We start from the raw sequence: 141,483 nt of genomic DNA on the forward strand, positions 1-141,483 counted from the left end.
TCGATATAGAATGAATTATAGAGTGTTGGAAGCTTGCAAGAATTCGCTTGGAATAAACCATCTGCAACATCCGAAACCTGTTGAATTCCTTCAAAGCTAATTTTCAGTTCTGTTACTGTTTTACATAAGTGCAAACGTCCTGCCTCATTTGTGCCTTTGTGTCATATTGTTCAAATCAACTGGGAGTCGGCAAAGTTACTTCTAAATAAAAGATAACTATGTAGTTTCGTTGTGTTTATTGTAGTTTAGCCATTAGTAAATTGGGGAAAGCCAGTGGCAACTAAACATAGATCCGGATAGGAGGTTTTTACTTTGAGAGAAGCAGCGTTGCACTCAAGAAAATCAAGAAAAATCAAAACTAAGCATAACATAGTGTCAGAAAGTCCATCATGATTGTTGGGAGGTTTGTTGTGATGTCTGCTGCGACTGAGGTGACGGTGATGGCTCCCGAATAGTTCGACCTGCTGGCTGCGTGATCGGAAACAGAGGCAGCATGAATGGTGATAGATTTTTGCAAGCCTAAAATAACATATAATTCGTCTGTCTGTGTTGGCAAAGAGGCGAACCTGGACTCTGGGATACTTCGCATTCGGACGGCGACCGCGCGGGACTCGGCTCGCAGCGAGTAAGCTGTCGATGGAAAATGCACCGCAGTCTTTCGTCTACATTTCCAAAGATGTTTTATTTTCTGCAGATTCTGCTACAATAATTATCTCCTTCCTACTCACCTTGGTTGTTTCTTGTCCGTCTTCTTTTGCAGAAATTTGTTCAGTAGTTCCTCCGTTTTTTATGCTTTCTTTTTTTCTCCACTTTGCCCTCCTATTTTGAAACCATACCTGCAAAGGTGTCCACGTTCGTGTTTCGTATCTGCGATGTTCACTACGAAATGTCCAGAAAGTGAGTTTTCAATCAGATTTAGCAAGAGAAGCGCAGCATCAAAATATTAGAACGTTAGAAGGAGGACATAGGAAATATCATTCCTCCTCCCTTTTAAGAAAGTATACCCCTGAATTGTAAGAAGTAAGGGAGATGCCCAGAAGAATACTACCGCCCACAGTCAGAAGTAGTCAACTACATTTTTATCTACATATATTATTTGTAAAATCGAATAATTGGCTTCAGAACCTCGAGAGTAGACACGAATACAATACTGGCAGACTAGGCAGACGTAAGAAGAGTGGACTTGGAGAGTGAAATTTACTAGTTACCCACTCAGGAAAGTATTCACTAAGGATGTCAATTTCACTGAGGTATTTTGCCGTATTGTATATCGAAAAAGAGGGTCGAATAGTGTCTTCGTATTTTCTAATCAGCAGTAAGTCGGCTACTAAACTACTAAAATGCGTGGACGTAATACGAACTTCAGTTGGTGAATAGTGCAAATTCGAAGATGGCACAAGGCAGACCGATGTAAGCACTATTTTTGATTGAGTTCTTTTACTTCTGTAACAGATTTCCTAATAATTCCTGTAACAGATTTTGACACTCTCAGTCCCTGCCGAACGTCATATCTCACCTGTTAGTATCTAACGTTAAAGGTAAAGTTTTTAGGAAGAACAGTTTTGTTACGGAAAATGCACACAGAGAAAGTCTTATGTATATATGTATTGAGTGTCCATAAAAAAGAACATTTGAGCAGAGAGAGAGAACCGATGAACAGTCTGTTATTTTATAACTATTTAAAGATTTTGTAATTTTCTTGCTAAAGACATCAGTGATATATTTGCAGAATATTCATATTTGATTTAACGCTTATAATTCTTCGAAACAGCTACAATCTGGAAACATTACCCGAAACATTGGTTTTTCTTCCAAAAACTAACATAGAATGAAGAACTTATGCGAAATGACGTGGACTAACGACTGCAATGGGGACAAATTTCCTGTGTCAGATCACGTAAACTATTAGCAACTATTAAAATGGACAGGAAAGTGCACATGCGGAGGTCTACATTTAAACGATACGGATTCAGCTATCACGGCTATGAAACTATCCAGAGGTTCCCATCTACTGCTTGAACAAATCGCGTGAAATTATTTAGCAGTGTTCGTGCGCGGTTAACCGCGGTGATTCCATTTTCATACGCTATCTCACCTGTCCCAGAGACAGAGACTGACTCAGTGCTCTTTGGCGCCTCGCACCAATTAAACACCTTCAATTAATTAGGTCCCGTGTTCCTGCTCTCTGGGATTTTGTTAAACACACACGTGACAGAATAAATCCTTTATTATATAGCACCAGTCTGAAAGTTCACTCCTTGTTCGAAGCCGGATTTCAGAGTTTTTGTGCGGCTCGCTTCGCTTTTATTCAGTTATCAGTGAAATTCAAAGGGGGACATTTTCTTCAAAGTTCTGCTACAGAACTAAAATCGGAATTTTTGACCCCACCTTTACTCGTCCTTTTGTCAGGATATATATATATATATATATATATATATATATATATATATATATATATAGCTGCTTCGTCAAAAAGTAACTGAGCTCCAAGCTGCTTCTTCAAAAAGTAACATGAGTAATGTTTGACTTCTTTAACTAACAACTGCATTCGTAGCGTTCTACGTTCGCCTCCGTACGTCTACTCCTCTGTTCGTCACACTCATAATGCTTGCTAGACTATTCTTCTAAAATTAGATGCATGCATGCAGACAACTGCTTAAATGAAAATTTAAAAATAAAAAAATTAAATAAAGGCTACCAGTTTTCCTGCAAAGTCAAGTTTAAATATTGTTTAAATGTAGTAGTGACCCTTTTAACTGGTAGCCCCTATTTAATTTTGTTATTTTTTAAATTTTCATTTAAGCAGTTGTCTGCATGCACGCATCTAATTTTAGAAGAATAGTCTAGCAAGCATTATGAGTGTGACGAACAGAGGAGTAGACATACGGAGGCGAACGTAGAACGCTACGAATGCAGTTGTTAGTTAAAGAAGTCAAACATTACTCATGTTACTTTTTGAAGAAGCAGCTTGGAGTTATTGGGCACGCACATAATCCCATAATTGATTTGGTTCTGGTGCCGTAACACCTGTCACATTTCATTGCACCCCTTAGATGTACTTTTCCACAGTTTTCACGCCGTGCAACACGTCTAACCTTTTGCCTGCTCTGAGCACCAATTCTGCTTTCAATTCCTTCCATTTATGCAATAGTTTGAGTTTCTCTTTTCTTGGTTGAGGCTAAACTTCGTTTTAACCTCTTTTTGACACAAAATGAAAAGGAATGGAATATGCAGAGCGAAATGTCCATTTCTTCTTGTAAGAAACATCCCTGGGTTCCATTCGGAACCACATATTTGACAGAAAGAAATTTAGTGAATTAAGTTTAATTCGATAGCCAGATGGCCTCTCCAAAGCACGATGATTCATCGGCACGATACTCAGTCCCATAACACAAACACCATGATAAACGATTTAGTTGAACATCGACGACAACTTGATTCTGACAACTTGGATTCAAACTACTGACTTAGCTTGTACTGCTACTTTGCTAAATTTGCAGCACAGTCACGAGCGTCTAGATACAGATGTTTTTTTATTCAGCAGGGAAGACTATGACTGTTTTACCTATTTTTTTTCCTGAGCGGAAAAGCCATTCTCAAATTAGTGCGTTCTGCTGATCTTCAGTAGACGAGCAAAAAAAATGGAGTTGATGTTTCATAGCTGCAGATTTCGTCTACCGCCTATCACTAGAGGCAAGAACAAAAATTTGCATTAAACTACCAACTCTCCCTTACCAACTAACTCAACTTCAACTTCAACTACTTAACTCGTCGACCTTTCCATGCACATAAATAATTTCGACGTACTAAGACACAATACAGGTAGGAGTTTCTGATGTTGCTTTTATTGTGACACGAAAGCTAACGACGGAGAAAGAAATAATAAGAAAGAATAAGAAAGAAACAAAGAATGTGATCTATTATAAACTACAATAATTTAAGTGTTGGTATTTACATATTTAGTGAGTTAAGTCAATTAAAGCAAAATGAAGCCAGAATAAAACACAAGAAACTGCAACGTATGCTGGCAAGATCAAAACATGTTCTTTGGCCATTTAAGAGCACTGATTCAATAGTAAATCGAATCTGTCGAAACGCATTGACGAGAACTCGTTTTTCTACAATCATGGAAGAACTTGCTGTACTACTACACTATTATTTTGAACAAAGCACATGTTTTTAGAGTGGTCTCACAGTGGGTACCACTTATTTATCTTTTTGTACCAGAAAGTTTACCGGTTAAGAGGCCAACGACATCCATATCTTCCGCAGTGCCGTCAGTCTTATTCCAATGTTGGGTCATTTGCAGCTTTCGATTGAGCCAGTCAGCGTTAGAGCATGCGCTTACTTAGCACTTTACAAAAGTAGAATCCTTTCTAGTAATGGGCTCAAATCAAAAAAAAAAAAAAAAAAAAACTACAACCCTTAGTTTGATATACGAGACAGAAGTGGTGTTTCTCCTGTTTTCTTTCAGATCCATTTCGGATTAACTTTATGAAGCAGCCAAACTTTCTTTCCTAGCAGCTTTGAATCTGTTTCCAAAGTATTAGGCACAACACAATTCTTTTCAGCTCTCAGAACATTTTTCCTTACAATTCTGCACTTATTCAGCGAAAAAACCTAAACAGGAGTAAACTGTTCGTTCTTCTGAGTAGCGGAAGAGCCGATAGAGGGACTGAATTATTTTTCCGGATATCTTGGGATCTGCGGCAATGAATTTGGACGGGCTTATCGCGCAGTTTGTCACTTTGAACGACTTCGCTGCACCAGTAGTTTGCGGAACCGATTAGTTTCTCTTGCTAAAACAACAAGCTCACACGGAAGACCCATTTCTTTGGTCGTTTCGTTTAAAACCCATGAGAAGGAAAAACGTTGAGGGTTCAAAGTCTTTTTTCCCTTGTGCACTCCTTTTTATACTCATCTACCCAAACTTTTCAGCAGCAATAAACACTTTACGGCATTAATGCGGGTACAATAGCTAAATCTCTCTACAGCTACCTTATGATGGATTAGCACTTATGTGGCAAGACATGGGTTCATTGGTCCAAAAATGATAGACAAACGCCGAAGCTTCACGAGCGAAGTCCCAACGGAAGTTTGCGTCGGCTCGGATACGGTAGGATATTCTCGTGAAGTTTTGCCAGCTCCAGAATCTATCACTGTTTTGACGTCTCCGCCTAATTCGTGCGGTCCGGAGAGATTTCCAGCAATAAGCGCAGATAAACGCTCCCCTGAGGCCTGCTGCCTATTATATTTGCAAGACGAAGAAGTAAACTTATGGTGTATGGTAGCGCAGCGATGAAAAGGAGACTCCTATGCGCCTAGAGCAGTACTATACTAAAAAAATACCATTCACTTCTAAAGACAAATATTATTTGGAATTACCTGCACTCTGCTCTCTAGTAGATCCAACCTGAGTGCCAGCGCCTCTCGCATGAATACATCAGGATAGTGACTCGCCTGGAAATCGTCTCTTAAATGTAGTTCTATGTCTCACACTGGGTTTGAAAAGTCATGAATAGTTACGAATTTTCAAGCGTGAATTTCTTCGTGGCAGGGTCCGTGAGAAACACCACATAACTGTGGTTACGGCCTGAGGTATAGAAGTAATGCGATTTTTTTTTTGCAGGAAGAACTGAGTACACTTTGGAAATGCTCAATTCGGAACTTATCATCAAACGGTTACGGTTAACTTATTATCAACAAATGCAATTATTTAGTTACTGCAAAGATGAAGTTAAAAAATTCCTAAAATTATACTAATTTTTTCTACGAGGCAGAAAACGAAGATCGACATTTCTTCTACAAAAAAAACATAAATTGTAAAACCGAACATGACTCGAGTCACTGTGAGTGTGCTGAATGTACATATGCACCACATAATATTGTTTGTCTATAATTAGTACGCGCACTACCTGAAAAGAAAAACTACTGAGATTTGTTCGACAAAAACATGTTATTAGAGGACTTTTTCCGTTCGTTCAAAAAATGAACTGCTCAAGATTGCAACAAACAGATGCTATTCCGTTTTATCTACAGAGTAGATGTGAATCCTCAAACGATACTTCAGATTTCTTTCAAAAGTTGAACCTGCAGCAGCGTTTCGAGTCTCAACAAACGCAAGTAATGGTAGCAAAGCATCTGACCTCAAAAGCACTTTCGAGTTCCTCAAGCTGCCACCCAGAAAAGTTGGTGCGAGTGCGTCGTCTTTTCGCAGTTGCTGCCTCGCAAGGAGAGGGTTCTACAACAAAGTCGCCTATTGCTTTGGCTTATTCTAACAAAAGCTTTGAAAAAGTTCGTTTCTATATGGGAATTTCAATGATCTCACCTTGGGTAGTGAAAGCTACTGCTTCGGGAGTTGTAGTTGAACTCCTGGAAGAACCGCTTCCCCCTTCTGCAGGTTCTGGACGAATTACAAGCGCTTAAAATAGCAGAAAGGCTGGACTGTAATACTCCAAACACACATGGTATGAACAGTTAGTAGAAATTACATTGAAAAATCGCATGAACTGAGATGGGTGAGAAAGAAGAAAAAACTTTTTAGTTGTTAATCTCAAAGATTTCCACTTATTTATTACTACTATTTACATATTTGCAACGTACTGTTGAACGGTGAGCCGGTTGTGTTGAACTGCTTGTGCCAGTAGTCATTCCAGACATCTTGCACGGTTATGTTAGAGAACATGAGACGCCTTTGTTATTTTCTAAGGACTCAGAGCTCGGAATTAACAGAATAAAGTATTTCTCTAAGAGAATCCGGCAAAAGCAGGCAAGTAGATTACCGTAATACCTGCCAACTGATGAGAACCAGTGTAAGTAGGAAGAATTATTTTTAAGCTTGTGAGCCGGATGAAGCAGACCAATAAGAGTCGGCGAAATGGGCGTGGTCACGTAGAATAAACAAGCAATTAACATGCTAATAGGGACGGATTTGTCCTCGGGAGACGCATCTATCACTCGACGATGCTTGCGCAACACCACGGACTCAATCATAAGCGAAGCTACAGATGCACAGTTGTATGTTGTATGATTTCCGGAAAAAGGAACACTGAGAGGGAGAGGCGGATAATGCCAGAATAACAGTTTACTTATCGAGAGCGACCTCTGCAATGAAAAAAAAAAGAAACAATACATTTCGCAGGACTAAGATTGGGTGAACGTCGCCCTTCATGAGATCAGCGAAAAAACCAGTCTTTGAAAAACCAAGTAAGACTTCAAATAAAGGCACGTTTACAACATCATCCAAAGCTAATTAGCTAATTTCACCTTGTATTTTTGCTTCCGCCGAATTCTCTTTTGAACTCAATAATGTTCAATCAAATAAAGTAGAAAAGTGGAAACAATTGTTGGAACTAAGAAGATTAAGTAAAATCAAATCTAAACTATTACACACACATTTGCACAAACCAAAGCAGTTCTCCGTGAGTCATATTGTGGAATTACGCTGGATGATTTTGCTTTCTTGTGATGTCTCCCAATCGTAATGAATAATCGAATTACTTTTGAAACAAAGATGGAGGCTTTGTTTAATTTGAAGCTGGGTCGAGCATTCTTGCACAATTATGCTCAAGACATATTTCAATTTCCTGGATGCTTCCCAATTTTCCGTACCCGCGAAATTATTTAAATGAGGCTGAAATTGAATACATACCCCGCGCAAACGAAATGTGAAAACGCCGGTACATATATTTCACATCCCCAAGAAAATGAGGCTTTCGATTTATTTCTGCCCCATAATTTCATGTCGACTCACACTTGAGCGAATCCGAAAAGCAGCGAGATAGAGTAACTCCGCACATTCGTGATGCGATCTTTTCTCTCATCGCCTCATGGAGGGACCATTCTATCGACTCTTCGGTCTAATCCCTTTGGGTCCGCTGTTCATGGTTTCGCGCACTCGACGATGACTCGACTTGTCAGTACGTGCATTCTAATGCGCATCGATTACGATCTGTTAACAAGACTTGTCAGTATCGGATGGAATTGTCGTCATCACAATGAGATGACCAGTCTTGCACAAGATTCCTTACAAGGACTATTCATGTATTTAAGAGAGACTTTGCATAGACACAAAGAATCGTTCTAATAGATCGAGAGAAATAAAAACGTATCGAGAGCCTGAAGCCAGAAAGCTAATCAAAGCTTAGATGGAACTCGTGCCCAAAAATAGTCGTGTTGTTGGAACATCTCTGCATTTCACGAAAACTAAAGTCAAAAATTGGAAAGATGAGATGCAGAGTTACATAAGGAACAAGTCGATCAGGGATTCCCCTCTTCTCCCCTCATGAATGATGACTGTATTTCGAGAAACAGTAAGATACGGCTTCGCTTGGTGAACACTACCTATGGCAATTCATAATCTCGCAGGAAATACGGAGAATACAACGTTCCAAGTCAATTCAAAAACTATGTCATAATGAAACAGAACTGGCCAAATGAAAGTTAATTCATGTGGACAATTGCGTGTTAAACTATCCAGTACTTGTATCCTCATAGTAGGACATAATCAGATCAATATTAACCTTTTTAGCGGTGCTCTTTCGCGAATCTTGAAAGTTTAGTCCTGCGCTGATGTCGAGTAACAAGAAGGTGCTTTATCAACAACATCCCAACTACCTTTTTTAAACAAAAAACATGTTTGCGATCTTGTCCTAATGTAATTCTTATTCCTGATCGAAGAAGTACTTGCCATCATTTTTGGAATACGACATCCCTCAAATGTACCGCAAAGAAACGCTTGCAAGGACTGTAACTAACTTTCCAAAATCACTGAACGCCCGCCGAATCCGTTTCTTCATTCTGGATAGTTACTTAAGGTCAATGTAGAGCTTAGTTGCATGTTTACTGGTTATTTATTGTCGATGCTGAATAGCTGACTTGGGCAGCAAGTGATTCGAACAAATACGCGCAACTTGCCACCCAGCGCAATCGCTTTCCATCGATAGAAGCTCGACGTCCCTGCGACTTCCAGGAACTGCCTAGCCCAATCTCCACATTTTTATGTTGTTAACAATTTTCGAATATTTTCTTCCAATTTATGTCGAGTATAAATGTGGATAAAGTAATACAAGGAACTTACCAGCATATTTATTTTGAGGTCAGTTTCTTCAAAATCAAGTGATTTCTTAATCTTTTAATCTCTAGGGATAGCCATTTTATTTTCAAGTTTCTGAGCAAGCCACATCAGAAGCAGAAATACAATGCCCGAACATTCTTTAGACCAATCAGCTGCTGTAATACGTTAAATTTAAACATTTTTGATGAATCGAAAGCTAATTATTTACAACCAATAACCAGGCTGGCCAAAATATGAGCCTTAGAGGAAAGCTGTTCACATTTTCACGTGAAAACTTATCCACTGCTTCCATGTATTACTCCAGAAGTAAAGTTACGGATTTACTGAGAAGACTGCAGAGGATTTTATGTTCGGAGGATTTTAAGAGCGCTGATCCCGAATGTGATGTTTGATTCGCAAAGTACTTTGTATAGTTATACCATACTCGCTAATCTGCACACTGCATACTGTGCCCTTCAGAATTCGTTTAAACCCTACTTTCAGAACCATTTCATCGTTAAGAATTTTCCTGTCTTAACTGGCGGGCTGGTAGCACGTGGTTGCCTGTGTCGTTGCCGAAGCGTGTCGTCCTCGAACACAGTTTTGCGCAACCTTCTTGATCTACACACAGCAAGAGCTCACACAATCCATCCATCTGCCACTGTCTAACCTGCGAGACTTTTAGTCTCGCGTGAACTGCCCCACGCCAAGTGACAGTGTACATCAGATTCACATTTTCCAAGTAATCCTGCACAGATGGTCTGAAAACTCACAACGGAAATTGTCACCAAACAATACATACTGCAATCTTACTGTAATATTGCTTCGTCGATGGTGTCGGTGGACAGTCATACTCGCGACCACTGTCAGATTCAAAGAGTGTCTCACAATAAACTTGAAGCATGGGCAAGTTTCCCCTGCTCCCGTTTGGCATTAAATAATAAACGTGAATGTTGTCAATATATAAAACGTTACAACACAAAGAGAGGAGCGATTTCTGAACGACACTGAGATACAATAACCAAACTGGCTTCTCAGAAGTACTCACTATTTCAACTTGCTCGTTTCAAGCTAAAAAGCAAATGTGTACACAGCCTGCGCCTACGTGTTCATCCTGGTCCTGTAGCGGATTCACGCTGCCAAGCGATACAAGGTCAGCGTCATCGTTCGATTCACGAACGAGTGTCTGCATATGCAATGACTTGTAGAGCTAGCTGGATCATCAAGTCCAGTGTTTTCATCCCCAAACAAATATGGTGTCAGTTTACGGACTTTGGAGGGATGAAAAGCTTTACTGGCACTAGAACGGTCTCGATCCGTCGATCGGTCGTGCAGACACAGCAAACCCCTTACCGACTGCACATCAACTGCTGTCGTAATGACTCTGAATCATGGATAACCTGAACTTCGTTTTGAAATTCCGAAGGTCGAAAGTCGGAACAAAAGAAGCCAAAAAAGTAACAATTATTATTATTGAGGCTAAGTGTAAGCGGTGTAGAAAGTGTAAGGCTAGAACTCTTTCAATGCGAAAAAATGTATTAACAGTTGTGTGCTAAACGTATATCTGGTCTTTGTCAAATGAACCTACTCAGCCATGCAAAAAAAAAGAACTTTAAAAAGTAGCACAAATATGTAGATGGGAACAGATAAACCTCCATATGACCACTGAAACCACCACTGCTGAAGCATCCGTAATTCACTTCATCAAATCCGTCAGTCGTCGTCGTCGAAATGCGGTTACAGGACTCGTCTCGATCGAAATGTTTCACGATAATAGCTAACGAGACGCCTGAGTATAGAATGTGTACCAAGAAATATAACGTCACTGAAGTTATTTTGTTTTTCTTTTTCTCTGATACCATTCTTCATTTCCCTTGATGATATCGAAGAGTTTCGGCTCCTCTTCCTGAAGAGGGTTCCATTGGGACGACAGTGACTAGGTTGCCTAGGTCGAAGTTATATGATGAAGAGTGGATTCCCTAACCAGGAGTTGATCCAACAGATACACAGCAGCACACTTCTAACAGTGTTTGAGATAATTACACGAAGTTCCTATTGGTTCAGCTTGAGCACATTACTTATTTAGTTCACGAATGTGTTCCCATATTCTGCCCAGAGTCTCCCATCAATTTTAGAATTGCTTTTGCAAATTATTCTAGGTCATCTCTGCAGAGCAGCGAGGAGGTACATATATGATATCTGGTTGTTTAAAATGAAATTACAATGGTACTTACAGGGGTCTGAAAAACATGTAAGTATCAGCTGTAAAGCATAGCAACTGCCCTACAATATTCTGGAGGACCATCACTGGACAAGTTCATCTGGTTCCGGTTAGTCTTTGTACTAGACCTTTTTGATTTCCGTCATTATGCTCTTAGCAAAGCGTAAGTAATAGTTGATGTGCATCACAGCCCTTGCTGGCAGCCTGAACAACCCGTCTTTCCAGGCTACCATATGCTCCTTTGGGGTCAGATGATCACCATTCATTGTTATTATGTTGAACGAAAAAAACCCATGAACACTTTGCCGCGCCATTGTTCCGCGGCCAAGCGAGCTCACGATTACCTTGTCGATTTCTTCCAGAGCATGATGATGCTGACTTCTACGAAGGGAGTTCGAACCACCACATTTCTACTTCTTAGTAATCAGATTACAGATTTCCAGTCCGATCGACGAGCGGAAAACAACCCTTGTACACCCACACACGCATACATGAACATGCCTGCACCCACACGCAGCTCGCCCTCGGAGAAACAGTATTTTTGATTTGCGTTTAGCCGTTTGTCCGTCATTTGAACCTGTCACGTAGCATCATGACTAATTGGTTGTTCTATTCGCTGAAGTAATGTCTTACATTTATCTTTGGAAGTATCATTTCTCACAGAAATACTTCACTTATGTAATACTCCACTTATCAACATGATTAGAACATCCTCGTATATTCCTGCTTTTCCTTGCGGAGGACAACATTTCTGAAATGCAATTTTATCATCGAGTTTGTAATGAAAATAGCTTCAAGATGTCACAGCACCTCATTCGAAATTTCTGGTCACCATAAACTCCTAGTTGCCACGGTACACACAAATTCCGAGTGTTAGCAGTGCGAGGTTCGTTTGCAAAAACCACTGATTAAGACTGTTGTTTGTATGGTTAAGAGCCAACGCTTCGATTTCCTCGAAAAACACATTCCGTCTTCAGTTCCACGCATTTACTCAAAAACTCGTAAATGGCCTCATTCCCTAAGTCGGTCATCTTCAACAACCTTCAGACTCCGGTAGAATCTCCTGGATTTCCTTTCTAAAGACCACGAATCGTAGGAGAGAAGAAAAAGGAGGGGTTAGCTGCATCACACATAACGCCTTGTTCAATTACTCAAATTCTTCAAATCATGCCTAAGAGGATGAACAATGCCACGAATTAACCACATTGCAAAAAAAAGTCCAATTTTCCAACTGCACGCCGCAATAGAAAAATGATTTATAGCCACCAAAAAGCTGCATCACAGCGGAACAAATTAACATCTTAAATCGGTCAAAGAGACGCACATGTGAAGGGATGATCCTTGAAGACGTGGAAAGAAGCATACTAAGAGACTCAAGACCACAATGATGAAAAATGAATGAGATCCACGCTCAAACACTGGCCCATTTTTGGAACCTGGCAGTTCCAACATGCTTCACTTTTGAAAGCCATGATTAGGTCGAGCGAGCAGCAAATATTGGGTTGTTGGGAAAGTAATTGGGATTTTAGAAAATAAATTTTTTAAACGCTTGCTTCGAAAGATTTTTGCCATTATTATTTGTTTTTATTTGATATATATTACAAGTATGTTTTTGTACTTCTTTAAAAAAAACTGCGCAACTTTCATTTCCATTTGTATCTTCAGGATCAATTTTTGGAGTGTCAGGAGGAGCATTTTCCTTTTTTCCATTTTCCTTTTTCACTTCCGTAGTGGTAAAAAAGCACCTGATGTTTTCCATGATATATGTTAAACATATGGTGTCAATGCCCTATCATAAATCATATGTAAAAATTGGTTCACAAAATTCCGTTCTGGCAATTTTTCACTTCAAGATGGGCAATGTCTTGATCATCGATCATGATCGCTTGATGGCATTGATCGAGGCTGACCGTCATGTAACCGTACGGGAACTTGCTGAGAAAACCAGCGCATCCATTGAAACAATACACGTGCACATCAAAAAACTTGGACTAGTAGAGAAGCTAGATGTTTGGGTGTTACATGATTGAAGGGGATTCACTCAACGCAGCAAGTTATTATTTGCTATTTGCACCTCAAACGCAATGAAGACGACCCAATTTTCAAAGCGAATAGCAGCTTGTGATGAAAAATGGATTGTTTGCAATAATGTTACTCGTAAACGATCATGGCCAAAACCGGATGAACCTGCTCAAAGGATGGAAGTTGATCTCCATCAAAATAAGGTCATGCTATCAATTTGTTGGGACTATAAAGGTGTGATATATTTTGAGGTGGTTCCAAAGAACCAGAATGTGAATTCGGAGGATTTAAAAAAAAAAACGACGAGAACTAGCGAGCCGCAAAGGAGCAGTGTTTCACCAAGACTATGCTAGGCCATACACATCTTTGGCGACACGGCGAAAATTATTAGAGCTTGGTTGGGAATTAATGTTACATCCACCATATAGCCCTGATCTTGCGCCATCCGACCACCACTTACTTCGATCGGTGCAGAACAACTTGAACGCGAAATAGCTCAGTTTTTTTTTTTGCCGAAAAGGACCAGAAGTTCTAAGAGAGAGGAATTATGAAATTGTCAGAAAGATGACAAAAGATAATGGAACAAAATGGAAAATATATTATTGATTAATGTTCTTTCATTATGAGAAACTAACTTTTTTGAAACGCTTAAAAATCCCAATTACTTTCCGAACAAGCCAATAGTTCTCTACTCGATGCATGTTCAAGAACACTTCTTAAAACTTACCTGCTTACAGTATTTTTTAACTGCTTCGTTTAATTTTTTGTTCATTCCAAATATGGAAGATATTCCAGCCGCACATCCCTGCACCATTTTTCTTTTGGTCCAAGAACAAGTGCATTACACGGCACCTGTTCTTGGACCAAAAGAAAAATCACATTCACGTGACTGTGCCTTATTACGTACGAAAGTATCACAATAACTAGACGCCTGTATAAGTTCATAGGTTCAATCGAATAAATCGTCTAAGAAATCGTCAATCTCATTGTCCATCGTTCTAATTGTCTCCTGAACTGGGGCTGTCCATGGATCACAACCAGATGTCACCTTCGCTTTCGTTTCCTCTAAAAAAATACAAGTTAGCCTGTCAGATAATTACTAGTGCTATTTACAGAACAGTGATTTGTGGGTTGCGAGAATATGTTTAAAAAAGGCAACAACATCACACCAACATGGGTCGTGTATTGCTTGTCGTGTTTTTAATTATTTATAACATTCTTTATTGGCAAACGAATACGAGACCCAACAAAAAGAAAACCGGCTTGTGAACAAAACTAAGAAACGATGAATAGAGGAGCAGACATAAAGAGACCGCCCGCCACTGCTTGCAAATTCCATCTCATTTACTCTGTTTATTAACAGTTAAGACATTTGCAGAAATACGCGACGTAGAATTAGTCTCTGAACATCGTTGAACATATCTGAAGTGAGTCTACACTAAGAATAGAAACAAACAAGACAAATTCTGCTCCTTCTTCTGCCATCCGCATATTTCTGACTGTAAAGCTACAGTCACAGTTTCACTTCTTATGCGAGACTGCTGCTCAAATACAAAAGAAGTGAAACTGTGAGTTATTCTCATCTTTTTCGTACTGACTTTCAACATATATTGAGCAGCCTAAGCTTAAACACTCAAAATCAGTACACAAATCAAAAGCGTTCAAAAAACATATGGAGATAATGAACGGCTAAAAAGCGTTTGCATTGAAAAACTATGTCGTGAAGCCATTCTGGTGGCGGAAAGAGAACCAAACAAAAGCTGAAGCTTCATCAATTGATACCCAACTTCTTTCCGGCCAATTTTTGAACAAAGAAATGAGAACATAACCATGCTAAAAGTTATATGTACATACAATAGCTGCTGAACACTGGCGCTTCTACAGAAATCAGGCTTATGTTGGGGTATATGGAACATAAGAGGCATGACGACACAGATACTTCCACAAAGTGCGTTGTTGTACGCAAACCTCTGGCAGAATTGAGAAATCAGATTGTTGTTTGATAAGCCAATGGTAAACTGATTGTCGCCTCTTGCTGTAGAATCGCTGCTTTGCATTTCTTTTTCAAAGTATTTTTAATGTTACTCGTGCACTGCTAATCATTTTAATACGTATGTAATTCATGGTTCCGCTCCGCAAGGTGGAGGAAGACGGAGGAAAAGAGGTTCTCACCAGGGAAATAAGTTAGCGTTTTTGATTGTAGCTTAGTTATAGCTAGTTACGTGTAGTAAAACTAGGAATTGTCCAATTTCCAAAGGTAATTCATATAACACGAAAGAATGCAATGGAAGAAAGAATGGAAAGCAGTGACATCAGCACAGGACTGAACACACAACCATTCGTACTGCAGCTTATCACACTATCAACAGCGCTATGAACGTTAGTGAAAGATTCGAAACTGTTCGCTTGATTAGCTCAGCTACATCATACTACTAGTAATAGAATCTATCCAGGCTTAGTTTGGGCACGAGACGCACATGTCTAGCTTCTACTCTGGACTCGAAGTTGAAAGGATTACTGTTTCATCTCGCGATCCGGCTACTGACAAGAAGGAGATTTCTTAAGATAATCAGCGCAACTTCATCCCGCAGCGCCATTTACATTCAATGAGAACGAAAACAGCACTTGTAATCAAAGTCTGCTGCCGTGACGTTCAATGGTAAGGTGCTGCGAAGTATGAAAGCAGAAGTCAAGAAATTGAAACTTTTCTTGTTTTCACTTTTTAAATCGAGCATCGCGGTAAGTTATTACGAAAAAATATTTGCGAGATGTCTCAAACATATCACACACATATCCGTCAATACGGTTGTACTAGTTCTCATAGTGTTGTTCTATTGGATGATTGAGACAAGAGAAAATGCACTACATCATGTTTCGCACATGGGTGTAGGGAAAAATCGACCTGTTCTCAATCTATTTTCGGCTCTAGCTTCATTTCCCAGGTCCCAAGAAATCTTTCTTTCCGAATTGATATGTTCTCCTCCATAGCATTAAAATCAGTGCTCTCCTCCCAAAAACCATATAAATAATTTCAATAGCACATGAAGTGCATGTATAAAATCAGTTGAATCGAATAGCTACACCAGCAGGAACCCAGGATAGAGGTGCGAGGACCATTTTTGAGATGTGCTTACATTTCCTCTTTTCCTTTTCAGATATATGAGTCCATTAACAATAAAAATACTTGCTAGTTACATGAAAACTAGATAGCACATAATTTGGCAATTTTCACAAAACATCGTTATCGATGACATGTTTTAAAAAAAATGACTTTAAAATCCGAGTGAGTCTAAACTTGACTTACCTTCACGTCCGTTGGTTTCGCTTTGTGATTCTTCTTTATTTTTCCGTTCACTCCCAGCTTCTGAATGAATATCTTTTTCTCTCCGAGACTTCTTTCTTTTCTCCGCTCTCCTTCGTTGCGACCCATAATTAAGCATCTCCGAGCATTGCCGACATAATCGCACTTTTACAAGGGTGTTTTTCCTTTCGCCGCTTTCAGAGTAACAGAAGTTCACCTGAACAGAATGCTTTTTCAACTAAAACTTAGCTAGAACTCCTCAAATGCAGCGTATTACGATAGTTCAGAACCGTTCACTAATAAATAGCGATAGGGAATTAGTTCACGACTCACGAAAATAACCATCAACACAGAACATAAAAACAGTAATTACATAAAAAGAGAAAGGGAGACAATGGGAATCAGTTATGAACACAAGAACGGAACTGCACTTTGCATGCACTATCAATTGAAAAATGAAAACACAGGGATGAAAAAACTTATAAATGGTTCAGATATAATATAACCTATCAAAATGTACTTCCATAAATTTTGCAACACAAAATTGTTACTGCGTAGTCTTAAATGGTGGCCACAGATTTGATATTGTAGTGGCGTAACAAGTGTTTATCGCATTTGAGCTCAGAGTCCTAATATTTTTTCGTGTTTGAGATCCAATACATGAACATATGTAGTACTCATCTGTAATGTATCATATCATATCACATATCATCATCTTTAATGTACCGAGTGCTAGAAAACTAGAAACTCCAGAACTTAGGCCTATTAAGTTTTCGACCTTCCTTTTCTATATCACATCGTTCGTGAAAATGACGGCTGAACTGCGACTCAGCCTTCTATTGATTATCAACTGTGAAGAAGTAGAAGAATCATGCTTATATCTCTATGATGACGCAAATGTCGATGTAGAACTCAGTCTGCGAGATAACACGAAGACTTGCAGAATTGCGTCGTAGCCTTCCTTAAAGGAATCATCCCACGAATCTGTGGAGGTACGAGTTTCAGGCTGGTAAGCCTATACCGGGTCGTAGACTGCGGAGAAGAAGGTGATTCCGTTCATCTCTCTGTATCAGTGTGAACGGACGACCCCGGAACGCTGTTTCTTACGAGGTCCTCTATTGCAGCGTGCTACCCTGGTGCCCTCCCGCCTGCGATTTGTCGAAAGCCCATTCGGACAAATCACAGGCGGGAGGGCGCCAGGGTAGCACGCTGCAATAGAGGACCTCGTAAGAAACAGCGTTCCGGGGTCGTCCGTTCACACTGATACAGAGAGATGAACGGAATCACCTTCTTCTCCGCAGTCTACGACCCGTATAGGCATACCAGCATGAAACCCGTACCTCCACAGATTCTTGGAGTCCTTACGCTGGCACTACATAAAAATCAAGTACAGGCAAGGAGCACTTGCTAACAATTAGATGTCCTCAGGTTTTCACTCATCGAGACCAAGAATAGCTTCTATTCGTTTCCTTCTACATTTAGGACGTTTATTAGTTCGCAGGTGACAATGTCACTTAAACTCAGACAAGTGAAAATCTTTTCGTATCCAGTAGCGTTCTCGCTTAGCTCGCAGGTGCTCCAACCGTATAGCTTGCACTGTCGATCGACTGTGAAATTGTTGCTACGACCATGAAATTCACAATTCTCAAACTCTAGATCGTAAGCGATAATGCTCGTACTGACACCACCGCCATACGACAGGAACAAAGCGCTGTCGTATGGCGCGACTATCCCAAACACTGTTAAGAATGCGGTGGAACTGCGGAACTTTACACCCCATATCTTATCAGATCAAATTCACGTTGCCAGTCGCTGTCCATTCAACTGCAACAAGCTCCTCAGTCCGCGCTACTGTGATATCTAAATATGCGGTTTGCAACACTGGTTAAAACAATGGTGGATTATATTGGTTCAACTTATAACGTCGACAAGATCACACCTTCTACTACCATGAAATTCAGAATTCTCAAACTCTAGATCATAAGCGATAATGCTCGTACGGATATCGCCGAAGCCCGCAACAAAGGAGCCATCCACGATGGACTCGCTGAAATCCAGGATACTTAGTTAGCAGGTCGTGATTGCTGATTGTCGGAGTTGATACAAACAGAATGATAAGTTTGAAAAATAATAAAATAATCTGACGTGTTTAGGAGATATCAGTGCACGACAAAACACACGTTGAATCGTTGTCAAGACCTCTGTAAACAGACGAACCTTATCACTGCTTCCACATTTAAGAGGAATCATCGATGCCATCAGCATACGCGGGAAAGGGCAACCCCATCAATGCATGAAGAGTAGTGGAAGCGGGAGATGGCAGCCCTTAAAAGCATCACCCCACGAATCTGAGGTGATACGGGATTTCAGATGGAGTATTCGTGTACAGCATAGCAGATTATGGAGAGGAGGGTAATTCCCTCCATTTCTTCCTAATTGCTGTAAAAACACGGCCCGGAAGATGCGGCGCGTGCACAAGGCTGGTGCGCTCCAATCGAACTCGTTTTAGAAAATAGCGCGCCGGAACGCCCGAAGCCGTATCTTCCGGGCCGTTTTTTACTCCAATTAGGAAAAAATAGACGGAATCACTTTTCTCTCCATAATCTACGATCCCGTATACGAATGCTCCACCTGGAATTCGTACCACCTCAGATTCGTGGAGTGATGCCTTTAAGCTTCACCTTGTCACCCTTAGGTAAAGAAACGTCCGATAGCTCTATGTCCGACCGCCGAAAATCTGGAGTTGTCTGGGACGTCGTATTCGATTCCATTCATTCCTCAGTCCTTCTCTGCTTGACGGAACGGTTCTAGATAAGACGTTGACAAGATCTTTCGAGGATTAACACAGCTAGTCAGAAAGATAAGGAAATCAAGAAAAAAATCCCGCAACGAGTATCAATTAATATTGGAGTGCAAGAGTGAGAACGCAAATAGGTTTGATGACGCCGACTACTTGACTAACTCTAATCAGGACGCTGCGAAGAAAACGTCTCCGGTCTTAATACCAAGGAGGAAGATCGCATTTGCATCTGCAGAGACGAGATTTCTGTGTGTCGTCCCTACTACTGGCGATCTCGGTCAGGATAAGCGTCTGAGAAAAAATTTGGCCCGTCACCTGAAAAATGTTTGAATGGACATCAATAGCCGAACAGTTTGAAAATGACGACAAGAACACCACTGAAACATCAACTGTGGCGACTCTCAAACTATTTGTCTGACTGCAGACACAAAGCAGTCAGTCCACCGAGTGTTAAGAGGTTTCGCTTCGTATCCAAGTGAAGGAAGGAAGGTCCTGCCGAGAACATGGAATGAGCGTGGGAATCCTTATTCTTCAATTTGGGAATCCTGAGTTCACGGCGATCATTAGTTCAGTGTGAATTGACGAAATGAGACCTCTCTCATAGAGCATTTATCATTGTCTTTCCGCTTTACAAGCCAACCGTACGTAGGTAATTTGAAATTATTGCAATTATTGCTTTATTTAATTCAGTAATTTCAATAGTACTCACTATGTATTTTTCCTTTCACAATTCCTTGTAACTATATAGTTCTGTCTCATAGCTAGGAGAGCGATCTAGGATGGTTGTCTGTGTCTTTATTAATGCCTGCATCGTGACTTCTTCAGGGCATGCTGGTGTCTACTCAGCTGTATCCTCCGGATAGGTAATGTCTAGGAGGCAATTACAGAAACACCAACAGGATCCTCTTTACCCTTCCTCTGTAGGAGTGAGGGGATTTCTTTCCAACTGTGCCATTGATAACACTATACGAGAAACAGTTGAGCAATTTACCGTTGACGTCGTTGTTACATCATCAAGACATCTTTCCCCGTTTTTATCGCCTTTTTATCGGAAATAGCTGCGGCCGACGTTCTGATGAATAAAAACAGATGTAGGTTTCCTTGAGAGATTCAACAGTAATCACGGGGGATGGACAACCGCTTGAAGAGGGCTGTAAGACGAAAAATGACGTCAGATATGAGAGGAATGTACATTCAACAAAGATGTGCTAAAGCCAATTTAGCCATTTCACCTCTCGATCTCGATCACATCAAGCACATTTTAGGATATTTTATCCGTCCACACTACATGAGGATGACCAAGATGTGATGCAGCTTAAATGGAATCCAGTGCTGCACGAGCACTTCACATAAACTGCATCTCCTAATTATCTTTAGTGTGTTTTGGCACATTTTACCGATTATTTATTTAGCTTCATGTCGTTTTGACACGTACAGGCGGGTCGAAATGACTTGAAGCTCGGTGCAGTTGCGTAAGAAGCTGCGCCCGAAAGGGTGCGATGGAGCGTAACGGTTAGAGTCAAGGAGGAGGAGCGGGAAACTGGGGCGTAGGAACTTTGCCAGCAACTCTCATCGGTGCACTTTGCGATAGCTCCACCTTGATCTCATCACCTCCATCGCGCCGCTTCGAGCGCACGCAACTGCATTGAGCTTCATGTCGTTTTGACACGATTATACATGAAGATGACCACGATTTTATGTAATACCAATACGGCGAAGATCCGGCAAACCTCAAACTTTACCTTTCGTGTGATTCACGCTCTGTTTGCCTTAATTGATCAGTAAAAATTAATAGTGGTAGTTTCTGTAGATGTTTGCTATAGAAATGATTTTTTCTTTCCCTAACACCTTTTTTTTTTTTTTTTTTTGAAGAAATTTAAGCATTGGGAAATATGCATGCTAGTAAGTACACAGGGATGAAACACAGCACACGTAGTTATCACGGGCACGAGACAGCTCACAACATCTCATACAGTTTTTGACAAGCTCGTCTGGAATTGCCGCCCCGTCACGCCAACTGTGCAGTTCCAGCGCTTTCTGGCATCGGTGCATCAATTCTACGCTGTTGGACTCGCCTCTACTCTCTCTGGAATTTCGTTCCGCATACACACATACACACATGTGACAGACCAAGCCCCTTGATATACTGCACAATATTTCTGCACACAACACTTTGCACTTGTCTCAACTCCTCTTAATTTGCGAGAAGAGACGCAAGCAGCCCAACCACTGACAATACACACAACATCTTCAAGGGAAAAATGATTCGGTTCTATGTGAACAAGCCACGCTCATAATGACATCTGCTGCCAGAATTTATCAATGAAACGAATAAAATTAAGAAGGATCAATTATTCCCCTAAGTAAAATCTTGACTAGCCGAATGAGCAATTTATTAAGACTGATCAACTTGATCGAACAACAAAATAAAATACTAGTCTCGAGAAACCGACCTCCCAGCTTGACAGATCGTCCTGAACGGAGCATTTTTTGGCACCACAAATGAAATGTCCTTTACCACTACGAACTTCAGCCTCTGTTCTCCATCTCATCGCTATCTTGTTCTTTTTGAAGTATGTCAGATCGATAATGCAGTACTCTGAACGAAGTAGTGGATTCATCATAGCAAACATTTCATCAATCGGTATGCAGGAAGAGAAAAACGAACCCAACTTCCTCGTGAGGCGTCTAGCGCATAGTGAAAAAATATATTATTTTTAAAGAATTGGTTCCATTCATTTAAAGGCATCACTCCACGAATCTGAGGTGGTACGGATTTCAGGTGGAGTATTCGTATACGGGATGGGAGACTATGGAAAGGGGGGGGGGGGGGGGTGATTCCGTCCATTTCTTCTTAATTGCCGTAAAAAACGGCCCGGAAGATACGGCTTCAGGCGTACTGGCGCGCTATTTTCTAAAACGGGTTCGATTGGAGCACACCAGCCTTGTGCACGCGCCGCATCTTCCGGGCCGTTTTTTTTACAGCAATTAGGAAGAAATGGACGGAATTACCCTCCTCTCCATAGTCTCCCATCCCGTATACGAATACTCCACCTGAAATCTGCACCACCTCAGATTCGTGGAATGATGCCTTTAAGAAAATCTTCCATTCAAGAGAAGGCGTATAGTTGGGTCAAAACAACATGAAGCACGGACGGTTGCGTAAGAGGCGCTAGAGCGTGGCGGGTAGGATCGTGTAAAGATCCTCGCTACCGCCAGCCATCTTTGCAGTTTGCCATGGTCCCACCTCGATTTCAACCGCTGTCTCCACCGCACCGCTTCGAGCGCAGCCGCTTATGCATCTGTCTGTGCTTCATGTCGTTTTGATCCGACTTTATCAAATCACACTTTTTAAAGGGAGAAATTAACCCTTTCAGTATGTAATTCAGCAAAATTAGCCTTCGAGCTTCTCTCTAAAACCGCCTTATAAAAGAAGAAACGGAATAAAGTTCAATTATGTTATGGGAAAGGTGAGGCAAAGGGATCTTACCCGCGCCCCTAAAGTGAAGCGGGTTGTCAAAGTAAAAAAGGTACACATTTATGCAGTTTCGAACGAAGCGTGGATCTCGGTATTTTCTGTCACCACGCATACGCATTACGCAAACAACGAAAATAAAAATTCCTAATAAATAATAAATAGAATACAAGTAATAATTAATGTAAATTTCTCCTATTTTTATTTTTTGTCTCTTTTTCTTTCCACCGCATTTCTTTTGTGCGTTCCTGTACACAGCTTTCCTATAGAATTTTCTTCTCTACGAGTGGTTTCCTCTCTTTGAGATGTTGTGCATTCTTTCCTCATTGATGAGTTCCAGGGAAGGCAATTAATGTCATTTATGATTCCGTTAATGGCAGTAACGAAACGGAAATTGTTTCATCCGTTTTTTTTACGGTCTTTTTTCAGGAGCCGCATCCTTACTCCTATGCTATTAAAATTTCAAGGTTGAGCATGCGATGGGACAAAAAACTTAAGAATCCTTCTCTGAAACGATACTATTCTGAAATTTATCCGAATGTAAATAAAATAAATCGGTATGACTGAACGAAATGGATCTTTCATCCACATGATGGGCATGTTTCATAGGATTCAGCTTTATCCGAATCATTTAACATTATAGAGAAATGCCACATTTGGATTTCGATATCTCTCGAAGACAAAAATTATTTGTCCGTATGGATAAAGGTGGACAACTCAGAAAGGTTGTTTTATAGTACTCGTCAATAAAAGAATGCCTAAAAACCATTTAACTACTTTAATCACTTGAATAGTTGTCCTAAAACAACGTTATGCAGAGAAGGGCTCATAAGCCAGCAGATAGGCCAGAAGCTAGCATTAAAGGGTGATGAGTCGTGTTAATCTAGAGTCACCAGAACAAAAAATCCATTTTTGGCGGTGGCGAAATCACTTATTAGATGAAGGGTAGCACCAGCAACAAAGAGATCATTCTACTGATAAAGATAACGTTCCACGTAAGATCATGAAAACTGGTCGCTACTACTTAAGCAGCCGTTTGCATGCATGTTACCACTTTCTGAGAAAATCATGACACCAACTTGAGGCGAACGAAGAACAGAGACACGTGAAGGAGTCATAAAGGTGAAAAGCAACGCTCACAGTGACTACGGCTACGAAACAGCTCCAACGTCCCACCTACCTTTAGCTACATGCACACGAAGTTGTTGCGTACCATATCGACGCCGCGAGACCCGGCGCCACCCATTTCTAAGCTATATGACGCCGACGACAAATTCGACGCCGGTAGACCCGTTATACTCCCTTTTCGAATTTCGCGACTGACGCACATGTGACAGAGTAAGCCCGAAATTATAAATAACCAGTCTGAATGTCCGTCTAAAGTCGGGAAGAAGGAAATAGGCACGCAGAGGAGTCATAAAGGTGAAGAGCAAAGCGCCCAGTGGTCACGGCTATGAAACGGCTGCAACCATTTATCTTTTGCGTCATGCACACTAAGTTATTGCGCACCAATCACCGGGTCCAAAGACGCCGTTGGACCAGTCCCCTTCCATAGGTATCTCGCGTCCACACCCGTCGCACCTTCTAAAGGTACCTGGCGCCGGTGGAGCCGTCGCACCCCCTTCTAAAGGTATCTGGCGCCAGTGGACCCGTCGCACCCCCTCCTATAGGTATCTGGCGCCGGTGGACCCATCGCACCTCCTCCTATAGGTATCTGGCACCGGTGGTCCCGTCGCACCCCATTCTATAGCTTTCTAGCGTCGAGGCACCAACTCGACGCCGGTGGACCCGTCGCACCCCCCTTTTTCAATTTCGTGACACACACACACACACACACACACACACACACACACACACACACACACACACACACACACACACACACACACACACACGTGAAAGAATAAGCCCGTTATTATATACATGATCATGATCATAATCATGACAAGAGAATTACTACAATCACCAGTCCAACAGATCAAAAATAGTCAAAAAAAAATTGGTCACTATGAGAATGGCGAACGATTCCGCAGACAACTGCTGTGCAACATTTGATCAAATCAGAATGCTAACCAAATGATTTCTGCAAGATATGATGTAGGGAAGACCTGCGACCCAATGTGGTGCAAAACAATCTTATCCAAATTCCCTTAAGACATCATAAAATCTGTCAATCACAATACCGGCAAACAGTCGATGAATCTCTTAAAAACAGATCGGTACAGAAGGCTACGTCGAAAGCAGACTTGGCCACAAACATATCAACAAAATCACCCCATCAAAGAGCAATCATGACAATTCCCGGCCAATGTACCAAATGTGTAGGGTGTGCGGAGACTCTTGGGATCTTTGCCCGTATCGTTCCGAATAAATAGGTGGTTCAGTGAATGGTTACTGCCACAACCAGACGACCACTCGTGAACAACCAAGGTGAAGTATATCTAACAAATATCAATATTCATATATATATATATATATATATATATATATATATATATATATATATATATATATATATATATATATATATATATATATATATACATACATATATATAATAGAAAATATTATATAACATATATATAATATAATATTCATATTAAGAGCTACTATAAGCGGACCACGTCCATAACTACTTGAGTAGTAGTTAGGTCACCATAAGTGATCGGTATGATGATATGTTGCATCTAGCACTGTGTCGCGATTTTGTTCCAGTGTGCAAAAGGCACATAGAGATCGTAGCTCCGAACGGCTGAGAAGTTCTAAGCAGGCGGATCCAACTGACGGAGAATATTGTCTTGACTAGTCTCTAGGCGGTGAGCAAGCGCAAGAATTGCAGCAGAAATAGAGGCGAAGGGACGTGTTATGTCCACTTCGACGAGAAAGTCTTCCATATTGGCCATAGATAATGATCCCAAACTATCCTTTTTTTATACTGCTGGGTAAGCACCCTGTTCCTATCTCGGAACATAATAACTTGCTATGTTTATGTGACCATACTGTCCCTCCCTTGTCGGACCATATGGCAAGGAGGCGGCCCGCTCGTACGTTATGATGCTTTTGTATAACCCGGAGCAGGCCAGCAGTTTCTTGGGAATCCACTGTGACTTTCCGCTAATCAACTGCGTGACCTCGTTAGTGTCATTATGCCGCAAGAAAGCGCAACTTGGTATCGCAAAATTGCTTGCATCACAAAATACCCACAAATCTGTTTTTGAGGTGTGAATGTTGCGCACTTCTGCATCTGAGGTGTGAAGATTTCGCACATTTGTGAGCTTTGTTCTCGGAATGCTGATACTCGCACCACTGATCTGCTTACGAATGGAGTTCCATCGATAACAGTCATATCTGGACTAACATAGTCATTCCACTTATTTTGTCATAGATTCCACACTGTGATAGATTTCTCGCATTAGCAATTTCAACTTGATAAGAGATGGCGCAGTTGGACCTATAAGGTCGTAAACAGAATTTATTATACTAATCACATCTCGCTTAGTAAATGATATTTTTAACGGAAGATTTACTTTTTTTTTCTAAACTCATCAGTTTATGTTATATTTAACACCTAAAAATTTGATATTACCAGAAAGCGACCTGTCTTTCTCATTAATTCCTTCATTTACTATCTCAGAATTTGATGCGTATTCTCGTAGGTTCATGCCAATTTCTCGGGAAAGATTTTTGGATTCTACATCTTTCCAAAGCTTGCTGCTCACTTGCAGCTGCCAATAAAATATTCCCAACATAAATGTTTCATGCTATTTCATGTAAATGTGATGTATTCTTTGCATTTGAGTAAGCAAAAATTGCCATATTCAATATAATGGGAGATGCAGTAAAGCCGAATGGTAAACGGTTAAGTCTGTAAACAACTATGCATGCCTTTGTCGGCATACGACTGATGTCTTTAACCCAAAGGTCTTTGTACTCGTTTACGATTCTGATCTGAGTGAATGCAGCTTCAATATCGCATGTTAATATAAACTTGCTGATTCGACTGCGAATAAGGATGTAGTGAAATTCATCAACGAAAGATTCACCGCTGTGAGTTACATCATCCAATGAGAGTTTACATCTTTGTTTTGAGGATGCATCAAATACGATTCTGAGAGTTTTCGTTTTTGAAGGTTTCCACACGCCAGAGTGTGGGATATAATAGATGCTAGCCGCGTTTTTGAATGGTTCATGTACTTCTTCGATTATGGAAACTTTGAGCTAATCATTCAATATTTTGCTGTACTACGACCTTTGCGCTTTGTTGGTGCCAGCTTTCTCTGTAAGGACATGAATCTGCGGTGTACCATCGCGTACTTATCGGATATATCGATTACGTTGTCCTTAAGAGAAAAGGGTGCAGTCACAAAATCGTCCTTAAATGATTTAGTTTTAGAGTATTTTTCAGAACATTCAAATATCTTTTTGTCATTTTTCAGTATGGCCACCAATCCCAGACATGATGCATACTTCTGCTTTTGTCTTGGAAGCCCGTTTTGCTCTACGTTCCTTTATTATAGTTCTCTGTGCACCAGTATCAAAAAATATTAGAACTCGTCCATATTGGCCTGTTTTACTACTTCACATATTTGCTTCGGCAGTCATGAGCACTACTTGGTCTTTCTTAGTATTTTCGTTAGAATCGACTTTCACGAGAGAATGGCTTTGAATCGGATCTTCATTATGTACATTCAAAGTTTGATCTCGTTGACGAACGTCACTTGAGGTGTGATCGGACTTCGGAAGGGAGGACCTCTGGAATGGCATGTCCATCTTCCCTCAGATAATGAGGAGGCAAGTGGACGTGGCTGTCGAAGAAATCTGGGTATACAGTATCGGACTGTATCTATGCCTATTTAGTAGAATGACGTTCTCCATCCTCCCTTTCGATGTTGTAGTTAGTTGTATCTGAGTTAGAAAGTAGTCATTTTTGTTTTACGATTGGCGAAGTTCCGACACCAGTTGTGTTTATAGCATGTTGCTAATTACTAAACTACAATGACACACGGGAAAGGAAATTCAGGAGTTTATTCGAAGGTTTTTACATGTAACTATTCATACTACCTAAAAACCTGGTGTAGTGATTACTTTTAGTGAAGGCACACCCTTCCACAAGTGACTATAACTTAAGAATTATTCTTTCACCTTCATGGTGAGCTTGCTTATGTCCATTTGGAAGGCTATGAGCAGCAGACTAACACAATCCTTTCTGTCATAACAAAAAATTCTAGAAACTGTTTCATTTAATTTCTTACTAATTTCCAGACCTCAGCATAATAAGTGGCGCAAAATGGTTCTGTATTATGGACAAACAACGTGAATTACTGATTAACAATAATTTATATTCCACTGGAGCCTGCAAGTCAACGAGTGTGAATGCTGCCTGCCCGCAGTGGCCCAGCTTGTGCTTTGGAAATTTGGGTACACGCCCTGGGCAAATACGAACTACAGTTGCATAGTTATATAGCGAGGTTAAAAAAAGGTGGTGTCGTCTAGCACGCCGCCAAAGTCAAACCCAAATATGTCAAAAGCGTAGGTGTGTGGAACGTTGTCGTTTCCTTGTGGTGGCGGACATTGTCGAGTTGAGGTACTCTGGTTATTCGGTGTCAACAGTCAGCGCATGCGATACGCCAAATCCCGCAGGATGTGGAGCAGTGGCGAACGGATGGATTCTGTCCGAGCTCTCGTGGTAGATCGAGAAGGCTTGGACAGAATTGCGTTCAGCTACGACACACCTCTGTGAAGATGCGCGCAACCGCATCAGACGATAATACCATCCCGCCTATTGGACCAGGTCACCTTGCAGACAGCTGGAGGATTCTCAGTGCGACGCCGGTGGACCCGTCGCACCCCTTCTATAGGCATCTGGCGCCGGCGCACCAATCCGACGCCGGGTGGACCCGTCGCACCCCTTTTTTCGAATTCCGTGACACACAGACAAACACACAGACACATACCCCGTCGCACCATTTTTTATGGATATCTGGCGCCGGCGCACCAATCTGACGCCGGTGGGCCCGTCGCATCCCCTTCCATAGGCATCTGACGCCAGTGGACCCGCCGCAACCCTTCTATGGGTATCTGGCGCCGGTGGACCCGTCGCACCCCATATTATGGCTATCTGGCGCCGGTGGACTCGTCGCACCCCATATTATGGCTATCTGGCGCCGGCGAAGCAATCTGACGCCGTAGGACCCGTCGCACCCCCTTCTATAGGTATCTGGCGCCGGTGGACCCGTCGCACCCCATATTATGGCTATCTGGCGCCGGTGGACTCGTCGCACCCCATATTATGGCTATCTGGCGCCGGCGAAGCAATCTGACGCCGTAGGACCCGTCGCACCCCCTTCTATAGGTATCTGGCGCCGGTGGACCCGTCGCACCCTCTTCTATAGGTATCTGGCGCCGGTGGACCCGTCACACCCCCTTCTATAGGTATCTGGCGCCGGTGGACCCGTTTCACCCCCTTCTATAAGTGTCTGACGCCAGTGGACCCGCCGCAACCCTTCTATGGGTATCTGGCGCCGGTGGACCCGTCGCACCCCATATTATGGCTATCTGGCGCCGGCGAAGCAATCTGACGCCGTAGGACCCGTCGCACCCCCTTCTATAGGTATCTGGCGCCGGTGGACCCGTCGCACCCCATATTATGGTATCTGGGCCGGTGGACTCGTCGCCCCCATATTATGGCTATCTGGCGCCGGCGAAGCAATCTGACGCCGTAGGACCCGTCGCACCCCTTCTATAGGTATCTGGCGCCGGTGGACCCGTCGCACCCTCTTCTATAGGTATCTGGCGCCGGTGGACCCGTCGCACCCCATATTATGGCTATCTGGCGCCGGTGGACTCGTCGCACCCCATATTATGGCTATCTGGCGCCGGCGAAGCAATCTGACGCCGTAGGACCCGTCGCACCCTCTTCTATAGGTATCTGGCGCCGGTGGACCCGTCACACCCCCTTCTATAGGTATCTGGCGCCGGTGGACCCGTTTCACCCCCTTCTATAGTGTCGAGCAGGGCCCGCACCCTTCTTGGGTATCTGGCGCCGGTGGACCGTGCACCCATTATGGCTATCTGGCGCCGGCGAGCATCTGACGCCGTAGGACCCGTCGCACCCTCTTTTAGGTATCTGGCGCCGGTGGACCCGTCCCCCTTCTTAGGTATCTGGCGCCGGTGGACCCGTTTCCCCCCTTCTATAAGTGTCGACGCCAGTGGACCCGCCGCAACCCTTTATGGGTATTGGCGCCGGTGGACCCGTGCCCCCTATTATGGCTATTGGGCCGGCGAAGCAATCCGCCGGGCCGTCGCCTTTATGGTATCTGGCGCCGGTGGACCCGTTTACCCTTCTTAAGTGTCTGACGCCGTGCCCGCCGCAACCCTTGGGTTTGGGCCGTGGACCCGTCCCCTTATAGGTTTGGGCCGGTGCCGTACTTCTATAGGTATCTGACGCCAGTGGACCCGTCTCACCCCCTTCTATAAGTGTCTGACGCCGGTGGACCCGTCGCACCCCCCTTTTTGAATTTCGTGACTGACACACACACACAGACACACGTGACAGAATAAGCCAGTTATTATATACATGATCATGATAATGATCATGATGATATGATATGATATATATATATATATGATGATATACGATATCATATTATATATATATATATATATATATATATATATATATATAATGACATTATCATCATGATCATGCTATATAATAACGGGCTTAGTCTGTCACGTGAGCACTCACAGATCCGAACCTCTGATCGATCATGCAGGAAGCGGAATCTCTAACCGCTACACCACAGCCGCCCTCTCGACTGCAGAAAGCTATAAAATGGAGTGCGGCGAGTCCACCGGCGTCGGATTCCTGTGTCGTGGTGTAGAAATATCGCGCAGTACCTTCGTGCACGTGTCGCAAAAGGTAAATGGGACGTTGCAAACATTTCATGGTCGTATCCACTTGCCGCGTTGCTTTTCAGCTCTCCGACTGCTCCGTTCTTGAAAGTGGAAACATGAATGCTAACTGCTGCTTATATAGCAGTCAACCGTTCATATGATCTAATGTGGAACGCTATCTTTATCAGTACGATGATGTCGTTTACTTCTTTACTTTTATGTGAAGCATCATTCTGTGATAACTGTTGTGAGAAACAAGAGGGAAACCTATACTTTGAGTAATGATCCCAAGTCATGTCTATATTACATTGGTATCGGAGTGCTTAAAGGTGAAGTTTGAATGTTCTCCAAATGTAGAACTAATACGCATACAAAGAAAACTATGAAATCTTTTGCCCAAACTTCCTTTAAGAAAAAAAAAGAAAACGCTGTTAGAAAAACACAACTCTAATTTTACAGAAAATGTCACTAGTATTATTTCATTCGTCAGTGAAGGAGAGCGAAGCAAACACCACAGAAAGTCTGATGCCCGGCTGATGAAACACCGCAGAAAGTCTGATGTCTGACGTTCAGGCTAGTGATATATAATGACGAGCTTAGTCCGTGTGTGTGTGTGTGTGTGTGTGTGTGTGTGTGTGTGTGTGTGTGTGTGTGTGTGTGTGTGTGTGTGTGTGTGTGTGTGTGTGTGTGTGTGTGTGTGTGTGTGTTTGTCTGTGTGTCGCGAAATTCGAAAAAGGGGGTGCGACGGGTCCACCGGCGTCGGATTGGTGCGTCGACGCCAGATAGCTATGAAATTGGATGTGATGGGTCCCACGGCGTCGGATTTGTGCGCAATAACGTCGTGTGCATGCCGCGAAAAGTGGATGGTGTTACAACCGTCTCGTAGCGGTGACCACTGCTCGCGTTACACCTCACCTCTACGACTCCACATGTCAATCTCCTTGCACGTTTGGCTCAGTTTGGTAACGTTCCTTCTTCAAAAAGTGGAAACACGCATGCAAACGGCTGCTTAAATAGTAGCCAATAGTTTACAGGATCTGAGGCGGATTATATTCATCAGTACGATAATGTTGTTCACGTCATTTTACGTTAAAACATCATTCTGTGATAACTGTTAGGGGAAATCAGGAGGAAAACTGATACTTCAAGAAATGCTCTCAGGTCATGTCTATATTATATTGGTATCGAAGGGGGAACGGTCAAGAGGTACCCGTATGATGTGCCGCCGCGTATCCGGGAGGCTAATGAGCGTCATTAATTGCATCGCGCGTCTCTTGATACCGTCATAATCGCTACAGTAGCCTGATTGCTCCTCTCGTGCTACGTCTTCAAGACGCCCCGCCCACGCCACCCTCCCCACCCATTTCGCCGCGTCTGCCGCTCTTACGACGATTTTTTTTCACCGCGCTTACAGCTCTTATGATGCGCTTTTGAAGTTGAACGGAAAGGAAAGTACCTGGTATTAGATGTTATTTGAAGGTCTACATAAAGTGTGCTTGTAACTTAATATAAAAGAAAGAAAGAATGAAATAGGTTTGTATAAGTGATATGCCATTTAAAAATGCGAGTGAAAATGAAATTATCCTGTCTCGACTTGTTAGGTGGAAAACACTTTCATCTCTGGGAGTGCAAGAGATGTTCCAAAAAATGTCCCACTGATCGGTGTTATGCTATCTTCTTTACTGTTTTTCCTCCTTCTAAAGATTTCTTTTTGTTTATCTAACTGGGTAAAACTGGCATCCAATGGTTAACGAGGCGCGAATAATGCCTTGCAGACATACACTGTACCTAAAGGTATATCTCGAAGATACAAAGGTCTCTGTTCGCCACTAATAAACCTAACCTGTCATATTGATTTTATGCAGGAATGGATAGAAATGAAGCGATAAAACGCTGTTGAAAGAAGTTTGAAGAATCATACAAAGTTCTATTATATAAAACTACAAGCAAGTATTGAAATATTTGACATGCGCTCTATATAAACATTATATCTAAGTAAAATTTTGAAAAGGTAAAATGTAGAAAGGAGTTTAAAGAATATACACAAAATAATAAGCGCATAAATTTACTGTTATTATAGCTGCTACAGTTGAAGTTGAACACGAATTCGCTGAATGGCATCGTGACAAACACATACTTATGCACTGCTAGTTTATATAGAAGACTTAGGGCATGAAATGTGTTAAATTATGAGATGTATGAAAATATATGCATGTTATTCTTTTCCCTGGAGCATCTTTTTGAGGTAATTTTTACTTATGTAAAGTTACATTGGATAGAAGGATCTACTTCTCTTTCATTCCCAATAATATGCTTAGTTTACTATATCCGTACATCAGAATTCGCTGCGGCAGTTCGTTTTTCACTCCCCCTCCCTTCAAAATTCGCACTATCCATCGCTTCGTCGCGGCGTTGATCAGAGAGCCATAGGGAGGCGGGGTGTAGGAGATCTCAGGCGGTCGTGGAGGATGCATAGCTGGTGGAGCGGCAGCCGTAATTACGCGGAGGAGCGCGGTGCTGAAGGGAGGACAGGAGCGGTCAGCTGGTTTTCACGTCCCGCACCCGTATCTAAGGAGTGTTTGGACATAAAGTTTGAATATTTTGCAAATGTGGAACTGGCGCGTTTACAAAGAAAACTACGAAATCTTTCGACTTTATTTCTTATTAAAAAAGGCTAAGAAAGCGTTGTTTGAATAACAGAAACCTAATTTCACAGAAAATACCACTACTATTAATTTTCGTTGATCACTGAAGGGGAGCGACGCGAACACCACAGAAAGTCTGAAGTCCAGCTTTAGCCGGACGTTCGGACTGGAACATGAGTAAGGTTATATAGTCTTAAAAATGTTCTTCCCTATTACTTTCACTGTTTTCATCCTATGACTCCTCTAACATCTTAATTTGTAAGGATTCAATTGCGGTGCCTTTTTTCTGCTATTTCATGGTACTGGTTTTTTTTTCTGACTGGTATTATATATAGTTCCAAGCGGAATTCCCAAAGTAGTGCGGAGATCATGAGCAGCACTTGCACATACATTACTATTTCAGATATTACAAAGTCCAGACCAAACTACATGGATTAATTACAATACTACGTAAAACAGGATGTATTTTGCTACAAGTATTTGCCAAAAAAAAATCGGACTAAAAGGGTCTTTAAGATGCAGAAGTTCACTGTTTCTATCACCACCTTCGAAAGCAAGTTTCTTCTTAAATAACTCAGCTAAAAAAAATTGCTGTTTTTTTGCACCTGAAAAACAGGTTTTTTTTTTCTAAATAACTTGTTTCGCTGGAAACGTATCAATGGAGTTAAGGGTACACATTCGCTCTACAATTTTTCAATCTATACAAAGGTAACTCGGTTGACCTGAAAATATGCGTAGTTTTCTCGGGAAGGGTGGGGGAGCATAATATCATTGGCGTCCTTCCCCCTCCAATGCTTAATCATCAGGCTCGAGGCTGTACAAGAGAATCTAGAACTGCGTGCTCCTACACTGCGAAAATGTGAATAGAAACTTACTAGCCTTTGAAAAGTTTATCGTAATACTTCCTCGCCATGCGCGCTTCCCAGCTACTCGCTAAAGAAGCGTCATCTTTTTCGCTCCATAAAAACCTATGATTATCCTAAATAAGACAGCAGCTTGAAGGTAAGCTCTATTCAAAGCAGGCGAATTTTTGAATTAAAAACAAAATCTCTCAAATGAGACGTGTAAAACGGTCCAAATGCTTGAAACAGTACCTTAAGGACGTCATAATCGGTGCGATCCTTACTCGTATCGCGCTTCATCATATTCGTGGCGCCAGGATATGAAAGGTGATATAAATTGATGAGCTCTTTATGCCGAGAGTAGGCATTCATCGCCATCATGCGTGAAATTTGTCTGAAAAATACCCATATTCTTTTCCATGATAGAACTTTTCTGGCTGAAATCAATCACAACGTGCACCGAAAACTATGGTCTAGAAAGTAACTGTGACTCATCAGTAGTGATGAGCCAAGGCTTCGCTAAATCACTGCGTTTCTTCACGTTCTTTTAAACAAAGAGCAAGGCTATAGCGGGACTACCCGTCCCACAAACGCAGCATGCTTATGATGAGATCACCATTGGGAACAGCTTGCTTTGATGCATCCTCTAGTGGCAAATCATGCCACAATTTCAAGGATTTCTCCGCGAGTCAAATTCTCAACTACAGTTCCGCTGCAATAAACTATTTAAAACTAGTGTATCATTAACTAAATTAAAGGCATCACATCACGAATCTGGTGTGGTGTGGATTTTAGTTGGAGCATACCTACATCGTCGTAAATTATGAATTATGAGGGGTTCGCTCATCTCTCCCTGCATCACTATAAACAGACGGCTTCGGAATACGGTACCTTACGACGTGCTCCAATCTAACACGCCACACCTGCGCACCGTCTGCGATTCGTCGAAAATCCATTGGGACGACTCCATCGGGAAATCATTTCATCCGACGAATGCCAGGCGGGGGCGGGCGCGTTGCAATGGAGTCGTAAGGAACCGCATTCCGAAGCCGTCTATTTACAGTGATGCAGGGAGAGATAAGCGGAACCACACCTGTATTCATAATTTACGACGATGTAAGTATACTCCAACGAAAATCCATACCACACCATATTCGTTATGTGGTGCCTTTAACAACAGGGTATCAAGAAATTGTCGCGAATCGTGAAAGAAATCACGAAATACCAAAACTCCAGGGAAAACGTAGAGCGCAGGCCATAGATTACGGAACGACTGTGGCCCCGAGTACACGGCAAGGAGACGGTTTTACTTACTACAATGTATGTTACAACGAACACCCTTGTACACGATCTGGTCCCATATAAAAGTATATTCATTGGTTGTACTTGAATAGGGTGGTGAAGCAACCTCATTAATCTTGGAGCCGCTGACACTGCGTGCGCACCAGGATATGGGGTCGGAACTGATTTCGTACAAATCTACGCCGTTTTTTTTCGACGTTTAGAGAGAGCGGTTTCCGTAATCTACATTTGGGACTCTGGGCTTTCTTGTTTCCGGTTTTCGCCCGACGGCAGAATCGTGATACGCTGGCTTCAATCATTCAAGCTTACAGTCTTTTTCTTTCACATGAGAATAAACAAAAGGTTTACGAAAATACACCAACTCCGACTTTAGAATAATGTCCCGTCTTCGCGGTCTGGCCGAACATATGTTCCTTCAGTTTTGATCCGACTATATCTCGCCTATACCTTTGCGCAGGAAACCATAAAAGATGACCATAGGAAAACGTGCTTTGGTTCCGACCACCGGTAATTCCAAGGGTTTCTTTTTTTAGCAAAGAGTTGCACGGTAGTGTGTGAAATATGTGGACTGGCAAGGCTGCTGAAGACATCTTTCACTTTTGTGTCATCATCTTTCTTCTTCCATTACGTTAAAGGATAAAGGACCAAGTTTAGGGCATAGTGGCACCCTTATTTCTGGAAGTAAATAACTGAATAAATCAGGGCCCTAAGACCTAAGAGTTAGCCTTAAAGGATCTATGATATGTAAACTAAAGTCGCTAAGATAAAAAGAGAAGAATGGAGCGTCCAGAACTAATGGCGCCACTGAGTGCCCTCTCCCAATTCAGAATCGCATGAAGTTTACGAACGTGTAACTAGCCTGACTTGTGGGGGCTAGCCGACAAGTTTCGTACCAATTTATCGATCGAATCTCCGATCGATCGTGCAGACACAGCGGAACCTCTTACCGACTCCGCTACATCCTTCCACTACGTCAATTGTTTGGAAAGAAACTTTCTCAGAGTGACAGGGTAATTGAAGAAAGATAAAAAGCCCTCGTTCATAATACTAGGATTTTTCTTCCTTTAACGCTAGTCAAAACCGCGAAATAAAGGATGGTTTCTGATGCGTTGTGCTTTTCTCTGTGTTCGATGAGTAGTCCTTACCGAGAGAGGGCTGCATATGGCTACTAGGTAGTAGTGACGTTCAAGATCTTTTGAGTGATTAATTCCACTGAAAGGATTTTGAAGGTGCATGAACTTCATCCTGTACTTTACCACTATTATTTCCTCACGTTTGGATTCCTTTCTTGACAAAGAAACCGCTTCAAAGTGCTCAAGAGATTATGTGAAAAGAAGAAATAAAAAAGGAGAACGATGCCCACTTAGTAACTGGTATGAATTCTCTTAGCATTTACAACGGACTTCCGGCATTAATGGTAACTTTTAAAAATAATGCCTTTTCTGCGAAATCGCGACGTATTATTTCACCTGTTTGTGAACGGAAAATCCAATAAAAGGTTATTTACGTTGTGCACGTTCTCCCTGAGTACTAATTTTCATAATCTGATTGTTAAAGCCACGGATCTCCCTCACTAGAAGGACAGCCGGTTAGTCGCGAGGCTCGTTCCAGGGTGACGGACAGAGGGCTAATCGCAGACCAAAAGCGACCGGGTGCGGGACAAAAGATACCCGTGAAAACCGGCTGACCGCTCCTTACCTCCCTTCAGCGCCGCGCGCTTCCGCGTAATCACGTCTGCCACTCCGCCAGCTAGACATTCTTCACGACCGCCTGAGATCATTTAGACCCCGCCCCTTATTGCTCTCTAATCAAAGTTACACGCGACGTTGGCGCCGCGACGAAGAAGTGGATACTGCGAATTTAAAAGGGAGATGAGTGTAAAACGAACTAACGCAGCAAGTTCTAATCCACAAAAATAGTAAATTGAGCGCATTTGATCGGGAATTAAGGAGAAAACTAGATCCTTTCATCCAATTAAAAGATATATTATCAGAGACATATCATAGAGTATCAAGGGGTTAACGATATCATGATTGATAAGTGATATGTGTGGCCTAAATTGACCTCATTTGGCAACTTCACACAAATAAAGATTATCTTTAAAAAAAATGCTGCAGGGAAAAGAATGAGAAAAATAAAGGAAAAGAAATGAATATATTTTCACACATTTCACGCCCAAACTGTTCTATAAAAATGCGCAGTGCATAAGTATATGTTTGTCACGATGTCATTCAACGAAATCATGTTCAACTTTCGACTGCAGCAACTATACGCCCAGCAACTTTATGTCCTTATTACTTTGTATACACTTTTTGAACTCCTTTTTAAATTTTACCTTTTCAAAATTTTATATAGATATAATGTTTATATAGAGCGCAGCGCATTTTAGTACTTCCTTGTACGTTTTATGGAATAAAACTTTATATGGTTCTTCAAACTTTTTTCAACAGCGTTTTATCGTTTCATTTGTATCTGTTCTCTACATAAAATCAGTATGACAGGTCAGGTGTATTAGTGGCGAACAGAGACCTTTGCACCTTCGAGATCTACCTTCAGGTACAATGTATGTCCGCGAGGCATTATTCGCGCCTCGTTAGGCGTTCGATGGCAGTTTTACTCGGCTAAATAAGCAAAAAGAAATTCCTAGAAAGCGAAATAAAGTAAAAGAATATAGCACTACACCGATCAGGGGGCAATTCTTTGAAGCATCTTTTGCATTCCCAGAGATGGATGAGTGTTTTCCACCTAACAAGTCGAGACAGGATAATTTCATTTTCACTCGCATTTCTAAATGGCATATATACAAACCTCTTTCATTTGTATTAACTTCCAAGTATACTTTATACAGAGTTTCAAACAAAATCTAATACCAGGGATTTTCCTTTTCCTTCGATTCTAAAAGCGCATCGTAAGAGCTGCAGGTGCGGCGAAGAAAACTCCTCGTAAGAGCAGTGGACGCGGCGAAATGGGCAGGGAGGGTAGTGTGGGCGGGGCGACAGCGAGACGTAGCGCAAGAGGAGCAACTATGCTACTGTAGCGATCGTGACGCTGTCAGAAGACGCGCGATGCAATTAACGACGCTCATTAGCCTTCTGGATACGCGGCGGCACATCATACGGGTACCTCTTGACCGTTCCCCAAAGCGACTTTGCGCTTGTCCAGAGACGCGGGTAGATTCAGGAGATGGACCCCCTGTTTCTGTAGCATGCTGAGGACTGACACATGACATCCTTGTATCCCGCACGTCGGTCCGGTAAAAGCCTGCAATCAAGTGACTGAGAGGCGCAAGGAGGCGGTTTGGAGTCACCTCTAACAAATAGGTTCCACCTGTTCACACCGAGAAAACGCAACGTTCTCCCAAAAACTCATGGAACTAGAGACTTGCAACCTGCCCATGGGTTTTTAAATTTTACGCCTGTCACAGTAATAGAAAATAGTCCGCTGATTCCGGAAGAAAATCTGGTACGGTAGCGCCAGGAAAAACGGGGTTGCAGGTGTTATATAGGCTACCGAAACGGAAAAGAACTAGGATGACGATCTGTACTTATAACAGGGTGCGTGTAAAGAGGGTTCCGGCGGAATTTCGAGCATGCCCGGGTCATGCCTCGTTAGAACAATTAGAGATGGTGCGTTTCCTAAAGAGATTCACTTTCGTTAGCACCTAAATAGCTGACTCTGCTCACCTACCGCTAATCATACGCTGCATCACCGGCTAGGATATAATTCACTATCCACCAAGTTGTTTTGGAGAATCAGATACATTTACTGCAATTTTGTGACGTGAGGTGATCTCAATTTTGTAATCGTACCAAAAGATGAGAAATCCTCACGTGAAATATGAGATAAGGATGTATCTAATAGCTTCAAATTACGTGCATTAAAATTCTCGTTAAAACGGAACATTCCAGCTCTCAAGAGCAACTCAAAAGTAATGAGAATTATCCTTATCCTGTAACTCCCAAGCTTTTTTGTAGTCTAATTTATTTCTGGACAGAGGAACCTTCTGTATCTCTGACTTTTTGGATCTTACACGAAGAAAAAAAGTTCAAATTTGGTAAGATTTCTAGATTTTCTGAAGGTGATATAAAGACAAACTCACTTCCTTTCTTTATTAGAACACCATACAAATCCCATGTACTTCTATCTAACACTATTATTCTTTGACTTATTCGGTAATTTCGACAGCTCACACCACTCTTCTTTGCATATTTCTTTTTAACTGCGCAGTTTTCTGCGTTTCTGTGGCTAGAAGAACATCTACGACGGTTGTCTGCGTCTTCATGAACGACTGGAGCGTGACCGTGACGGTATGTTCGCGTATCTGCCGGCATATCCGCCTCGGAGGCATTCGCAGAGAATTCGCCGGGACCCTCTTTACCGTTCCTCGTTCTTAGGAAGAGGCGGGAAAAAGCATACGCTATGCCCGTCGAGACTTTGCCAGACGCAAGACGAGGATGACTGCTCATCGGAACCCGAAGGGAACAACTATTGCATCGAGAAGGGAAATGGAGAGAATTATCACAGAATTAATCAGAGATTTATCATATCATTCATTGTTTCAAAACTCATCGTAGTACCACGAGAGTACAAGATGCCGCTCTGTCTCATCTTCATCGGCTTGAAGAAGGCTTCCGACTCGCTTGAGACGGAAGCGGTCATGAAAGCATTGGACAACAAAGGCGTCCCTACTCAGTACATAAAGATACTTCTAGTGTTGTACAGCAAGTTCACGACCGGAATTTCGCCTCATCATCGATGTAAACAAAGGGGTTCGTCAGGGTGACATTATTTCACCCAAAATATTCAGCGCCACTCTCGTGAACGCGATGCGAGGATTGGAATGGAATAACATTGGAGTGAAAGTTGACGTTCGGCATTCACACCATCCTTGTTTCGCTGATGATATCGTTGCTATAACATCAAGCATTAATCAGGCGGAACGGATGCTGGCCGAATTTGATGAAACGTGTAAAAAGATAGGTTTTTAGCTGAACCTAGACAAGATGATGTTTATGAGGAACGGGTTTCTGATGCCCCATTCACGCTTAACGGAATGAATATATCCGAATGCTTCAGCTATGTGCATGAAAAATATTTACGTTCGCTACCTAAATAGATAAACAAATAATAATTCCGTTTACTTATCGTTATTCATACGTTGAGTAACCAGGTAGGATATAATTTATGAAGTACTTAATAGTTTTGGAGGATCAAACACATCCACTGGAAACTTTTGATATGAGATGATCTCAAATTTGTAATCGTAGCAGAAGCAAGAGAAATAACCACGTGAAATATAAGAGAAGGATGCTTCTAATAGCTTCAAATATGAAAAAACTTGTTCCCTTTCTTTTCTTTTTTGCATTAAGATCTAGACAAAACTCGCTCCCGTTCTCTTCTCTTTTTTTTAGTTATTTCTTATAATTGTGTAGTTCTTTGCGTCTCTATGGCTAAAAGAGCATCTAAGACGGTTGTTTGCGCCACCATGAACGACTGGAGCGTAACCTCGTCGAGATATGTTCGTGTATCCTACGGGCATATCCACTGAGCACGTAATGTCACGAAGGCATTCGCGGAGAATCCGCCGGGACCCTCTTAACCGTTCCCCCTGGAGACCATTTAAGAGCATAGAGAACGTAGTGAAGAGGACTAAGAACAGCCGGCTCCGTACTCACCTCATTCACCACCGTTCTTCCTGCTTTGTCCCATGATTAAGAAAGGCAGGCGTTTCGCAAGGAGGAGGAAATGCTATCAGTGTCATAGAGAACCGAATTGAAAGGGTGATGCTAGAAGTAACCCGCTTTACGCAAGTGGAAGAAGGAATTTAAAGTTCACTCCTACTCGATCGAAAATCAGAGTCGCTGCCGCATATGCAAAAGAAAGCAAAATTAGGAGGGCCGGACACCTGATGCATTTCAACGACAAACGTTGGACCCATAGGTGCGATAGGGAGGAGCCGGCTCCTTCTCAGGTGAAAGGGTCTAACTCATGGGCTGCAGCTCAAGTGATGAGGGTCCCTTTGCTAACCGTCCCAAAGTGAAAGGGTTCCTTCGCCGACCGTCCAAAAGTAAAGGGTGTCGGAGCACCGGCTCCGACTATTGCAACTATGGTTGGAACAGAGCTGTAAGTGACTGGGTTCCGTCCTTCGAAGAGAATTATGATAGTCCTCGTGTCCCACGTGAAAGGAGGATGACTGTGGCGCCCGATCGGGACAAATGGAAGAATTACTGGCGCCCGCTCGGCCATTTCGAAGATCAGCGGGAGTCAAGGTAATCGAGGATAGGTGAAGAACTAAATCCCAAAAACGATACCACACCCCTACTCTACAACTATCGCTTTTACTCAATAATTGTTATGCCATGATTGAACTTAAGAGCTCAACATGTCCAATGTACAGTCAGCGTAAAGTATGTTGTAATTGTGTTGTATAATAACGCGATACGTCCCCGGTAAATGATTTTATTACAGCTCTATGCACAGTAGGCGGAATATCATCTCTCTTCTCTCTATGGTGCTTCTTTTTTTGTAAGATTACATGTTTCAAGTGATGTCCTTTTCAATTAGTTTTATCGTATGTTCAACTTGTAGGGCACTTCCAGGATTTTGATTTTAGGCATTTAATTTCTGTCCTTTTTTTGTGCATTACGCAAGATTTTCATCTTTCATAGTCCTAACACGCAGAAAATTCTTTTTCACTAGTTACCAAGTGCTTCTGATTCCGGGACACCTCCATAAAGACTTCTGTGTGCATGAATTAGGCTTCTGCTCTCTTTTCTGTAATTGTACATAGCTAAGACGGATTTTAGCATTTCACTACGAAGACGATTATAGAAAATGCTAATCCCGCATAATCACACAAAAAAAAATGGAAATGGAAATTGAATCCCTCCAAACGACAAAACTAACTGAAAACGAACTCCTTAGGACTGGGTGAGCCCATATATGCATTGTTGTGCGAAAATAGTAAAAACAACGAAAACCAAAGAAAGAGGAGCACCAGGGAGTTTCGCGCAAACTGTAGAGGAAATTCTGTGCACTGGGTGCGTCGCGTGGTCATATTAGCATGCACACTCTTATTTCATTCACTCTTACCCCCATACTGCTCAAGGATGAAATAATATGCAATTTCCGACAGCGCTGGCTCTGCAATCGCTGCTTGAACAGAACTAATTGAAGTTGTCTCGATAAACGAAGGCGGAGGAACCAGTAAACACATAATTGCATTCCACTCACCTGTGCATGCGGCTATGTTCTTCTTGAAAAAAAGATTGCGCCTCTTTCCGGTCTGGATTCTTACCCTGGAAACATCGCCGGATTCACAAGGAAGCAAAAAGAAAACGGAAATGCCATACCAGTGAACTAAAGTCTTTCTTAAGAAGATCATGTTTCTTCTTTTTTCGGCGTTCAACTTCACTTTGGTAGTCGAACTCAGAGTGAAGGTCATCCACACTAGTATCCGGATTTCTCTTGACAGCATCCATTTCAAAAATAGCCTTTAAAAACTTGTAGCAAAAAGAAGGTAAAAACAGTAAGCCAGACGATAAACAACCATGGAAATTTTCTGAGGAAGACTGAGGAACACGTACAATAAAGCAATAGATGTGCAATTGGAGCAGGACCTTGATATGATATTTGAAGCGCGCAATGGTGACCCTATAGTATAGTCAGGTCAAAAAGACATTAGGTTCAGTGTAGTTGTGTAAGCCGTTGCGTTCGAAGCGATGTGGTGTAGTTAGCGGTTGGGAATGAGGTGGACTTAAACGTGTTAATGGCTGCACTTCGTAAATCCATTTTAAAAAGTGGAATTTTGCACACAGCACAATTAGAAGTCTTCCTATTGTCCGAGGACTTCCGTACGCATTCTTTTCTACTCTTTGGCAAAGTCCTTAGCTTTCGGTGAGGAAGTTATAGACCCTCTCCACCTTCAGTGAAAGCACGCCCCATGGAGTCTTCTAGTTAAGTTGTTTTCTTCGCATTTTGGAGCTGTATTGAACTAACCATTCTTTTCTTCTCTTCTTCACGATTGATACGATATGTTCCGTTTGAAAGTATGGCAAAGGGAAGAATGGATCCACCTCCAGTTTTACGCTTCTAAAATATCCGTCAATGGGATAACTACGTATTGTGCTTAATGTTTGGACATTTCATTTCCACTGCAAACGAGACTTCATACGGACCTGGTAACTAAGGAGTTACAAGTAATGTTGTATTGCCTCCAATTCTGGAGTTTGTTCTTTAAAAGTTAGGTTTGAAACATAAGTCGTGAAAAAGAGAAGAAAAGATAGCTGGATTTCCTCTCATCAATTCTTAGTAACTTTAGCTTACATGTCATAGATCCTCTAAGACTAATGCTTAGGTTTTAGGGGCCCATGTAATTTAGTTATTTGCTTCCAGAAATTAGGGTGCCTCTCAGTCCCCCCACACTATATTTTACCCAACACCTCAACTAGAAGATTCCAGGTGACAACTTCTGAGGAGCCAAACTGACTGTTTTGCAACTGACAATATCTCAAGTTTATAACTATTTGAACTGAAGCATAAGACTTATCAGCGTGAATCTTTCCTTTGGTAATGCTATGGAACTATACTAAATTCTCTGGAAATTCTGTCGTCGAAATTTAAATGTGATGTTTGCGAGTATTTAGTAGGAATTTCTTCTTGTCGTATTACCGACATCGATAGAGTCACTATAACGATTCAACAAAGGAGGAAAACTCCAATCGAATAGAACTCAAAATGCTTCAGATCTGGCGAATTCATAAATGTTTGTTGGAGAATGAATTATTAAATGTGAAGCTTTCGGGTACTAAACAGCAACGCGACTTTAGCAGCAGATTCATCTCTCGATTCTAACTCATGTCCAAGCGTTTCGCACGTTTTTCTCTAAAAATGAAAGGCGCTTCAAGCAATGGCGAAAGTCAATTGCAATCGGAAGTCCAACCGTATTTATGCACTCACATCATCACCATCACCTGTCTTCGCTTACCTTTCTTGTACTACCCGACCCGTAATTCCTGTACTTTAAATAAGTCCATGCAGAGCAGGGAATTCGAGTGGAAGCCGAAAAACAACACCAAATCAGCCAACAGATAGGTTACCACAACTTGCGCAGACTGAGGCGTCATATGTAATGTTTGGTGTGCAAGATCAGCATGGCATGCAAGCTCCTATGAAACTTGAATGGATAAATGCACCACTTTTTTTATTATCAATATACCATATACATCCTAGCATGCTGTACAAAGTAGTGCGTAACATCTTGAAGAAATTCAACAAAACACCTTCCTCAGGAGGTAGGGCAATCCGATTTTGGTTGACATCTTATTGTGGTTCCTTTTTCCACAACGGTTTACCGCCTCATAGTGGCGTGGAGGTGACTCTGGGTGTCAAACTGCCATGCACAGCATCGTCCTCCGGCAGGGTCTCCCAAGCTGAGAAGTCCGACACATCCGACATTCCGACTTCTCGGAATCGGAAGCGTAGCTAAGAGTAAACCACCGCTAGGATTCACAACCGTCTTGGCAAAATGTCGCAAGGTGGCTCCCTGATCCATATAGGTTGGGCGACGACCTGTGGTGAAAGCTAAGCTCGCTGTGGCAGGGCTGCCTAGTTTGGGGAAAAGTTTTTTTGCCACTCCAGCATATTCACTGCCTCAGTATCCTGCACACTAGACCTGCCATCTCGGACTTTCGAACGCATGGCGACCAGTGAGAGGCGATCAAATCTCAGGTTGCTCAGGACGTCATTGATTCTGGAACAAGGCGGCACACGTACGACTCGCCATGGAGACTGTCTCAGATGGTGTACTTACAACGCGAGAACAGTGTCCACAGACGCTGACCTGCATGCCCTTCTCGGAGCTGCAGAGCGTATCAAATTTCACGTGATTGCTCTGTAGGAGACCAAGTGCAGAAGGAGCGACGTAAGACAGATGAATGATGGTACACTCGTCATTCGTGGAGAGAAGGTTCCGTCGCGAAATGTAGGCGGTGTTGGTTTTGCTGTGCACCCATCTGTCGTCCATCTTGTCGATTCTCACAAGATCCTGTCACCTCGTCTGGCCATTCTTCGCCTCCGCCCTATGCGCTAAAAACCCATCAGTATCATCAACTGCTACTCATCAACATCAGCAGCTGATAAACCCGAATTGGACGCGTTTTACGAGGAGCTGGAGGAAGTAATCCACAACGAGAAGTCTTTCTACAAATTCGTTGTCGGAGACTTCAACGCAAAACTAGGAAAGGCCACAGAAGAGGAATACAGGATTGGAGGACTTGGACTAGGGGACTGGAATGAAAATGGCAATCGTCCCGCCGGGCCGTTGTCCGCCGCTCGCCGCTTTCATGGGAACTCTCTTTTCATGAAAAAAGATCATCGTCGGTGGACATGGGAATCGCCCAATGGCGCGACTCGTGCGGAGATCGACCACATACTCATCAACCGAAGGTGGTGTCTACTTGACGTCTCAGTAGTACCACCCTTTCGTAGTGGTTCTGATCACTCTTTCGTGCGAAAATAAGACTTAGCCACACGATGGAAAAGAACATCTGCTATCGGCAGCGAAGGAGAAAAGAAGTTGTCTACGACGATTGCGTACTCGAGGATTCCTTGTCCAACGGTGACTGGCACATCGAGGACCCAAACGTGAACTACGAGATGCTTCTCAGAGGATTAGGAGCCTGTGCTGAGCGTGCCTCGAAGCCGCGCACGACAAACGTGGATCGAATTTCGAAGACCACCAAGGAATTGTTGGAAAGAAGAAGGGCTTTGAGGCTTGATCCGAATGCATCGCACGTTGAGTGGTTAGTAGCAAACACTAGCTGCAGAAAAGCGTTGCAGGAGGATCTTTTGAAATACAGGCAGAAGAAGATTCTGGAAGCAGCACAAAGAAGAACGAGTCTAAAGAAGTGCCGCAGGGATCTCCGCGAGTATAATATTCCGTTAGCAGCCCTGCTGAGCGAAGGCGGGACTCGCACGTCTTCTCGTCGTAAGATGGAAATCATTACGGAGAGGTTCTACTCGAACCCTTTCCGTTCATCAGCTCCTGTGTCAGGCCCGATCATCCCCATTGGTGAAGCTCCACCACGGATTCTCCCTTCGGAAGTACGAGTCGCTATCAAAAGCATGAAACCTGGCAGAGCCCCGGGCACGACTTTATATCAGCAGACTTTCTTCGTGCTGGTGGCCGCTTCATGTAATTTTAGCAGCGCACATGACATCCTACCTTCAGGAAGAAAGGATCCCAGGCCAGTGGAAGACCTCGTGAACCGTTCTTATCCATAAGAAAGGTGACCGAGAGGACCTTCGGAACTACCGTTCGATATGCTTGCTGAGCGTGTTATACAAAGTATTCACCAAGATCATCCTCACGCGCATATCTAGGATGCTGGAAGCCCAGCCTCAAGAACAAGCTGGATTCCGCCAAGGGTTCAGCTGCTTGGACCACATCCAGATCGTGTCGAGGGTCATAGAGGTTTGCCGGGAATACCGCCTGCTCCTTATTCTAACCTTCATCGACATGAGAAAGCCTTCGACAGCGTAGAAACGAATGCAATACTGTCAGCGCTGGTCGATCAAGGTGTGGTCGCGTCGTATGTGAGGACATTAGCCAATTGCTACGATCGTTGCACGACTAGGATACAGCTTTTCCACCGCCCTCTCACCATACCCATTGGAAAGGGGGTACGACAAAGCGATACTATATCGCCGAAACTGTTCGTGGCTGCATTGCAATGGATAATGAAATTACTTCCTTGGGAAGAAAGGGGCATACGTGTTGATGGAAGATCTCTCTCGAACCTTCGTTTTGCGGACGACATCGTTCTCTTTTCGAGCAGTACCAATGAAGCAGAAACGATGCTCAACGAATTGAACGAAGCAGGGAAGAAAATAGGATTGCGAATAAACAGAAAGAAGACACAGTTCATGAAGAACGCCTACTGCGAGGACGGAGGAGTACAACTTGAAGGCTCCCAAATCGTGGGAACTTCGTCATACGTATACCTCGCGCGTTCTATGAACATGGAAAACGACTCGAAGGAAGAACTGAATAGAAGAATGAGAGCAGCATGGGCAGCGTTCGCACTCGTCAGGGAAGCTACGGACCAACTGGCGGACCAGGATCTTCGTGCCCATCTGTTCGACTCGACAGCTCTTCCAGCGCTCTGTGACGCAGCGGAGACGTGGGCAGACACTGCTGCCACGTCTAAGAAGTTACTTACCACCCACAGAGCCCATGAGAGATGTCTTCTGAAGTTCAACCGGCGCACACAACACCTATCCGGACCTCGCAGCTCCGACTTAAGAGGAGTGTCCTTAGGGAAAACGATAGATGGACTAAAAGAGCGCTAGAGTGGATCCCAAGAGAGGCTAAATGCCCTCGAGGGAGACCGCCAAAGAGATGGGGTGACGTGTTCGCTACACGGATAAACGGCACACGGACCAGCTGAGAGCTCAGCTGAATACGGCTCAAGGACCTCGTCAGCGTCACTCACGAAACTTGAGAACATTTTGGATGACAATGGCGAAGGAGCGAAACGAGTGGAATAGATGCTGGGGCCCGCCCGTCCAGTGAAGACGGGCCATCTAAGTATCTAAGTTATTATCTTATTATGGAGAGGCGGACAAGAAATCAACTTCCCAACGAAAGTCACGACAATTAGGAATCATGTCCTGGCCCTTCAATGGCGGCTAAAAGACGTAATTCTAGTTGTGACTACAGGACCTACTGTCGTCTGTGGGTGTGTGGGGAAACTTCTTGAGGACCTTTACATCTAAATTGCATTTGCAATTTTGCACAACGTACTAATACTTCCTACTGTTGTATAGAAATTTATTCTCAAAGAGCAACGAGTGATGACCTTTATCAACGAATGCCTCTAAAGTAACATTCTCACATGGTCAGGAAAGTACAACTCTCGAATAGGAGTACTTGCTATGGGACAAAGGCTTGCTAAAGATCTATCATCTCGCTATTTGCTTCACGAGCAAAAAAAAAAAGTAATAGAGCATCTTCCATGCGTGTACTGCCATTATATCGACGATTGTTTCATTGTAGCAGCAATGTAATCCGAAATGGACGAAAGTTTTGGAATCTCGAATGAACGATTACAGTGCATTAACTGTACACGAGAACAACCGGAGGATAGTTGGTTGCTTCAGTTAAATGCCAAATCAAACTCTCAAATGGGATTACAAGAGAACGCTATCCAGACGGCCGCACTTACGGATGCACAGTGTGTTGATATCATTCGAAAAAGGGACAATCCATGTACGCTATGGCCCACTAACTCGTTCGTCTATTTTCCAGTTTGGAGTTCTTGCGCAATGCTGTTGGAACGATATCGAAGTTACTCAAGAAAGGAGTTTGATGGAACATGCGTAATATCAGAAATCTCGAGCTATTTCCAGGCCATTGACAAACACGAGATTTTGAAACGTCAGGTCACAAATAAAGTTTCACCAAAATCTTGCTGACCAAACAAGGAAATAGCCTCGAAATATTCCACTGTGCAAAGCGTGATACGATTCTGAGAAGTTCAGCACCCCATCGGATGTACTGCACCATAGTGAGAATGAAGTTCTTGTAGAAATAGGACACCGTATTTGTCATCATTACTTTCTCAGCGATCCCAGTTGACCAGGTTTGTGCGGAAAAACCTTGGCATTTTCGTTTAAAAATTATAGCGTAGGGTTTCCTTAAATTTTCAAACAATTAATTTAACTTAAAACTTATTCAAATCAAATCTTTCTTCGTGAATAACCGTTTGACGTTGAGTTGACCTTGTTATGATCACACAGAATCCGTCTGTCACATGGCTATAAAACCGCATCAAGTTTCGGACTAAAACAAATGAAAAATAAATATATGATCACAATAAATAATTGTTTGAAAGTCACAGTACTAGATTGAACATCCCGTTAAAAATCAGTCTACATGAAAAGGCACTTGAAAAAGAACAGAATACAACAAAAAAGAAAGTCCTTTCTAAAAAAAAAACAGTAAAATCAGTTATTTAAGACAATGGAAAGGGAAACAATCAAGCTAGAAATTTTAGCGTGTATTGCCTGTTTGAGACAAATTAGTGTAGGAAGGAGTTCTGTGCATGGGTCAAACTCGCACTGTTATCAGATGGTTCGGTTACCAGCGACGTGCACTTCCCCAAGCACCACCTACGACATGCGACGGTGCTGCAGCGCCCATATCTGGGAAATGTTCCGAACTTCCAATGTCCAGCTGCCACGGAGCGTTGCTGATCTGTACTGGCTTGTTAACTTTTGGTGGCTCTTGCACGCGAGTGGAAATATACTGATTCTGAAATGAATAGGCACTTCGACCAATCGACATTCCACTAGCAGATGATAGAGAATAATTAGTTTTATCATCGTTCAAACTTCTATAAGCATTCATTGTTACCTTGAAAGCATCGTTAACCAGAAGGAAGCTAGGTTTAAAAACTAACTCTATCAACATGGTCGACCAAATACTCCTCCTCTTCAGCTCGTAGATGATCAATGCAATCGTACACAGCATCTTCACTTTTTCCAGCAATAATCACGAGATTAGGGTCAGCTGCATCACGAGGGAATCGAATCTCCACACCATAATCTTCCATGAGCTACAGGCAAGGCAAACATTATGTGGGCTCTGATAAAGGGCAGCGCCAAATGACTCACTTTCTTGAGGTTTTTACCACGCGTACCAATCATGCGAGGGTGGAACCCTGCATCAATAGATACTTCCTGAGTGAACATAGAACGAATCTCCTCAATCATATCATCGATTTCTGCAGCACAAGCACGCGCTGCTGCCTCATATCCTTAAAATTACAGGGACATGTTCAGGTGTATTATTGCAACTCTTGCAGAATGTACATCAGAGTATGTCAGACGATCAAATATTATTAAGTCCTGTTACAAATCAATGTGGTAAAACCTGTTACTTCCCTTGAACTTGTTTCTACATCCAACATACCTTCACTTATATTGCTACTCCAGAAGATTTCCAAATCCCAACATCCTTCACACGTTTATGTAAGCCTTTTTTGTTACTCTATCTTAAGCATGGTTCCAAATATGGAAGCGTTAAAAAAAGAAATAGATATTGAAACTTGAAAGTTTCAAAAAACTTCCTCTGAAACTGGTTAGATGAAATCTTTGCCCTGTGATGTGTAATACTCAACGCAGCAATTTTTCCGAAACCAATCTTAGAACTTGACTTGATAAGTACTTGGTCGCCAAGCATTCTTTATGACAGACAGCTAAGCAAGAGCGCGTTATTTTGACACCATAATGAAAGCTAAAGGTGAAATCTTGCGAACATCAAAATCCATCAAGGATGAGGAAGACTTAATCAACTTTAATCGTCTTTATTGGCAGTTACAGGTTACGAGAATCCACAAAACCTGCAGATGAGGACTGCTCATTTTAGCACATAAAAGTAAAAAGATCTGAATAATTTGAATGGAAAGTTACTATGTCTCTGTTGTCTCCGTGGTTGCTTTTCAAGCGAACGCATAATTCTTGTATGCTTCAACACTACGAAAGAAGAAAAAAAAGCGGACACGAATGCACCAATTTTGAGTAAAATAATTGCATAAAATTACATTATTCCTTGCCTCGTCACAATTTAGCACTTTCGTATCTTAAAACAATTCTTTAGACTCTTTCAGTGTCTTTTAGTAGAAGGCTCTAAACAGCTACGTGACAGCATATCTGCTGCAATATTTGGTACATTGCACCGCATCTTGAGATTCGAAAAGACATTAAGTTGGGGTCGAATGTACCCAAAAGGGTGAGAACCTTCGAGTGGAAAGGATAGAGAGGAGGTGGTGTGATAAAGGTTGGAAAGAATGCGTGCTGCGGCAGACCACCGGTTGAACAATATCGTGAGCTCAGTTACATAGCGCAGACGGTCGATCTTCTTTCATTTGTAGTACCGAACACTTGCTCCTGCACTGTTTTTTTTTTTTTTTGACTGGAATTGATAATAATGGGAACAGATGGAATGTGACATGTGACACAGGATATGGCAAGTACTGGCCGTTTCTTCAAGCAAACTTTCTCTATCAGTTTGCTTGGCTGCCATATTTGAATTGAAAGTTTCTTTGTTTCTGTAAATGACATCCATAGTTTTTGTTTTAATTTCATGTAGGGTTAAGACAGGAAAAAGGAAATAATACTTCTTTCGCCCTCAATCAAGAGGAACGACTACAAGAGCAGCTTGAGAATTTTGTGTGCAAAAACGATAGAACGAATGGGTGAAAAGCTGCATGTATCAACTTTTTGCCGTTAAGACTCGAATTCTATCACAGAAGAATTAATGAGTTGGCTGAGTGAGGAGATGTTGTAAAAAGTACTGCAGAATACATAACCAATTATTGACTCAACAATGTTGGTTTTTTTTTTTTTTTTTTTTGTTGAAAAACCTCATTGTTCACAAGGCCAATAAGGCTTTTTCGAGCTTCTTGTAGATCACAGCTTCTAACTTTTTCCCTGGTTAATTAGCCTTGCGCCGGTATACCATAGTAAGAGGTTCAGCTGTGACTGCAAAATCGATGGTTCGAAACTGTGCTACAGTCATTCAAGTCCTTTATCCCTCCGGGATCGATAAATTGGCACCATATTTGTCTGCCTTTATACAAAGTTTAAATTGACCCCTCGGCTGCCCCCTAAGTCATAGTATTTCTGCACATGCATTCATAAATATCGCACATATATGAATGGAAATCGAACGCAGAGGCGCATCCCAAGCAGAGTGGTTAACGCCAAATACTTCATCCTTCAAATCCTTCATAAAGTTGTTTCTTTTTTTCTTTTTTCGAGTCTGGGATTTTGTCACCAAGTAGTTGCCAAGATGTAGTTCACATGTATCACGGTGAAAAATCGCAACTCCTACCTCCTCAATCGCAAGTCGACGGATGTAAGACATCAGGACCATCGTTTTCCACGACGAATGCGAATACGTTCGAGAAAAAGACTTACGCGCCTTCACAAAACAAGAGAACATGTCGTTCTAGACTAATAGAATCTTTTGCTAACTTGCCTGTAGCTTTCCTAAAAGCAACGTTCATGGAAGTTTTTATCTTGACAATTGGGATCAACATTTCCTTTCATACCTACTTGTGAAAAGACCCCAATCTCGAAAATCTTCCCAAACCTCTAATAATAAAAACAAGCAATAATATGAAATAATCTGTGCGAATGCTCTTGCTCGAACCAAACTATTAAAGTTTACACCAGGGTAAGCTGCACTCCTGCTTTCGAGTTTAAATGAAGGTCATCGCAATGTAAAATCGACGGCCGAAGTAAGACAAATAAATTCAATTTAGGAATTGTGATACAACTCTGCTTAAAGGCAGCATGCCACGAATCTGACGTGGTGAGGGAATCCGCCCGAAAAACTAGCGATGGAGTTGTAGATTGCGGGGTCCGGGCTGGTTCAGCCCTTCCAATCGTTGTAGAAAACGGCGTCGGAGACGACGTCTTTTACGACCATTTAATTTCCAACGCTCTTGTGCGTGCGTCACGTCTTCTCACCGGCCTATTCAAGTAGAACTAATGAATAGCTTTTTTTTGAGGAGACCGGAATGCGTGCATAGAGGAGTGTTCTAAGGTAACTCGCAGGAATTAAAGCGGTTTCCACGCGTTTTCTTTTGAACGACGAATAGGAAGAAGTGAGCGAAACCGCCTCTGATCCCACAGTCCACAACCCTACCTCTAGCTTCTCCGCGGATTCTTTATCCACGTCAAATTCGTTTTCTGCTGCCTTTAACTAAACAAAAATAGCGAAAGAAAGTAACTGATCATGCAGAAAAGCTGACTTCTTTTCTTCATTCCTTAGCAGGCTTCATTTCTTTAGCATTCATAGTAGAAATGGTCAAGGAAATGATTTTCTCCAATTTAAAATAACTAATACGTAACTAACTAACACGTCAGTTCGACTTCAAAGATGGCACTGTGAAACTCCACGATTTATACTTCAAACGTATTGTTTAAAAAAAGATACGGAGAGTCTTCTAGAATAATACACCTACTAAGAACTGAGGACGAAGAAGTTACCCTGAATGGTGATCTGATCGGATCTTTCCTCCCCACGAGGCAGGCTGATCTGAACATCATGTTTTGCTCTAAGTGCATTGACCGTAGCACCTTTAGGACCAATGACACGTGTGTGATATTCGGCTGGAACATCGATGACCAGTTGGAAGGAACGAAGTTTCTGGAAAAAGAGTAATCGCAATCGCACCAGAAAAAGAACCGAAAAATGTGAACAATAAGCATACCCTATCTTCAGCTAATGCCTCGAACTCTGCGATCTTTTCGCGGATCTTTTTTAATGCATCTTCAACGTTTTCTGACTGCCCAGTGACAGTGATTTCATCACTTTCGTTATTTTTTGGGATCGAGATATTCACATCACAATCTTGCATTAGCTTACGAACCTAAACATATTTGATTAGTTTGGCTTTTTTTCAGCATCTCTACGTAAAAACAAACCGTTTCGCCACCGCGACCAATGAGGCTACGATGCATATCGATTGGAACATTAATGATTTTCGACACTGGAACCATCAAAAGAAGCTCCTGTTTAGCAGCATCACATTTGGTATCTCGACCAGAGATGGTCACCATATCAGCAGCGTGAGAATCGGCATCTTCTGCGCTTTCTGAAACTTAACCTGTTATCTCCGCTGTATATAATGTGTTCAATGCGTTTATTTTGATACCAAATCTACGCTCAGGGAAACGGATGAGTACTCCATGCTTCGACTGAAGGTCTTGAATCTTTTGACCTCTGTTGACAAGAAGGGCACGATGGAACTGCGATGGAATCTCTACTTGAATCGTCACTTGTTTCTCCTGAACATCTTACTATTATTTAATGCAGTTTTTTTTCAGTCCGTTCGAGACAAATTTCCACTGGTTGTTAGCGAGTCACGCAGCATTTGTACATCTCCAATTGAACCTTGTCCCAGTCACATCTCACAAAAATGATATGACGGAAACAATCGCAATGAGTGGGTACGAGTGAGAATTTGCATAATTAGATTTTTTTGAAATTCTTCAACAATTTTTTCCAGACACAAAGAAAGCAATGAAAGGGAATTGACCTTGCACAAAAAAGTTTTCGTGTCAGCTGAATACAGCCATTACTATGCGTGCACATTCCATGGATATCGACTTTATCAATTACTTTTTTCTTCGCTCTCAATTTCATTCAAATGGAATGCATTACTTTCCAAATGAATGAAATTGAGCAGTCTTACCATCCCCTATTATGTGCAAAACCTTAGATAGAAGTGGCGAAAACTCTGACCAAGCGCGAGCAATGGAAATCTAGAAAAAGAGCATAAAGCATAAACATACCACAGATCTTCTCAGCAATTGGAACAGATTCTTTATAAGAAAAAAAGAACTATACTGAAGAAGAAAGACCTCACTCAGTAGAAGAAGAATGGATAGGTGTAAAATGGAAGATATGTGGAATAGAAGAGAGCTTATACATTAGCCCATTTCAAAACCTACAAAGAGAAGTCATCCTAAAATTCCACGCTGACCACTTTGGTACTTCAATAAGAGAGAACCCGTATTCCCTTTCATTTTCTTTTGCTCTGATTAAAATCGATAATTAAAGGCATTACCCCACGAATTTGATGTGATATGGATGGTCGAAGACTATACGTAATGGTAGATTACAGAAACGGGTGGGATCCCGCTCATTTCTTCGTAATCGCCGTAAAAACGGCATGGAAGATGCGGCTTCGAGCGTTCCGGAGCGCTATTTTCTACAAAGAGTTCTATTGGGGCGCGTAAGCTTTCTGTGCACGCGCCACATCTTCGGACGTTTTTACGGCAACAAGGAAGAAATGGACGAAATCAACCTCTTCCCCACTATCTACGACCCCGTATAGGCATAACCCACCTGAAATACGTACCACCCCAGATTCGTGGTTTGATGCCTTTAATAGTGGATAAAATCAGTTGGAATTCAATTCATCAAGGTTCTTCCAATTAAAGAAAATCGTATGTATGGTAAGTACTGTAAAAGACAAAAATTGACAAAAAACCGCAAGAAAAAGCACACAAAATTTCAGACAAGACATTTATTACGTCCTCAGCCACTAATGCGACATTATTTCCTGCACCATATTCCTTCTGAAAAGTTACGGTTAATTCATTAAAAACACTTCCAGGTTGATTTTGGGATCAAGAACAAAACAGCGGATGTCATTACCAAGCAAATTCCAAAGAAATATAGAAGATCTTGACCCAAAGGTGCAACTGCATCTTTGGGTTGTGAATGATGCTATGTTCATTATCAGGCTTTCAAATAACTACTACTGCCAAAGCTTAGTCAGATTCTGAGCGATACGGCTCCTGCGGGTACTAAAACATCACTACAGCGCAAAGTAGATGTAGAAATCGTGATCAAAACTACTAAAAATTTATACTAAGTCTAGTTAATTTTTTTTTTTTTTTTTTGGAAAAAGAAAGCTCTACTTTTCCTAATAAAGGAGAAAACTGTGCAAAGAACTGTTAGAGGCCTAATGTCATCATAATGGTTCTTTTTTTTCAACTTTACGTCTTTCTTCTATTTGCTTCTTTCCTAGCAGGGATCAGTCTAATGCCTTCTATTGCGTAGTTCCTTTGATTGAACCTTCTCTGCACTGTTGTTATTCCCCTTTACTTCTTTATCTGTCTATAATATTATTGTTTCCTTTTCTATTCACCGGATGAGCGGGGTGAGCTAATATACCCGCTTGCCGAACTGCCGGTGTTGTACTTATTAATTCTGTTATGAGGGCATCTTGCTGGCTGATGTGATTGGAAGCCACTAATTTTTATAGCCTCCCTATATTTTCTTATTTTCCAAGAATCTTAATTCCTCTGTCGAGTTTATGTGCTTTTTGAAATTACTAAATCGTCCCTTGCTTACTGTTCGCGTGACTTATCCCTGCTTATTCTCATTCTACTCCTTCCTCCTTGCTGGATTTTCTATTGTTTATTTGTATTCATTCCCCGCCTCTTACTCTGGGCACGCCTTTGAACGGAATAAATAAATAAATAAATAAATAAATAAATAAATAAATAATGAACATACAATGCATCCCCTAACTGAAACTCTCAACCTGCTACGCCTATTTTGATATTTTGCGCTATTTCGAAATAAAATTCGCAAAGATTCAATAAAAAAGGTAATACAGTTGCACTGCGCATTAAGTGGTAGTTGGAAAGGATGCAGTGATTGACAACACGTGGAAGTCACTCCTTCGAACATGGATCAAATATGCGGAAATCATAACGTAACTCTTTCCGCTACAATAAGCAGCCGCCCTTTTTACCAAGCTGTCTCTTAGCGTCATATCATTTCTGTGATAAACCCAACCGCGATTCGCCATCATCTACCCGCTCACCAGTACTGGGAGGGTATCAGCGTGTGTCGGGCATTAATCAATCCATTTGGGATGCGCCACCACATTCACTTCAATTCAGCATCGTTTGAGGTTTACGAACGTGAAAAATTTCTCGGGGTTGATAAATTGGTGCCAGACTTGTATGAATAAAAAACACTGACTTTACACATCGGCTAACCTTCTTCCACCCCCTCTAAAGTTTATAGGCTAGTTACACGTTACCCAATCTCGACCGCAATCGCTGGCACCACCGCGCCGCCTCAAGTGCGGCCACTACGCAACTGCACCGTGTTTTAAGTCGTTTTGACCCTACTATATTCAGTGTTCTATCACCTTGTGTTTTAGCGCAAATGTAATATAAGAGAAAGGGAAAAATGTGGAGAACGTTCAAGAACTTTCTTAGTAGTTGAAAAACTTACAATGTCTTCAACAATCTCCTCTATGCGAGCCTTAGCAGATTCGACACATTGCTTGGAACCTTTGATGTGGACCGTAGTGGAATCAGAACCCATCTATACAAACACGATTTACATATCAGAAAAAAGTAGAAAATGAAAAAACCTAACAAACCTTGGGAAAAGATATTACTACACCGCCATTTTGCTCCTGAATTTCACGAAGAACAGCAGCACTTCGCATCACAAAGTGTCGGTGGTGCTTAGTGTCAACATCGATCTGTGAAGATTGAAACATCGCCTAACACATCAGCAAACATGTTAATTTGTAGACAACGTACAGTGCTTTCCACAGTTTCATTGAGTTGCCTGATATTTTCTTGCAGCTCCTTTTTCACCTTAACAACATCTTCTTTCTTACCAAGAAGGTGAATTGTTTCCTTGTCAGTATCGGTTTCCCTCGGAAACATTACTCTCACATCATAACTCTCTCGCATCTGTGGGAAAAAAACAACGGTCAAATATACGAAAATAATAAATAGGTAGTGAGACGATAAGATTTAAAACTACACGAAGATTATCTATCCCAGAACAAAAATTAGCAAACACACTTTGTTGATTTTTGAACCTCCCTTTCCGATAAGGAACCGGTGGAATTCAGGCTTAGCGATTACAACGTCTTCGTGCAGATTGACTTCTTTATCTTTAGCGAGGTCTGTGAGTAACTTTTGAGCTTTCTCTACATCACCTTTTGGTCCACGGATCGTAACCTTAAAAATAGTCAGGAATATTTTTTGAGAGGAAAGCAACCTACAAATATGATTGTTTGCCTTAGTGCTGTCACTTTTTTCTGCAGGGAACCTGATATGTACTCCTCCACACTCTTCTTCAATATCAGAAATAAGCCGGCGTCCATTTCCAAGCAGACGAGCCTGCACCTTCACTGGGATGTCAACTTCGACAGTAATAATACTTGCCTACGAAAAATATACAGGGAATTAGGAAACCCAATGTCATCAATTTTTCTTAACCTTACAAGTTCGTTCTGGATTTTGTTCAGCTGATCTATGGCCTTCTCAACATTGACTTTTCTTCCAGTAACAGTGATACGCTCCTCACCGGAATCGCCCTTGAAATAAGAAAATTCAAAGAAATATACACAGAAAAGGAGCGCATTACTTCAAAGTTCACCAATAAACCCACACAATTATCAAGAAAAGACAAGGGAAAATTGGATATGGAAACAGTATCTAATGATATCTTTGTTCTACTAATAATAAAAATTCTATTCTCTATATCTTATCCCGATATTCTATCCTCCACTCTTCAGGGAAAAGAGTGATTTTTATAAAGCCAGAGGGATAAAAGCAACACTAGCATAACCAATTCCAAATTCTCTGTGCGTATATGGAGATAGACTCAGTCAACTAGACAAATATAACACTTTTCTCACTTCTGGTAAGTCGATACGTGTCTGTGTCTCTTCCCGAATTTTTTTGATGGTTGCGCCTCCTTTTCCTATTATGTGCTTGTGGAACTCTTTGAATATGGGAACGATCTGTTGATAATTGCTCTCAGCCTAAATACCAGTTGCCACTTTATTGGTCCTCCAGCTCCTCGTAAAAAACAAAATTTACATACTAGTTCTTTTGCTAAAGATTGAAGCTGCTTGTACACCTTATCAACTTCGCTTTTGTCACCACGAATATTGATGACGTCTGACTTCTTGTTGACATCAGGGAACGATAAAACCTTTAAAAAGTGAACACAAATCTTCTGAGTAAATCAAAAGTTTGCAAAAATAACAACAGAGAATATTATAAAGACTTACAACATTGGGATGGGCATCGCGAATCTTTCCGATATTTTCACCTTTTGCGCCAATGATCAACTTATGCAAACGCTGTTCAATGATGATGTCTCGGGACTTTTCGTTCTCCTAAAGAAAAATCTCCGACTTCACTAGATTTTTTTCTAGCAATGCACAACGTACAATCTTTGAAACAATTGCACAGATCTCCTCAACCGCTTTCTTCACACCTTCTTTCTTCCCTTCGACGATTATTTCGTCCGAATTCGTTTGTTCATTTGGGATCGAAATCTGCACACCAGTTTCATCCTTGATCTTAGAGACTACAAAACGTGGTCTACAGGGACGAACAAAGAACAAACGGAAAACTTACTTAGCGTCCCTCCTCTTCCGATCACATGTCTGTGAAGGCTTGGATGCACTTTCACTTTCTCGATAGACATTTCCGTTTGAAGACGGGCAACTTCTGCTGACAGAACAGAGAGAGCTGCCTGGAACAAATCGCAAATCGATCCAACTGGACTACTTGACAGAAAACGACAAAAAACCTCTACTTACCTTTACTTCTTCTGGTGCACCTTCCAAAAATATAGTACCAGCATCTTCGAAATCAATCTGCACCTTGCCACGGTTTGGAATGAGACTCTATATTTGAAAACTATAAATCATAACACATATGGAAATCACAAAAAAGCAGAGGAGAGACGCTTGTAATGAATCTACTCAGTATAAGTAGTAGTATATTAATGTGAAAAACCAATACGTACTTACGAATAACAAGCCCGATGTGCTTTTAATTTTTTTTTACATTCACATTAACGCCGGGGCGTGTGTGGCGTAGTCGGTTAGAGGTCTGTTCTAGCCACATCGTCGATGTGGCTAGAACAGACCTCTAACCTCCGAAACCGCCCTAGTGCAAACCAAACCTTTCATCTCTCCGGAGTCGATAAATTGGTGCCAGACTTGTCTGGACGATAAAAACATTGACTTGATTATCGGCTGGCCCCGCAAGGTTTTGAAACGCGTGTTGGCCTATACAATGAGGGGCAGGCTGGCCCCTCATTGTACAGGCCAACATGCGTTTCAAAACCTCAATGATTACGAATTGCTGTAAAAAGCATTGGCGCATCTCAAGTGGACTGATACGCCTGTGACTGTACCCTTTGTCCTATTAAGTAATCACATCACAAAAGTCCATTAGTTTTTAAAGTAAAGCTTTTTTTTGGAAAGCTTGAAAGTTTCTTCTCCTCCTGACATAAAACTTTATGACATACCACGTTCTTAATCCTACCATCTGGATCAAAATACCTAAATCCCCAATGATTGCGCACACGCCACAGGTAATGCTAAGGCTGTTCATGAAAAAAAAAATTTGGATTGCTCAGTGTCGAACTAGCTGAATGAATTTAAGAGCGAAAGTCACATGGGTATATTTCATTCGAAACGACCTGAAGCTCAGTGCAGTTGCGTAATACCTCGACTCCAATAGAGCTTCAGGTCGTTTTGACCCGACTGCACACATATGACCTAGTGAATGCCATATTCAGCCGAAACCCCTACGGTCAAGGATCCAGCTTTTTCATGAGTCTAAAGAGAAAATGGAATGGAAAACACTAGAAAATCGATACGACCGACACTTGCTGTAGTGGACTTCCGTCGCCATATTTACACCTTTGGTTAGGAGAAGAGAGGCCGCACAGACGGAAACGAAAAAAAAAAACAGCGTATGAACCACTTTGGTTATTACGAGGTACGCTAGAACGCTCCTCTATACATACGTTCGGGTCTCTTTAGCAGGCCTCCTCATTGGTTTTACTTGAATAGGCTTGTGAGAAGACATCACTGATGCTCGACCGCTCGCACATGGATGCGGCGCGTGCAGAAGGGCGCGTCGCAACTGAAATCGTCTTTAAAAACGTAGTCTTTCACGCTCTTTCTTACGTCGATCAGGAAGAGATGAACGGAACCACCCCTGGTACTGCAATCTACAACCCCATCTCTAGATTTTCCCTCGGATTCCTACACCGCGTCAGATTCGTGGTATGCTGCATTTAAAGGGAGTTTATTATCGATTTCGGGATTTTGGCAGGAAGGCAGAAAGGATCAATTAGAAGGAACACATCTGTTCTCACAAAATATAAGAAAAAACACAAAGATTGCTTTCTGGACGTTTAAAATCTAGTTCTCTAATGTTCTACTGCGAGTTTGCAAAAGATCAATTACGTTATCTTAACCTCTCACAACTGCAAAACTGCTGCTAAAGTGGTAGGTTCCAGAAATAAGCTAAATTTCTGCCTCTGTCCGGCCGTCAAACTAGCAACCTTGTACCTTACAGAATTACATAATGGTTTTGACACAGAGGCCCACGGCTATGAAACATCCCATTTACCTTTTGCAAAATGCACACGAAGTTATTGCGCCTTCATTTCGATGCCGCAGGACCAGTCTCACCCCATATTATAGCTATCTAGCGCTGGCGTGCAAATCCGAGGCCGGTGGACCCGTCGCACCCTCTTCTATAGGTATCTGGAGCCGGCGCACCAATCCGACGCCGTTGGACTCGTCGCACCCCATTTTATGGATGTTTGGCACCGGCGCAATAACTCGACGCCGGTGGACCCGTCGCACTCCCTTTTCGAATTTCGTGAGACACACACACACGTGACAGAATAAGCCCGTTATTATGTATAATAATCATGATTTTTAAGAAATAGAGCTAGCCAGAGGAAACTTGGTATTGGGTGCTAAGATGCAGTAGGAGACAGACTTCATTTCTTATTGCTTATTATTGCTCCCAAACTCCTTCATTACAACCAATAAAATGTATTACGTACTCTACGGAAAAGCAAGAGCCACTAACGGTATTTGAAGGCGCAATGTGAAGTGTAGCTTTTTTTTATGCACCGGTCATAGATCAATATCCGACAAAAGTGGGAATTTTGCATTTAGTGTACGAGAGTTAAAAGAGTACATTTCTCATCCAACAGTGACGAATTTCTTACTCTCAGTCGAAAAAGCAATTTTAATGCTGTTACTGAGCGAAAAAAAAGACATCTATAGGCGCAATTAGGCTTAAAATTAGCGCAAAGTAGGCTCCACGAATTTCTGAATATCGACGCTCAAAGTGAATTTCATACAATAAAGCTGCGATCTGTAAATAGAGATTTCTTTTATATTTTTACAAAGTTTGGTCCCTCTGGCTTTCCTAGTCTTTTTGAAACCTAGTTGAGAAAAATCGAAAATTTTGCCTCAAATTTTCGAGTTTTTCTCAACTAGCGTTTGAGAGAACCAGAACGTCTACATAGAGCGAAATTCGCAGTTGAGGGTTTCCCTTGATGTTCTATCAAAATATGGCATCGAATTTTTCAAGGGCGCTACCGTAATCTCCGAAAAAAGCGAAATCTCAGATTTTCGGCAACGCGTCAAAATCTGTATGACTTCAAACAAAGTCCAATAACTCAGCTCGTAGTTTATGAAGACATTTCTGTTTCAAGTATGTTATAGAGGAAGACTTTGCTATCACATTTCGTTTTTACTTTTCTGCAGTTAGTTTCCGTTCTCTCAAAAGCTAGTTGAGAAAAAGTTGAGAAAATGCCAAATTTCTCGACTTTTTTCTAAACTAACTTTCAAAAAAATCACAGAGCCGCTATAAAAGATATTCTAACCATTTTATAGCGCAAACTTTCCTTTACAGAAAGCAGCCACCTTTGTCTTCCTCCCCCTCTTCTGTAGTCCGTTATTCATATTTATTTCAAGCTACTAAAATCCGAACAGTCCAGCAGTAATTTCCAATCAGGGGCTAGTTCCCTAAAATCCCTAAAATTACCTCCAAGTAACAACTATTTGCGGTGAAGGATGCTTTAAACACAATTTCAAGAAAATTGCTGGTGAAATATTCTTCTCAGCAATTTCTTCTTGGAAGTAGAAAATAGTGAAAAAATGTTTTAAGAATGCTGTTTCGGTATTAGTTGTTTTTCAGTTTTGAAAAAATGGAAAAATACCGGCGGATCGAACTCTCAACTGTTCTTTCTCATTGTCGATGAGTAAAATCGTGATAGTGGTTTTACAATGTTTTATCTGTTCTACTCACTAGCACTATTTTACATTAATATCCATTCTATTAGTATTTAGTAATATTTAATATATTATATTATTTTTGACTTATTATCAAACGTCCAATCTGCTTCTTTAATTCTGTTTATTTTAACTACTTTTTCATTGCTATGAGCGGCTATACTAGAAAGAACGAGATGAGGGGGTCGTTTTCAGGAGGGTTTCTTTTTCCCAACTACACGCTTGACCCTGTCTGTGATTGTTGAAATAACTATTTAATATTATTTACTAGGAGTTTTTATGTGAAAGTTTCGCGTTTTTACAGCACACATCAACTTCATCTAATCACAAAAAATAAAAATAAAAATAAGTAATAAACAAATGACAAATAGACAATAGTGACTAACAAATAAAATAAAAATTAGGCAAATAACTGAATTTCATGTATCTGGAATCCCACAGTTGAGCAACGAGATTAAGAAAGTAATAAATTTAATAACTCCAGAAATACTCTCGTATGAGTAGGACTCACCTGCAGTGTTGATCCTTTTGGACCAATAATGTGTTTGTGAAGCCACGTAGGAGCCGGAATCTGCTGAGTGATGACAGAACTTGCTCGCTGATAGACAAGAGCAAGAGCTTCACCAAGTTTGCTTGGGTCGCCCCGCAGAGTGATTGTGTCGGAATTCTCATCCTCGTTGGGAACCTTAGAAGGGATATAAAGAAAGAAGGATATTAAGCAACAAGTGAAACCTGAAAAGTTCTACCTCCACAGAAACTCCAGTTTCTCTGAGAATGGTATGGAGACCGCTACGCTGCTGACCGATTATGTATCGGTGTTGAGCTCTTGCAACAGTGCACGTCACAGATTTCGTTGTCGCTTGCTAGAATTTGCATAGTTACCACTTTAGTCTTGCCTATCAGAGCACACGAGCACAACAAGTAACACTTATTTCAGATGATAAGAAGGCAGAAAGCACACCTTGTCGGAGATAATTCCACGAATTACAGCTGTTGCTTTATGTACACCTTCTTTTTCTCCTGTTATAACGATTACCTAAATTTTTGCAATGCCACACAGGGAAACTAAAACTTTGCGTGGAATGTAAGAACCATTACCTCATTGTTAGCTTGGCTTGGCGGTATATTAATTTTGGCACCAGTTTCGAGAGTGAGCTTGTCGTAAGTTTCATTGAAAGGTCCACGGATGAAGGGATAGAAGATACGAGGGCATACGATATGCTCGGTAGCCAGCTTCGACTGAAAAATGCACTTCGACTTAGAAACAACGAGTAAATGAAAAAAGAGTAAAAAGGTTTGAGTGAGCAACGCAGAATCTTACTAGAGCGGTTTGTTGGAAAAATAGTTCATTAAGTGCATTGCAAACTATTTCACGATGTGTTTCCAACGAATCGTAGAATACATATAAGGCCGGAAATCGGACGGACCAATCTTTGAACACAAACAGTTTTAGACAGGCGTAGGTTATAGGTGCATACATTAATCCGTGCATTGTTCACGCCGATTTTATTGACTTAAACGGACTTTTGAAAAAGAAGCAATAAAATCTCGTCAACTGGGTTTTTGGTACAGGCTGATCATGAATATGATGTCTTATCCACCCGGAAACAATGATTTGTTGATTTTTATGTATTCCCCATCCAGCTATTATGAATCACCTTCGCAGCTTTCGTGAACGACGCTATAAATGTTTTTAATGGATATACAAATCTGATCGTTACCTGCACGTGATGGCCCTTCTTTCATTAAACGCAATCTGAGTATACACATTGGGAGCGTAAGAGCAGTAGAACTTGTATTGCTACATGGTAAAAGTTTCTCAAATTTTGCAAAAGTCAAAAGTCAGCTCTGATAAGTCAAATGTCAGAGAGGAGCATATGTTCGGCGGCAAACATCATTCTCGAAACGTTGAATTGCCGTTCGATGTCAAGTAAACAACAAGTAGCTTTGTTTAGACTACTGCAATATCAATATGTACCGTTTGCTGCATTGCTTGATGGGTCCATCATCAGTTTTGTTAACTACATCATCTACTTCGGTGATGTTGATAAAAGAAAGTAGGAGGCTACGCAACAGTTGTGAATGATGACTACAATACTAGAGGCGAAGGACAACAGTCCGATGTGCTTGGAAAACGGTATTATCTCGCAAAGCAAACATCGACAACGGAAATTGTCTGGGAAAGCTTTCCCAGCAGACAAACCTTGTCATTGCTTTCACGTTCGAGGGGAATCATCGACGCCGTCGGCTTACGTGGTAGGTGACAACTCCTTTAACACCAGAAGAGCAGCGCAATCGAAAGATGCCGACTCCTAAACTTTAGCACGATTGCGCTGTGACAAGGAACATCCCTCTGCCGGATATCCGGGAATCTAGTGCTGTTTGGGCATTGCATTCGATTTTAACCACCAGCTCAGTTCTCACCTTAACGGTGGAGTTTCAGAAAAGGAGTTGTAGAAGTCCACATCACCAAAGGCTCGATCTGACACGTCTAACAGATGAGGAGTGCTGAAAACAGTTCCACGGACGATCAATATTGGATTACGGGCCGAAAGAGGGGACGATGCCGACACTTTCACTAAATGCATTTAGGACGGTGCAAAGAAGACACTGCAGGTTTTACCACCGAGCCTAATACCTTCGCTTTCGCATCTGCGTGGACAAGATCTAGGTAGAATTCTATATGTGCCACCCCAGCTACTGGATTCAGACAGGGGAAACGTCTGAGAAAAAAGTTGTCTTCAGCTGAAACGTGATAATGGATGAACGTCAACAGCGAAGGAGTTTCAAGGCATGGGAAGACAAGAACCCGAGAAAATCCTACACTCTACTAGGGGAGTAAAGCGCCAAGACGAAAAGGCGTTCACTTGTCCTAAACACTGCCAGCGGAGTCGCTGTCGAAAGGCAACAATGCCCACCTTGAGGGAACACTTCAACGCCTTGCTGAACAGGCAAGCACCGTCAGTTTCTGAACTCGTGCACGTCCAAAGACTGACAAACAAAGCGGTCAGATTCAGACGTTCTGGTCTGTACCCAAAAATGAAGAATAGAAAATCCGGCACAGACTACGGAAATAGCGCACAAATGCTGTAATTTCTTCCTGGGATTCGTGAGATGAAGAAGATCATCTATCAATAATGATTAACAAAAGGATATCTCGTGCAGATGAAAATCAGAAACGTTTGTACGCTTAATTAACTGTACGAATGGACGAACGAACTGGGGCGGGTGTAGCGCAGTCGGCAAGAGGTTCCGTTGTCTGCACGATCGATCGGAGGTTCGAATCCGCCCCATTGCTCACCAAGCCTTTCACCCTTCCGGCTTCTATAATTGGTACCAGACTTATCTGGAAGGATACTCCCAAACAAACAAAAAAACACTCGACGGCTCGACACATCGGCTAGCCCCCACAAGTCATTTTACAGGCCACGCACACGTCTGAATCGAAGTGAATGTGGTGGCGCATCCCAAGCGGATTGATTAACGCCAGACACGTTATCCTTTATCGTTTAATTGACTAAACTGCTGCGGTTCGAACGCCAGCTGAATGTACTTCATCGATCGAAGGAGAAACTGGAGTGAAACAAGGTGTTGTCGTGTGACCCTTCTCGTTCAACTTTTTCGTCTATGATATCATGAGAGCGCTTAAGCAGTCTCTCGTTGTTGTCGCTCTAGCACTATCAGCACGTGCCTTGGTCGAAGCATGCCGACGAAGTAGTAATATTGGCCTTAAGCAGCGCAAAGCTGCAGCATATTGTGAATTTATCGAAATTAGCGGTAGCCTAAGGGCTGTGACTCCGAATAGACAAACGCAAGCAGATGCGCATCTCCTTGAGAACCCCAACAGGAATCAGAATGAACGGAAAATAAGAGCTCTGTTATTTGGGCAGTATGTCGAAAAACTATGGCAATTACGAGAGAGATATTCAGCAAAAATGCGCTGAAGTCAAAACAGGAAGAGCACTATGTGCCCGGGTCAAAGAGAACCTAGACTGGTTTTGCTACATAAGAGCCGAAAGTCCAATCATGAATCGTAAAGAAGATTGCAGAAGTGGACATGGTGCTTCGCTAGATGACATGTGGAAAACACAAACATCTTGTCCGAGCTTCTGAGGTAGCCACAGAAAACCGTTGTCGTTTCTTGGTCATGTTGTAAGATCACTTACTAGTCTTACTTACTTGTTCCTAGTCGTGAAAGAAAGTTCTGGATGGAGGTGGCCAGATAAGATCTGAGGACGCTAGACATTGAAAGGCGGTTCAATCATGACGTAATATTTCGCAGATTAAATTATGTATGGATTATGGATGTATTCTATGTGAGCTCTAGTTGAAAATAGAACAGGATGGGTACCACACATCGCGGTGAAGTTGGGTGCATAAATCAACTCGTAACATTTGTCCACCGTTCGAGTCAACTAAGTCATTCGCTTAAAGGCACCATACCCCGAATTGACAATGCTGGGGCCATTTCAAGCAAAATCATTGGTTTATTTATTTTCCTCTTCCATCTTCCTAGGCCCAATGAACACAAGAAGTACCCCTACTTAATATCCTAACATTTACACAAAATAACTCATTTGTGGACTTGAACTCTTTTTTTTTGCAATCTGCAATCGGCTGTTTCTAGTCGGATCAAAACGACGTGAACCTTTGTGCAGCTGCGTAACCGGCCACTACGCACGGAATGTTGCAGTTGGGATCGAAGGACCCTTGTTAACACCACTTAAACTTTAAGATAACGAAGATCCTATCTCGATTCTAGCCACAAGTTCGACCGCGCCGCTTCGAATGGAGCCACTAAGGCAACTTCACCGAAACCCAAGTCGTTTTGATCCGAAAGTACCTGTATGCAGCTAATAATAAAACTCAACAGGTAATACTGTTATTTACTCGCGCTAATTTATTTGGAATTAGCTGGGAGTATCAATTGTAAATGTTTCTGTAACAATATAGTTTAGTGAGTGAGAAAATGATGTTATGGTGTAACTGTTCGCAAGGACAATGTCACGCTAAAGAATCGTTACTGATAAGATAGCAGAAGAAAGGCGACACTAAAGGAAACCGCCACTGTGGTAGTTTCCCAAGTATAAAATTACGAATAACGTGAAATCTGACCTCTCTTTCAGATACAGACTTTATGTACGCCACAGCCTTTTCAATACCTTCGCGAGGTCCAACGATTTTTATCGTCTCCGAGGGTGTGTCTCTGCTGGGTATTGTGATACGGCAGTTTGTATCAGCTTCTAGCTGGCGTAAAGCAGCACCCTCCTTGCCTTGAAACGATTTAAATTTTGTTACTGTATTGGAGAAACACATAGAAGTCCAAGAATGTGATGCCACGGAACCTATTAACTTCCTATGATGATCTTTTGGGATGTCCAAATCACGACTGGCTTGAGTCTGCAGATCGCGAACAAGGCGTGCGCGAGCGTCCTCAACTTTTGAGCGAAGACCTTTGATGACCACAGTCAAGGCACCATCTTTTGATTCGCTCAGCTCAATTCGCGTACCTGAAAGAGAACCCGAAATATTTAATGAATCTAACAATGGAGTTAACCAGATTGAGATAGCAAAAAATGATTAGAAAGAACCCGTTGCAGCAGCGACCGCCTGACACTTCTTGTGTTCCTCGCTGGTATTTCCCGGGAAACTCTTCACTTTGTTGGCACGTTCGTCAGCAGCCAAGATGAAAGACTGAATTTGATAGATTTGTATTAGCTCTAATAAAATACTAGAAGCACAACAGATTAGAGGCATCACCCTACGAATCTGATGTGGGTGTGATTCCGTCCATTTCTTCCTAATTGCCGTAAAAAGCGCTATTTTCTACAAGTTCGATTGGAGTGCGCCAGTAGTGTGCACACGCCGCATCTTCCGGGTCAATTAGCAAGAAATGGACGGAATCGCCCACCTCTCCATAATCTACGATCCCGTATACGAATACTCCACCTGAAATCCGCACCACCTCAGATTCGTGGGGTGATGCCTTTAAAGTCGAGAACTAAATTTCTTGGTGATATAGTAAATCAAGAATGACCACATCAGAAGAGACTCAACTGCATTTTTGTTTAGAATTTAAAAAAGGCCTAGGTACGAGAACACCACACTTTCCCCTTCAAGAAAGAACCTAATAGGTAGTAAACCGATGTATTATAAGTAAGTTCATAATATATAATATGTGCAAAAACCGAAAAATAGTTGAACACCTCTAAAGTAGATTTCTTACGCATAGCAGCGCATCAACTGACAGCATATATGATCTGGACAGCATAGTCCAACTTTTACGCCTATACTATGTGTTCATGGTAAAGATTGTTTTATTCATTCTCCAGAAACTGCAACTGATGCAGCTCCAATCTGAATTGCAGTTTACAGCAGAATTAGGATTAAAATGTGGAGGGAATTTGATTACAAACTACACGTCATGGCCTGAAACTATCTCATTGCCATGAGCTTGTGTTTATTTTAAAACACAAGCGATCAACATAGAAGTGATTGCAAGAATATATTGAGCTATAACTTCCATATTATTTCCTTTTTTTTCTGCACAACAGCAGGTTTCGCTGAGAATTACCTATGTCTCAACAAAGTAATTATGCTTGGAAAGAAGAATATCTTACGTGGACGATTTGTTTCGTTCCTACAGCCGGGCGAGACCAAGCTCCTAATGGTTTTGCTGCAGCTGGAGCAACTTCAGGTAACTTGGGGAAATCCGTTGAATAATCCATCTGAACAACATCGGCCACTGCCGAAGAAGCTGAAGTTTCACCATCTGAAATGTGATGTGTGAATCGATTTGTCTGTCGTCACCTTGTAGTAAGATAAGATCCTGGCACCACATTTCACCTTGAGACGCTCACAACATTTATCGATCTGAGCAATCGGATACTCAGGAAAGATCGTGGGTGTCCTCATAATCTATTAGTGCCCGTAGTAGTATCGAGAACAATCGAATGCAAGCATATAAAAGATAAAGATTTTTATACTTGGGAGTCAAAAAGGGAATCAGGTAATCTCATGGGACAATAGAAAAAATTCCACTCACAATAACACCCTCAACTTTGAGAGACTAGTACGTGTGTGTCAACGCAGCACAGTAAGTAAGAGGTTCGAATGCTATGACACGGTCGGTTCAAAACCCCCGTAGACCCAACCAAGCCTTTCCTTCCTCGCGGATCGATAAATAGGTACCAGACTTGTCTGGGAGCGTGGAAAAACTGTCTTGATACATCGGCTAGCTACCAGCAAGTGATAAACTATTCTGAATTGAAGTGAGCATGCTGAAACATCCCAAGCGGATTGATTAACGCCAATCACTTTATCCTTTAGCTGCACCTTTAAGGTAACTGCAAATTTTTGAGAAACTAGAGAGGTGTGGAGAGGTCACTTATTCATGTCCGAACTTGCGAGAACTAGCATATATACATATTATATATATATATATATATATATATAATAAAGCTTACAAATCACAGCTAAAGTGGTGGCCTTGACCACTCGTAAAAAAATGTTTTCCTAAGGTATTCTTGCTTTTGGTATCGGATTTAAGAACAGAAATTCAAGACAACACCTCACCATAATTGAAACATCGAGCAAGGTGTAAAGCGCTACAGCAAATTACCCATTCCTCACATTATGACTCTTAGTTACCTTTCAGGTGTTCACAGCCATCAAATAATACGGTACAAGGCAGACTTGTCAATGAAACTTTTGATCTACGAGTGAAAATGCTTACGATGAGCAGTTCCATTGGTTGGATGTCCGTTTTGTTCAAACTCGTGTCCGTTGTGCATCGCTCGTTTTCTGTTAGATGGGCTGTTCCGGGCCGGTTCCGTACGACAAAAAGCAGCAAGGGGTCAGATTGAGCCGGAGGGGACCTATGAACATCAATGTTTACAATTAAAAGCAGCACTTTCGGCATGGAAAACCAAAGAGAGCAAATGAGAGACAAAACCCAAGTATTGATTGATGAAAGAAGAGAGAAATGATGTCACAGCACCGCGGATGTCGCACCAAAGTTCCCCAGAAAAGTGGCGGGAAACGTTATACAATTGACATTTTTACAAAATCACGCTATGCGGAAGAAAAAAGAGAAAGAGCAATGAACAAAGGTATCCGGATGCGTAATGGCTCATTAAAAAAAGAAAGCGATGAGCAAGTTGCTCGTGTGGATGACGACCGGTCAGGGATACGTGTTTGTCTAGGGCGGATGGTACAGTGTAAGACCCTGCGAGGAGCAGACACACAATGCAAATAGATGACCCTGACCGATTAAAAGAGGTCGATCTTCGGCGAAACTCTTCAAGAAATAGGAAAAACTCGGCTACTAAGCGAACAACCAGACGACATTGTAAAAATGTGCACGTACAAGTTTAGATTAAACCAGATGAAAGCAAAGTCAAAATCAAAGCGCTGGTGTACATCGCTGGTACAGGGCACGACCAGTCGGCGGCGGAAGAGACTGTGCGACTGGTGCAAGGGAAAAACGAGAGAGTGCAGTCCGAGCGGAGCCGCCGCCTCATACCGTGATAGCGACGCGTGGCATACTGCAAATCAAACACCCTGATGGAGACATCTGAAGCAACCCAAATATCAGTAGCGTTTCATGCTCGCAGCTGTGGCCCAAGGTTCCCTGTCTGGCCTCTTCCAACCATCGCTGTCCCTTCAAGCTGATCTAAAGGAAATGTCTGGAAAAGTAGTTAGTTGTATTGGAAGTCATACATGCGGCTAGTTGGGAAAGTGAATCCAGTGTGACTGCAGACATGATCTCGAAAGGCTGTACGGAAATGCGTAGGTGAGGGTATGTGTAAGAGTCCGAGAGGTGAAGGCCACGTTCCGATCTCTTCTTTAAACATTGTACATTGACATTCAAAGTAGGCGTTAATGCTGTAACATTCGCAAGAATGGACGTCTCAAAACGCATCGTTAGTCTTACTAGAGATTTCCCAATCTGACGTGTGGAATGTTCACCAGACATGTCATTGTAATTTGCAATGACAGTTGTCAATCTTGCACACTTACTGATGCTTCAGTAACGGTTTGGTGATTGATTAATGAATCAGCCACAACGTATAAAAAAGGACAGAAATCTGTTGATGTCATTCCATTTTCGCTAGTTACCGTTGTTAACGTACATAATGGTGGGATTAGAAACCACCTTTCAGGCCTAAGCAATTGCGAACAACTGCAATCGGCGGCAATTATACTCCAAGTTACCAAGACGTGACATCTTCAACTCAAACACATTCTCTTTTTGACACACACTCCTTTCTTTTGCCCCAGGCCGCTAGCAGAGTTCATGGCTGCGCGGACGGCGCGGCATGACGCTTTGCGATTAATGGTTCACAATTGAATGTTCGACAACTATCAAACCACAGGAGCAGCCGCTGCTGGCAGACTTACCTAAGGCCAATGTGCTGCACAACTTCCAGGGCAAAAAAAAACTGCATTCTATTTCGGTTCTTCGCGTATATCCACCTTCTTTCATCAAGGTCCGACATCACAGGCGATGATGAGCGTTTTCGATGGTAGTTTCATTTTTACTAGACACTGCATCAAGCGGGACGACCGCTGCGACACCTTTATTGCTTTGTACAAATGAATGCGCACCGAAGATGAAGTAGCTGATCTAATACTCCTGCTTATCGCTGGTCACAGAGTAGCATAGACTCATTCTAACCACGTTGGATCGATTTTCCTAGAGACAACGCATTTTCCAGTTCTCCGCCGTCATGTTTCTAATAACATCTCAAACAAGTGGATGGCGTAATACTACTGCAAGTGGGATGATGTGATTGCTACCTGCGCGCGGTGGCCCTGCTTATACCAAATACAACCAGGCATTGGCTATTCGTTCTGGGCAGTTATATATCTTGCACGCTTCTACGGCGGAACCTAATCAGATGTTGCAAAAACGTGATGTCGAGCAGGTTTATAGAAGCCCAACCCAAATAGGTCAATCTAGAGAATCTGGAATCTTTAGTAACAACTCTCCGTTTCGTAACACCGAACGCCGGATGACCTGCGGTACTCGGGTCATTTGGTGTCGATGTAGTCGGGTCAAAACGAGATCAATCACGAGCGTAGTTGCGGTGCATTTGCGTACGCGCTCGAAACATGAAGGCAACAGTTGGGACCGAGGTGAGACCATAGCAAACTGCAGCGATGCAAGCAAAGGTTTCACCACGCTTCTGTACTCCATCGAAACTCCTCGAGGGAAACCGCGCTTGCAATTGCGTACGTGCGTCGTGTCGTTTTCACCCTATTATAAACAGTTCACTCGAGACGTCAAGTCCTGTGTAGGGAACGCTGATGAATAGTTGGATTATGCGAGCTCGTGCTGTAGATCGGGAAAGATGGACAAAGATCTTTTCAAGGACGCTACGCCTCGGCGAATATGCGGACAACCGCCTAAGTCAAAATAAGTCAAATCTGAAATATGTAAGATGAAAACAGAAGGCGGGCTGAAGCTTCCCCATTCTTCTATCGAAAAAAAAATCTGCAAAAAAAAAATCTGCAAAATGGAAGCTGCTGGAGTGGAGAAAATTTCCAAGGTGATAGCTGCGTTTTGGTCAAATCGTTACTAGTGATTAGTGATGTGCAACTCTTAATACTTAGCAGGAGCCTTCCCCTTTTTGAAGGCAACTCTGACTACTCAAGGTTTCTGAAAATATCATGATATATAATAACGAGCTTAGTCCGTGTGTGTGTGTGTGTGTGTGTGTGTGTGTGTGTGTGTGTGTGTGTGTGTGTGTGTGTGTGTGTGTGTGTGTGTGTGTGTGTGTGTGTGTGTGTGTGTGTGTGTGTGTGTGTATGTGTGTATGTGTGTATGTGTGTATGTGTGTATGTGTGTATGTGTGTATGTGTGTATGTGTGTATGTGTGTATGTGTGTGTGTGTGTGTGTGTATGTGTGTATGTGTGTATGTGTGTATGTGTGTATGTGTGTATGTGTGTGTGTGTGTGTGTGTGTGTGTGTGTGTGTGTGTATGTGTGTGTGTGTGTGTGTGTGTGTGTGTGTGTGTGTGTGTGTGTGTGTGTGTGTATGTGTGTATGTGTGTATGTGTGTGTGTGTGTGTGTGTGTGTGTGTGTGTGTGTGTGTGTGTGTGTGTGTGTATGTGTGTGTGTGTGTGTGTGTGTGTGTGTGTGTGTGTGTGTGTATGTGTGTGTGTGTGTGTGTATGTGTGTATGTGTGTGTGTGTGTATGTGTGTGTGTGTGTGTGTGTGTGTGTGTGTATGTGTGTGTATGTATGTGTGTATGTGTATGTGTGTGTGGGTGTATGTGTATCATGTTGTGTGTATGTTGTGTGTGTGTATGATGTGTGTCATGTGTTTTTTTTTTTTTTCGTGTGTGTCACGAAATTCGAAGAAGGGGATGCGACGGGTCCACCCGTCGCCAGATAACTATAGAAAGGGGTGCGATGGGCCCACCGGCGGCAGATTGGTGCGCCGGCGCCAGATACCTATGGTAGCGGGTATGATGGGTCCAAATGCGTCAGATTGGTGTGCCGGCGCCAGATTGCTATAATATCGGGTGCGACGGATCCACCGGCGTCGGTGGACCCGGTCATTGGTGCGCAATAACTTAGTGTGCATGACGAAAAAGATAAATTGTTGGAGCCTTTTCATAGCCGTCACCACTAGGCGCTTTGCTCTTCACCTTTATGACTCCTCCGCGTGGCTATTTCCTTCTTTGTTCGCCTCAAGTTTGTAGCATGCCGTTCTCAGAAAGTGGAAACACGCATGCAAACGGTTGCTTAAATAGTAGCAAGATGTTTATGTGATCTGATGTGGGACGTTATCATTATCAGTAGGATGATGTCTTTCATGTCATTTTATGTTAAAACATCATTCTGTGATAACTATTGGGGGAAATCAAGGGGAATACCCATACTTTGAGTAATGCTTTCAAATAGTATCTACATTAATCTCGCATCGAAGGAGTGTTTGCAGCTGATGGTCGAATATTCACCAAATGTAAAATTGACGCGTTTAGAAGGAAAACTCCTTAATCTTTTGCTTTAATTTATAATATAAAGAAGAGAAGGAAAGCGTTGTTAAAAAAACACAGATCTAATTTCACAGAAAACACCACTACTATTAACTTTCATTGATCAGTGAAGGGAAGCGAAGCTAAAATCACCGAAAGTCTGAAGTCCGGCTTTAGCCGGACATTCAGACTAGTAAAATATAAATAAGTAGCCTTTAAATTTACCTATGCGTTTTAATTCGCATTTATAAGGGTAGAAACCGGTGTATTTGCATTTAACTAGACATTTTTTTTTCACTGATATGAAGTGAGCTTTCTGCAGAAGCTACAGAATAAAAAAAAACAACAAAACACCGAGCTTTGCTTAGGTCAAGAAGTTAGGAAGAATGAATGTAGCATACTCATTTTCTTCAGTTGTTGAAATGGACCTTCCTTGGTTCAATATAATACATTCTTTATAGGTTATACTAGATTCAAATTTATCTGTTTTAAACTAGGATACATCGTTGTGGAACATACTTGGTTGCACCCAAGTTTCATTTCCAAGTTTTCAACAACTTTTTAAATTGTCACATGTCACCTGTGCTCCCGTTGTTCGACGATTTACTCGATCGTGCACTACTTGTCCCGATCGCATGCAGGGAATGCCCTGTAGTTTCTCTTCTCGCGAGAGAAGCGTAGGTCAAGGGAGGAACGGTGTTACTGAGTAAGTGAGCATGGAGTCGGTGGTTCTTTGCCTTCTTCACTGCATCCTCGATGCTACTGTATGCTTCCCAAGCTGTTCATTTCCTCCTACTCAGCTCGGAAGTCGCCAATCATGTTAATTTCCCGACCTAGACAGGTCTGGAAATACACATGATATTTTGTACGGCTTCAGCAAGGGACCGATCGTTTCACTCGTTTCATCAAATTCTACTAGCTTTCGTTCCTGCTGACTGGTGTTTAATGTTATCAGACAGATCAGTTATCATAATCTCACTGCCATTCGAACTGCATATAGCAATGACCCCCTCCCCCCACTTTTGTAACTTTTAGCGTCAGCATATAACTTCTTCTTCACCGTTCACGTATGGCTGCATTTCTGTTTGTTGATAAACCTACCACTAAACGGCCTGTATTCATTGCACTAATTTGGACTGCGATACCAAGAGTCTCAGCACAACATGTCATCAGCGAAACGATGATGGTGTAACTACGGGCCGTCAACATTCGCTCCCATCTTATCCCATTCCAGTCTTCGCACTGTGTCCTCGAGGATCGCACTCAATGTTTTGTGTGAGACCAGGGAACGGTGGAGAGGTCGTTTGTGATGGCACAGACAACCACCTTAACTGCTTTTTTGGTCATAGCGAGTTGTTCTTGTAACTGTGCTGGGAAGCTGCACAGTTACAAGAAAAAATGAAAAGAAGAATGGTGAGAGCTGTCACATTACTAAATCAACTAAGGAACAATAAAGGTAAAAATACATGACACTTTGAGCTGTGGTTCTAACAGAGAGAAGTGACGAATTTTGCTTAGATATCACCGTTAGGAAGTCTAGAAACCTCATCAAACGAAATTTTTGTTTCAAGAGATCGGAGATACAAGAGATACTGAAGGTCCCTATCTTAAGCACATATTTTCCATTCATACGAGCAGCTTTTCTCCCACTCCTATTTATTCTCTTTTTCACGAGTACTAGTATCGATAATTCTCATCCTTGTTACTTTTCAGAGCTGAAAAGTTCCTTGTTTTAACAAGTAAAAATCTATATTCGTAATTTGAAGCTATTAGATGCATTATGTCTGCGTAGTCCACGTGGACTACGAAGTGGTGCTCACTGGACTGTGCTGAACGTGCCTCTAATCCGCTATGACAAACTTGGATCGAATTTCAAAGACCACCAAGCATTGTTGGGAAGAGGAAGAACTTTGAGGCTTGATCCGAATGCGCCATTGACCGGTTAGTAGAAAAGAAAAGCTTTGAAGAAGGATCTCTCGAAATACAGGCAGAAGAAGTATTTGGAAGCAGCACATTGAAAAACGAGTTTAAACAAATGCAACAAAGACCTCTGCGGTTATAATAATCCGCTAACAGCCTTGCTGAGCAAAAGTGGGCCTACACCTATTCCCATCGATGGAGGTCATCACGGATAGGTTCTACTCGAACCTTTTCCGTTCGTCAATTCCTGTGTCCATCCCGATAATTTTCTCTGATTACATTCCACCACGGATTCTCCCTTCGGAGCTACGAGTCACTACAAGAGTATGAAAACTGGCACACCCTGGAGCTGATTTTATAACAGCAGCCTTTGTTCGGGCTGGTGGTCATCTGCTTCATGTAATTCTAGCGGATCACATGACGTTCTACCTTCAGAAGGAAAGGGTCCCAGACCAGCGGAAAACTTCGCAAACCGTTCTTATCCATAAGAAAATCTTTGCCTCAAGAACAAACTGAATTTCATCAGGGGTTCTGCTGCATCGGCCACGTCGAGAACGTGTGGAGGGTCATAGAGGTTTGCCAGGAATACCGCCTGCCCCTTGTTCTAACCTTCGTCGACTATGAGAGAGCGTTTGACAGCGTAGAAACGAATGCAATGCTGTCAGCGCTGGTCAATCAAGGTCAATCAAGGGTCAATCACGCCTCGTAAGTGAGGACATTAGCCAATTGCTACGATCGGTGCACCACTAAGATACAGCTTTTCCATCGCCCCCTCACCATACCCCTTGGAAAGGGGGTACGACAAAGCGATACTATATCGCCGAAACTGTTCGTGGCTGCATTGCAATGGATAATGAAATTACTTCCTTGGGAAGAAAGGGGCATACGTGTTGATGGAAGATTTCTCTCGAACCTTCGTTTTGCGGACGACATCGTTCTCTTTTCGAGCAGTACCAATGAAGCAGAAACGATGCTCAACGAATTGAACGAAGCAGGGAAGAAAATAGGATTGCGAATAAACAGAAAGAAGACACAGTTCATGAAGAACGCTTACTGCGAGGACGGAGTACAACTTGAAGGATCCCAAATCGTGGAAACTTCGTCATACGTATACTGTGACCCTCTGACGTTCTATGAACATGGAAAACGACTTGAAGGAAGAACTGAATAGAAGAATGAGAGCAGCATGGGTAGCATTCGCAGCCGTCAGGGAAGCTACGGACCAACTGGCGGTCCAGGATCTTCGTGCCCATCTGTTCGACTCGACAGCTCTTCCAGCGCTCTGTGACGCAGCGGAGACGTGGGCAGACACTGCTGCCACGTCTAGGAAGTTACTTACCACCCACAGAGCCCATGAGAGATTTCTTCTGACGTTCAACCGACGCACACAACACCTATCCGGACTTCGCAGCTGAGAGCTCAAGTATGCGTCTGAAAGACCTCGACGCCGTCGGTCAGCAAACTTGAAAACAACTTGGATGACAATGGCGAGGGAACAAAACGAGTGCAAAAGATGCTGAGGCCCGCACGTCCAGCGAAGACGAGCTGTCTAGGTATCTAATTGAGATGTGTTATTAGATGCATCTTCAAATCATATTTCAAGTGAGGATTTGTCTTGTTTTCGGTTACAAATTTGAGATCACCTCACATTGAAATATTTCTGTTCCAGTAATTTCCTGTGGATGTGTCTTATTCTCCAAAATTCTTAGTAGCTCGTGAATAATATCCTAGCCGGGGATGTAAAGTGTGATCAGCGATAGGTAGGAAGAGTTAGTTATTCAGGTGGCAACGACGGTGAATCTCCACAGGATGCATTCCACCGCCAATTGCTCAGGCAAGGCATGATAGGAAATTTACCGGAGCTTTATCCACACCTGTTTAATTCCCCCTCGACGTCAATTGTGACATAATTTTAGCCAATTGTAGAAATTTTGGTTGTGAATTTGTTGCATAACTGACGAAGTATCTTTATGTATGGAGTAGAGAGATGTTGGTTGTCCAAAGCTTCTATGACTACGTGACTGATTGGCAACTGAATTGGATGCTTTCTTCAAGTTGATGAAGATGGGACACGGCACTATCTTGTACTCTCGCATTGTCACTATGAGTTTTGAAACTGCAAGTATGAGGTCGATCGTTATAAGGCCTTCTCGAAACCCTACTCCTTCGCATAACCGTTCTTCATCTGATGTTTTTTCAATTCTCTTCATTTTTGTGAAGAGCTTCTAGAGGACAGGCAACAAGCACATTAGTCGATAATGCCCAATGTAATGTTGCACTCCGACAAATAAAGAGTGAAGAGCCTCGCTGTTGTGTTGGCTGAGAAGGGCTGACGGTAGCTTCTTCAGATTTGGACGTGGTTCTGCCGGGACCGCAAGAGGTACGATTCTTCGCCAACACGATGGCATCTTCGAACTTCGGAAGGGTGGAGTTCTGTGATGACAAGTCCATCTTGACTGGTGAGAGTGGAGGTTGTTGGAATCGACGCGAATGTGAAGATATGAAGTGAACAACATTCGAATGTACTTGGAAAATGGTATGATCCCGCAAGGCAAACTTTGAAAAACGCTGCGGTACGGTGGTTGTCCTAGTATTCTTTCCCGGCTTCTTCCACACCCGATCGCAAACCCTCCCCTCATTCCCAACTCAAGCTGCAATCTTGGTTCTACATTCTCAATGGCTCGGAAAATATCAAAGAATTCGAAATGAAGAGATGTTTTCTGTATAATATATACCCTTAATTTTTCGTTATTATTCTAAATTCGTTAGCATTCGGAACATAAGGATTTATTATGTTCATGCCAACCCTTGTAGAATTATATGATTCCTTCTTGTGGGCAGTTGCTGCTTTGATGGCACGAAAATGAGTATCGGAGTACTGCGTTGTTTGTTCATTCGGTAAAACTAGAGATTGAACGAAGATCGGAGTAAACAACCAGAGAGAATGTCTGACATGCAATGACATCTATGTTGAAGAAACTAGAAAGATGCTGAGCCCACGTATCAATAAGGCATTTGGCTTGTAAAAGGCGTGGAAGCACAGTGACACCGACTGCCTCAAGAATGAGACACATGATGAAGGAGAGCTTAACATATAGTGTAGGATATGAGGCTACGAGAAAGAAATATCTATTAGGAAAGCACTGGAAGCCGGAATTCCGGATTTCTGGAACTTTCCGAAACTGGATTTCCGTCAGGAGTTCAAAAAATCCAGAAATCCAGAAATGAGTGCTTATCAATTACCAATGACCGTTCATAACACTAACATAAGACTTTTCCGCATGCAATTCCTTAAAATTATCCAAACACCGATTCTTAGGGATACTGCACAGAGCGTAGATCTCATTCGCTTTCAGTGACAATATCTAAGAACGCGGTACTTCACAAGCCCCGCAAGTCTACCGCAGCTACACTCGTGATTGATGTCGTTTTGACCTGACTATATATATATATATATATATATATATATATATATATATATATATATATATATACCAGTCTGAATGTCCGGCTAAATCCGGGCCTCAGACTTTTTTGTGGTGTTCTCTTCGCTCGCCTTCACTGATCAATTGATCAAAAATTAATGGTAGTGACATTTTCTGTAAAATCAGAACCCCGCTTTTCTAACAATGTTTTCTTCTTTCTTTTTTACTGTAAACAAAAACGAAAGATTTCATAGTTCTCTTTCTAAACGCGTCAGTTCTACATTTGGAGAATATTCAAACTTCGGCTTCAAACACTCCGTTGATACCAATACAATGTAGACACAATTTGAATGCATTACTCGAAATTTGGGTTTTCCTTCTGTTTCCCTCGAACAGTTGTCAAAGAATGATGCTTTGGCATAAAATGACGGGAAAAACATCATTCTACTGATAACGATAATGTTCCTGGTCAAATCATGTAAACTGTTGTCTACTATTTAAGCAGCCGGTTTCATTCGTATTTCCACTTTCTGAGGAAGGCATTATACCAACCAAAGGCAAATGTGGAAGGAAAAAGACGCTTAGAGGAGACACAGAGGTGAGAAGCAACGCGCGCAGTGGCCACGGCTATGAAACATCCCATTTACCTTTTGAGATGCACACGAAGTTATTGCGTAACATTTCGATGCCGTGGGACCCGTTCCACCCCTTTCTATAGGTATCTGGCGCCGGAACGCCAATCCGACGCCGAGGGACCAGTCGCACCCCCTCCTATAGTTATCTGGCGCCGGCACACCAATCCGACGCCGATGGACCCGTTGCACCCCCTTTTACAGGTATCCGGCGCCGGCACACCAATCCGACGCCAGGGGACCAGTCGCACCCCCTCCTATAGTTATCTGGCGCCGGCACACCAATCCGACGCCGGTGGACCCGTTGCACCCCCTTTTACAGGTATCTGGCGCCGGCACACCAATCCGACGCCAGGGGACCCGTCGCACCCCACTTTACAGCTATCTGGCGCCGGCACACCAATCCGACGCTGGGGGACCCGTCGCACCCCCTTTCTCGAATTTCGTGACACACAGACAAACAAACAAACACACACACACACACTCACGGACTAAGCTCGTTATTATATATCACCAGTCTGAATGTCCTGCTAAAGCCGGACTTCAGACTTTCGGTAATTTTAGCTTCGCTCCCCTTCACGGATCAATGAAAGTTAATAGTAGCGGTGTTTTCTGTAAAATTAGATTTGTGTTTTTTTTAACAACGCTTTCTTTCTCTTTATATTATAAATTAAGGCGAAAGGTTACGGAGTTTTCCTTCCAAACGCGTCAATTCTACATTTGGAGAATATTCGATCATCAGCTACAAACACTCCTTCGATGCCAGAATAATATAGATACAATTTGAAAGCATTACTCGAAGTATGGGTGTTCCTCCTGTTTTCCCCCAATAGTTATCACAGAATGATGTTTTAACATAAAATAACGTGAAAGACATCATCCTACTGATAAAGATAACGTTCCACGTCAAATCACATAAACATTTTGCTACTATTTAAGCAGCCAGTTTCTGAGAACGGCATGCTACAAACTTGAGGCGAAAGAAGAAGGAAATAGGCACACGGGAGTATAGTTCTTATAGTTCTTCCTATAGTTATCAGTAGAGTAGTCATAAAGGTGAAGAGCAAAGCGCCAAGTGGTTACAGCTATGAAGCGGCTGCAACCATTTATCTTTTGCGTCATGCACACTAATATATTGCGCTCCAATGACCGGGTCCACCGACGCCGGTGGATCCGTCGCACCCCATATTATAGCAATCTGGCGCCGTAGGACCCGTCGCACGCTCTTCTATAGGTATCTGGCGCCGGTGGACCAATCCGACGCCGGTGGGCGAGCGTTCGTCGGCGTCGAATTGGTGCGTACTTCAGACTTTCTGTGTTGTTTGCTTCGCTCGCCTTCACTAATCAACGAAAATTAATATTAGTGTTATTAGTTCTATGAAATTGGACTCCAGCAATCTTTCTTCCTTTTTTATATTACAACTATAAGCGAAATATTTCATAGTCTTATTTCTAAACGCGTCAGTTCTACATTTGGAGTACACTCGAACTTCAGCTTCAAACACTCCTTATCAATATATTATGGACAAAATTTAAAAGTATCACGCGAAATATGGGGTTTTCTCCTGTTTTCTATAAACAGTTATCAAAGAATGATGTTTCGGCATAAAATGGCGTGAAGGAAATCATCTTACTGATAAAGATAACGTTCCACATTAGATCACATAAACATCTATAAACATCTTGCTACTATTAAAGCAGTCGTTTGCATGCGTGTTTCCACTTTCTGAGAACAGCATGCTACCAACTTGAGGCGAACGAAGAAGGAAATGAACACACGGAGGAGTCACATAGGGTGTAAAGCAAAGCGCCCGTGGCCACGGCTTTGAAACGGCTGCAACCATCTATCATTTGCGTCATTCACACGAAGTTATTGCGCACTACTTCGACGCCGGTGGACCTGTCGCACCTCCTTCCATAGGTATCTGACGCCGGCGCGCCAGTGTAACCCCTGTGGACTGGATCCGTCGCACCCCTTCTATGGGTATCTGGCGCCGGTGGACCCGTCGCAACCCATTTTTCGAATTTCGTGACACTCAGACAAACACACAAACACACACGGACTAAGCTCGTTATTATATACCAGTCTGAATGTCCGGCTAAAGCCGGACTTCAGACTTTCGCTGGTTTTAGCTTCGCTTCCCTCCACTGATCAATGAAAGTTGATAGTAGTGGTGTTTTCTGTAAAATCTGATTTGTGTTTCTATAACAACACTTTCCTTCTCTTCTTTATATTATAAATTACGAATTAAAGATTACGGAGTTTTCCTACCAAATGCGTCAATTCTACATTTGGAGAATATTCTACCATCAGCTACAAACACTCCTTTGATGCCAGAATAATATAGATGCAATTTGAAAGCATTACTCGAAGTATGGATATTCCTCCTGATTTCCCCCAATAGTTATCACAGAATGATGTTTTAACATAAAATGACGTAAAAGACATCTTCATACTGATAAAGATAACGTTCCACGTCAGATCACATAAACATCCTGCTACTATTTAAGCAGCCGTTTCCATGCGCCTTTCACTTTCTGAGAACGGCATGCTACCAACTTGAGACGAACGAAGAAAGAAATAGATACGCGGAGGAGTCATGAAGGTGAAAAGCAACGCGCGCAATGGCCACGGCTATGAAACGGCTTTAACCATTTATCTTTTGCGACATGCACGCGAAGTTATTGCGCACCATTTCGATTCCGCGGGACCCGTCTCACCCCACCTTATATCTATCTGGCGCCGGCGCACCAACGACGCCGTGGGACCCGTCGCACCCCATTTTCTAGCTCTCTGGCGCCGGCGCACCAATCCGACGCCGTGGAACCCGTCGCACCCTCTTCTATAGGAATCTGACGCCCGTGAACCCGTCACACACCCTTCTATAGGTACCTGGCGCCGGCCCGCCAATCTGACGCCGGTGGACCCGTCGCACCCCCTTCTATAGGTATCTGGCGCCGGTGGACCCGTCGCACCCCCTTTTATAGGGGTCTGGCACCGGTGGATCCGTCGCACCCCATATTATGGCTATCTGGCGCCGGTGGACCCGCCGCACCCCTTCTATAGTTATCTGGCACCGGTGGACCCGCCGCACCCCTTTCTATAGGTGTCTGGCGCCGGTGGACCCGTCGCACCCCCTTTTATAGGGGTCTGGCACCGGTGGATCCGTCGCACCCCATATTATGGCTATCTGGCGCCGGTGGACCCGCCGCACCCCTTCTATAGGTATCTGGCACCGGTGGACCCGCCGCACCCCTTTCTATAGGTGTCTGGCGCCGGTGGACCCGTCGCACCCCCTTCTAAGGCTATCTGGCGCCGATGGACCCGTCGCACCCCCTTCTATAGGTATCCGACGTCTTGGACCCGTCGCACCCCCTTCTAAGGCTATCTGGCGCCGATGGACCCGTCGCACCCCCTTCTAAGGCTATCTGGCGCCGATGGACCCGTCGCACCCCCTTCTATAGGTATCCGACGTCGTGGGACCCGTCGCACCCCCTTCTATAGGTATCCGACGCCGTGGACCCGTCGCACCGTCTTCTAACGCTATCTGGCGCCGATAGACCCATCGCATCCCCTTCTATAGGTATCCGACGCCGATGGACCCGTCGCATCCCCTTCTATAGGTATCCGACGCCGATGGACCCGTCGCACCCCCTTCTATAGGTATCCGACGCCGGTGGACCCCTTCACACCTCATTTTATAGATTCCTAGCTTCGAGGCATTAACTCGACGCCGGTGGACCCGTCGCACCCCTCATTTTGAATTTCGTGACTGACACACACACACACACACACACAGACACACGTGACAGACACACACACACACACACACACACACACACACACACACACACACACACACACACACACACACACCCCACACACACACACACACACACACACACACACACACACACACACACACACACACACACACACACACACACACACACACACACACAAACACACACACACACACACACACAAAAACAAAAACACAAACACACACAAAAAAAAAAAAAAAAAAAAAAAAAAAAAAAAATAAGCCCGTTATTATATAGTAGATCATGAATCATGATACATACAACATACACACAACAACACACAAAGCATACAGATAAGCCCGTTATTATATAGTAGATCATGAATCATGATCATAATGATATACACATATACCATGATCATTTTGATATATAACAACGGGCTTATTCTGTCACGTGTGTGTGTGTGTGTGAGAGAGAGAGAGAGAGTCATGAAATTCGAAAAGGGGGTGCGACGGGTCCACCGGCGTCGGATCGGTGCGCAATAACTTCATGTGCATGACGCAAAAGATAGATGTTTGCAGCCGTTTCATACCCGTGGCCACGGGGCGCCTTGCTTTTCATCTTTATGACTCCTCCGCGTGTCTATTTCCTTCTTCGTTCGCCTCAAGTTGGTAGCATGCTGTTCTCAGAAAGTGGAAACACGCATGCAAACGACTGCTTTAATAGTAGCAAGATGTTTATAGATGTTTATGTGATCTAATGTGGAACGTTATCCTTATAAGTAGGATGATGTCTTCCACATCATTTTATGCCAAAACATCATTCTTTGATAACTGTTTGGCGAAAACAGGGGGATATCCCATAATTCGCGTGATACTTTTAAATTTTGTCTATAATATATTGATGAGGAGTGTTTGAAGCTGAAGTTCGAAGGTTCTCCAAATGTATAACTGACGCGTTCAGAAAGACTATGAAATCTTTTGCTTTTAGTTATAATATAAAAAAGGAAGAAAGATTCTTGGAGATACACAAGTCCAAGTTCATAGAAAACGGCACTAATATTAATTTTCGTTGATCAGTGAAGGCGAACGAAGCAAACCCCACAGAAAGTCTGAAGTCCGGCTTTAGCCGGACGTTCAAACTGGTATATATAAGCGATAAAGAAGTTAAAACTTTAAAACCCTATTGTCGTGCGCGATCCTACCTCACGTGTACAATCTCCTCTGTTCAGCGACAGAATAGGTAGCATCGTTTGCTATTTATTCCACCGTTGAACACTCGAGAGAGAATCACACAGCGCTGTTACAGATTTTTTTAGATTACTAAGGAGAAGCCTAGCTGAGCACCCAACACCGATGATACGCTGCCTTAAAAGGCAACGTTTTTAGGAACCATTGATTTTGGTACTCCTTTTACCAAGAGGTTGGATTCGGGTACTCCGCTAAAGCAAAATCTCAAAACACGTCCTGGAGATCCGGAGAAACATGGGTCAGGAATATATTTGCAAGTTTACTCGATAAAAAGAACATCTCAATCTCATACTCATGAAGTTTAAGCAAGCAAAGTTGGTTAATGTTAAATCTATGGAGCGCGACATTTATGTTACTCCTGACACCTGTGTCACACATGAAATTTTTATGTGTGATAAGTGTCAATAGTACGAGTAATATGCGCTTTCATTTTCTTATTCACAGTAGTGCAAAGAGTTGTTTCGGTGGGTGGGCATTTATTTTCTAGATTTCTCGCAGTTGCTTTTCGTCTTTGCTGTGATTTTTCCTAACTACGTCCTTAACACTTGCTTTCAATTAAAAGAAATCAGCGTTGAAAATTTCTATGATCGATGAAATCGAAAGACATGTCAGGAGTGGTTTGAGGAAGTCTCGATCGTTATTCTACTCGTCAATTCTTAAAACAAAGAAGTTCAGGTTGTTTTGTTTTGCTGTGCATTCTCTCGTTACGATCTCTTGGTCTCCTTGCCGCAAAAATCAGTCCTACCATTTATGTTGTTATCACTTCATATGTATCTTTTGAAGTCGCGTGGTTGCTATGGAGAAGCTCGTTTTTAGCCTTCTTCATGCTTTTCAGTTATAAATAAGCGAGCTTTTCGATATTGGTTCTGATTCCTTTGTTGAGATTCAATAGCAGGGCCTGTCTTGGTTGTGGACAAAGTATACTCTTTTATTGACTTCTTGTTATCTCAGACACTCGATAAGATTGCGCAAATATGCTTATGAAATGGGGTACAAGTCGATTTGCCATACCTTTCCCTGCAACAAAGTTTCGTCTTTCTCATCATAATTCAGAGAGGCATTATGTATTGCACATCGCTACTGATTTCGATGCCAACATAGAGGTGGTCATGACATCAAAACGTTTGCAGAAAACTCTTTCAATTTTACCTTTGATTTTTTTAAAATCTGAGGGTCCTTCATCGTGTTTCATTTTAATTTTGTGCCCGATTTTTCTGGTGTGATTCTCCTCATTCTCACTTCTCCAGACAACCACTTTACGAAGATCGCTATGAAATAACGATGTATCGTTGTCTCAGATGGAGGACTGCTCAGTGTAGGCATAAATATCTGTTTGCGATGTCCTTAGTGATTGTCTTCTCTTTGTGTAATATTTTTTATGGTTTGTCAAGTGGATATAAAACGGAAATAAGTCACTATCAGAGAGAAATAGCAAGTAAGTTTTACATAATTTTGTTTCGTTTTAAATTGCTATTGCCTCCGAAAATAACTATCAAGATATGTATATACCTTTGACAACAGATAGTTGGTTTGATTAGCGAGAACAAATGTATTTTCCTTTTATGTTTATTATTGGTTTATGCTATGATAATCACAGTTCAGAATGCTACTAGTTTGTGTCCAAAACCCGTTGTAAACCATCGGAATTCTTTTGAGTGGGCAAAATCAAATTTTGAAAATACCATTTGGAACAAATGAGCCGCTAACTTCAAATACACATACTTCTTGATTTTAGCCTTGACAAATGTGTGGCCTGTAAACCAGTAAAGCTGCTCTTGCATACGCTAATTACCTTTACACCTCCGGTATACTGCCATTTGCATAATCTCCGTGCAAGGAATAGGTGTTTATAGGATTTCCGCTGATTCCTCTAAATTGGACAGGATGTTCAATATATTCGTAAGAATTATTTAATTATTTGGAAAATTTGCTACCCCACATCATATGTGGCTTCGACATTTCCATTGTCTTCGGAAATTGACGAAAGTAGTGCTTCGAAAGTTCATGATAAGGCACACAATCTTAGCTGCTGAAAATCTGCTCGGAAATTTTCTAAACACTTTGCTCTTGACTACAATTCAAACCGTAAACTTCTATCTTTTTCTTAGTTTTCCCATAGTCAAACGTACAACTTCGCTGGTAGCGATGGTACTCGCTTAGAACTTTCCCTTCTCTACAAGATCTAGTTCAGGCTCTTAAACAGGATGACAGCCAATCGTGGTTTTTGAGTGACCAGACTGGAGAAAATTTCAAACGTTCCCTCAAAAACGTGATTTTTACAGCCTCTAACTAAAAATTTCAACCCTTACTCCGCTACTTATGTAGCAGACAAAGAATGGTAATCGCGGCCTAGGCGTGGTTTGCCAAACATCTCGCACTCCACGCAAGGCGAGTCCGCTGACGATTCGGCGCCACAGTGACACCACTGTATTTGAATATAAATGAATGATGATGACAATTCTGCACGGTTTTTAGTCATCTGCAGAACAATACAGCTTCTCCGAGCTTTCATAAAGAAGACGTTTTGTGAAAACAGTCGGAATTTCCTCCAATTTGGTCACTCGAAAACCACAACCAGCTGTCATCTTATGTAACAGCCAAAGCCACAACCTAACCTTTAAAAAACGAGAGTCCTAAGCAAGTACCGAGCAAATACCGAAAAACTAAGCACTTTCAAAGATAATAATTGTAATTTGAAACGCTTCTAAGAAGAAGTGATTTACTTAAAACATTTCTGGGCAGGTTTTCTACAGCCAGGTACCTACCTTTACCATACCTTTACTTCACTTACTCTCAATACAGCACTTTCGTCAATTACCGAAGACTGCGGTGATTTCGCACCCAGACATAATGTGGGCCTCTAAATAACATCTGATCACGAATATAATAAACATTTCGTCTAATTTGGAGGAATTAGCGCAAATCCCATGAACACCTCTTCCTTCAACGGAGATGTGTCCGAGGTATGTGCCAGTGGCACGATTACGGAGGTGTTAAGGTATTAGGTTGGCCCGACTGGAATTTCTGTTTATTTTTCGATGTATAAAACAATTTTAATTTAACATTTATATTGTTCTGAAGGAGTATTTTTTTGCGCATTGCTTGATATACAAGAGTCTTCTGTTTTATTTTGTTTTTCCAAGAAAACTTTTCAGACAATGAGTGGTGTGCAAAATCGCTTGCGAGCGAGAAAAAGTGCGCATGCGAGCGTGCTTGCTCTTTACTTTAAACTGGGCAAAACTGCTGTCGAACCCCACCGTGACCTGTCCAAAGCGTTTGGCGGCGATGTTATAAGCGAACGGAAATGTTGCAAGTGGTTCCAACGCTTTCAGGCTGGTGGCGAAAGTTTACAAAACAAAAATCGTGGACATCGGCTTCAAATCATCGACAACGATGCATTGAAAACCCCTTTTGAATAGAGCCCGTAGTCAAATTACGCGAGAACTTGCAGAGATGTTCGGTTGTGGTCGCACGACTATTGAAAATCCTTTTCACAGCATCGGCGAGGTTAGTCGTTGCGGTAAATGGGTGCCGGACCGATAACGCCAGACCGCATGCTGCAAATTTGACGCTGCAAAAGCTCGAGGAGCTGGGCTGGAAAATTCTTGCACATCCACCACATAGCCCCGACCTTGCTGCTTTAGACTATCACCTGTTTCGTTCGATGCAGAACTCGTTGTCTGGGAAAAAATTTACCAGCCGTGAAGATGTCGAAATCTGGCTTAGCTTAACTTCTTCACGTTGAAGCCGACGAAGTTCTTTGAAGAGGGCATTCGTGCTCTGCGCGGACGTTGGAGAGAAGTCATCGATAACATAAGATAAGAATATATTTTGCATTAAGGTTTCGTTATACTGTTGATAGAAGTATATTTGAAATCGGCAGCTCAATAATTTTGAATGTTATTTTCAAAATTTAATTTTGCCTTCTCTCAAGGATTCCGATAGTATGCGACAGGTTTTTCTGAGAGAAGCTATTAGCGGTGTTGTAAGGCACAGGAATAAATCTGGCGAATTACCAGCAGAATTCGCCAGCTAGTCTGCTAAGGAAGGCGAAGTCTACGAGAGCAACAAAGTTGGAGGACTTCTAAAGACTTTTCTATTTTTTTCCTCTCTTGCAATTTGTCTCATTCTTCAAGATAAGTGAAGTCGATGAGCTAATGCATGTTTGAAAAAGTATTCTCTGTTAGCACATTTTCGTCTTCTGTTAGAACTAATAAACCGTAGAACTGCATGCGAATCAAAACCAACTATATATGTAGATAAATATTACGGTAAATTATGCTAGATCCGCTATATTAATTCTAATAAACTAGTCAGGAATTAAACGAATAGCTGCATACTTAGTTACGCCGAGATTAAGAGGTAAAACTGAAAACACTTCTTCCCACAATAATGAAAAATGAATGAAAAAATGAATGGGAATGAAATAAGTTATGTTATTTCGAAAGAAAAAATGGTTTCAGCTTTGCGAAGGCATGCATCACTTATGCATAGACGACTAGAAGACACTAAGAGAAATGTTCGAAACGGTGTGTCAGCCATCGCTCATGTATTAAATGGAAATTTCTCGGATACGCTGCGACTACAGCTAAAGGGAGTCGAAAATTTGCTGGTAAGAGTTTTGCGTACGTATTAATGGAACAATTACTGACGAATCCAGTTTTTTTGTTGGCTTTAATTAACTATCTATCAAGGAATCGCATGGAAATGATTTCGTCCAGTTAGTTTTGTAAAAGTCGCTGTCTCTGATCTTAAGAAGAAGACAATGAAATGCAGTTCAAGAGAAGAGAGTCTAGCGGTTAGAGGTTCCGCTCCCCGCACGATCGATCGGAGGTTCGAATCCGCTCTAGTGCTCACCAAGCCCTTTATCCCCCGGCGTCGATAAATTACCAAACTTGTCTGGGAGGAAAAAAAAATTGACTTGACACATTGGCTAGTCACCGCGAGTCATTGTATAGCACAGTTACACGTTCGCAAACCTCAAACCGATTCTGAATTGAAATGAACGCGAGGGCGCATCCCCGGCGGACTGATTAACGCCAAACTTTAACTTTTTTAAACTTTATATTTGTTCCAGTGCTTGTGACTCTAAAATGGGCCTACAAAAACTCCACTGAGATTAGAGAAAGCACATCGGAATCTTATTTCGATTTCAAAATATTCGATCTTCTGATTTATACATTGATCATGAAGTTTTTGATGTATGTGTGCCAATGGTACAGTGACTCTAAAACTCCTTACCCAAGCCTTTTTTTCAAAGGAAAGTTTTATTCACCTGTTGTCACTGCATGCATTATACTACAAGCTCTGAAAAATATCTCAATCAATACGGGTGCTTTGCTTCCACGGCGCATTCCGGGACTTTTGAGGATTTTCGTAATTTCAACAATCCTCTTTTCTTGACTCAGAAAAAAAAAATACATTGTGAATAAGATGGCATAAAGAAAGTATCGCGAAGAATGTTTGGTCCTTATCTTGCCTTGAGTGAAGATCGAAAGTGCCAACAGAACTGGATTTGAAACAGAAAGAATGGTGAGGTATTATCTCGTAAGAGGCCTGCATGACGGAAGAGCTTTACTCTCATTCTCTATACTGTATTAAGGTGTATGTCCCTGTAAGTACCATTAAGGTCGTCAAATAAAGTTTCAAAATTCTTTCTTGCCTTATTTTATGATATTAAATACCAGTCTGAACGTCCGGCCAAAGCCGGACTGACTTTCTGCGGTGTTCGCTCCGCTCGCCATCACTGATTAATGAAAATAAATTAATAATAGTGAAATTTTCTGTAAAATTAGAATTGTGAATTTCTAACAACGTTTTTTTTTCTTGAAGGAAATTTAAGCTGTTTAAAGTTTTCTTTGTAAACGCGTCATTGCTCAACGTATAGGTTTCTCTCTTGTTTCCACCAACAGTTATCACAGAGTGTATCACAAAAAATGTTGTGAACGACATCATCGTACCGATAAAGTTATTCCTTAGTCCACATCAGAAGGGAAATAGACCCAAAGGAGTCATAGAATGTAAGCGCAGCACTGACAGCGGTACCGGCTATGAAACGGTTGCAATGAATCATACACCTTTCGCGAGATGCACACGAAATTACTGCGATGCTATTGCACCAATTCCACGCCGGTGGACCGGTCGCACCCCATTTCGTAGCTATCTGGCGTCGGCGCAGCAACTCGACGCCCTTGGACCCGTCGCATCCCCCTTTTCGAATTTCATGACACACACACACACACACACACACACACACACACACACACACACACACACACACACACACACACACACACACACACACACACACACACACACACACACACACACACACACACACACACACACACACACACACACACACACACAAACACACAAACACACAAACACACAAACACACAAACACACACACACACATACACACATACACACACATACACACACATACACACATACACACACATACACACATACACACATACACACATACACACATACACACATACACACATACACACATACACACACATACACACATACACACACACATACACACATACACACATACACACATACACACATACACACACATACACACATACACACATACACACATACACACATACACACATACACACATACACACAAAGCCCATTTTTACATAGCATGATCATGACAGTTCTTCTGCAACAGGTTGCTATAGCGGTTAAGTTCTTGTTGGGAGGGTGTTAGGCTGGTGCAAGTCACAAGGCCGTTGTTGTTTTTAAATATAATCGTTCTTGCTAACCAATTATATTTATTTAGTAAACGAAAACATAACACAGAATTTAGGATTTCTCATACAATCTTTCGAACTTTTCAAGATGGGTTGGATTGGAATAGAAAGAAAATGCCAGAGTGTATACAAACTAAGTAACTTCAGAAAGACTTCAGAAAGAAATACGAATTAATAATGGAGGAAATTTTAAGGAAATAATGCGTAGTAAATAAATTCAATTAATTCAACTTCCCTTAAGAACTGCTTTCGAACTAGTCAAGAATCGAAATGAGATGACACTGGCGTGTTATCCAGAAGTGGTGCCGCCAAATCACAAGTGGAGCCTCCTTCGCAATTGTAAGCCCGGGAATTTAGTTTCTGTATTAAGAAGATATTTCTCTTATTTAGTTACTTCTATCTCTCGTATGTTGCTGTTGTTGAAAAAACAACTGCGGTGTTCTGTGCTCTTTTCGAGAGAAATGACTTAAACTGGCCACAGCTAATAGCTAGCTTTTTTTCTTCAAAGAAAAAGGATTGAATGAGATGTTAAAGTACAATTCGGTCGGTGTACTATATCGGTTTTTTCATTCCTCATTGCAGAGCAGTTTGGCAGCCCCAAGATTCAAGCACCGACCTGAGACGTCTCATCTGGATTGCGGTCGTCTTTTTTCCGGCGACGTCATATACACTGCAGAAGTGGCTCACTCGCGGATAGTTATGATCGAAAATGAGGACCTTGATATGAGCTGCGATGCCATCCACTCACGCATTTTCCTTCAGCCACGAGTGATTTCAAGCAATTATGGCATAGCATTCGCCAGGATTGTACACAGGGTAATGTTCAAAGTCAACTTCTTACTCCTTCTTGATTATTTTTAGGGACGTATGTTACACATGTAGCAAGTGCGTCCATAGTTAGTCTTTTTTTATTTCTTTACCTTGTATTTGTAATCAGCTTGCTGTAGCAGTCGCTCACTGGGAAGCTAATCATAAGTAAAAAAAAAATCAATGGATCTTTAATTGTTGTTTTCAGGATTATGAGTTTCTAGAAGAACAGTTGTCTTTGTCGTATACTGCGGAAAACCATTACTGTTATCACGTCGACATAAAATCGGATCATATGTTTAAACAGCGCATGCTGAGGCTGTCAGAATGCCTACCAAACGTTTACTTATCCGAAGGTTGCTAACGTGGAATGTGTGTTTGTAGCGAGCTTCTTTTATTCCAATTGATAAACTGCTCCAGAAGTTTTGGATATTAACGGAGCGATGGGAACGAATGTCAATTTCGCGCATCTGAGTTGTCTGAAACTCTTGGAAAAGAAGGGGCAGTGGACGTATGCCATACTGCAACAAGTGCGTCTGTTTCTCCACCTTGTACTTGTGGTCACTATGTTGTAACAGTTGCTCTTTGAGAAACTAATCATTAGTAAAAAAAAAGCCGATTAAAAAAAAAACGTCTTTAGTTTTACCATACTTCTTTTGAACTCTCCTTTTGAATAACTGAGAGTTGGAGGTTTGTCGTTGTTCTTATTGCAATAGATGAAATGTGGAAAGGCTTGTACTCGTAGGTAAAAGAGCACTACAAGAAATTGCTGTTCTTTAGACTCACGACGTAGTAATTCACACTAACTCGGAGCTGAGAATGATTTTCCAAGCATTGAACGGTTCCAATGATGTTCAAATAACTCCATGCGCTCCGCTTCATTACGATCAATCCATGAGTTGGGATGCAGAGAGCTTAGGAGTATTTCAAGGTGTGATTTCGTACCTCTAGGCTTCTACCTTTCATTCAAATCATTACATCTAGGGTCTCAATTCCGAATCTCGCAGGAATCATCTAGGATCCCTTTATACATCGCTAAAGGTGCCGTTCAGGTGTCGCTTTCTCGCGCCGCAGTAGTTTGGATCACCAACGTCAATCTTGGGACATTCATTCGTCAACTAAACAGCGGTGTCAGTTATTAGAGTGACTGGAAAACTTTGGGACACAAAAACTGTGTTTCAATTAAACATTTCACTCAAAGGCTCACCTTCCGTAAATTTTTCAATTTCTTATTGTCTGTAGGAGGGTCCCCGTGTTACTTAATCTGGCATATTTCTACCATGCTGAAATAAGCTTCTCATTAAATCGCTCAGAGTCAGCATATGAGTTCGGGAAATTTCTGATTGACGTCTACTTCCTTTTATACGAAGTCTTTTCGAGGCTGCAATCAATCTTCATCTTGTTAGTTTTCTAGCACATTGCTATAACTGGAACAAATAACCTTTTTCAACAAACCTTTGAGCAATGAATAATGATTTGGCGCACATATCCCTCAAAGCGGAATTTCCCCAACTCAAAGAGTCTCCACGCAGGAATTAGTCATTTGGACAATTATGGTATTGAGGAAACCAGTTATAATGTACTTCACACGAGGTGTGACACAAAATTCTTTCAGCTTGCTTAAATTAATTATAGACATCAAGTGAGACTACCCAACTGCTTGAGATTGGAGCATTGCAACAATACGGCGTAATTCACATATGAATATATTAACGCATGCAAGCAGAGAAGAACATTTGTTACATCATCCAACATCAAAAAATTTGTCACGCTTCCCAAACTTATTCAATGGAACTTACTAAATTTCGGAGGATTTGAAATTAGGTTCCTGTCATAACTCCACTTACTTTGCCGTAATCCTTCACAATGCTTCAACTACTGGGTGTCTGAGCACCTCCTACTTAAATGAGTAGTAATAGGCTTCAGCCGGACGTTCAGACTGGTACTATACAAGTAGGAGGTGTACAGATTTGTGGATTTGATTGTATTTATCTTATGTTTTCACAGTTTTATGTTATTGTTTCATTACCTTGTTATACTTAAGGACTTTGAATAATCAGGAAATCTAGGTATACTTAAATTTTAAAGTCAAGCTTTTAAAGAAAAGAGCTGTCGACGAAATGCTCATGAGCACGTTGCAAATCGCGGATGGATGGGAAATGCCCGGTCGATTCACTGATCACTGTCTGAAACAAGGATATTCGTACGAAGGGATAACAAGGCAGAGCTAATGTTAAAAGCAACTATTCCGGGTTTTCCCTAAAGTTACCGACAGTGTATATTTAAGAATGGTACAATGGAGTAACGACAAAGCTGATTGTCTTTCTGGTTTTCTTCGTCATCAGGTTTGTATATTAGGAATCGAGAACTTGCCGTCAATCTCAACATTTCCCCACATCCTCGCAAATAAGGTGATCGTGAAATAATAGCAGTCAGGACAGATTTACTTCATCTTTCGGAATTCTTTCAGATGATGCCCTCATTCGATTACGGTGCAATCGCATGTTTATCTGAGCTTCTTTTCAATCGGACTTATCTTGGACAAAATGACCATCCTTTAAATATTTCCTTTTACGAAAATCTTTCTGCAGTCCGATTCCACAACGACCAGAGGAAACACGGGATCAAGCCAGATTGCCACAACCCGTAGTGCTAATTTAAAAATTGCTTGCAGTTATATGTTCACAATAATGTCTGACCACTCTAATCAGTGAAGTTGTTGTGAGATGTTCTGTTGTATTATTGAAGTTGAAGTACGGGAATTTAACACAGGATGTTTGCTTACATACCTAACTCACACTATAAAAGTCGTCAAACTCGAAGTGAGTCATACTGTATTCCGAAATGAACAAGCGTTCTTATTCTATGAGAGGAAGTTTTGCATTTGACGTTGGAGACAAAGAGTAACATCAGCGGCTGGCGTTAGGCAACATGGCCACATCCACCTTTGTAAATTGTCACTACTAAAAATTGATCCATGCGAGGAAAGTGACTTTGACTGATCGCAATGCATTTGCCGCATGACAAAGCGTTCCTTCACGTGAACTCGGCCACTAACTACTAGTTTGAAGCTCGGCTGAAAAACTGTCACTTCTTCATTTTTTCTTCAGACCACTACCTTATTCGGGCCCGCAGGATTGTTCCCTTCCAAAAACCTTAATTGTTTCAGTGACCTTAAAACCAACCTTGAGTTGACCTTCCACTCCTAATCATCCTATTCTTAGTGTGGAAAAACGTTCTGTTTAACCCATTACATATAAAAATTTCAAGTCAGAAGACGATTGCTCTCTTACAGTTTTTGGCAAGATGAGGAACAGAGAAAGCTGACATTAAGATCCAGTTTTTATTAGCCGCCTTCTGCGCTATGCAGAACAAGCTTTAGGACTGCTTAGGGCCGCAGACTTTAGGCGGGGATTGCTCTTCATCTGATCTTCAGCAAGAGGAACGTACGTATGCGGTTCCCCACTTAATGTTCACTTGTCTTCTTCTTCCACTATTCAACTATTCAATTCAAATCACTTAAATACAGTTCTCACGTCAAATAATTTAGTTGATCGGCGAGCTGATATCACCGCCTGACGAGGATGCAGTGTTACTGCCGAGGCGTGTCGTTTTTGAACATGTGTAGTTTTCCCCAACATAAGTTCAGTTCCCAAATTCTGTAGAACAGGAATTCCCAGATATCTAGTGCCTTCATTCGTCGCTGTTTCGTATCCTGTGAGATCTGAGATTTCGCCCTGCCACTTATCGACGCCAACCTTGACAATGTTGTACAGTTTAGCAGGGTTTAAGCACTTGACTCATCAGCTTGTGGGATTTGGATCTTCGATGTCTCCCGGTACAAATGCTAACGTAAAGCTGCATAAAGATAACAAAGAGATGCTTATTTGTTAATAGTTAATGTGATCTGATATAGAACCCTGATCTTTATCTTTTTATCTTTTTATGTACGATATTCATATGAGGACGCCCACGTTAATTCATGTGAGCATATCATTCTATGCTGATTTTTGTAGATAAAGAAAATGAAATCCAATGCTTCGACTAATATTAGATGAAGTAAAATGTTCTGAGCGTTTTCACTAGATATCCTTAGTGAGCTATATCTAACGACATAAACATCATATCAGGTCATACAATACGGGGACTTCAAGGTGGTACTACGAGAACAAAAAGCGGAGAAGATCGTGGTCCAATCGTGGCGAACAAGTCCGAACGCAAACCTTCCCAAACCTCGGATTAACGGGGATCAATAAGGTTTGCTGAGTGTTTGGTAGGACTGGAAGGGAATCATCCCCTATGAGTTCCCCTCATTGGGCCAAACACTCAATTCGGACCTCTACTCTCAAGAACTGACCAGATTGAAGCAGGCGATCGACCAGGAGGGGTCAGAATCGGCCAGTATCCGCCATGTAGTCCATAACTGGCGCTAAGTAAGTATCACCTTTTTAGCATTTGCAAAACCTTCCTGATGGTGCAAAACTGGGCTTGAGAGGGCACTTGTGACGGTGGTAAAGGTTTTTGCCAGCAAGGGCGAGAACTTCTTCAATTGCGGATTTATGAAATTGCCATCAAAAAGAACAAAAGTTATCGAACAAAACGGAGCTTATTTGATCTAAATCGGTTAATCCTATATCAATTCCATCGTAAAAATAAAGAAAAAAAGTCCTCTGAAGTTTTACTTTGTTCAATATTTCCAAATTGCCCTTTTCTAAGAAGTATAGGTGCAAAATGAAGTTTGAATGTTTTTCAAACGTTGTGCAGCTGTTTGTGTGAGTGTTTCCACTTTTTGAGGAAGGCATGGCACCAAGCTGAGGTAAACTGCCAGGAAATAGAAACGTGGAAGATTCATAGAGGTGCAATGCAATACGTGTAGTAGCCATGAATATGCAACGGTTGAAGCGTCTAACCTACCTTTCGCAATATCTGCAGAAAGTAATTGAGCACCGATCCGACGTCGTGGGACCCTTCTCACCCCATTCTAAAGCTATCTGGTGTTGGTGCACCAATTCGACGCCATTGGACCCGTCACACCCGCTTCTACAGGAATCTGGCGGCGGCGGTCCAATCCGACGCTGGTGGACCCGTCGCACCTCCTATAGATATGTGGTGCCGGCGCGCCAATCCGACGCCGGGTGGACCCGCCGCACCCCTTTTCGAATTTCGTGACACACAGACAAACACACACACACGCACTCACGGACTAAACTCGTTATTATATACCAGTCTGAATGTCCGGCTAAAGCCGGGCTTCAGACTTTCGGTGGTTTTAGTTTCGCTCCCCTTAACTGATCAATGAAAGTTAATAGTAGTGGTGTTTTCTGTAAAATTAGATGTGTTTTTTAAACAACGCTTTCCTTCTCTTCTTTATATTATAAATTATTAAAGACCACAGAGTTTTCCTTCTAAACGCGTCATTTCTACATTTGAAGAATACTCGACCATCAGCTACAAACATTCCTTCGATGCCAGAGTAATGTAGATACTATTTGAAAGCATTACTCTAAGTATGGGTGTTCCTCCTGAATTCTCCCAAAAGTTATCACAGAATGATGTTTTAACATAAAATGACGTGAAAGACATCATCCTGCTGATAAAGATAACGTTCCACGTCAGATCACGTAAACATCTTGCTACTATTTAAGCATCCGTTTGCATGCATGTTTCCACTTTCTGAGAACGGCATGCTACAAACTTGAGGCGAACAAAGAAGGAAATAGCCACGCGGAGGAGTCATAAAGGTGAAGAGCAAAGCGCCTAGTGGTGACGGCTATGAAAAGGCTCCAACAATTTATCTTTTTCGTCATGCACACTAAGTTATTGCGCACCAATGACCGGGTCCACCGACGCCGGTGGATCCGTCGCATATTATAGCAATCTGGCGCCGGCGCACCAATCTGACGCAGTTGGACCCATCATACCCGCTACCATAGGTATCTGGCGCCGGCGCACCAATCTGCCGCCGGTGGGCCCATCGCCTCCTTTCTATAGTTATCTGGCGCCGGTGGACCCGTCGCACCCCCTTCCATAAGTATCTGGCGCCGGGTGGACCCGTCGCACCCCCTTCTTCGAATTTCGTGACACACAGACAAACACACACACACATACACACACACCGTAGGTGTGTAGGTGTGTAGGTGTGTAGGCGTGCGCGTGTGTTTAGGTGTGTAGGTGTGTAGGTGTGCGCGTGTGTGTCTGTGTGTGTGTAAAGCTATAGAATGAGGAGAAACGGGTTCCATTTCGTCGGAGTGGTGCGCGGGAGCCCCAAAGCGGTAGAATGGCTTTCCATGGTTTCTTCTCGCATATCTATTTCCCAGCATGTCTCCTCATGCTGCTAACATCCTTTCTTCAAAAAGAAGAAACACACGTGAACGCCTGATCACGTGCGAATACAATACATAGTAGCCAACAGCTTACGCGATCTGACGTAGAACGTTATTTTTATCACTACGATAGTGATATTCACGTCTTCATGTCATTCTCTCTTGTTCTATTCATTTTAATTCATTCTTCGCTAATAGTTGAGAAAGGAGGAGACTCATACATCGAATAATGTTTCCAAATTCCACTATATATATATATACTATATATATACATGTACTAGGTTATCCTATAACTTTCTTATAACTTTCTTTCCAGGGTAGACAACGCATTAATTCACAGCAATCTGAGTCTTAGGGCAAAAGCATTAACAGAAGTATCACACCGAAGGACGAAGGCTGTTGTTTATTCTACTGACAATACTGTTTCCTGAAATGCCCATGTTGTTGAATAGGTAGTAAAAAATATTACTGTAGTAATAATATTGTCAGTAAAATATAACATATAAAAATCAAAAATAAAGATAGAGAACGAAACTTCTGCGGAAACCTACTATATGTGAAGGGGAACTCTTTTTTGGTCCTCTACCTCAGTGGGTCAAGGGCAGTTGTCTTTTACCTCCTTGAGCTCTTAAGAAAAGGATAAAAAGTAGATTAACTAGAAATGAACTTCACGAGAAGTCTGCAAGTTTGTGCTGGTGCACTCGAGAACCATTAAAAATTATAAAAAAAAGTAAACAAGATTCTCATTCTCTGTGGTTGGGATCTTGAAATGTCCGTCTCTTGTCTTTCAATCAGTGTATCTGCAATCCTTACTCTGTTTGCAGAGCATGACACTTCCCATTGACCTTCAATAAATTTTTTGACGCAATATGAGGGAAAACTGTTATGTTTACAATCAATTATTATTATACCAATCTGAACGTCCGGCTAAAGCTAGCGTAGCCTCTTATGGTGCGCGCCCGTCTTCAGTGATAAGCAGAAGTCCGAAAAGGATACCTTCTCTAAGTTTCTTGCACAGAATCAAAATCGTTTTCTTTAAACAATGGCATCACCGCATTTTTAATCAGAAATATGAGTACTGATTCAGAAAATTGTGTAATCTTTCGCCCAAATTTTCAGTACCATATTTAAAGGATATTCAAACCATATTTCACACCCCCATTCCATTCGTCTGGACCGCTACAATTTGGAAAGCATTATTCAAATTATTAGTTCTTCTCCTCTTCACCAACACTTCAATAAGAATGATGTGTTGACTTGAAATGACATGAATATCATTGTCATGTATATAATAACGGGCTTATTCTGTCACGTGTGTGTGTGTGTGTGTGTGTGTGTGTGTGTGTGTGTGCGTGTGTACGTGTGTGTACGTGTGTGTATGTGTGTGTATGTGTGTATGTGTGTATATGTGTGTGTATGTGTGTGTATGTGTGTGTATGTGTGTGTATGTGTGTGTATGTGTGTGTGTCATGAAATTCGAAAAGGGGGATGCGACGGGTCCACCGGCGTCAAGTTGACGCCTCGACGCTAGAAAGCTATAAAATGGGGTGCGACGGGTCCACCGGCGTCAAGTTGACGCCTCGACGCTAGAAAGCTATAAAATGGGGTGCGACGGGTCCACCGGCGCCAGATACCTATAGAAGCGGGTGCGACGGGTCCATCGGCGCCAGATACCTATAGAAGGGGGTGTGACGGGTCCACCGGCGCCAGATACCTACAGAAGCGGGTGCGACGGGTCCACCGACGCCAGATACCTACAGAAGCGGGTGCGACGGGTCCACCGACGCCAGATACCTATAGAAGGGGGTGTGACGGGTCCACCGGCGCCAGATACCTACAGAAGGGGGTGTGACAGGTCCACTGGCGCCAGATTGGTGTGCCGGTGCCAGATACCTACAGAAGCGGGTGCGACGGGTCCACCGGCGCCAGATACCTACAGAAGGGGGTGTGACGGGTCCACCGGCGCCAGATACCTATAGAAGCGGGTGCGACGGGTCCACCGGCGCCAGATACCTACAGAAGGGGGTGCAACGGGTGCATCGGCGCCAGATACCTACATGCATGAACACACACGCGACGTACTGAGCTCGTTACTATATGGCATGATGTTTCAAAAAATGCAGCGTTGCAATAAATATCGGAATACTTTGCCTCCTCAACTGATGCTATTCCTTTCCACAGTTTCTTCTCAACACAGAAATGCAGAATATTATATAATAATTTTAATATATAAATATACAAGATATTCCAATACAATGATCGGATATTGCAGTGCATCACTAAAGGGCTAAGCGACACCGTAAGTATAAGAGGAGTAGCAAAACTATCCATCAATCCAACCAATACCATAGTGGATGTAACCGCAGCACGTTTAGATGATCCTGGTGCAGAAGTTTGGAGTAGGCGGCTGCTCTGGAGCATCTTCCGGTAGGTCCGGTGCAAGAGTGGTCGTAGTCGACTTTGCGTCGCCACCGTTGAAGAGCGCCGAAAAGAAGTCCGATCCGCCGAAGAGACTATTCACTTGCTGCAAAAAAAAGGGTTTGAAAGAGCTCAGTGTGGATTCTCGATCGGTGGGCTCACCATTTCGGCTTGCTTCTGAACGTAATCTTGATAGACTTTGAATTTTTTCTCAAATTCTTTAAGCTCGCTGATTTCAGAAGAAGTCAGATCACGTGCAAAGGTGTTACCGACGTAGATTTTGTTATTCTGAAAAGAAAAAGTCTTTTTTAGAGGATAACAACGATAGTCAGGAAAAGCGCGTAAGTGCTACTGAACACAGAAACCAGAGATTTGGTAGCCGAAATCCTTATCACACTGAAATTCTTGGTTAGCATCCACAAGTAATTGCACCCTGTAATTGCATTCCAAAAATAGTTCCCAGAGAGTGGCGAAAATTTTGTGTTCATTTCTGATTAGAGTTTTCATCTCCATGCCTCTTGGCGCGGTTACTGGACTATGGAAGAAAGCAATACTAATAGCTGTTTTCTATCTTTCCAATCCCAGTCTAAAACTCGACCTTTGACGAATCAGCATCGCACAATGTCAAAGTCATAGGAAAAATATTCGGGGATAAACTGACATTTTAGCTGTTGAATATTAATGTTTTTCATTACGCTCGTTTTCATTTTTAGCATGAATGTACTAGGCAAAAGAAAATCTTTTGATGTGATCTTTCCTTTATTAACAGGAGTTGTGCAAGTAAATTACTATTTTACAGCATTGAACTTAAAAACATTACCTTGGCACTTCCTTAGTGTTAATTATTCTAGCAGGCCTAAATTGTTAAAGCTTTCCTTTGCAAGTCGATCGAGCTTTTTACAGGCATCACCCAACGTCTGTGGCAGGCAGAAAGTTGGAATTCCTCAAAGTCTGAGAAACTAAAGAAAAGGTTTTTCGCCTTCGTAGGTTCGTAGGTTCTGACGGACTACCTCCATCCCTTGAGGTCTTATTTCAAGTGAAAAAAAAAACTGCGAAAAGATTCTGTCTGTAAGCAAGGTAAACTCCATCGACAATTACTTTGGCCCCCGTCCCCCTCCCCCATTGAATAATTATTCTTTAGCCATAGGTTCTGACAAGGTTGCGCAAGAACAAAGCATCCTGAACGCTTTTTCAAAGCTTTACTCAAATGTGGGTCGGCGCATGTAGTCATACGCGACGAGCAAAATTGATACAGTTTGGCGAGCAGCAAAGAGCAGCGACTTGTTTTCAAGTGAAAGATGGGCCGGCAGCAGCGCGAGCTTGCGCACCGCAGCAAGTGTGAAAGTACCGTAATTTCTTGCGGTCGCATCTATTGTTCTCGTTGCCGCTTCCGTTTTCATCCTATTTTCCAGCGCAGCAAAATCATAAAAATTACTGAAGCTTTGACCATTGCTCACTCTCAGTACTTTGATTTCACAGGTGGTCATCATTAACGGGCGTCCCACCCCAATTTGTTGAGTTGAACCTACAATTGAAATCGATGGAAAAAAGCTCTATAGCCGGGTCAAAACGGCACGAAGCATGGTGCATTTGCGCACGCGCTCGAAACGATGCCGTGGAGGAAGCAGTTGGAATCGAGGTGCTGCTGTCGCAAACTGCAGCTATGGTCCAGTGCGCCCCTAACCGTTGCGCTTCACCGCAACGACTCGAGAGAAGATGCATACGCAACTGCACTATGCTTCATGTCGTTTTGACTCTACCATATTTTATTGTTCTAGTGCTTTTCAAGTTTGTTTCAGTGACACTCAGATGCCCCTATGACTAAAATTCCTCGGCTGACTGCTTCGTAAACGACTGCAGTGGTTGGAGAAAACCGCAGCAAATATGAACAAGCAACGCAAAATAGCGCTCCAGCGGCTGTACCTGAGCACTTCCAGCGACTAATGTGAAAGAAAAATGCTCACTTGAATCATGCATCCTTCAAAAAAGAACTGGGTCGTGTCTTCTGGAGTGCAGAATGAAGGTTTCTTCGGTGGCTTCGGAAGGTCCTCTTGGTTGGCAGTTGCTACCGACTTCACTTTCTTGCCAGCGAGACGAGCTCGAATGCTCTCTTCTCGCTCTTTGATCGCTTGTTTAAGAGTCTAAAATAGTTCTATACTATGATGTTCACGAGAAATTATGCCTTCTAATTTAGTTTGAAAACAACAGGTGAAGTGGAGAGCAGCGTTTATCACTATTTGATGGTAACACCTTTCAAGAAGGGGGTCACAGAGAACAGGATTAATCACAATTTAGAGTTACTCAGCTAGATACGCTGCGGCAGGTCATGGTAGCATAAGATATTAGTGTTTTAGAAGACTAGTATTTTCGCCTGCCAAAGCCAAACCTATATTCGTCCTACGTCAGCTGCGTACAACTTTACTTTTAGTTGAAATTTCCTTTTGAAACATATTACATATTCTTGTTATGCTTACTGAGGATTGGATGTTAAGGAAAAAATAAAAAAAATCAGCACTAGCTCATTACAGAGACCGTATAAAAACAAATGCGAACCTTATTTGTTCCTTCCTTTTTCCTCCCACCCAACTCTTTCACGGTAACTGTGACAGGCTCCGAATTCCAGCACATTTAACTGCGATTTCTTCAACTCAACTTTTAGATCAGCATTTTACGTTGTGAGCGTGCAATGTGACCATAGTAAAACGCTTGCTTGCAGAATTAGGTTATTTCTCTCATTCTTTACACTCCTTAGAGTTATAAACTATTGTTTCTTTATAACTGTAATGTAATCGAACTATATATGTTAGGTTAGAACTAAAAAATACTCCATAAAGAAAGAGTAATCGTCAACGGAATAGGAGAATTTAAGGATAGAACACAAGCAAGCGAAAACTTCAAAATGCTCTACAGTCTAGGTTCTTTTTACTTTTGGATATAAAGTAAAGACATGTCACAATACCAAACATTTTTGCCTCTGTGAGCATTCCTCCTAGAGAAATCTTACCGCTTTGTATTCAGCCACTTCGTTCTGATAGGTATTCAATTCTTGTTGCTCGGAAGACGTAAGCTCACGAATGCGGAAACCATTTGCATAGAGAACGTTGCCCTAAAGGAATTAACGATGGGAGAAGATTATTCAGCGCTGAAAAGCAGAGAGAAATACATAATGCATTAATGGCATAAAAATTATGTCACCAATACTCCACTTACGGTCACGACGCAACCGGTGGAAAGTCCAACGCCTCCAGTGACAGTGATCGTGCTCACCGCTAATCGCTTGTCCCGAGGAGCTGCGAAGGCGAGCGCACAAAGGGCGAGAAGAGCGAAGAACTTCATCTGAAATAGCGCTCGAGTAAAGCAAGCAGCTGAGAATGCTCGCACGAATTGAGAAAATACCCCAACACATCGATAAACGTGGTCTACAATGCACAAAAACTAACATGAACGGAGACGATAAAGATAGTTTTTCCGACAGACTGCCCTCCCGATCAGAAACAGGTACTCACTAGTTTCTCTTTCCAAATTCTGTAAACGAGTTTTCTGGTTTCTCAGCGTTTGAGAAATGAAGAGCTGAAACTGAGCTCCCCTTTTATCAAGTCCGCAAAGGTGCAACGTCTGTCTAGAGCTAATGGGTCCTGCCTAACACCAAGGCATTGCCAAGTGTTGGGTCGCTGATGTTGATGGCAGAATTAAAAGCTAAAGTTTAGGCCTATGAGCTGCCATTTTACATCGGAATGGGTGTGATGTTTTGAAAGGTTAGGTGATATAACGTGTAGCTGTAAATCGGGTGCTACAGTATAACAGTTTACAGAGTTTTGTAGAGACATTTCTTAAATGTCCCTGTAGAACTCTGTAAACTAGCATGATTCTTAATGTATCCTTGCAGATTCAGAACCAGGAATACAAGATAAGAGTTTCCAGAGAAATGAGCTTTTGAACCATCTAATTTCTGCATTCACGAGGAGCGTACAACATTTTCATAGTGACACCTGCAAGTTACGTACTACCCTTTATTTACCACCAAAGAGAACGCAACATCGCAAATTTCTCTCTTGCCTTTGATAGAAGTTGCATACAGAATGTTATGCAGTTGTGACCCTCTCGTACTGTCATAACAGGATCTGAATATCAAGGATACACTTCCACATGTTATTCAGAGACATTTTTATGAGGCGCATGAAGACCAACCATACCATTACCCAAGTTCAACAAGTTCTAGAAGGGTGATGGCAAAAAGCCGACACGGCCGGTTCTACCGAACAATGGTTCCTTGTTGAATGGATGCACTTCGCGTTTGTTATTGTTTCGCAGCTCGTCTACATGACCTGCTTACTTTGCAGTATGCTGTCAAGCAAGCAGCAACACGTACTTACGCTGTTAACGCCTTGGAATGTGCAGATTGCTGAAGTAGAAGGTTCGAAGACCTAATTTGCAAAAACACAAGTCTTATGTAGCAGTTGGACTCACAGGGAGAGGATGCGGGCAAGAGATCCGTATTAAAGAGCAGGGCTCCTACCCTTTAGATCATTGTGTCACTAACAAATATTGCCCCAACATTAATACCTTGATCGAAATAAGAGAAAAGTAAGAATCGCTTTTTCAGTCGATAGAAACTACTAGTGCAGTGTTATAGTATAGTAATAAATGTGATTAATTTCTTTGCTGCCATAAAAGCATAACTTTATTCTTTTTCTCGCTAAACCTACACATGTAACCGAACCAGAATAGATAGAAATCTACAAATACCTTTCTGTTCAATGAATTCTAGTCAGCGTTTCATTTTGAGAAATTGAGAAAAAGCGCTTTAAATTGAAATCAAGAGAAAAGCAGTCCAGACTACCGCAATTCGAGCGACAAAGGTAAAACGTGCTCAACCGTGTGTTTGAAGATTGTGAAGCAAAGCCATTGCTCTTGCCCGCGATCATTCGACGCCGCGAGCAGACCAGCTTTTCCTAAGAGTTCAACGAATCTCCCACTCCCACTCACTCTCTCATACGAATTCCATGTAATTAAGTGCCAGTGATGAAAAGGTTTTGAACATTGTCATGTAGCTTACAGAGGGCACACAAGAAGGATAGTGAGCAAATTTCACGCATCTGGGGTTGCACTTTCGGTGAGAAATACGCCAAAGAGAAGCAAACAAAGTAATGGATCCATGAAAAACCGGAGTCGAACGAATCGCGGCTGTTACGCTTGCTCACAGGCAGTTGGCAACATGAAAGATCCAGCAACTGACTGTTGTCGGCCACATTCATAGATTGAATGAGACTGAGGAGACGGAGGGAGATGGGTAATGGAGGCGGGCGTACAGGAAGAGGTAGTAACTGGTTCGCAGGAATTGGGGTATGAAGAATAACTCACGGGAAGTTTATTAAAGTAATGGATGTTGTGCGCACTGCAGTGAGTCTGAGTCCATTAGAACGAATCCAATCTGGCACATTGTGATCATCGCACATGTAAAAAGTGTATGTGTAGGAGGGACCGATAAATGTGTAGAGAAATATTGGTGGAAGCGAAGGTCACGGGAATGTGAAAGATTGCGCGATGTCGTGATCACATGATCTGCGCAGAAGTTGCTGACCCTAGCTTTTCTATCTTTTGGCTTTTTGCAGCACAAACGGTTTCAATTGTTTGTTTTTAGTTCTCTTCGCCTTTTGTTAGACCAAGTCCGCTTCTTCAGAAAGTCACGTGAAGCTGAAGTTGCAGCAACTAGTTTCAGATCTGCAGGAGCCGTTCAATAATCTCGACTCCTTGTCCAGAACTCCATAGCTACCTGCTCTCATAACATTTTTACGGCTTGACATGATCAAGTCAACTCTTATTCCAGACGAATCTAGTTAGCTTGCGGTTTGTAAGATTTTGACGTTTACGTAAAGAAAAGCATCAGATTTGACTCTGGTAGACTTTGAACTGAGTCGACCAGAAACTTCCTTTAAAGTTTCTCAAACGTCAAAATGTGGTAGAAGTGCAATAGCAGCAGTACGTGTTCATAAATACGAGATTTCTCGTTATGAGATTGGCACAGTAATTATTTGGATACGCGGCTTTGAAAGGTAGAGACAATTCCAACATTTCAATACTTCGTTTGTGGAAAAGGAGAAGGAACATACATGTCCTGCTGTCAACCTGTGAACTGCTGTGCGAGAGTTAGCCGATATCAAAAACTGTTGATGCGGAACACTTGCAGAAATGAACAAGAACTATTGCTACTCATCTCCCGAATTTTGTGATAAATCGAAGGGAAAAGGATGGAGAGCTATGCCACAGGTACATCATTTCAGCGATGAAGTCTCGAACAGAGTGACTTTTTTTAAGAAGGATGCTTGCGTGTTCACATAAACTTCAAACGGTATTGCGGTGACAGAGGGGAAAGGAACGGATGAGCGGTGATGATAGGGACGGGATCTGCGCGCTTTTATAGATGCGCCCGACGCAGCTGTGGAAACATCGGCTGACTCACCACCGCGAACGTGGTCAAGACGAAGCGCTGGCGCAATAACGGTGTCTTTCTTCTCACCTGCTCAAAGTTCTAGTTTTATCTTATTCGACAACATTGAGTCCTCCTAACTCGTTCAGAGAACACATTCAATTACTCTTTTACAAATTTCAAATTTTCTAAAAAGCGGAACGGATCACTGGAAGATGTTAGCAGGCAATATGGTTTTCAGAAATTGATGCACTTCTTGACTTTCACCGTTAAATACTACTAAGGTCATCCACATGGTTGCGCCATCAACAGCAGCTACGGAGTGTTGTTGCTGATTTTTAAAATCGTGTAAACTGGAGGAGAAAAGAAACAAGAAAATGAAGTAAGAATCTCATATCCGGGATAGACGTAAGCATTTATCAAACTGTACCATATTCTCCTTGTAAGCGATTGTGAATTGCAAGAGTTGAGGATGGTGAAAAGAAACTTATGGGAAACCCAATGAAAGACACGGCATTTTCGTGAACGGTGAAGCCTTACACCTCGCACGAAACTTCAAAAAAGCTACAATTGGCAAAGTCTTTAGAAGGTTTAATTTCTTCTCTCTTGTTGTTTCTTTATCCTCTTCCCAGTAATGAGTCCTTTCCGCCGAGAAGAAAAAGCACTTGAAGATTAAGTCCTCGTTCGAAAATTGCAGATGGAAATTTTGTCCTTTCCCTACGAATAACCTCCTCGTCTCTTTCGAAAAGCAGCTTTCTCTATATACAATATAGTCGGCGCCCAATGTGCTAAACGTAAAGAGCCTGCCACAACAGAGTCTCATCCTCTAATTGAGCAAATAAATGGACGAAAAACGTTAATCGCAGAAGATCTTGCGCCGGGTTCAAATTAAAACTTCTGTTAGTCAAAAGTGACTTTTTGTCGTACATGGAAAACGCTTCGGTGCTCGATAGACCGAAAACAACTACATATGTGTATGAATTGTGTATGATCAATTATCAGAATCTTCTCATTATTGGATTGTCGGTAACTTTTGAGCTGGTTTCTATTTGATTCGAGCTCCATTATAATCTGCTTCTGAATGACTATATGTTGTGCTCTACGCTTCAAACTAAAATTTTACACGTTTGGAGGAAATATGTATCGAAGTTCATATTGAAGCACTAGGTAGCCAACGGCAGTGGTTTAAAACAGCATTTGTTTCACTGAATGAAATATGTCTTCTGTGTTTTAAGACTCAGTGTAAAAATAAGCGACGAATCAGATGTTTAATCATAAAGGAGAACATTTTCAAGGAGCAAAGATTTTGCACGTGTGCTTTGACAGAACAAATGCTTTTTTTAAAATCAGGTTTCCTCTTCTACGCTCTGCTTAATGTAGATTAAAAGATAATTATTAAAGTCCATCACTCAATCTGCACTCACTTAGACATGACTCAATTAGTTGCGATCTGATTCTTTTCTTCTACTGTATTAGTCTATTCTAAGAGGAACATGTCCAAATTTTGCGAAATTCTAGAGAGCCGGAATAAATTAGGAGAATTTCATCCACCGCGTTAAGGACGCAATCCATCAATTCGCCGGTCCAAAACTCCATTCGCGACCGGTGGATTATTGGTGCTGGACTCTACGATTCCGAATAATCGCATAGACCTCTGAAACGCAATAGAGGTCGGACGAGAACGCGCAATGATGTCAATGAACTTTTACACAAAGGCACGAACTTGCTTCTGCAATTTAAAGTTTGAATTGACAAGAGCGTTCAGTTTCATTCCAATTTGTTTCCTACAGTACACCCCCATTGCCATTCCTCTTTCGTTTCAATTCTATTACTCCTCTTTGAACTAGTTGCCGTGTACATGTAACCACATTTCGAAGGATAGAGTTACCGAATCGCTCGATGCTCGGAAAAATATTGTAATTTAAGTGCTTGGTGACACTGTGTCTATGCATGAGTTTGTGAACCTTGGAAGAAATGCGCGTAGAGAAGTACTCTCGCCCGCATTACTATTGGTTAACGGCTGCGGTTGTGTTGTTAGCGTGTATGTTCATGGTTGCATACAGTTTCCTTTGCTATGCACATTTAGTTCACCCTCTTACAACAATTGACAACTCCACCATATCATAAACTATCGACTTTTTCGTGTGATGTGCAGATACTGATGCAAGTCCTTGGAATCATTCGCACGGACTGTTTATCATACAAAACCCTCCTCACGTGCAATATCGCTTGGTGGTCTGACTCATACCAGAAACATGACTGGTTCTCGGAATAATTGCTGCTGGTTGGCTGCAGCGGTCCTCATGAATCGTCCTTGGCCGTAGTCACATCGATCTGGCACATTACACACGGGGACTCCCCACACCATATTTACCTTCATAAAATCGGTGTCAGTGAGCGTCGTGATCAACAAAGAAACTCCTAGCAGGTTCTCCGACCTATGTCTATCGGAGTCAGTGACCTTTCATTTAAATCACATGAATCCGGCGCTGATATTTGCACTTTTCTCTTCCAGGTGACGCACTTTCGCGAGAAGTCGATAATCGACAAGCACATTGTAATCTCAAATACTTTTCAGTGAAAAGAGAAATATTCAGTGTAGAAGCTTTTAATTAGAGAAGGAACCTGCTAGGTGAGAAAATTCGAGATGGTGGCGTAAAATATTTTGCCAAGAAATAAATTTTTGTAAAAAGGAGTGGTAATAGTGTAATTTTCATTCTGGAGGAGTACAGTGGTGTTACTAAAATTTTCTGAAAGTAAGACACCTTAACGGACAAAAGACTACAAGAGACTGTTGCATTCGTCTCCAGCAAGTATTCATCACTGCAGTAAGAACTTCAGATGTTTCCTATGTTCAGATAGAAAAGGTGCAGCGACCAAAACTAACATTCGGAGAGTATCCATGTTTTAATGCAGTACTGTTGATGCGTATACTGTTTACCGTTTCCTCCTTCAGATTCGCAGGGGTTCTGAATGTACTTGCTGTGTCGCAGGTGTTGTTTCATTTGAGTAAAGATTGCAACTAGGCCTTTTTTGTAGTACAGGGAGCTGTTAAAAAAAAAACGTTGCCAGTTTCGTAGCTGCCGGCATTTTTGTATATTCGGGACAATATCGGTTTAAGCCAAAGAACAGCCAGAGAACAGAATTCGATCGCCATTCCGTTCATTGTAGATATGTGCGCTCCACAGAAGTCACATATTCAGAAAAAAGGCAATGCATTTTTAGTTTGGATCGCTTGAAAATGGTTGTTGTGAAACAATGTTGCCATGCAAGGCTATCAATCTTTTGGAACTTTTCGAAAACATATCTTCCGGAACGTAACAATCAATTCCTCAGATTGTAGGAAATGTCATGGTTTTGGTTGTTGAAAGGAACGCAAAAACGAGCACTGTTACTTCTTTGAGCAGTATGTGTTCCTACATTTCTCTGCATTTAAAGTTAAAGTTCAAGGAATGGCTGGGTTTCAGAGAATAATGGGTTCCCACAAATCGTCACTATGTAACAGAGGTTCTTAGTGATCTAATTAATTATTATCACTGAGTTTCAAGATGTTTCAGGGATGATTGCGTTATCTCTTGGGACAGGTACATCTTCACAGTGAAAGAAATGACGTTTGAATGCTAGGACACACCTTTCTTCTTGGAGACTGAGGTATAAGCTGGGCGGTTCCAAAAACTCCCTGGCCAATATGTGGGAACCCCGCGTATCTGCTCTGCTACCGTTGCAACACAAATGGATATCTCGGAGTGATCTTCTTCTATGAGTGGAAGTAACGCCATAGGCCACCTTAGATAGCCGTCAACACCAACGAGACGTTGGAAGAGGAGGCGCTACCGCCAAAAAACGGGGGTTTCGTTGGTTCGACGAGGGGAACTTCTCTTTCGACGTCTTGGCACACAATGGACATCACCGTACCAGCATATGCCGAACGCTACTGGAGATGGCTGCACAACTCGGCGTTTCTGCGTGCTTCATCGAGGTTCAACTACACGCTATAGGCTACAAGAAAGTTGTGTCGTGATGGGTAGTCGCTGACCGAGACCAATCTTTCGTGCCGAGTTAGCATCTCTCTCAGTCACTTCAGCCTCTCCCCCGCTGAACAGAGTTTCTGCGGGATATTTCCATCCTAAGATAGCGATAGTCGGCGTTCCTTTTGGCTCCACTGAGCCGTTCAGCTATTTCGGCAGCCACTACCGAGTCAACATCAATGGAAGGTTCACCTCTGTTGCTCTGACTTGCGGGTATGCTGTGATGGGAACTGGTGTCAGACACCCATGCTATCCCAATGCCTACACGCGGTAATTCCGTTGGTCGCTGCAATCTTAGAAAAGTGACCGTGATGTCCCTCGTTCATTCCCTCCAGAAGGCGCGGACACTTCGGTCATTTGCCGCCAACTTGATGCGCTAGGTTGAGAAGCGGTCCTCCATCTACCATATTCCATAGATCTCGTTTCACCACCGCTTGTTGAGGGCCCCTTAGTATTTAGTAAACAAAAATTCTATTCTCTCGCTGACGTAGATCGGCGTTTGAGTTGTTCCTTAAGTCTCAGCCCTACCTCCCTTCTCCATCCTAAAATTCTATGTTTAGTAATTGAATTATCACGTTGTAGGAGTATGCTGTGGATTGGCTACTCGAGTATTTCTCTTTTTTAGATCGTTTTTACAATTTTCAGAAAAGTTGGAGTATTCACTATTTATATACTTTCTCACGTGTAATTTAGAAATCCGGTGCGAAAGCTTCATAAAAGTTCGTTTCTCCATCTTCTTTTGTGCGAATCTCACTTTGCTGACACCCTCTTGCTTTAAAGAATAACACTCTTTTAAACGATTTATAAGACGTGACCAGTCTTCAGAATTTTCACACCCTTCTTATTGTCTTGCGGGTTCCTTCGCAGTCATATTGTGTAGTTTAGATGCAGAACACTTGAATTTAAAAAAAATGCGGGGAAATCGAAGCTCTGTACAGTAATTCTAGCAATGTAAAACAGATTACAACATTGACACTGAGTCTGCTCGTAAGGTCCCCGCTTGTAAAGGGGATAGGAGATTTCCGTCTTCAGCCATATTTTCTTTCCGTGATTTAGCGAATTCTTGTAAATCACCTGTAAAAATTAGCGTTTTGTGTTCTTCATGTTGAGTTAAACTTGTGACTTTGTGTTATTAGAACGACAATTTCGATTAGTCTTCACAAACTCAGAATTCTAGTCGAGTGTTAATGTACTGCGCCACAAGGAACGTATCTGCGTCTAAATGCCTTCTCTGTAACTGTTATACTTATTGATTCTTTAATTTACTTCCTACCGTCTATGGAATGAGACGGATCAATGACACGAAGCAAGTTCCGTAAATTAAGTACCTGATCCGAATATAGCGAAAATAACTCCAGAGAAAATACACATCAATGCTGTGAGCAGGAATAGATTGTTCCATTCCTCAATGCTTCCCTAAAATCGTCAAAAGTTTGGAATATATTTAGGACTCAAAGACAGAGTGTTGTGATATCTTGTGATATATAATGGAGGGGGTAAGGGTGCATTTCACCATTATAAGTGATGACGTTGAATTATGTCTACATACTAGTTTGAAAAAAGGCGTAAGAAACAGTCTCAATTGCCTCTTACGATGTCGTCCTCGGTAGAGCACACAGGCATTTCCGTAGTCGTTCGACCCAGCTAGTATAGCTGCAATGAGCAGAAGCAGCAGCTCCACCTATGCAATCACAGACGCGCACCGGCTTTCACATTGCATTCGTTCTACTCCCACAATAAGCTACATTATTGGGAACACGGGTACAACGAAGCCTTTTTATGAATTACCAAGTGGGATTGAAGATTGCGCTCATATCTGTGAACCACCTCTGGATCCCTATGTATTCCCGTACAGGTCTCAACATCGACAATGACATGGCACGCTGTCTTTAGCAAACTGTCGACATCACTTAATAAAAATTCGAAAAAAGAACTATTTATTTGTGATTTGGTTTCTAGAACATTCTTTGGTGATTAACATTAATTGTGGATCCGTAACAGAGAAGATTGAACTCGAGAAATAGAGGAATACGAATGAAAGAACCTTGAACCATTTTATATACCTTGTTTTTTTGGAACGAAATGCGGAAATAATAAAAATGTGATGAAACCCGAAGCTGTCCGCCCAAAACTTCAAAATTTGATTTGTATTTACAGCGTTTAAAAGCTAGAAATCAGGAGTTCCGGCCCGTCGTCTGCGAACCTTCCCCAACGTAAAGAACAAAAGCAAACCGCACGGTGGAGTTGATGAAGGAAACCATAAACGGCGTAGTAAGCTGAGCTAGCATAGAAGTGCTAACACTAATTGAAGACAGTGTGGGAGTGAACTGTGGAGCAAGCGACAATAATGAGGTATAGGCTCCACTGGAATACTTTCTACTATTGCAGTCCTAAGCATCCACTATATTTAGTCGCACTTACCTTGTGTGAGCTCCTAGACACATGTTGCTGAGACAGAATAGGAAGAGCGCGAGAGCCGGTTCTTGGCATGTGACGAACAGGACCACAGGGATGAGACCTAGCGCCACCCCAAACGTTGCTATAAATAGGAACTAAGAGCTGTTCTGAGCTTTCAGGTAGGAACTCACGGAAGCACTGTGATATCTTGACTCCAAGTGTTCGAGTGAGAATCTTCCTTTTTTTCAACTTGTCCATTAGGACGCCCCAAGAGAGTTTGAATATAAAATTGAACATCATTGGTAGAGAAGTGAAAGTCCCGTTCTGAAAAATGCGGAATAATTGTAGGTGCTCGCAAAATCACCGAACATTGTGCTAAATCACCATAACAATCCCTAGCAGCAGTACATCCTTGAAGTATGTAGGCAAGTACACCATCATTATGGTGACCACATTCGTGAGAATCCAAGTGGCAACCAGATGTGCGATGAAAGCTTTGTTCGTGACAATTTTAAACCATGGAATTGGGGGCGCCCGCTAAAATTGCCATTGCGAGCAGATTTTGAAAATGACTCTCTTGCAACATTTTCTCTAGAGCCGTTGTTACTAACTGCTTTGTTGTCCTCTCTGGCTAGAACAGCGTTTCTCTTGAGGTACAGTCGTTCCTCCATCTTCATCACACGACATTCGTCAGGTGTATTAGATGCCAGCAACATCCATGCGACACACCATGCTACGCCCATCGCCGCTGTAATGACAACAATTTGAGGAGCTGGTTTCCTTTGTAAAGTACAGATCCTGCAGCAACATCGTTTGACTCATCGTCCAGGCTGTGTCAGCGTTGCGAAATGTGCATAAAACATTAGTATTCTTTGCATATAGAAGGACGTTTCATGTTACTAATCCAAAGCGTTCGTTGATTCAAACGGGCGCGCTAAAAGAAGATCCTTGTATTTTTGCAACAAAGGGGTTGCCTCACCGGAGCTGTGGTACACGGCTTGCCATCCGAAACGTGAGTCGCACAAGCGTGCTGCAAACGGGTTCCCAAAGAATAAAGCCACCTGATTTCCTACAATGGATGTGATGGATTCGGTACGGCCACTAAATCAGAGGCTACCTGTAGTGAAAAGTGCTACTGCCGTGCTTCTCTCATCCATGGGAAACCAACTGGCGACAATTGTGTTGATGCAGGGATAAATGAAGGACTAGAAATACAGGATATATTTTCGCTTCTGTGTGGTTGCCTTTGTAACTAGAAACAATCTGACTTTCAAGAATTTCGGGTGTTCCATCCTTCATGTTATAATCCATCATCAGCTATGTTAGTGATGTGCTTAGATGTGGAGTAAATGGTTTATTACATGCTGAGAGAGAGCTGTTGCAAGAAATCATGCAAGTTCTTACTTCACTCAAACTTCAAAACACTCGAAGGTAAAATGACACGGAACCTTCATATGACCATTTTCAATGGCTTTTAGAAATGTTACAACCAGAATATATGAAGTAACGTGTCTCTTTTTAAGAACGTTTGAACAAAGCAGAAGAAGGAATGGCTAATATCAAAAAGAAATGGGAAACATTTCCTCCAAATGCAACTGGGCTTAATTTGGATATAGATATATGTTTGGAATAAAATATAATAGGAAAAGTGCAAACCTCTCCGGTGCCAAGGATGAATCTGGCTGCAAAAACTGCGTGTACTCCATAGTTGATCGCTAAGTATGGGAGAAGAAGATTAACAGCCGCCGGAAAAAAAAAGATCTTTTGAATACTGCGATGAAGTGGGATCCTGACAAGTAGTATAACAGAGCTGCAGTGATAATTAGATTGTCAGAGCATTTGTGTTATCAATTCGTTGTGGAGTTGCTTCAAGAATAAGTTGTGAGCCTTTTTCTTCCAATGCAAAAAACAAACGGAGACGTACAAAGTGTTTTTGAAGTGCTGTACATCATTCATTAGGCAATTTCTCACTCTATCCGACAGGATAATTCTGTATTCTTGGTTTTGTTGATCCTCGTTTTCTAAATTATTATAGTGGAGTGTCAAGGGACCATTTTCCACATCTTTTTTCTTGCGTCTGATCCAGATGATGAGGCTTTTGAAGCCGAGCTTACTGCTGTGAGTGGAGAAGAGGCAATGCTTCAACATACTACTCGCTCTTTTCCTTCGATATCCAAAGATAGCCATGACCTCAAAAATTGATCACATACCCGGTCCACTAATTGCAGTGAAACGTATGAAAACTTCGTAAGTGAGTGAACTGAAAAACTTGAAGGACTTGAAATTTTTTCCTTTTTTTGAATACAAAGAAAACCACTGCAAATTGCTCAACAACAGATTCTTAAATTTTGTTCTTCCCATTTCTTCAACATTTTTCTCTCATTTCTTAATATTTTGTCAGTAGTTCTTGTTGTTTTTTTTTCATGTCCTTCTACATTTCTCTCATATTTTTCCAAGTTTTGTTCTCATTTTTAAACTTCCATTCCTCACTCGGTTCTCTCCATATGCAATGGAAGTTTCGGAGAAGCTTCAGAGGCCTTATCACATGGATTATATACAGAGAGTAGAAGATGTCGAAAATGTTTCGTTTTGCCCATTTGACACCCCATTTCAGTAATCTGAAGATCCATGAATCAATAATATTGAAAAATCGGATCATCACCTTCTTGCAGAGTGAAATATTCCTTGTCGAAAGAACCGTAGCGCTTTAGTAGTACTTTTTAGTTTTATGCGCATTCTTTAAATTGAATATGAAAAACACGCCACTTATTCTTCAACTCGCTACTTTTAAAGCCTCTGATGGTGGTACTCACACAGCGGCAAAATTGACTACGCTTTTCTAAACACATGTTTCGTAGCTAAGCTATCGTAGATTTCTATGTGGGAAAAGGCGAAGATAATTCAGGCAGTCACTGAGTGATTCATTTGATGTGAAACTGAAAGCCGTTTAGCGGTGCGAATAACAGCCGTGTTACATACAGTGCTCGGAATTATATACATAGATGATAATCTTGAAATAACTGTTCTGAAATGCATTCCATTACTTTTCCCGGAAATTTCTCGAATACAGGAAATTTGGTTCCGCCTCAGCAATTTTGTAGTGAAATACTTGGTTTTGGGATGGAAAGAAAGTGAGTCGATGGAGTCGAATTGTACTCAACTTTTCGCTTCCTAGTAGTTTGCGAAAAATTCCAGAGAGCAGATTCTATTTCTTCTCCCTTCTACTTTTCTTCAGCAACTTCTTTAAGAAATCCAGGAGTTTTAGAATTAAACCAACAAAAAAATTGGAAGAAGACATATTGGATGCTTGGCTAAAGTGCGCATAATAAGAGCACTGAGAATCAACATAACAAGAGGATTGCAGCAGGAGCAGATTCACGCAAACTGATAAGAATGCGATAGGGAGCGTTGATCGAAGTTCTGTATACTCGCGGGCAGCGCTTGTAGCTTTGTCTCACCTTGTTTGCGACACAAAGCATAAGAACGATTTTTTTGTTCATCCGCTGCACGAGGAAGATTGCCGGGATTATCGTGACGAGTGCGCCCCAAAAGGAAGCAGAGAAAAGTAGGTTCTGCACAGCATGATTCCACACCAGCGATCCCTGAATTTTATTTACAATTGTTAGTGTTTCTAAAGTTCCTTTTTCCCTTGAGAAATTCAGGTGTTTAACATGTGGCTGTAATGAAACTGAAACTAAGCAAGCACGTGACTTTGCAAGTGCTGCGGAAAATAATTTCGATATTAACTTGCAAATGTTTCTGTATATCCGTCCTTCTCTCCGAACTAGCCGTTCTTTTGAAAGCACGAGATCACAACGTACAAACTCTACTGAGTTTTGTCTCTAAGATCGCCATTTATTGTAACGTGGCGCAAGAGCTATTGCTTTAAGCACCCTCACGAAGCGAGAATATGTATCGTGAAAAAAACCTAGAACCTCGGAAGCTACCAAAGAGAGGATCGATTCAGCAGCAAGCCGAGACCAAACACGTGAAACATATCCCGCATAAAAATCCTTTCTCTCATAAGGATAAAAATTTTCGGCTTTCTCTCAATCGAATGAAGTCTCGGGACAGCTTTAAAAAATTAAATTTGAACCACCAGAAACCCAAGAACATAGACATGTAAGTCAACAAGAGCACTCCAACACAGATAATGACTTTCCGCATTCTGCAGAATGACAATATATATGCATCTTGCTAGAGCAATAGGATCTTTTGTTAATTTGTTGTAATCTGCTTGGAGGCAACTCCCCCAGAAAGTTCCCTTATTTCGTAATGAAGCGTAACTCATTTTGTCGTGTTCACGTGCGGACTTATGTTTCCGAGTGTTTCCTGTTGTCTGAACCCTAGATTTGCGAGAAGTTCACTTAACACTTGTGAAGTACGCAGACACGCCTGTCCAGTAACATAGAGTCTTTATCTCGAAACCTCGCCTATGCCTCGACACCACTCATCAAGTTTTCATTTGAGCTTTCATAGGTCATACAGATAACAGGAACCATCCTGGTTGAACCTGATGCTATAAACTGCCTAGCAAAAAATGTCGTTGTTTTTTACACCTAAATTTCTTATTAGACAGTTTAGATTCAGCGTAGCATGAAGTTCTGTCAGAAACAGTATAGGATGTAGATTACGAATGTGAGCGTTCTCACGCCCATTTCCCCAAACGTCCTGAAAAACGGAGGAACTTCTACGACACCCCAATAGGCGCCATACTCGTACTCGCGAGTGTCCGCGAGCGGTCCTTCACGCCGTTTTTCAAGACGATTAAATGGAATTCAGCATGAACACCCTCATTCTCGTAATGTGCGCTCCAAGCCCTATATTGTCCATCATCGCCGCCAATTTAGGAATATGCTGTCTTTAATCTTCGGTCTCTGTCACAAAATCTAGTACAGAAAGACTTCCATACCCCGTAGTCAAGCACTGTTCGAGTTCCCGGGGCCGATGAGCAGGTGTCGCTTGTTCCAAAGGCGGAGGTCAAGTTCGGATCCTTCGACCAATCACCTCCTGTGTCTATGTCTTCAGCAATTGCTATGGCAGTGGAGTTGACCATGCATGTCATTGTGATGGCCAGATTGACGTTCATATACGTTGAATTGAACAGTCCGATCATACACAACACCAAGAGGTGAAGACGACGAGAAGAAGGGTGGAACAACGCTAAAGAACGGGGATCCAACCGTGTTTTTCTGACTCACGCCAAAAAATGTGCATTTCAAAATTTTCGTGGATGAATAAAAAACTATTTTCATCGAACTCACGAAATCGAGGTGTTGTGCTCATCAGGAGCGACTAGAGAAGTTGTCGTTTGTAAAATGATAAGAACAGCAGCCCGTTTAGGATTTAGATAGCGCTGAGTTGTGCACCACCAGCCAAAATAAGACAAAAGACAGAGGAGTTTTGTTTCTCTAAAAAGTTCTGCAAACTCTCGACAATAACTAAGAGATGCCCACGAGAAATGGTGTGCTCGTTGGAGTCGCAAAGAAGCTGTGAAGACTTATAGTCGCTTTTGGAACTTTGCGAATATGGTAAAGCTAGAAAGCGGTTCTGTTCATTAGCTTATTGGTTCTTTCCCCACAAACAGTTCGGTCTTTTCAACTGCTCTGAAGAGGCATTTTTCGCCTCGTATAGGTAATTCTTGGGAAGAAGTCATTGAATTTCAATGCCGTATAGGTATGGAAATTGACTGCAAAAGACAGAGAAGGGTGTTTTTAGATTGAGATCTTGTTAATTACAAATTTGGAAAACCAGGGCAATATAGAATGCTGCGCTATTTAATGGATGACCCAATACTTGAAGTTGACTAATGTGTTAAGCAAATGATCTTACGATTTCCTTCGAGTATCCAAGATTATTGAAACATACATAGTTGGAAAACCCTGTCTGGAAGAAAAAATCGAAGTTATCCTCAATTTTCACAGCAATTTTGGTAAGTTTACGCAGGATTCTTGCCGCCGTGTGAGATTTTTCGGTTGTCAGAGAAGACTATTTTCTATATATTTAAGAAGAAATTTTTTCTTTGGAAATTTTCCAAAGAAAATTAGGACAGACTTGACAGCCAACTTTGAAGGCATGTGACAAAGTAGAGTTATTAAACTAATATTTCGCTCTGATGTCTTCTCATATCAAAAGTTTCTTCTACCTTTCTCTATCCTGCCACTCTTTTATATCACTTGTTTGCCGAAATTTAAGTGTATGAGGTGAAAAATACCTCTTCAGATCAGTTGAGAAGACCGAATTATTTGTGAGAGAACAAACAATGGGCTAATGAACGGAACCGCTGTCCAGCTTTACCATATTTGGAAAGTTCCAAAGCAACTAGGAATCTCCACAACATCTTTGTGACTCCAACGAGCGCAGCATTTCTCGTGGTTATTTCCTTCTTCTAGATCCAAATGGTAGTTTTCGGACCGAAACTTCCGCGTCATTCAGATGGAGAGATTGTGAAGCATAACAGTTTCGTTGATCTTTCAAAGCAATTCAGGAGATCGGGAAATTCTCACTAGTACATCGCTCCCAGGTGGACTTCGTGTTCCAAGAGCTCCACGTGATTAGCGGTCTTCAGACGCTCCTTTCTTTGGACGTTTCTGAGATTCCTTTTCTCCTTGGGACTCCTAGATTGGTATCGAGACCGATAAAGTCAGTAGTCACAAGAACAATCAAATGTACAGGTGACCCATGAAAGCTATCTTTCCCTGGACTTTCTGAAAACCACTGAGAAGCCGCTGTCATCTTGGCTATCATTCACTGGGTGAGGAGAGCAGCTGCTCCGTCGGTTGCAGCCGTAGTGTTTCTTCTAAAAGCGCATCCGAGCAACACGGAACCGGTGAAGACTGGACGTTAAAAAGTCTTGAGGGGATAGCTCTCGTGGGCCGACTGCAATACCTGCTTGTTCTCGTAATTACATACTGGTTCAACCAGATCTCGATGGCTTCTAGGAAACCGAGAAAGAAAAGGAACTTTAAACAGTTCTCTGATGATAGAAGCATCTGAAGAATCACGGCAATCACGTCGAGAACCCTTTCCTTCTGTTTTGGGCTCTTCGGCTCCGTATGGTCCGGATGGCCTTTGAGAAGAAACTACGACCACACCCCACTGGGTAGCTGCTCTCCTCTCCAAATGAATGATAGCAAAGATGACAGCGACATTCAATGATTCTCCGGAGACAGCGAAACTGGAGAAAACAGCTGAAATCCAGGACAACGCGATATGGCGAGAATTACATGAGTGCGGATTTTTCCCCTCTGAACAAAAAGCACAAAAGTCGTTCTGCATGACCGACTGCAGGTACCGTATGCCGTTGCAGCACTACTACGGACTTAACACTGCCAAGGTTACTGTACTGTACACAAAAAGGACGATTCTCCTCAGCAGAGCGCATATAGGATCAGAACAGCTTGGAGTTGGGTGCATTGAAATGGAGGAACTACTCTCATTGGCTTCATCGCTGCAGTCTGAGTGAAATTACGACGGTTCTACCACGGTACCGATCGTTGATGTCAGCGTGGTACCGCAAGCGCGGCCGCTTGGGCAACTGTATAACTTTCAGGTCATTTTGACCTGACTACCGCTTCTAATGCTGTGTCCGATGCTTTTACAGCACAAGATTATATATAATACCTATATGAATGTTGGAGACTCTCCTAATGACAACTTAAGGATATCAATAAACATCCTAGTATTTACCTCACATTTACGCGGGGATCTGTTTTGAAAAGTTTTCTTTTTTGCTCAGAGAAGGATTCCGATTTCAGCTCTCTCACCAGTTTTTAGCTGTTCTTCCGTTTGTACACGAGGTAAATTCGCAGCGCACAACGATCAAGTGTGATGTTTATGATTTCATAGCGTATCGCTGGTGAGCTAAAACAGCTCTGAAATATGTACTTAAAAAAACAGGTGTACATTTCTTTGAAAATTGACATTTTAGTTTTTCCAAAACTGTGTGTAAGGGAAAATTGAATTAATTCTCTAATTGAAAACTTCTAACTCTAATTATAAACTTAAATTTAACTGTTATTTGAAACTGTTTTTTTTTAGGCATTCAACGGTAGCACCACAGTAAATCCCATGATTTAGCATTCATGAAGTATGAAATCGTAAAGGAGCCTAATACTATGGATGTCATAGCCTCCATCACATATTATAAAACAAACAGAGGTGATATTCGTTTGTTCATTAAAGGTGCATAATGGAAAAATGGAGTTAAAGTGTGAATAAAAATTTGCGTGAAAACAAAAGGAAGTAAAGCGTACAAATATGCGTCCCGCTATCCGATTGTTCTTCGAACACGAGATGACGTCGCAAAACACTTGCAATATTTGCAATATTTGAATGTCCTTTTGCACCGGGTAACTGCGAGGAACGTCCTTTTTTTTAAAGGACGAATTTTTCGAGACATCTTTCTTTTTTTCTCTCTCCATTTCTTTGAAGTTTATGAGGCGATGATAGCTATGGGGCTAGCATCAGCGAAACCGCGAATCGTTGCCTCATACATTTCAATGACGACACTCCAAAGCAAACTCTGAAGAATGACTCAATTAGTTAATTGGTATTTTAATTCATTATGTACCAATTAATTTCACAGAGTCTACGTTTCAAGCACATCCAATAAGATTGCAGTTTGATCCGGTGATTATCTGGCTAGTATACGCTAATCGCGCGCCCGATCAGTTTTGCAATGAGTTTTGGGCGGCGGAACTGTTTTTTGCGGAATTCAGTTCATGTTCTAATGCACTGCGATGGAGACCGCCGACCCAAGTGTTTGTTTCAATTTTGACACCTGCATTGTGGGTTATTCAAGCAGAATATTAATATGTTCATGCTCTGATAATACATCACAGTATTGCTTACCGGATGAAAGTAAATTTAAAAAAAAACGATGCTCACTAAATGAATCACTTCGCAGTTGCACTGCCTCAAGTTTCACTTGCGGTATTAGTGGGAATTCGTGTGATATGAAAGTTAAGTTTCCACCACTTGTTCCACTCACATTTAAAAAAGTGCACAGATAGATTTAAAATAGAGCAACTTTGGCTAGTTGTTTCATGAAATAGGATATGTGACAGTTGCCTCATTTTGTCCATAGTCAGCGCAGTTCCATCGCCTTCAGTATGCTAGTCAGCTTTACACACACCCACCTTTTTTTAGTAGTGTTTAAATAAGGAAAGGATAAACTGCACGACAATCCTTCTGGGGATGCGCTTACGCGTTCGACTTTAGTTTAGAACCCTTTCAGGTTTGTGAATGCGCGTGAAGCTTTACAATGACTTGGACGTTTGTGTCAAGTCTGTTTTTATCCTCCCAGAGAAATCTAGCATTTTCCCTGTACCGTGAAGGAATGAAGAACTTTGTTGGTATCAGAGCGGTTTGGAGCCAACGATCGATGCAATCACAGCGAATCCTCTTACCGACTGCGCTACACCCGCCCCTTACTAATAATAATGAGTAGTTTATTTATTTACTAATAGGTAGTTAGTAAATAAATCACGAACGTTCTACATTTCTCGACACTGTGTTCTGAAAGAGTTAACAGAGGACTTTAACAAACCGCTGCTATCAGAGCAGATGAGATACTTTCACTTAAATTGGCTACCATCGCTTATTCTTGGCTCTAAAATAGCTCCCTACACAACGACCTTGTTGGTAACGTTTTGTTGGATACGCAAGCAAATGATGTCGAAATGAGTGAACGGATCCGATTGGACATAAAATTTGCGTAAAAATCTTTTAACGGGAGCGAAACGCTACGTCTTCTCCACAAGCCAACCAAGAGCAACGCAAGCTCCTCAACGCTTTTTCCTTGTTCCTGGTTTTTTTTCATATGATATTATATGTACAGGACTACATAATGTTTGTGATACTTCTTCCCTTTAGTTTTTAGCTTGTTCTGCTAGAGCACCAGCAAGGTCCAGTTGGTAATGCTGTATTTCTGCACCATTTCTTCGTGCGACTCGCGAGCGCCTTTCTTCACCGAGGACGCAATGCATCATCCGTTACTGCACGTTCTACGCTGACTACCAAGAGTGCAATTAACGACTGTAAAGACACTTTTGGATATGTCCTCATAAAGTCCACAACAAAATTACTAGCGAATAGTTGGTATTAGTTGATATATTGGCAGACTTATTGTTACAGTCGTAAACCTCGCATGCAATCACAATCACTTAGCAGAGTTTTGTTGTGCTCGAGAAAAAAACTACAAAAAGTTGGACTGGGCTTGTATAGCGGGGTCGGTAAGAGGTTCCGTTGCGGCCGCATGATCGATCGAAGGTTCGAGTCCTCTCTAGCGCCAACTAAGACCTTCATCCCTCCAAGATCAATAATTGGTATCAGACTTGTCTGGAAGGATAAAAATACGGAAGATAAAATGGAAGATAAAAGGATAAATGACGCGACACATCGGGTAGCCCCCAAAGGTCATTGTACACGTTACAGGCCAGCTACACGTTCGTAAACCTCAAGCGATTCTGAATTGAAGTGAACGCGAGTTGATTGACGCCAGACACCTTCCTTTACTCTTCATAGGGGTAGACCAAAGATATTTCGAAGCGAGTCTTGCCCAATATCTCTTCAATGAAAAGGTCTGGGGCTATCCAATTTCCAAAATGTTATATGATATGCTGATACGTTGCAGGCCATCTTCGATTACCTATGCTTGCTTTTAAGCTCAAACTAGACAGCGTGTACAGTACCACGTAACTGCTTCTTAACAGGTCAGAAACAATCATACATTCTTAAAAAATACAGTCTCATAAGCTCTCTTTCCCAAAATATTAGGTTTTTTAGCTATTTTTTTTTTGTAATTGTTTCAATGGTTTTTCTTAGGACTTTTGGATATTAAAAAAAGGGAAAAAGGGGGGGGAAAAGGATTTCATTAAAAAGTGGCCACCCAGTGTCGAGGCATTTAGTACTTAATTTATATTAACCTTTCAGTTCTAATTACCATTGGTCCAATACACATGTATATATACTGGAGAGAAAGTCTTGTCACCAATTTTTCAAAATTTCCTGAACTTTCCACTTTTGGGCGGAACCCATGTTGCACCATCTTGTGGTTGTAGAACATTCTCTAGGCTTCTCCACAATAAGTACATATAGCCGGATGGCCTTCCTTAACTTTAATCACGTAATCAATTACCCAAGAGCAACTTCGAGCTATCATCTTCTACGAATGGCGTGGCGGCACTGTAGCAACGGCAGGAGCCCGCAACATCAATGGCAGATTGGGCGAGGGCACTACTACCATCAGGACTGTCAAGCGCTGGATTGCTCGCTTTGCAAGCGGAGACATCGACTTCGAAGACAAGCCCCAGTCGGGACGCCTCTACACTGTCGAAGACTCCGCCATTTTCGACGATGTCAAAGAGGATCCAGAGATCGACACCCGCAGTCTTGCAACGAGACCGGACTCCAATCAACAGTCATCAGCTGCCCCCAGACCATCGGCTACACAAAACTGCTCGATGAATCCCTCACACCTTGATGGACGGCATTCGGTTTACCCGGGTATTCATCTGTCTATCTCTACTTCTTCGCCCTCATCGAAAGGAGTTTCTCTAAGGGAATGTTGTTTTATGAGCTGCTCCCACAAGGCCACACCGAAGTTAGGCTGGGACACGGTGCCCATCCTCCCTATTCTCCCGACCTTGCTCCCTCAGACTACCACGTATTCAGGCCCTCAAGGCTTTCCTAGCTAAGAAAATCTTCACTAATTTTGGAGAAGTCAAACTGGCGGTCAGTTTCCTTTTCAATCCCCAGTCTCCCCATTTCTGGGAAAAAGGGATTGCTGACCTGCTAGGTGGGGAAACTGTTGTAATTAATAATGATGATTACAAATATTATTGATTAATTGCTGAGTAAAAAAAAAATAAAGCAGAGGAAACGACAAATTGTGATAAGACTTATTGTCCAGCCTAATATAATACCTGCGCACGTGTGTGCAACTTGTAATGCCTTCACCAAAAGCAAATGTATCTAATAGTACAAAGTTGGTTGTACAAATGAAAGAAAAAGTGGGGAGTGAGGACTACATTAACTCCCACTGTTCTTCGAATTGACGAAACGGACACCATTTTGCCCTATCAAGTGCAGTAATAGCCAAGTTGCTTCTCCTTTCGGAGAAGAGTCCAAAGCTTTTCTGAAGGATTTCGTGAGAAGATCTGACCAGCGTGTCGGCGGTTTTCTGTAGTACACGTAGTATCGCGTGGAATGCAGTAACTCACATTGTGCTCCAGCAGTTTCGTTGAAACTCATCTCGAGTCATTTTATTCTGCTTTTTTTGAAAGAAATCGGCAGCGAACCTAATATTCGACCGGAAATAAAACTTCAGAACCTATTCTTCACTTGCGTGATGTACAATACTTCTAGCATAACTTTTTCGACTGCGAATTGCTTAGATTTCTAAAGCACACGTCAAAGGATGAAGTGTGGTGCTGTAGAAAAGCAAGAAGGCGCATGTTCTTGGTCTTCTTTACTACATTCCCGGTGCTCCTATATGTTCCCCTAGCTGCTTTTTCCCTCCTGCCCACCTCGAAAGTCAGGTTATTTATCGTTCCTTTCCCGTTCCAGATATACAAACCTGGAGCATTCGGATATGTTCGTTACGCCAAGCATGAACGAGACATCAGAATCATTTCCTTATGAACATCGTTTTGTGACGTTTCAGCTAAAGACCAAATTTTTATAAGTTTTGTCAAATTTGCGGAATTCTATTCTTTTAGTTCTATCAGTTTTGAAACTATGTGTTTGTGATCGATCGTGTTTAACCTCTTCCCTCATTGTTTCTCTGCTTCTTCATCTAGTGTTTTTTTTAAATACTGTTAAGGATAACCCTTGTAAAAAAAAACTTATAGATGACGGATATTAAACGGACTGGTCATAGATGTCGATGTCAAACGGATCCTTCTTCTTATTCGACAACACGGTTTTTCTGATGTTCAACTGTTCAGGAACCTTGCGTTCCGACAAGTAACTTGTAAAGACCCTCTCCGAAGTGTTGATAAGAATAAGAAGAAAGAAATAGAACTATTCTTCAGATGTTTTGATCTTACCATGTCAGGACCGAGAGCTGTACAATTTTTTACGATAGCATGTCGTAATTCATACGGAAGGATCACTGGAGCGACACATCCGTCTTCACCCAGATGATGAAGAAGCAAATGGACATGGCTGTCAGAGGAGAAATTGTGGACTATTTTCTCAATTTCCCTTCTCAATGCAATGGTTGTTCCATTTTTGTTCCAAAGAGCAGTCATCTTCCCCTTGCGATTGGTGAATTCTCTACAGAAATAGCGTTTCCCCTTTCCCGCATCTGCAGTTTCAGCTGCTCTTCTCTCCTTAAGATGCTCTTTTATCGCCTCTCTGCAAAGCCTTGCGGTCTTGGACGTGACTTTCTGAGCACTTCGTGCAGCTCTCTTTGGTACCAGTTCAATAGTTTCTGAGGACAGGCGTCTCAGGCGTCTGATCAGGAAAGGTACACGGTCGCATTTGGTCCACTGTTAGCCCCCTATCCGCCACTTTGGGACGCGCCACGTAGCCTCGCAACTAACCGGCTGTGATCTCTCTAGTGAGGGAGATCCGTGACTCGATGATAATGTATTAGCAGTCTGAAAGTCCGGCTAAAGCCGGACTTCAGACTTTGTGTGGTGTTCCCCTCACTCGCCATCAGTGATCAAAGGAACATAATAGTGGTGAAATTAATTTTCTGCAAAAAAAAGCCTTCTTCTTTGTTTTTTTCTTGCAAATTTAGGCGAAAGATTTCATAGCTCTCTTTCTATTAGCGTCATTTCTACGTTTAAAAAATATGTGAACTTCAGCTTCAAACTCTGCTTTGGTATACATTGTACTGATAAAGATAACATCCTACTTCAGATCATGTAAACTGATCGCTACTATTTGAGCAGCCGTTTGCATAGGTGTTTCCACTTTTGAAGTGGGCATGTTACCAAGATGATGCAGATCTGTGAGGAAATAGATACGCAAAAGAGTCACAGAGATGAAAAGCAACGCGCACAGTGGCCACGGCTGTGAAACGGTTGCAATGTCCCATTTACATTTTGTGACATGCACACAAAGTTACTGCGCGATACTACTGCACTATAACGCATCAATCCGACGTCGGTGGACACGTCGCACCCCTTTTTCGATTTTCGTGACTGAAACACACACACGTGACAGAATAAGCCCGTTATTATATGAATTTCTGGCTGAAGCCGGACTTCAAACTTTTTATGGTGTTCTCTTCGCTCGCCTTCACTAATAAATTAATCAAAATTAATCAAAAATTGATCAATAGTAGTGACATTTGCTGTAAAATCGGAATTCTGATTTTCTAATAATGTTTTCGTCTTTCTTTTTCTACAGGCATAAAGGCAAAAGATTTCATAGTTTTCTTTCTAAACGCGTCAGTTCTACATTTTTAGAATATTCAAACTTCAGCTTCAAACACTCCTCCGATTCCAATATAATATAGACACAATTTTAAAACATCACTCGAAGTATGGGTTTTCTTCCTGTTTTCTCCAATAGCTATCAAAGAATAATGTTTAACATAAAATGACGTGAACGTCATTATCGTACTGATAAAGACGTCCTCGTTAGATAATGTAGACTGGTGTCTACTATTTAAACAGCAGGTTTCATTCGTGTTTCCACTTTCTGAGGAAGGTATACTACCAACCTGAGGCAAATGTGGAAGGAATCACACGCAAAGAGGAGTCATAGAGGTGAAAAGCAACACGCGTAGTGGCCACGGGTGTGAAACGGCTGCAATTTCCCACTTACCTTTTGCGACATGCACACGAAGTTACTGCGCCATAGTACTGCATTATGGCACTACAATTCTACGCCGTTGCACCCGCACCCCTTTTTTTTCGAATCTTGTGACACACACACATACATACATACATACACACACCACACAACACACAACACACATACACACACGACAGATTAAGCCCATTATTATATAGCATGATCATGATATTTGGTGATATTATATTATCATCATTCTTAGGGATAAGAACGGTTTAAGGGCGAGTGTGGTGTAGCGGTTAGAGCTCCCGCTTCCTGCACGATCGATCGGAGGTTCGAATCCGCCCTAGTGCTCACCAAGCCTTTCATCCCTCCGGGGTCGATAAATTGGTACCAGACTTGTTTGGGAGGATAAAAACACTGACTTGACACATCGGCTAGCCACCGCAAAACATTGTATAGGCCAGATACACGTTCGTAAACCTCAAACGATTCTGAACTGAAGTGAACGTGGAGGCGCATCCCAAGCGGATTGATTAACGCCAGAAACTTTATCCTTTATCCTTTTAAGAACGGTTTAATTTCGTTTCAGATCTTCTTGTTCTGAAGAAAGCTTGTCATGTGCACGGGTGAAGAAATGTAAAGCAAGTGGCCACTAGGCCGAAGAAAGTCGGCTGATATAAAAGCAGGCCACGGAGTTGTGCCAGCTTTCATGCACTTGATTTTGATTTGTGTTCACTTTCGAAGAAAGAATCCGCGTTGATAATTCATGTTCGGGCCTGACACAGCAGTTTAAAAGCGGAAAGTGTTCGTGTAGAAACTCTTCGCAACTAGATCTATTTCAGAGTTAGAAAAGCTGCGATTTCTGTTTTCGTCTGACAGTCTTTGCAACATTTGATTAAATTCTGTATTACCTCCAGAACCTTATTCTATCTGCATTTCCAAACATCCTTCTGGAAGAGTTTTAGTTAGTTGGTACTTGCCATCAATCGAAGTATCGAATTCTGCAGTTGTTGGAATTTTTAAACAGCGTGAGGCTAAATAATTATTCCTGCTGGCCAGCGTTTAAAGCTGCTTGAATTTCACTAATTTCTTTCGGATCCGCTAACGCAACAGACTTCGATTCAGAATAGCTGAGGTGAGCAGTCTGCCTATGCAACGACTTATGGTGCCGAACTTACGATCAAGTCTTGTTGCCCTCCTGCTGACCCAAAAAGGTAAGAAGGCTTGTTTACTCCAGCGTTTCAAACCATCAAACACGCATGCGTCGAAAAGCAATTATCATGCACTCGTCCTTATTTTTCTATTTATGTATAGCAAAATAGGCAACACATAAAATTCCACTGCAGCCTCAAGTTCACTGTCCTTCACGTGAACATTTCGAATTCTGAACATAAATCCACTCTTCTCAGAGATTGGTAAGCAGACTTTGTACGAAAACAGAATGTGGAATCAGAAAGATTCAAACTCGAGCTGAAATGATACCATTTTGTTGTGAGCTAGAAGCTCGGGCGAAACTTTGAGCCTCATAATAGATCACACTTTCGAAAACGCTGCCTGCACCAAGAGGAAGCGAACCTCGCTTGAGGTAATGGGTAACAGCGGAAAGTAATGATGCTTGAGAAGATTAGATCCAATCTGCAGTGTCCAGTTGAAGTCATCAAGCGCAATGAGAGGAACGAAACCTGATCTGCAATAATTTCACAGGAGATTTACAAAAGGCAATCCTTGCACTTTCCCCACCAACAAAAAGAGAGAATTCGGACTTTCACAGATCGGAGTGCGAAGACTGGGTTATGGAAAATGAAGGGCATTTGTAAAGCATGCTTACAGCAATGACTTATTTTAGTCGATGCGTTTCTGGAATTTCCCAAGTAATACCGAAATCATAATAGATGCATCATGTTCATAAAGGTCCGGTGACCTCTAAGTATCAAAAGTACTTGTCGTGATAGAAAAGCGTCACACTTTTTTAAAAGTTGATTCCAGTTTTGTTAGCTCATTAGTACCTTTTATTAGAAAAAAACAAAAATGTTTTTTTTTTCGTTTGGTGGTGTCTTCTGTCTAAAATTCAAGAGAAAGCGGCGTTTAAACAAAGAAAGATGAGATGAAACACAGCTAAAATAATAACGGCAAAATAAAAAAAAAGGAATAGGAAAGCGCGGATGTTCGTGGAAGTAGAGTGCGGGACAGAAAAATATGAAAAGGTCTCAGCCATACACCGACGATGTTCGAGAACATCACATTTTTTGTTGCCTTTCAACCGCAGGTTCTGAAAGAAAATTTCCAAGCGTTTTCTTGTGTTGAATATTGGTCTTGCATATATCTACAACCTAGAACGTTATGGAAGTTATTATCAACCGTGTAGAGGATCTAAAAATCCATACGGAATGTGTAGACTTAAGATCCTCTGTGAGATAGATAATTGACAATCCCGACTTGTTTTTCTCTCATTTTTTAGATCTTAAGTCTCGGCTCGCTTTTTTGGGACTTAAGTAGCTCCTGTTTCGGCGATTTAAATATTGCAAGCTAAATAGCTCCTCTTTCCTGACGCAGCTGTTCGATGTGCTGATCAGGAGTGGAAGGAACATTCTCTGTAGTTATTGGGTCAAGTGGCCCTGGCACAGTTTTTCCCTTCTCCGGCCATTTTTTTGTTCCCCTTCTCGTAGCCTAAAAACTTGCTGCGTCTCCTCGCGACTACACAGCTGAGTTTCTCCAAATGAGTAAGTAGTTCGTCAAAGTAGTTGAAGTCGAGCCTGTTAGCATATTTATGATAAAGACGGTTAACTAATTTCAGTTTTTTGCATTTGCTCGTTAAAACGGCTTGACATGAGGAGCACTATCTGTATCGAATGGGCAAAAAAAATTTTATTCGAAGAGGGAGTCTTTGCTTTTTTTGCAAGGAAATCAAGGTCAATTATTTGGACGATCGTTTACAAATTATTACCCCACCATTTTTTTAAACGCGGGTTTCTTAAAACTGCTACGCGATCCTGTTCCTATAACACGTTGTTGTGTGGCTTACATATGACCTTGATGCTTTTACGCATCGCATTATGAAGTGTTTTCATGTCGGAAGGAGAGAGTGAACCTTTTGTTTATCATACAGATGTTCGAGCGTAATAATCCCTCACATAGACTGCTATTCTGCTACCTTTCAATCTCCTGTTGCGTGCAGCAGACGGGCAGACAGGATTTGTCCAATCTTCGGACTTTTTGTTCGACCCAAAGCAAAACGAAGGAAAATTTCTATTCATCGGAAAGGTTACTGCAGCGATTTTTTATGACCATATATACAGGTGTATATGTACATATATATATATATATATATATATATATATATATATTTATATACATAAGTGTACACATGTATATATGGTTATATAAAAATCGATGTATGTCATACCTACGTTCATGAACCGCTCGACACTCATTAAGCATTGATTTTAGACATTCTGGTTAACTCGTTTGATGTTTTTATGCCAAACTCTAAATAAGGAGACACAAAACAGTGACTTTCTTTCTTGTTAGGCATGAATATCGACAGATCTGAAAACCACTGCAACTACAAGAGGGTGTCTCTTTGCGATTTAGTCCATTATTACTGTCACTTCACTGTTTGGTTTACCCTATTTGTAGTTCTGGGCAAAGCCTAAAAACACAGTTCGCAGAAGGGAGGTAGTCTCCTTCTCGCATGAAGGAAGAACGTGGAATATAAGTGACTGAAGGTAACACAGCTTTTTTTAACTGAAACAATCTACGATCTTGCTCTGGTGTTTAAACTCCATGAAACTTTCTTAACTCTACAATATTTGGCGAAACTTCATGAATTTACCGCAAAATGAGTCAAAATATCTGTATTCAGTAAGTGTAGAAGTAATTAATGAGGAAGGAAAAAGATAAGCAGATTAAGTTCAAGACGATCTGAGCAACACGAAATTGCTACATTCGTGTCACAACTCTTCAACGATAACGAAGATTGTTCTCACTTCTCTTTACTTTTCACTTTTCACTAAATTTGTTGTTTTTTTATGATATGTACAACATTGACACAACTCGGATTTTCGGTCTCTTATGGTTTACGGAACAATGTCGCCAGACAAGAACCATGCTGTAGATTTGTGATCCGCCGAACCGATATGGAGGACTACATTTGATTTGAAGTTTTCGCTGTTACAACACCTGAAAAGCAAGCGGCGCCCTGTCGGTATGCAATGAATAACAGCAAGGTTGAGGGAAAGATAAGAATCTGTCGGGTACCCAAGCGTCAAACCCGACGTACACTACTGGTTAGATATTTAAAATAAGAGCTCTTCCAGCTTGTTATGTAAATAAGGACCATCCCACTAACAAGAAGATTACCAGGAAGGAGTTTTTTTTTTTGGCTGCGCTGGAGAGCCAGGGGTCAATACAAGTTCGTCCACCCGCTGTTTGTTTGCAAATGAATGTCAGATGTTTGAGCATTTTCAGCGAGTTTGCAGAGGAGGGGTTGGGGCTGAGTATGAAGTACCTTATACAAACAGGAAAAAATTGATGCAATTCTCAAATGAAAAAAATTGCCGTGCTCACAGGGTGTCCAGTGAATGACATCTGCGAGGTGCGTATACGTCGCTTGTTGCAATTCTATTAAAGAAATCAGTTCAAAAAATGTAGTATTTAGCTTGTAAGAAACTGAATCAGTATGGGATGTAGAGTTGCTGTTGAAGACGCCACACTCTTGTCAGCGAAGATTTCTTTCGATCCTTGAGTTAATTTGCTTTCCTATTACGTATATGTGCATATGAAGTCCGGCAGTAAGCATATGATTATATTCCTATTCTTCGAAGCTCTTCAGACTTATCGAACAAGACAAGAGTGTTCTTCTGTAGTGGGTCCAAATGCAAAGAAGTCTCAAGGACTACGTACTGAGAAGAGCAAAACAAGAGGCTGTCATTCCTTGAAAGTTCCCATTTTTAAAGGCATCACCCCATGAATCTGGGGCGGTATGGGTTTCAAGTGGGTTATGCCTATACGGGGTCCTAGATTGTGGGGAAAAGGGTGAGTCCGTCCATTTCTTCCTAATTGCGGCAAAAAACGGCAAGGCAAATGCGGCTTCGAGTGTTCGGGCGCTGTTGTCTACGAAGAGTTGTCTTGGAGCGCGCCAGCCTCGTGCACGCGCCGCATCCTCCAGGCCGTTTTTTACGGCAATTAAGGAGAAATGAACGGAATCACCCTCCTCCTTACAATCTACGACCACGTATAAACATGATTCCCCTGAAGCTCGTACCACCTCAGGTTCGTGAGGTGATACCTTCACGAACAAGAGGTTGTGTTTTTAGAGATATACTTGATATACTGTAGAAGCAAATGAACAAAGCACTTTTCCTGTGCTCTTGTTCTGCGACTTTTTTTCCTGCTTCCTTTGTACAGAGAAAGTTAACTATCTATGCCTCTAACACAGCGCATATGATACTGCCTACGTGTAGTGAAAAAAGAAAGAAGACGGAAGAGAAAAGACCGTACATGTTGAGAGCCTCAGCATATACATCTCATATCATCTCTGGCTATAGGAAATAACTGAGAGTCGGACTAGTTCAGGAGAAGATACCATAGGAGGAGGCTCTGGCTGTTGCAAATTAGATGATGCGTAGTCTTCTTCAGTTACCCTTTATGTATCTGAAGGGGAAAGGGGCTGCTAAAAGTATTACGAAGACCTTTTGCTCTTAACTCACCGCTCCCAGAGACCTTGATCACATTTCACAAATTAACTTTGTTTCTTCTTTTTTCTGTACCTCTAACATATTTAACGTTTTGGTGTGTATACTTTTACGAGGGCATAGTAACTGACTGAAATAGATGGTATCCTCTACTTATTCTGTTTTAATTGTATTCTTATGGTCAGATATGATCACAAAGGTAAAACTGTCTTAAATTAACGATTTGATTGCTAGTCCTGGTAACAGGCATGACTTCTGGAAACATAATTAGACTTAGTAATGATCTTCGAAAAACGCGCGCGTGGACCGGTAAACCGATGAGGGAGGCGGGACCGCGAAAAGATATAAAAGCTGGTAGGGGCAAATTGATGATATCGGTATGTATTCCTCCGATAGCAGCGATGAAAAGAAGCTATGGCATGAGGCTGAGAGCCTGCGCCGCATAGCCTTCTTTGGTATTTGCATCAGGTACTTTATACTATTATGCTTTTGTTTATTGGTTGAACATTAATGCTCCGTGCTCTGTTACTGTATGTTCTCGCATTTTGCAGTACCGTCGCCACTCTGACGGCAATCGTCGCTATTCCTTCTCTTTACAACTACATGCAGCACGTGCAATCTTCACTTCAAACCGAAGTCGATTTTTGTAAGCACCGAACAAATGGTCTTTTTGATCAGTACGAACGAATGCAAAGAGTGAAGGGAGTTCGAGGAGGAATTGTTAAGCGTCAGGCCGGATACGATTCCGGCGATGCTGGAGTTCAGTCAGACGCATCCGAACAAGCACCAACGTGCTGTAGCTGCAAGTCCGGGCTCGCTGGACCTCCCGGTCCACCTGGACTTGATGGACCAGATGGAAAAGATGGTCTTCCCGGTGCCAATGGAGAGCCCGGTGCAGATGCCGCACCTGATGCGGTGCCAACTGCCGATGATTTCTGCTTCGACTGTCCTGCTGGACCTCCCGGCCCACCTGGAAACCCAGGACCAAAAGGACCCAATGGCAACCCAGGAGCTGATGGACAGCCAGGGCCTGATGGCCAACCAGGACAACCAGGTGCTCCTGGACCTCAAGGACCTCCTGGAGCTGATGGACAACCCGGACAGCCTGGAGAACCAGGACCCCCAGGAATTGTTGAGGAAGTCCCCGTACCCGATGGTCCTGCTGGACCACCAGGACCTCCCGGACCTCCGGGTCCAGATGGTCAACCAGGAGCGCCTGGACAACCAGGACAAGATGGACCACAAGGACCCCCTGGCGACCCAGGTAGAGACGGAGCCCCTGGGAACCCTGGAGCTCCTGGTGAACAAGGTCCACTTGGAGAAACTGGAGCTGGAGGTGGCTGCGACCATTGTCCTCCTCCTCGTACAGCACCTGGATATTAGAAGTAATACCTGTACGTTTCCGCTCATTGTTCTCATGACTATGACCTCACAATAAATCTTTCACTTCTTAGTCAAGAAGTCAGTTGACCTAGACAATTAGATTCATGCAAACAAGACAGGAAAACTTCTTCTTTCAAAAACAAAAACAAAAACTTTTGTAAGGAATCCATACCTTCGTTTGAGATCTTACTATCGCAGGATGTCGATGCACTTATTAGGTTCAGTTTCTTCCGGATCTGTAGCCGGCTATGATGATTGGTTAGTGGCTGCAGATTAATGCAGTTCGATTCTCTATTCGGCGAGAAAGCAATCAAATGAGAGGAGAAGGGCATTTGATTGATTTCTTACGATTTCTTAGTTTGAAGTCTATTCACGTATTGATTGCAAATTTGCTGGCGGAACCACTCAGAACTTACATTATTTGTATTTATGACAAACCGCCGATAACACTTCAACGTGTTGAGATAAATTTTAGGAAAAAAGGAAGATAATTTGCTGTAGAAAATGCAGTGTGTTTCTGTTTCCTATTTCAAATGCAGGTGACGACCAAGAAATATTCTTCAACTGTGTTTTCTTTGTCATCACAATTCTCTAGAAAAGTAAACATGTAGGTCAGCACTCAAAGCATTTGCGAGGAAATCGGCTTAGTTTTCTGCGGTGAAAATTGACCTGGTGCTGAGCAAGACACATCCTGCACGTGCTTCACAGATGCTCACTTATCTATTTCTGATTCCTCTCTCGTTCCGAACTCTTTCGGTAATGAAAAAAAAGCAAGTCTAACGTTGCACCAATAACTAGCAACTTGAAACGAGCAATGAAGCTTACGGAACGACCGATAATGTGGTCGCCACTCACCTACCCAGTCTTAAAAAGTCCTTGAGTTTCGTTTCACTTAGACCGTTAAAGTTGTTCACTCGTGGAAATTTGCTGAAGGGCTTCGGTCAAGCCTAAACTACTTTTGTGCTTCGGTCTTTCTTTATCCGGAAATAAAAAGATCTGTTCACTTCGAGAACGTTAATTCTGTTACACATGGTGCGTACGACGTTCAGCAATGGACATCAGGTACCGAGTAGTGCGGATGCGAACTAATAGTGCCAATGCTCAGAGCAAATGAGAACATAACTCGCACATAGATAGATATTGAATTCTCTTTGTGCAGAAAACGAGGACGGAAGTTAGCTTGGACTATATAGTTGGGAGCATTATGACATTCCTACAAAGCAACGACAGGAAACAAACAATGATATATAAAAATATGTAATGTCAAGTGTTAAACGATTTGTTTCTTGCAAGATTTAGGACACGGAGTGCACCTTTTCTAGTCTCCCATGGACTTTCCGGTTTCCTTTTCCTACGCAATTTCGACACTTTTCTTAATGAAAGGATGACGCTATTCTTGTAGCAACCGCAACTATTTGAGTTAAGATTCAGATGTGTGATTACGATTCAACATGTGTATGGGGTGAGCATCACCATAGGGTCTTGAACAGTAATTTAAAATTTCATTGAGGCAAATCTACTGTTGGACGTTAGGAATAAGCAGAAAGAAAATATCTTAACTAAGGTTCCTTCTAAACATGTCAAGAAAGTAACAAGCAGCAGCGATCGTTGGTGGCCAACTCCACTTGGCAGTTCACCAAATGTTGAGGTCTCTCTTAAAAACGCAAAAACCTACCAAATTTTGAGTTGAGTTGATACTTTTCTGCACGATTCTTCTCAGATTTTCCCTTCCCAGAGTGTTCTCGAGAAACCTATAAATTTTTTCGAAATCGAAATTTGCGTTTGCGCTTGAAAGCCTATCGAATATTGATATCAACACTCAAGTATTCACTTTAAACGGAAAGAGTCGTCCTATACAATTTTTCAAAACATATAGAAACTGCAACGATTTTGAGGATCAGTGCATAGTTTAACTTATTCTTACTGACGTATGTACGGGACGAGCAGCAGAAGAGACACTGTTCAGCGTTATTCGAATGAAGCTGTAAAATGAACATGAAATCATTCCCATATATTTGTCATACACCCGTGTACATACAGATCTGAACTGCAACTCAAAGGTATATAATTGGGACTTTAAATGTCGTAGAGTACTCATATTCCAACTAATGTTTGAAAACAAGGATATAACCTACAGGTAACCTCCGAGTGCAAAGGATTTTGGCGTAAATCAATCCACTTGGGAGGCGCCCCCACGTTCACTTCAATTCAGAATTGTTTGAGATTTATGAACGTGTAACTGGCCTATACAATGACTTGCGGTGGCTAGCCGATGTGTCAAGTCAGTGTTTTTATCCTCTCAGACAAGTCTGATACCGATTCTTATCGACCCCGGAGGGATGAAAGGCTTGGTGAGCACTGGGGCGAATTCGAACCTCCGATCGATCGTGCAGGAAGCGCAACCTCTAACCGTTACACCTCTGAGTATGTGTGTGCTCAGATATTTTCTCCGGTCACAAGACCAGGGCAATAACGAATAGCGCGCAAATGTTATAGACGTGGACTAGGGCAAAGCAGCTTCTGACATTAAAAATGTCTGATGAAACCTCTTAACTTTTCAGTCATAAGAGGACTAAACGTGTTGTTGCTGAGTGTAATTAAGCGTTTTCGCCCACATTTAACAACCCGCTAACTACAAGGCTGTTGACCTTTTTGGTTACTTCCCTTGATTTCACCTACCAGGAACGGTGATCAGTTCCCCAATGAAAATTAAAACAACCGAAGTGGAAACAGATCGAAATGGGTTGCGATCTACCAATTTTTGGAATTCCACAAGCATTAATCTCAAATTCAGAACAGATTTCTATTGGGAATCAGTGCATCACAGCAATACGACTTTGTGGCACTTTTCTATGTCCCGCTGAGCAAGGAAATTGGTTTCTAGCGCACTGTATAGCAGTTAACCTGACAGTGAAACTGTCATCCGATTCAAATCCAAGAGCGCAAAGAGATTTGCATTGCAAAAAAGATGGGTTCGGTTGGTGGCTCATCCGGGTTACGTTTTTGTTGACATATCCCACCGAATGTTAGTTGACGGCACTTAACTGACCCTTAACTTTGTATATAACCAGAAACTTCGGGCAAATTAATTTGTCCCTTAACTTTTCGAAAACAACCACTCTCACTTTTTTTAATCTTTACAATTATCTGTTAGCCATTATCTGTGACTGAGATTGTTCTACGAAGATATTGCAGCGTTGTACTCCTGAGTCCAATCAAATGTCCAAATCTTCAAAATATGCAGGACGTGAGGATGCATCGTGAACTGAAGCGATAGAGTTTCCAGCACTCATCGAATGGTAATTATCATCAATTCATCCATTGGAGAAATGTCTACAAGGAGTTTTCTCATGGGAGGAACCGGTTTATCCGTCTGCACTTCCAACCCTCAGAAACGAATCGTCGATGAGATGGTCACCACGGAAACCAATTTAGACTTAAATGCGCTGTAACCCAACAGACAGCAAAGAATAGGCCGGTTTTTCATTTTTTACAAACCTTGAGAGAAATTTCGGACTTTTAGCAGAAACCATCACATCATTTTAAACGGATAGATTTTGTCCAGCTATGAGCACTGTGAAGATTCTTTTTTTTTTCTGAACTTTGAAGTACAAAAGTGAACATGGATTTTTCTGTCTCCTCTTTGGTTTGAGACTGGAGCGTAGGTAGGACTCAGTAAATTAGATCAATAAATTGCCAAACATTTCTAGCAGCTGAAATATATAGTTCAAAAGCATAACTTTTTATTAACACACTTTCTTCCTCCCAGTTCTTGAATAAGTTGCACTTCACATTTTTCCCGCAAAGATAGTCCTTACAAGAAAGTTATCGCTTTAGAAGGATCCCATGAAAGAGCTCAATTGATTTCTTGAATAAAAAATGGATTTAGGTAAGACGCAGCGCGCACGCACTTTTTTGTAAACATATTGTTGGAACATAAAAGGATTTTTGGCAAATACCTACTTTTTTTTGCAATACGCTTCGATCTCATTGGCGACCCATTTGCCGAGCATTTCTGGGCGCATTTTCGAATTTTCAACAAAAATCTTCAAAGAGGAGAGAAAACTCGTGCACTCGATCGAATAACCTGGTTTCATGATCAAGCAATATAACATTCAGACAGAGTTGTTCTAAGCCGAGAGTCGATAAGCTCTACGCTAATTAGATTAGATTCGTAACTCAAGCGGCGGGATGCAGTGAAATGAATGATGGACATATCTTCATGTTGTCACAAACAAAGC

General features: G+C 42.0%; 13 protein-coding genes across 26 annotated transcripts; 7 read left to right on the forward strand and 6 right to left on the reverse strand.

Moving 5' to 3' along the window:
* Nucleotides 1-387: 387 nt before the first annotated feature.
* RB195_018979 (uncharacterized protein) lies at nucleotides 388-6,685 on the reverse strand (the record flags this gene model as incomplete). Of its 3 annotated transcripts, none has more annotated exons than XM_064186623.1 (8): nucleotides 388-519; nucleotides 567-662; nucleotides 729-836; nucleotides 5,386-5,460; nucleotides 5,835-5,915; nucleotides 6,147-6,241; nucleotides 6,329-6,421; nucleotides 6,604-6,685. In XM_064186623.1, 8 exons carry the CDS (start codon nucleotides 6,683-6,685, stop codon nucleotides 388-390), a joined length of 762 nt encoding a protein of 253 aa, XP_064042505.1. The 3 variants fall into 3 exon arrangements, with proteins under 3 accessions (XP_064042505.1, XP_064042506.1, XP_064042504.1); XM_064186625.1 differs by having other exon boundaries at nucleotides 5,386-5,473; nucleotides 5,830-5,915; XM_064186624.1 differs by lacking the exon at nucleotides 5,835-5,915.
* Nucleotides 6,686-14,247: 7,562 nt separating this feature from the next.
* RB195_018980 (uncharacterized protein) lies at nucleotides 14,248-45,583 on the reverse strand (the record flags this gene model as incomplete). 2 transcript variants are annotated; one of them, XM_064186627.1, is made up of 9 exons in its annotated part: nucleotides 14,248-14,363; nucleotides 16,603-16,816; nucleotides 21,853-21,998; nucleotides 34,295-34,394; nucleotides 34,510-34,651; nucleotides 42,793-42,857; nucleotides 42,912-43,052; nucleotides 43,558-43,650; nucleotides 45,401-45,583. In XM_064186627.1, 9 exons carry the CDS (start codon nucleotides 45,581-45,583, stop codon nucleotides 14,248-14,250), a joined length of 1,200 nt encoding a protein of 399 aa, XP_064042507.1. The 2 variants fall into 2 exon arrangements, with proteins under 2 accessions (XP_064042507.1, XP_064042508.1); XM_064186626.1 differs by lacking the exons at nucleotides 42,793-42,857; nucleotides 42,912-43,052; nucleotides 43,558-43,650; nucleotides 45,401-45,583 and adding an exon at nucleotides 39,976-40,025.
* On the forward strand, nucleotides 39,869-47,910 carry RB195_018981 (uncharacterized protein; the record flags this gene model as incomplete). Of its 3 annotated transcripts, XM_064186628.1 has the most annotated exons (5): nucleotides 40,151-40,284; nucleotides 40,367-40,539; nucleotides 45,693-46,005; nucleotides 46,086-46,662; nucleotides 46,942-47,910. In XM_064186628.1, 5 exons carry the CDS (start codon nucleotides 40,151-40,153, stop codon nucleotides 47,908-47,910), a joined length of 2,166 nt encoding a protein of 721 aa, XP_064042510.1. The 3 variants fall into 3 exon arrangements, with proteins under 3 accessions (XP_064042509.1, XP_064042510.1, XP_064042511.1); XM_064186630.1 differs by lacking the exons at nucleotides 40,151-40,284; nucleotides 40,367-40,539; nucleotides 45,693-46,005 and having other exon boundaries at nucleotides 46,093-46,821; XM_064186629.1 differs by lacking the exons at nucleotides 40,367-40,539; nucleotides 45,693-46,005; nucleotides 46,086-46,662; nucleotides 46,942-47,910 and having other exon boundaries at nucleotides 39,869-40,342.
* Nucleotides 47,911-49,239: 1,329 nt separating this feature from the next.
* On the reverse strand, nucleotides 49,240-71,175 carry RB195_018982 (uncharacterized protein; the record flags this gene model as incomplete). Of its 2 annotated transcripts, XM_064186632.1 has the most annotated exons (30): nucleotides 49,240-49,256; nucleotides 49,323-49,377; nucleotides 49,736-49,873; nucleotides 50,022-50,177; nucleotides 50,236-50,378; nucleotides 53,620-53,779; nucleotides 53,844-54,002; nucleotides 54,058-54,227; nucleotides 54,288-54,420; nucleotides 57,395-57,487; nucleotides 57,546-57,650; nucleotides 57,712-57,867; nucleotides 57,982-58,140; nucleotides 58,201-58,347; nucleotides 58,407-58,499; nucleotides 58,824-58,949; nucleotides 59,012-59,122; nucleotides 59,202-59,309; nucleotides 59,364-59,503; nucleotides 59,554-59,671; nucleotides 59,739-59,825; nucleotides 63,766-63,939; nucleotides 64,001-64,117; nucleotides 64,216-64,290; nucleotides 64,353-64,493; nucleotides 68,370-68,527; nucleotides 68,600-68,764; nucleotides 68,846-68,948; nucleotides 69,875-70,026; nucleotides 70,990-71,047. In XM_064186632.1, 30 exons carry the CDS (start codon nucleotides 71,045-71,047, stop codon nucleotides 49,240-49,242), a joined length of 3,717 nt encoding a protein of 1,238 aa, XP_064042512.1. The 2 variants fall into 2 exon arrangements, with proteins under 2 accessions (XP_064042512.1, XP_064042513.1); XM_064186631.1 differs by lacking the exons at nucleotides 49,240-49,256; nucleotides 49,323-49,377 and having other exon boundaries at nucleotides 49,700-49,873; nucleotides 70,905-71,175.
* Nucleotides 71,176-71,859: 684 nt separating this feature from the next.
* RB195_018983 (uncharacterized protein) lies at nucleotides 71,860-96,466 on the forward strand (the record flags this gene model as incomplete). 3 transcript variants are annotated; one of them, XM_064186633.1, is made up of 14 exons in its annotated part: nucleotides 71,860-71,952; nucleotides 77,009-77,183; nucleotides 79,511-79,621; nucleotides 86,373-86,472; nucleotides 87,482-87,669; nucleotides 90,698-90,846; nucleotides 93,592-93,825; nucleotides 94,025-94,172; nucleotides 94,237-94,346; nucleotides 94,597-94,747; nucleotides 94,801-94,946; nucleotides 95,919-96,037; nucleotides 96,104-96,227; nucleotides 96,287-96,466. In XM_064186633.1, the coding sequence occupies 14 exons, from the start codon at nucleotides 71,860-71,862 to the stop codon at nucleotides 96,464-96,466; spliced, it is 2,028 nt and encodes a 675-aa protein (XP_064042514.1). The 3 variants fall into 3 exon arrangements, with proteins under 3 accessions (XP_064042514.1, XP_064042517.1, XP_064042518.1); XM_064186634.1 differs by lacking the exons at nucleotides 71,860-71,952; nucleotides 77,009-77,183; nucleotides 79,511-79,621; nucleotides 86,373-86,472 and having other exon boundaries at nucleotides 87,533-87,549; nucleotides 87,626-87,669; XM_064186635.1 differs by lacking the exons at nucleotides 71,860-71,952; nucleotides 77,009-77,183; nucleotides 79,511-79,621; ... (3 more) ...; nucleotides 94,597-94,747; nucleotides 94,801-94,946 and having other exon boundaries at nucleotides 87,533-87,549; nucleotides 87,626-87,669.
* Nucleotides 78,302-78,577, forward strand: RB195_018984 (uncharacterized protein; the record flags this gene model as incomplete). Its single annotated transcript, XM_064186636.1, has 1 exon — nucleotides 78,302-78,577. The coding sequence occupies one exon, from the start codon at nucleotides 78,302-78,304 to the stop codon at nucleotides 78,575-78,577; it is 276 nt and encodes a 91-aa protein (XP_064042515.1).
* On the reverse strand, nucleotides 79,359-79,613 carry RB195_018985 (uncharacterized protein; the record flags this gene model as incomplete). Its single annotated transcript, XM_064186637.1, has 1 exon — nucleotides 79,359-79,613. The coding sequence occupies one exon, from the start codon at nucleotides 79,611-79,613 to the stop codon at nucleotides 79,359-79,361; it is 255 nt and encodes an 84-aa protein (XP_064042516.1).
* Nucleotides 96,467-102,510: 6,044 nt separating the features above from the next.
* RB195_018986 (uncharacterized protein) lies at nucleotides 102,511-111,352 on the reverse strand (the record flags this gene model as incomplete). 2 transcript variants are annotated; one of them, XM_064186638.1, is made up of 7 exons in its annotated part: nucleotides 102,511-102,663; nucleotides 102,720-102,845; nucleotides 104,522-104,698; nucleotides 105,562-105,663; nucleotides 105,768-105,893; nucleotides 109,018-109,074; nucleotides 111,233-111,352. In XM_064186638.1, the coding sequence occupies 7 exons, from the start codon at nucleotides 111,350-111,352 to the stop codon at nucleotides 102,511-102,513; spliced, it is 861 nt and encodes a 286-aa protein (XP_064042519.1). The 2 variants fall into 2 exon arrangements, with proteins under 2 accessions (XP_064042519.1, XP_013303660.1); XM_013448206.1 differs by lacking the exons at nucleotides 109,018-109,074; nucleotides 111,233-111,352.
* A 2,621-nt stretch (nucleotides 111,353-113,973) lies between these two features.
* RB195_018987 (uncharacterized protein) lies at nucleotides 113,974-120,525 on the reverse strand (the record flags this gene model as incomplete). 4 transcript variants are annotated; one of them, XM_064186639.1, is made up of 10 exons in its annotated part: nucleotides 113,974-114,086; nucleotides 114,341-114,428; nucleotides 115,250-115,376; nucleotides 115,434-115,551; nucleotides 115,601-115,733; nucleotides 115,794-115,946; nucleotides 116,021-116,157; nucleotides 116,389-116,510; nucleotides 117,900-118,027; nucleotides 120,322-120,525. In XM_064186639.1, 10 exons carry the CDS (start codon nucleotides 120,523-120,525, stop codon nucleotides 113,974-113,976), a joined length of 1,323 nt encoding a protein of 440 aa, XP_064042520.1. The 4 variants fall into 4 exon arrangements, with proteins under 4 accessions (XP_064042520.1, XP_064042522.1, XP_064042521.1 ...); XM_064186640.1 differs by lacking the exons at nucleotides 116,389-116,510; nucleotides 117,900-118,027; nucleotides 120,322-120,525 and having other exon boundaries at nucleotides 116,021-116,125; XM_064186641.1 differs by lacking the exons at nucleotides 115,250-115,376; nucleotides 116,389-116,510; nucleotides 117,900-118,027; nucleotides 120,322-120,525 and having other exon boundaries at nucleotides 115,609-115,733; nucleotides 116,021-116,125.
* Nucleotides 120,526-122,535: 2,010 nt separating this feature from the next.
* RB195_018988 (uncharacterized protein) lies at nucleotides 122,536-122,874 on the forward strand (the record flags this gene model as incomplete). 2 transcript variants are annotated; one of them, XM_064186643.1, is made up of 1 exon in its annotated part: nucleotides 122,536-122,874. In XM_064186643.1, the coding sequence occupies one exon, from the start codon at nucleotides 122,536-122,538 to the stop codon at nucleotides 122,872-122,874; it is 339 nt and encodes a 112-aa protein (XP_064042524.1). The 2 variants fall into 2 exon arrangements, with proteins under 2 accessions (XP_064042524.1, XP_064042525.1); XM_064186644.1 differs by having other exon boundaries at nucleotides 122,548-122,874.
* Nucleotides 122,875-125,667: 2,793 nt separating this feature from the next.
* RB195_018989 (uncharacterized protein) lies at nucleotides 125,668-137,242 on the forward strand (the record flags this gene model as incomplete). The annotated part of the gene is made up of 4 exons (XM_064186645.1): nucleotides 125,668-125,827; nucleotides 126,555-126,917; nucleotides 131,302-131,380; nucleotides 136,411-137,242. The coding sequence occupies 4 exons, from the start codon at nucleotides 125,668-125,670 to the stop codon at nucleotides 137,240-137,242; spliced, it is 1,434 nt and encodes a 477-aa protein (XP_064042526.1).
* On the forward strand, nucleotides 126,627-126,878 carry RB195_018990 (uncharacterized protein; the record flags this gene model as incomplete). The annotated part of the gene is made up of 1 exon (XM_064186646.1): nucleotides 126,627-126,878. The coding sequence occupies one exon, from the start codon at nucleotides 126,627-126,629 to the stop codon at nucleotides 126,876-126,878; it is 252 nt and encodes an 83-aa protein (XP_064042527.1).
* On the forward strand, nucleotides 136,370-137,242 carry RB195_018991 (uncharacterized protein; the record flags this gene model as incomplete). Its single annotated transcript, XM_064186647.1, has 1 exon — nucleotides 136,370-137,242. The coding sequence occupies one exon, from the start codon at nucleotides 136,370-136,372 to the stop codon at nucleotides 137,240-137,242; it is 873 nt and encodes a 290-aa protein (XP_064042528.1).
* Nucleotides 137,243-141,483: the final 4,241 nt, after the last annotated feature.

This window comes from Necator americanus, chromosome II (genome assembly GCF_031761385.1).
Source record: "Necator americanus strain Aroian chromosome II, whole genome shotgun sequence".
In the NCBI taxonomy this organism is placed as follows: Eukaryota; Metazoa; Nematoda; class Chromadorea; order Rhabditida; family Ancylostomatidae; genus Necator; species Necator americanus.